The 144,179-nt window shown below is 43.7% G+C and overlaps 2 protein-coding genes, 1 long non-coding RNA gene and 3 other non-coding genes across 7 annotated transcripts; 3 read left to right on the top strand and 3 right to left on the bottom strand.

The window, feature by feature from the left end:
• Nucleotides 1-7,674: 7,674 nt before the first annotated feature.
• LOC127304700 (probable calcium-binding protein CML8) lies at nucleotides 7,675-9,335 on the top strand. Its single transcript, XM_051335310.2, has 7 exons — nucleotides 7,675-7,869; nucleotides 8,139-8,280; nucleotides 8,365-8,401; nucleotides 8,496-8,523; nucleotides 8,635-8,787; nucleotides 8,861-8,963; nucleotides 9,066-9,335. Exons 1-7 carry the CDS (start codon nucleotides 7,867-7,869, stop codon nucleotides 9,134-9,136), a joined length of 537 nt encoding a protein of 178 aa, XP_051191270.1. The 5' UTR covers nucleotides 7,675-7,866; the 3' UTR covers nucleotides 9,137-9,335.
• Nucleotides 9,336-50,680: 41,345 nt separating this feature from the next.
• Nucleotides 50,681-52,380, top strand: LOC127295331 (uncharacterized). Of its 2 annotated transcripts, none has more exons than XR_007847757.1 (3): nucleotides 50,681-50,780; nucleotides 50,908-51,014; nucleotides 52,184-52,380. It is a non-coding gene; the product is annotated as an uncharacterized lncRNA (long non-coding RNA). The 2 variants fall into 2 exon arrangements; XR_007847729.1 differs by having other exon boundaries at nucleotides 51,949-52,380.
• Nucleotides 52,381-65,714: 13,334 nt separating this feature from the next.
• On the top strand, nucleotides 65,715-67,560 carry LOC127304690 (uncharacterized). Its single transcript, XM_051335301.2, has 7 exons — nucleotides 65,715-65,871; nucleotides 65,947-65,995; nucleotides 66,135-66,275; nucleotides 66,592-66,825; nucleotides 66,967-67,006; nucleotides 67,087-67,184; nucleotides 67,282-67,560. The coding sequence occupies exons 1-7, from the start codon at nucleotides 65,792-65,794 to the stop codon at nucleotides 67,297-67,299; spliced, it is 660 nt and encodes a 219-aa protein (XP_051191261.2). The 5' UTR covers nucleotides 65,715-65,791; the 3' UTR covers nucleotides 67,300-67,560.
• A 1,759-nt stretch (nucleotides 67,561-69,319) lies between these two features.
• LOC127327961 (small nucleolar RNA Z188) lies at nucleotides 69,320-69,429 on the bottom strand. Its single transcript, XR_007868877.1, has one exon. It is a non-coding gene; the product is annotated as a small nucleolar RNA Z188 (small nucleolar RNA).
• A 6,604-nt stretch (nucleotides 69,430-76,033) lies between these two features.
• Nucleotides 76,034-76,109, bottom strand: LOC127327963 (small nucleolar RNA Z163/Z177 family). Its single transcript, XR_007868879.1, has one exon. It is a non-coding gene; the product is annotated as a small nucleolar RNA Z163/Z177 family (small nucleolar RNA).
• Nucleotides 76,110-77,636: 1,527 nt separating this feature from the next.
• On the bottom strand, nucleotides 77,637-77,742 carry LOC127327962 (small nucleolar RNA Z188). The gene has a single exon (XR_007868878.1). It is a non-coding gene; the product is annotated as a small nucleolar RNA Z188 (small nucleolar RNA).
• Between the last annotated feature and the right edge of the window lie 66,437 nt (nucleotides 77,743-144,179).

The raw sequence follows: 144,179 nt of genomic DNA, 5'->3' as shown, positions 1-144,179 counted from the left end.
CAAACCGTTAGAAAGACCTCTCCGTTACGGATTTCGCACATTCGTTGACGAACTAAAATCGTTATAGAATACCCATATTTTACTAGTGGAGTCACCATGGTGGTGGTTGTGGGTGAAACATGGATCTGAAAAAACCTTCTTCAATAAGCGCGTTGGAGCTCCTACTGTTGCATATCTCGCTCGATCTGGCAGCCTTGGTCGCCGAGGATTTGGTGAGGCCTCAAGATCCGGAGTTCTAGGAGATCTTCGTGGTGCTGCTATCCTTCGCGTAGTTCATCAGCGATGGAAAACTCGAGCCGTTGATACCTTTGGCCGAAAGGAAGGTCACTCCGCGCTCAGGTGCTTGATGCGCCTGAGTTTCTTCGTCCTCTTGGCCAACTTTCCTTTCGGAAGGAGCTTCATTGCCTCTAGTTCGGCGCTGCACATCCACCTTGCTCCAATGGTGTGGTAACATATATGTACTGTAACTCATATTCGTCCACTATGTATGTTGCACAAGCATACCTTAAGATAGGACCCACGTGTTAGAAAAAAAGTAGGCAAAAAGTGAACCTTATGGACATATTTTTAAGGTATGGCTTAAGATAGGCCCCACGTGTTAGAAAAAAGTAGGCCCAAAGTAGGAAAAAAGTATACCTTAAGCATACCTTGTAGAAAAGTTCGACTATGTATTTAGAAGTTCTCAAGGTGCACTTTTTTGCTTGTGGACATCTTTATGGATAACATAGTGGATTCCCTAGGTAGGCCTTTCACAGTTGTTTGTATCTTAGCACGATATCCTAGGTAGTAGTATATGTTAAGAGACAATACCTCCAACGTATTGTATCGCCTGAACAGTTGCCACATCAGCGTCCACGTATTTCTAGAACCATCCTTTATCCATTATGTAGAAAATAGCATGCTCATACCGATATATATATAGTTAATTAATATATAATTTGGATTGATGCTTCTCCATCTCAATGTAGGACTAATGTTAAAAAAGACTTTGCGAGATAACAATTCCAGCCCAAATTAAAGACGTCAGTTTATAGACACGCAAAATTTGTTATCACACGAGGCCCGCTTGTTAGTGATTTAAAAAGTTATATATTTTCGTTTCTCTGTCCATATATAGTTGTCACAATCATTATTATTGTGTAACAATTGTACGATTCTCCATGGTAAAAAATCTAAGATTTTACGATTCTAAAAGTTGAGAACATTACGGTCTGCATGCGATCCTACCACATAGGTTCCGATCCGATTCACAATCACGATCCTGACAACTCTGCTCAACTGGTCAAATATATTTTGACAGGCTAACCTTAAGTTATTAATTGTAGTGTTATACTGAAAGTTTAATCGAACAACATTTAGAACATAAGTTTGTATAGCAATATCGAAAATCTAAATAGGTCCAATATGCGAAGCATGTGTCATTTACTATTATATTTAAATAGATCAAACTCATTTAGAAAATATGTTTGTTTGGCTTTCTGGGAAACTGAGCATCTCGCTTGCAAAATCCACATATACCAATCTTTTAAGTCATGGCCCCATTTTTGGAAAAAAAATATAGCATGCTCATTAAGTTAAATTACTATTTTGATAGTAGCTGTTGAATGCTAAATTTCTGTTTCGGTAGTAGTTGATCCTTTCCGCATAATATGGCTTGCCTAATTAGTTAGATGATCTGCATCAAACTGCTCTGCAGCAAACATATGTCAATCATGTGAACTCTCTCTTCACAAAGACCCATCAAACATATAAGTTGGTTGTATGTATGTGTTTCATTCCAGGACCTGAATACGACGATAAAGAACCGACTCCTTTGGATCTGTTCAGGGAGACACACTGCATCAAGGTGAAGCGGTTATCCCCTGTAGTACAAGATGCACTTTTAAGTCAGCATGCAAAGTATGTTTGCTTATTTTTTGCTGCATCTGATAGGCATGCATATTCATTGCATAGCAAAGCAACGATGCATAGAGCTCTCTGTACCTAATGATGAAGAAGGAAAAAGGAAGACTGAGGCCTAAGTTATATTCGAGGTTCTTTCTAAGAAAACTAAAAACCTATGTTTCTTCAGAATGTGGGGGTCGAGCATCAGCCCTATAAATCATGTATCAGCACTATGTCTGCACAACTTGATAGAGAGATGGGGACGTTCTCAACACCTAGCGGTGTGAAATGGATGAGTTGACCAGCCAGATTGAGGAAAATGAAGAAAAACATTGTGAGATGAAGCAAAAGATAGAGGCTTTGACCAGATTGTTTGATCGGCAAAGGTACACTTTCAAACAGTCATCTCTAACATGGGAATTGTGCATGAACTGTTTCTTTTATGCACTCCTACTTGTGATGCTGAACGTTTGACTTGTAATTGCCTTCGCTGCTCGTGCGATGGTTTTTTATGCCCTTTTGAGATTATGCAAATTGTAGCTGTCTAGATGATGTATTTTTATGCATGTAATCATTTTATTAATCTTGTAATATTTGCGTTATTGTTGTCGGCGGCGTGTCGCCCTTCACTAGGCCGGCGTTGAGCCACCCTTTGGTGGGCCTGCGTTATGTAAAGGCCCTCAACTTTGTGGGATTTTATTTTTGGGATGTGCGTACAATCAACCCAGTAACATGTCGAGGGTTGTTTGGCTTCACCATTATTGGTCAGATGGGTTCAGTATGCCTCCTTTATTTTCTGAGTTGGCACTGTTGGGATGTGCGTATAACCAGCCCAATATTTACCAGTCAATGCGTTGTAAGGGTTTTATATGGGTTGCACCATAAAGTGGCCCGGTCATAGTTGGGCCGTGTCTGCCTGATCATAGTTTGCTTTGTACGTTGTAGGCTACAATTTTTGGGCTGCAGTCCGTACGTCGTATTGGGTTGTCCGTACAGCGATAGGTGTCAACATGCAGTTGGCATAGAAATGTCATTCTCATGAGCTATGAGAGCACCATGTCGTGCCACGTGACCAGTCACAATTGGTTGACTAAAGGTTTCTGTTTATCTACGAGTTCGGCAGTGTACAAAGTGTGGAGCAAGCTGTGCCAATCAGGATGCGCCACGTGTACTGTACTGGAACATTGTCGGAAGCAGACGGTGTCGGATGATGTCACACTAGATGTCAGATGATCAAATCACGCGACACGACAGAGCCGACAGGGCCACACGTTCTCTGACATGTCTAACCTCTACCGTGTTTGGTTATTCCCGTCACAACGCACCGGGCCGGCTGGGCTTTGGGCTTGGACCTAACCGTCATCGATCCATGGCGGACATTCCTAACCGTCAGTCGGGCGATCTGTGACACGTGATTCGCCACGGATTTCCAAACCGTCAGCATCACGTGTCTGTGACGCATTTTTGACTTACATTGATGAACTAAATGGGATCGCTAACTGGTTGTAGTGACTATGATTGCCTTTGAAGTTCCTAATGGCAAATAATGCATGGTACACAACATACAACATCATCGAATACAATCACCACTTTCACATATTAAAAAAAAACCAACATAAGTCTTTATTTCAGTTCATAGAAATGGTAGGGTTCCTTCATCTCCCCAAGAACAAATCAAACTACTCACACATAGTGCCAAATAACATCATGATGGATCGAAATTGAGTACGATGAATCAAATGAGTACAAGTGTAAACCCATATAACAACCGGTAATATAAAAAGATGTATGACGAGGATGAAGTCAGTGATGGTTGGAATGGTGTTGATGAAGATGATTCCCAAGCCTCCAAGATCCAAGTAGTGGCGTAGTGGATCCCCTTTGGTGGTGAGTTCCCCTCCAGATCCCTTCACGAGGTGCGGTTTCGTGGTTGTGGTTTTTCTTCGTCTGTGTAAATCTGATTTCAGATCCATCTTCGTTGGGTTAAAATACTTGACGATGCAGTTCCACCGACACATGGTACAGTCACACCATACGGGCGGGTGTGATTGTACCACTGGTCATTAAGTCCTCTGTCTTTGTGGTTTCACGAATTCTTCCCTTGGTTCGACTTCTAGGGAGGTGGTACATGCATGGATGGCGTTTTAATGCCTTCAATCGTCATGATTACGCCCAGATATGATCTCTTTCATTGATTTTCAATCTTCCTCCTTAATTGTGGGATCCTATTGAAACAAAAAAATAGGGGCATGCTAGCGTGGTGAAATGATAAAAAAAACTCCTATTTCGACGGCAATTTTAATGTCTTAAAACACACCGTGTTTTGCACTCATGATGGTTCTATGATGGTAACATGTGAGTGTCGACTATGTATTAATTAACCTATCAGGGCTCATTGGGCTGCACCTTAGTGTAATGAGAGGGAGTATGGATAGCAGGAGATGATAAAAAACCTTGTCCAAATCTTTACAGTTGCATTAGGGGTGTTTATATGATCGGGGACCTTACAACTTAAAGCAATGGTTGGACATTTATGTCTTAATGAATCCCTAGTTGGCACATGTAAATGTCTTAAGGACCAATCATTAGAGGTGTGTTATGATTACACCTATTTTAGGCTCAGTCGAACGAGAATAAAACTTGATAAAATATTTACCATGCTCTACTAGAAAGTGAAACAAGCCTTGCGACACAATGCTTGGATATCCAAAATCAAGATGGATCCAACATTAACCATCCCTTACATTCAACAATATATCCATGTTCCAATGGAGCTCAATACCATCCAACTTACAAATGGGGTGCAAGACTATTGTTTGGAGTTTGGACACTAACTTCAAATGGGGAGTACTCAACAACATCTCGTCGAGACTATCAAGAACAAGTTCAAGCTTTGGATCTTGGCGGGTGCCAAAAATTTGAGTCATGCACTTTTGGGAGACTAATCCGTTTTGTAACTTTTTTTCCGAAACCTTGTCATGTCATGACTATTCTACTTAATTAATCCAATGAGGCAAATATTTTACCTCCGTTTCAAAAAAAATGCGCTTTTGATCTTATATTATGATGCAACAATATTCTACCAAAAGGCAAAAGGAAAAAAACCAAAACCAAAAGTGTTTTTTTTTTGGCTTATAAGTTAGAATCCAAATGACAGTAATAAGCTCAAACCAAGCAGCCCAATCAGGTTACCATGCTACTGTTTTCTATCAGAAAACATGGTTACCATGCTGCAAATTTTCTGGTACTTGTTTTTTGTGTATACTAAAAAATGCCAAAGGCTTGGCGGGAGGGACATTTCATCCCTTCCCCTTCTTTCTCTTCCATCGATCACTAACATCGCCATTCTCCCCACGTTGGGCCCTACGGAATCCCCTCATCTCCCTTTTGTTGCTACGGTCACTCTGCCATCGCCCTCTACCGATTTTGCAGCTGTGACACCCAAATATGGGCCTATAGCAATTGCCACAACTCGTGTGCCCAGGCACCGTCGGGGTTGCATCCTCTGGTCTCCCACTACGCCAAGTCGGCTGTGGCAGGCCAATTGCGTAGGAAGAAGTCGGTTGGCAGTGGAGCACATCTTGCTCCTTCGATGAGTGTTTCCCCTCTGGCATTTCGCGATTGTCACCTCCACCATGACCAACGACAATGCCCCCAACATGTTTTCCGAAACATTGGATTAGTACAATCGAGCTCTCGTTTCTTTTTGGGATGCATATGTATGAATTTCGTGCTCGATTTAGTAATTGTTGTTTATTGCATCAGGTAGTTTTGAATTGCATAGCACTCCCAGTTTGTATGTACGCATGATGCAAGATGCTGAATTCAATCTAAATGTGTCACACGATCATTTGATTGTCTAGATGAATATGATGACTCCATGGATTATACAAATGAGGAAGATGAGACTTTCAAGATGGTACGGGTGGACGCGGTCACCGGAAATTATTAAATCATTAGAAAATGTTGTCCTATAGAGGATCCATCAATTTATGTTGGAACCATCATCTTGCTCAATGAGATCTCTACAAGGAAGACTATCAAAAGTTGGTGCAACCGATGGAGTGGTTGCTTGGAGCAAGTGAGGAATGCACCTCCAAATGGTGCCACCATTGATGAATATCCAAGTTTATTGCGTTTCTTGGTTTATGGCAATTGTCTCATATCAATGTGTTTCGTATCTATTGTTGGAAATTGCTAAAAAAACAATGAGAAGTGGAGGGTAGGGGGAAAAGAAAAACGGAGTTGAATTTTTGGGGCAAGGAAGCGAACATGGATGGGAGGAAGAGATCAAAGTAGAATGTGAAGAAAATGGCCGAGGCTCGCCTCCGCGCGGCCGCGCCGCACCGGGGCGCCCACCCCTCGGTCTCCTCAGCTCCCCCAACCCTCCCGCCGCCGCCTTAGGCGTCGCCGGGCAAAGCCCGTGCGGAGCGGCGGCGGCGGCGGTTTCCCTTTGCCAGGAGATGGGGGCGCGGTGGCGACCCGTCCCCCCATTTCAAGTGGCGGCAGAGCAGAGTGGCGGTGATCGGAGTGGGGTGCTCCTACGGACAATCTTCCTCAGGCCACCTCTGCTTCTCCGAGGATGCCCGGGCTGATCCGAGTTTGGTGGTGGTGGCTTTGTTCTTCGCCGGAGGAGGTCGGCTCGGTGCTGGGGTGGCGGATCACATGATCCGTCGACTCCGGTGATGAAGATCTAGTCGACGACGAGCCATCGGTGAAGGGGTCGTTCTTGGCGGATGTTGGCGGCGGCTATTGGCGTCGTTTCCTTTGCGAAGGCATCATCTTTGCTGGCCTCTCTGCTTGCTCTCGCCGAGTTGGGGACTCGCGGCTGTCGGTGAAAACCGTGCCATGATTGGCGGGCGTTGGCGGTGTTAAGCGTCGCTTCCTTTTTGAAGGCATCGTCGTCGCAATCTGCGGTTACTCACTCATGCTACTCCGGGGGAAACCCAAGATCTAGCCTAGATCGGACGATGACGGCGCCCCCCGGCGTCCCGCTACCTCTTGGGGCATCGTTTTTGGAGCAGCGGCTGGATAGAGGTGGATCTTGGTGGAGTGGTGTTCATCTACCACGTTGTCGTCGATGATTCTCAGCGGCGTGGAGCTGCGGAGTATCGAAGACGGGCGAGGACTGCTCTACGCGTGCATGATAGTGGAGCTGTCTGGCGTCATGGTGACATCGACGGCAGGCCTGACGCGGTCAATGCGTTGATCTCACTTGAAGATGGGTTCGAGATAGAGGGCGGTTGCGAACTCTGCGATGTGTGCAATGGCACACCCTCAGGGTTTTGCTTTTTGGATGATGTGCATTGGTGTACCGTCAGAGAGTATGGCCTTATTCTTAGTCACCCCCTTCATCGTAGGTACAGCGAGTTGTCGCTAGAAAGGTGGCTTCAAGTTGATCTTTGTATTTTCCTTATAAGGCGCGAATAATATAATAAAGCAGAGAGCTGTGTGTATCCCTTGGAGGCAGAGGCTTGAGCTTTGCTCCTTTATCTAAAAAAAGAAATGAGTTGATAAGCACAAGAAATGACATAGCGGCTCAAGCTTTTACAATTGGAGATGAAGTTCACCGGAATAAGCAACAAGAGAAGAGGAAACAAGAAGTATATCTTGAGCTGTCCAGGAGCAGCCTGTTCCGTGTCCAAGCCGTAAAAGCGACACAACACAACACAACACGGAGGTGCCGTTAGCTGCAACACGAAACAGCTACTGCAATCGGAAAAGCATATAGTACCAAAATTTAACGTCAGTGTCACCAAATAAATTAGTTTTGGACACGAGGGAACATGATTCTGCGAGGACTTGCGATGACTGACGTACCTGTTTCTGCACTACACAGTTTCTTCTCCCCTCTTTACTCTGTTCTGTCTCATTCGTGAAGAGGAACGCAATAATTCCCCCACTTTCCCCAAGAAAGAGAGTGAGTTTGGCTGGCTAATTGCGTGGGAGCGAGAAACCTCTGCCGCACTTCGTCTTCAAATTATGGTATATATAAGATTCCTCTACTATAGCTGATAGATAACCTGAAGGAAATTCAATTACATGGGATTGTCGATGAATTGCTGTTGTTTTTCAAGCTCGGTTTCTGCGTTCTTATTTCCTTGTTGAATTACCTTACCGGGGTAATGATTGGAGTAGATTTTGTGGAAGCAGATGATATTTCCCCCCTTGAATATCCTGTGATGATGATTATGGACTAGAATAGGTAGCGCTTCCACATGCCGAGCTGAGCTCTGAGTTTTGCTGCCATGTAGACGAGCTATTACAGAGGCCAGGAGGCTTCCGCTGGCATGCCCGGTGGCTACAGGAAAGAAAGGGGCGGCCGCAAGCGTCTGACGGCGCAGAAGAGGAAAGAAATCAAAGAAGCCTTTGATCTCTTCGACACCGATGGCTCCGGTAAGAACATGCTGAATTCTTGTTCGCTGAATCCATCCATAAGCATTTCTCTCATCGTTTTCCTTGTGTGCATGCACGCTTCAGGCACCATTGATCCCAGGGAGCTCAACGTTGCGATGAGGTGCGTTTGATTTCGGAAAAGCAGTAGTACCTCTGAATGAATATAATTCAGACGTCCGTCGTCTAATTCATACTGTATGTTGGTATCTTCACAGAGCTTTGGGGTTCGAGATGACACCTGAGGTAGATATCAAATTGTATAGTTCAGGAGGTGCAGTAGTAATTGAGATCGTTCTTGCTTGGAGCACACTTTATTCCCTTTTCTTCTTTGTCCGTGTGTGTGTGTGTGTGCAGCAAATCAACCAGATGATCGCGGAGGTGGACAAGGACGGCAGCGGGACGATCGACCTAGACGAGTTCGTGCACATGATGACGGACAAGATGGGCGAGAGGGACGCCCGGGACGAGCTGCACAAGGCCTTCCGGATCATCGACCAGGACGGAAACGTACGCACGCTGCTCGTGGCCAGCCATGATGATCTTGTGATACACTCGGTGACCCGTGTTAAATCCTCCGCAGGGGAAGATTTCAGACGTGGATATCCAGCGGCTCGCCATCGAGGCCGGCGAGCACTTCACGCTCGATGAGGTCAGGGAGATGATCCAAGCCGCGGACGAAAACGGTACCCGTCTCTTCATCTCTCTGTTTCCCTTGATTCTTATGCCGCGATTACTTTCATCTATGGCAATTGTGCTTCATATCCTCAACCTACGCTCGGATACAGGTGACGGTGAGATCGACATGGAGGAGTTCATGAAGATGATGAAGCGGACGAACTTCGGGACCGGGTTTTAGCACACATCACGCGTCCTGGGATGGCAAGCACCGAACCGACAAATGGTCATCAGAGTTCGCGGATTGAACCTGTCCGCGATTGTGCCGCAACGCGCGCTGCAAACGCTACTTATATCATATTTGTACATGCATTTCGTAGTGTGGCATATATGAACAAAATATTTAATAATTTGATGCAATAATGCATTCTTATGCTCTACCTCCTGCAAAATATGGGGATTGCTAATTCTGGTGGAGAGGTTGTGAAAAGTGCTGCGCTTATAGAAGAGCTGCACAGCTTGTGTACTATTCACTTATTAAGACGCTAATGGAAAATAGCTTTTGTGTGGCGCACGAAAATGGACTTCTATAGCACATATGCCTCCCGCCACCGTTGTCACGTGACAGAATTCTGTGACGCATCTCTCGGTGCGTCACAGAATTTTCACGCATAATGGCCCATGCGCCACAGAAGGTCAGACAGTTCTGTAGCGCATATGCGAACATGCGCCACAGAATTTAGCACCAGATTCTGTGGCGCATATATGTGGATACGCAACAGAATGTTGCCCCAGATTTTGTGGTCCATTGATACGTCTCCAGCGTATCTATAATTTCTGATGTTCCATGCTAGTTTTATGACAATACCTACATGTTTTGCTCACACTTTATAATGATTTTATGCATTTTCCGGAACTAACCTATTAACAAGATGCCACAGTGTCAGTTCCTGTTTTCTGTTGTTTTTGCTTCCAGAAAAGCTGTTCGGGTAATATTCTCGGAATTCGACGAAACAAAAGCCAAACATCTTATTTCACCGAGACGGACCAGAACACCGAAGGGGAGCCGGAGAGGAGGCCGGGGCCCCCAGACCACAGGGCGGCGCAGCCTAGAGGGGGGCGCGCCAGCCTATGGGGTGGGACCCCCAGGCACCCCCTCGCGCCGCCTCTTCGCCTATAAAATCCCTCGAGACCTAAAAATCCGAGACCAATTGACGAAACTCCAGAAAGACTCCAGGGCCGCCATCGCGAAACTCCGTTTCGGGGGACAGAATCTCTGTTCCGGCACGCCGCCGGGACGGGGAAGTGCCCCCGGAAGCCATCTCCATCAACGCCACCGCCTCCATCATGCTCTGTGAGTAGTTCCCCCATGGACTACGGGTTATAGCAGTAGCTAGTTGGTACTCTCTCTCCCATGTATTTCAATACAATGATCTCATGAGCTGCCTTACATGATTGAGATCCATCTGATGTAATCGGTGTTGTGTTTGTTGGGATCCGATGGATTGTTACATTATGATTAGTCTATCTATAAAGTTTGTGAAGTTATTGTTGCTGCAATCTTGTTGTGTTTAATGCTTGTCACTAGTGCACGAGTGGCATGATCTTAGATTTAAGCTCTATACTTATTGCTTAGATTGTATCTACAAGTTGTTTGCACATGTCTATGTCTGGAACCCGAGGCCCCAGAGTGACAGCAACTGGGATAACTGGAGGGGATGGCTTAGATATGAGATCACATGTTTTCACCAAGTGTGTTAATGCTTTGCTCCGGTGCTCTATTAAAAGGAGTACCTTAATTACCAGTAGATTCCCTTGAGGCCCGGCTGCCACCGGCAGGTAGGAAAAAAGATGTTATGCAAGTTTCTCATTGCGAGTACGTATGACTATATATGGAAAACATGCCTACATGATTAATAATCTTGATGTTCTGTCTTAATGCTATTTCAATCCTATCAATTGCCCAACTTTAATTTGTTCACCCAACACTTGTCACTTGTTATTGGAGAGTTACCACTAGTGTAGATAGCTGGGAACCCCGGTCCATCTCTCATCATCATATACTCGTTTCTATATGACATTGGAAGTAGTATCAACTATTTTTCTGGTGCCATTTCCTCTGTGTTACTGCTATTGCTGCTGTGTTACTGTTACTATTGCTCTCATATTACTTCTGCTTTCACTTCACCCCTGTTACTGGTGTTTTTCCAGGTGCAGCTGAATTGACAACTCAGTTGTTAAGGCTTATAAGTATTCTTTACCTCCCCTTGTGTCGAATCAATAAATTTGGGTTTTACTTCCCTCGAAGACTGTTGCGATCCCCTATACTTGTGGGTTATCATCCATATTCTTATATGCGCCACAGAATTGTTTTTTTTTATTTAAAAAATTCCATTTCTGCAGTATATCCAAGCATTATACAGGAAATATAAGATATATACAGGAAATATACATAGCATATCCAGAAATAACATGAATACTCACAAATGACATGATACACACAAATCTTCATCATTACATCATTTAGATCCAAATTATTACACAAGTACATTACAAATGCATGTCTTAGTCACCGGCCACCTAGACTAAAATAAAGTAGAGTACAACCGCCGTGGCGGTGAGTAAGAGGGGGACCAAGAACTTCAGGCGGTTCGTCTTCTTCGACACGTGTCCCCTCCAGTGTGCTACCGCCTCCTCTCTAGTCGTGTATCCCTTGTAGATTTCCCGCTGAACTTATGCACCTGTTCGAGACAGTCATGTCACTCCTCGTAGACACATGGAACCCGACCCTTGTACATAACGTACGTCGTCATCTCTCTTGACAAGGCATATTAGTATATCATATTAGTACATCATGCATATATGTTGATAAATATTAGAGCAAAGAATTCGTAATTGAACAAGACACCCGCATATAGTAAAGTCGCAGATAACAACAACGACCGTTTAATTAGAGCTAGGTAAGTTAAGTTTTCGACGCACACACAAGACGACATTCATCAATACACACAAACCGATGAACATAGTACTTAGAGTTTATGATCCACACACAAGATGACGTCCATCGATATATACACACAAACCGATGAAGATAGTACTTACAGTTTATGACACACACACGAAGTCAAGGAGCAGTGGCCTCGAAGGGCTCCGGGAACGCCTTGTACAAATCTTTTGTCGTCCATGTCCTATTGTCACCCTGCGCTTTGAGGCGATCTTCGATGTCCCTCTTACATAATGCTCTACCCTAGTGTAAGAGCCCTACCCCTGTGACGACGTCTTCAAGGATGACATGTGATAACTTGCCCTGGGTAGCATGGAAGTCTTCTCTGATGTCATCATCGGTGATCCACGCCAACTTTTTGGCCCATCCTCAGAGAGCAGATGGCAGCATTTAGTTCTAGCTATCCCGGATAAACCCTTTTAGGTGATGCATGACAAAGAAGGCCTCCAGAGTGTTGCCAGCCGGCTGCTTGACACAGGGGAACTCGAACACGTGATTGAACTAGCTTGTGTTTGCCATCATCCCTGAAATATTCCCCCTTATCTTTGAAGGCGCCTCCCTTTTTGAAGTAGCCCTCGAGAGCATCATCTAGCACACTCCTTATTGTGTCGTAGTTCTTCTTATTTGCACTCCCCGAGTCGAAATAGGTGGCAATCGAATACTTTGGGGAGATGGAGATGAGTGTGCAGTACATGTCTCTGCGCAACACAAAATTGGAGATGGAGATGAGTGTGCAGTACATCTCCAAGCTAGTAAACCTAGGATTTTACCAACCCGGTGGGTGAATGGCTGGCGACGTCTCCACCTCCACCTCCGGCGACTAAATCCTAGCCACCTTTGCCAGTGATCTCTCCGATCTCTGGTCCTCTTCCTCCACACTTCTTTCTTGAATCTCTTTTCCCCGGCGTTCTGCCTTTTGCTTTTGTGGTTTCTTGGGCTGGATCTGATGGGATCTCCCCCATGGAGTCTTGGACGGTCTCATTCCGGAGGGTGCAAGATCTGGATCTTGTGAACTTCCGTCCTAAGGAAGGTGAACTTATTGTTTCCGGTTGTCATTCGCGTTTTTTGCTGGCTCTTGTGGATTCCTCTGGCACATCTGTGGCGTCTAGATATCTGTATGAAGGGGAGGTGATTCAGAAAGGTTCCTATATTACCTTTCCTCAGCATGTGATCAAGGTTCACGTTAAGTCTCCCCCCATGAAGACAAAGGTATGTGATGCCTCAATTGGATCTACTATTTCTTCCGAGAAGTATGTTGGGGTTGTAGATCCTTTAAGTTTTGAAGCTAAATCTAGGGCCAACCTAGTTGTTAATGCTCCGATCACTAGAGGGAATACTGCCGCTGATGGGTTGTCTAAATTTTGGAAAATCACCTATTCCACGATTAAGGATCTAGATCGTGGCCGCATGAAATCCTATGATGGCATGTTGGAGGTGACTGAGAAAGATCAATGGCTGCGTCTGAAAAATGCGCGAGGGATACAGATTGGTTGTCGTTCATTGCAGAAAGGTGATCATTTCAGTATTGGGGCTAAATTAATTTTTCCCATCCATGTTGTTCGTATTGGTATTTCAACTACATCGGGTTTGCCTTCTGGACGTACTTGCATGGATCATGCAGTTTCGACATCTGTCTTAATGGCGGATAAACTTCCTACATCTTAAGTTGAAGTTTTGGCAACAACCCCTATGGAGGTTTTGGCTCCTGACCCTGCACCATCTATTGATTTGCCTTCTCAACCAGCTCTGCATCTCAGCTTGTCTCATGGGAGAAATTTCTCAAAGGATGTTCAGCATAAGTTTGGCTTGACAGTTCATCCGTCAGAACGTTTTGGTCATTTTCTCATGGTGGTTTCTTTTGGAAGAGCAGCCTTCCGACTGACTGAAGAAACGGTTGCTGCAGCACTCGAATCCATTATTGGTGGCAGTGCCTCTAATATGAAGATTTCCATTCTTAGAGATCGTGTTTTCTCTTTCTGTTTTGCTGATAAGCGGGTTGGTTTTCATATTCTGAAACTGAGGATGTACAGGTGCTCCCTTTTTAAATGTTTCTTTCATCTGTGGGGTCGTGGTGGGCCAAATTGGGCGAGAGAATTCAATTTGTGGCAAAGTGAATGCCAATCTGAATGGACATTGGTTAGTCCAGGGAAAAAAAGAGCCCAAATGGCTATGAAGGCTATGGAAAAACCAGTGCCTAGACCTGTTGTTAAAACCACGGTGTCAGAGGGGAAGAAACTGAATTTTGCTGAAGCAATTAGTTATCCTGCTTGTAAGGGGTACAAGGAGATTGTTACTGTTCACCCTGATATTTCACAGTCTGCAGATATCTCTGCTCCTCAAGATGATAAAGTACAGTCAGCAGCTGAACAAACTTGTTCATCTTCTGCTCAAGCCAAAGAGAGTGGTGGGTCAATTCAGTCAAGCAAGGATAAGGATAAGCAGCCTGATTCAGATGGGTCTTTGGATAAAACTAATTCTGAACAGCCCAGAAGCCTTGATGGGCTTGATGAGGTTATTGATGATATTGCATATCGTTTCTGGGAATGTGGTCGTTGTCTTTCCATGGGCCATGACTCCAAGTCTTGTACTAAACGGGTTAGATGCAGATTCTGTTTCAGATCGGGCCACTTTAGGAAAACTTGCTTGGACTGGTTAAAACAAAAAAAAACAAGCGATGGGTCCCCAAAGTTGTTTTGCCTCCCCATATTCCTCCTGATACAGGGCCGTCCGCCGTCTTGACTCCTGCGCCAGGTAGCCAGGACACATTGATTGCGGAAGCAGAGTTTTGCCCGCACTCGACACCACCGCCGGCGGATCTACCTCGTTGCGTCACCCTCGTTGCGTCACCATGGCTAACTTTGAGCTCAACCCTGCTCGATGGGTTCTGCATGGCTTCCACATTATTGATGGAGGACCGACGAGGCTGCCGCGCACCTTCTACAACACCACTGTAGCACATGCGGTCACCCATGGTAACTTCTGTGTAGCTCAGCTTAATCCTCCTCCCCAGCAGCAAGATGAGGTCTTTTGGAGGGATATTATTAGGGACTTCATCGTCAATCATCATCAGCGTGCAGTGGAGAGCATGCAGTCGTGCCTTTTTGGCGTAGGGCTTTTGAGTTGCGAAGCCCTGCTTCGGTGGCGGCTCTGGTTCAGTAGCAGCCTTTTGAGATTGCTGGCAATGTTCTTGTGAGATTTGTTCACCACAACAATAGGAATAACCAACGGCTAGTCCAGGGGGCAAGGAGGGGCTGGATTATGGTTTTGGGAATTCCTTTTGATTATCGCAATGACTATGACATATCCTATGCAGTAGCTGCCTTTGGAAAATTTCATCATTGGCATCAGGATGACGTTTTCAAGGAGAGAACCATGATTTACATCACCTTTGACTCACCAGCTTCTGTGCCTAGAGACATTGTCTTTGGAAATTATGCTAATATTGGTGATCTGAAGGAAACTTGGACAGCTCCTTGCTATGTGATGGGAGCAGATTTTGCTGATGCTCTTCCTACTGATGAAGATCAGATGCCACCAGATGGAAATCCTCATCCATTACCAGGTAATTTAGTGGCTCCAGATAATATGGTGGTTCTACCACCTTTTCCACAGCTTGGATGGAACATTGCACCTTTGCATGGGGAACAAGTTCAGAATGAACAGCCTGCAAACAATGATCATATGCAGCAGCAAGAAGAGCCTCAGGAGCAGCCTGAAGAGGAGGTAGTAGATGACTCTATTGTTGTTGATTTATCAGTTGCTGAAGGGGCTGATGAAGATCTTGAAGAAGGGGAAGTGAATCAGCCAATGATGGAGGGTGCTGCTCTTTTTCAGCAACTTGTTGGTCAAGATCAAGTGATGCATGTAGGAATGGTGCACATTGGACCAATAAAGCCACCACACATGATCATAGAAAGACTGATTAATATGGCTCTTCCCCATTCCTTCTTCACACATGTCCCTAAGTCACTCAGCTGTACTCCTTTCAAATCTGTCTTTCTAACTAAAAAAGAGTTTGTTTTCAAGGGGTCTCTGTCAGTCTCTCTAGGAATTCATGTTGCAAGAAGGCCTTGGAGATTGCAGTCGGCAAAAAGACATGTTGCAACACTGACTGAATGTGAGGAGATTGCTGATGTAATAGTTGCAGACAATGCCCAAGATACAGTTGACACTACAGTTGTAGTCCCAGTTCAAAGCAATATGCAAGATGCAGTTGTGCAAGGCATAGATTCTCTTGTTTTCAGTTCTACTCCAATCAAGAGTGTACCTCAGAAGAAGAGGGGCAGGCCTAGGAAATCTGAGCCAGCAGTGGTGGATACAGCATATAGAAGAAGTACCAGGAGCTGCACCAAAAGGGATGGGCACAAGCCTGTATCTATGTCTGACACAGTATCTCGTCCAAAAAAGAAGCTTAAATTTTAGAAGAAGAAAGTGGAGGGAGAGAAGACAGATATGTCAGGCATTCAAGATGATCACAGTCAAGAGTCACAGCAGAACCATAATGATAATGCAGTGCAGATTCCCCCAGAGACACATGTTCACATCATGCAGAGAGTTGGGGTGGCACTTGGAATTGATGCTGACCTAATCACAGAGGAGAAGCTTAAGGCAGATTTCAAGGGCAAGAATTCCAGGGGTTCTTCCAATGATAGTTGAAGTAATGGAGAAGATGGGGAGTCCTTGCTTCCTCTGCAGAGCTTCTTTTGGTGTTTCTAGTTCTGTTAGCTATGTATTAAGTGATCAGTGTGTGTTCCCTTGGTGCTCTTTTTGGTTTTTATCATATCAGTGGATGCACTGTGGGTATCATGTAAAGCTACTCTTATGCTATGACAGTTTCAGTCCTTTTGGCAGTGGAGTTGATCTCCTCTGCTTATCAGCCAAAACTATTTTATTTTATATATGTGTAGTGCAAAAGTGAGAAAATGGAGGATTATATGCTGGAATGTAAGGGGTCTAAATTCAGATAAGCATCAAAGGGCTCTAAGATCCAAAATTGAAGAAAGTCAGTGTTCTGTGCTTTGTGTGCAAGAAACCAAGTGTGATAATATTGATCATATATTCCTTAGGAAATTTTGCCCCAAGCGGTTTCACACTTTTGCCTTTTCACCCTCTGTGGGTGCATCAGGAGGAATTTTAGTTGTCTGGAACTCTTCTGTTTTTCTGGTGAACTGATAGAAATTCAGAGATTTTCTTTGGTCATAAAATTTACCTCTGTTCACAATAATGAGAGTTGGAATCTAGTATCAGTTTATGGGCCTTGTCAGGGTGTGCTGAGGGACAATTTTGTAACCTAGCTGTATAATATCCAAATTCCAGTGGGAAGTAATTGGTTGCTTATTGGTGATTTTAATTTTATAAGATCAGAAGAAAATAGAAACAAGCCTGGGGGAGATGTGAATGATATGTTCCTTTCTAATGAAATTATTGGGCATTTGGGTTTGCTTGAGATACCCTTGAAAGGAAGAAGGTTTACATGGTCAAATATGCAAGCTCAGCCTCTATTGGAGCAACTTGACTGGTTTTTCACCAGTGCTGAATGGATCTCTCCTTTTCCAAATACCACTGTTATGCCACTTGCTAATACAGCTTCAGATCATGTACCTTGTGTAATTAATATTGACACTGTCATTCCTAAGGCATCTATCTTTAGATTTGAGAACTTCTGGGTGGATCAGCCAGGGTTCATGGATTGTGTAAAGCAAGCTTGGGAAGTAGGTACCAACAAGCAGTACACATCTGGTATAATTGCTGCAAAATTTAAGTCACTCAGATATGCCCTGAAGCATTGGCACATGAATTTGTCCGAGTTAAAGGTTTTAATCCAGAACTGCAATAAAGCCATCTTAATTCTGGACAGTCTAGAAGAATAGAGGCCTCTCTTTATAACAGAATTTAACTTCAGGAAAATTGTCAAATTGCACTTGGAGAAACTATTGAAGATTGAATGTAATTATTGGAGGAAGAGATGTACTGTTAGATGGGTAAAAGTGGGGAAAGACAACACTAAGTTCTTCCATGGAATGGCTACACAGAGAAATAGAAGAAATACAATTTCCATGATCAAAACATCTGATGGTAGGGTGGTAAGTGATCATGCTGAAATGCCAGCTTTATTGTGGTCAAGTTACAGTGACAGAATGGGCTCCTCAGAGGGAATAGATATGCAGGTTGATCTGCCCAGGCTGATAAATAGACTACAGGGTTTGGAAGAGATTTCTCAGCCCTTTTTGCAAGAGGAGATTGATCTAGTTCTTAAACAAATGCCGCCAGATAAGTCACCAGGGCCAGATGGTTTCACTGGTCCTTTTCTGAAGAGATGCTGGCCCATAATAAAGCAAGATTTATGCAAGCTTGTGCAAGTTTTCATGTTGCAGTTACAAAATATAAATGAGTCTTACATTACTCTTGTCCCTAAGGTGCATAGTCCTGAGAGTGTAAATGATTTTAGGCCCATCTCTCTTACAAATACATGCCTCAAATTTTTGACAAAACTGGTGGCAAACAGATTCCAGCAGAGAATTCTGTCCTGTGTGCATAAGAATCAGTATGGATTTATCAAGAGCAGAACAATTCAGGATTGTGTTGCCTGGACATTTGAATATTTGTACCAGTGCCATGCTTCCAAAAAACCTTTAGTGATCATGAAGCTTGACTTTGCTAAAGCCTTTGATACCATTGAGCATGAGGCAATAATCCAAGTGATGTCACATATGGGATTTGATAGTAAAACCATCAAGTGGGTAAAAGATATTCTCTCTTCTGGAACTTCTAAAATTTTGTTGAATGGTGTTCCAGGGAAGCAATTTTCATGCAAGAGGGGTGTCAGACAGGGTGATCCTCTATCACCAATATTGTATGTGTTTGGGTCTGAACTGTTGCAATTAGTGATCAATGATGCTCTTAGAGCAGGCTTGTTGTCTTTGCCTATTGAGGTGGGTGACCCTGATTATCCAGTGGTGCAGTATGCGGATGATACTTTGCTCATTCTTCCAGCTGATATGAATCAAGTGCTTGCTTTGAAGGATATTTTGCACACATTTTCTGTCTCTACTGGTCTGAAAGTTAATTATCATAAGTCTAGTATGGTTCCAATTAATGTGGCAGGGGAGGAGGTTCAACAGTTGGCCACTGCTTTTGGATGCCAAGTTGCCACTCTTCCCTTCACTTATTTGGGGTTGCCTCTGGGAACAGCCAGGCCAAAGATTCAACATTTGACACCTATTGTTACCAGATTGGAAAGAAAGCTTACAAGCATTTCTAGTTTTTTATCCCAGGGAGCTAGATTGCAGTTGGTGAATTCTGCTCTGTCTTCCATGTCTACATTCTTTTTGTGCTCTATTCAAATTCCACCTGGAATATTAAATCAGTTGAATAGAATTCTAAGGCAGTGCCTTTGGAGGGACAATATTGATACTCCAAAGCAGTCTTTGGCAGCTTGGGAAATGATATGCAAGCCTAAGAATAAAGGTGGGGTTGGTATTGTTAACTTTCAAAAACATAATGAGGCTTTGCTGTTGAAATTTCTGGATAAGTTTTATAATAAAGCAGATACCCCTTGGGTCAACCTTGTATGGAGAACTTATTATCAGGAATCTGTACCTCGTGCTGAGAATCTTTGTGGCTCTTTTTGGTGGAAATATGTGTGCAAGTATTTAGATAAGTATAGGCAGGTGGCCATAGTTTTGCCTGGCAAAGGAGATACTTTTTTGTTCTGGTTGGACAGTTGGAAATTTGAGAACTCCAATACTCCTATCAGTGAAGGATATCCAAGTTATGCTCTAGATGGCAAGCTTACAGGTGAGGAGTGATACGTCCAAAACGTATCTACTTTCCCGAACACTTTTGCTATTGTTTTGCCTCTAATTTGTGTATTTTGGATACAACTAACACGGACTAACGCTGTTTTCAGCAGAATTGCCCTGGTGTCCTATTTTTGTGCAGAAACTCAACTTTCAGGAAAATCCCCGGGAATAATTGCAATGGGCCTATTTTCAAAGAAGATTGACGAACCCAGAAGGCGAGACGGAGGGAGGCCACGAGGAGCCCACACCACCAGGCGGCGCGGTGGGCCCCTGGGCCGCGCTGGCCTATGATGGCGGCGCCTCGGCCAGCCTCCGACGCTCCCCTTTCGACTACTTAAGCCCTCTGACCTAAAAACGTGAGGGGGTTCGACAAAATTGCCAGAAGACATCCAGAACTCCGCCACCATCGCGAAACTCCGTCTCGGGATCAGAAACTCCGTTCTGGCACTCCGTCGGGACGGGGAATTGGAGGAGATCATCGCCATCATCACCACCGACGCCTCTCCATCGACCATCCATGTTTCCCCCATCCATGTGTGAGTAATTCCCCCGCTGTAGGCCGAAGGGGATGGTAGGGATTGGATGAGATTGGTCATGTAATAGCATAAGATTGTTAGGGCATAGTGCCTAGTATCTGTAGTTGGTACTTTTATGATATTGTTGCAACTTGTTATGCTTAATGCTTGTCACTAGGGCCCGAGTGCCATGATTTCAGATCTGAACATGTTATCAATTCATGATGATATTCATTGCTTTATGATCTTACCTGCAAGTTGTATACACATATTACTGTCCGGAACCCGAGGCCCCAAAGTGATAGAAATTGGGACAACCGGAGGGGAAGGCGGTGATATGAGGATCACATGTGTTCACGGAGTGTTAATGCTTTCCTCCGGTGCACTATTAAAAGGAGTACCTTAATTACCAGTAGATTCCCTAGAGGCCCGGCTGCCACCGGCTGGTAGGACAAAAGATGTTGTGCAAGGTTCTCATTGCAAGCACGTACGACTATATACGGAACACATGCCTATGGTTGTTTAGTACTTGGATACTGTTTTATTACTATCTACAAATGCCCTACCTTGATTGTTACATGAGTTCTCTCATCCATGCAGCGCCCGTTCATCCATCCTTGTGCCTACAGTATTTTAATCCTGTTGTTTACTATAATCACTACTGCTGTCTTTGTTACACTGCTGCTTATATTTCACTACTGCTACTGCTATAAAACTGTTGCTACTGATAAACTCTTGCGAGCAAGTCTGTTTCCAGGTGCAGCTGAATTGACAACTCCGCTGTTAAGGCTTACAAATATTCTTTGGCTCCCCTTGTGTCGAATCAATAAATTGGGTTTTACTTCCCTCGAAGACTGTTGCGATCCCCTATACTTGTGGGTCAACAAGACTATTTTCTGGCACCGTTGCCGGGGAGCATAGATTTATTTGCAAGTTCACCTGGATTGATATTGTTCGCTGCAAATTCTCCATCATGGGTAAACCTCGCGATACTAAAGTCAACATATTACCATCCACTACAAGAAAAGGTACAACTCTGAGTACCTCTGCTGCTCTTGATTCACCATCTGTGATAAGTCAACTTGTTTCACCACCACAAGCTTCACATGTTGGTACTTCTGCTGAATCTGAAAATTCCTCTTATAATTTTAATGATGCTTCCGCTGTGTTTGATGATAGTGGTTCGTTAGGATCTTTTCTAGATGCTACAATTGCTAGGTCTAGACAAATTGAAAATACTGAAATTCCTAATGAAAATACTGTGACACCTGTTAATTCACCTGAGTCTGTTGAATACTCTAGTGATGATCTTGATGAAGATTATGTGGAACTTGATGATGATTTTATTGATAAATGCAATGCTACTACTGGTACAAGTAATATTAAAAAGCTTCTTGCACAACATACTGTTAGATATAAACTGTCTCCTGATCCTAAATTTTCCACATCTCCTATAAACATTAAGGATAAGGACTATGATTTTTCTCTTGATTTATCTCATATATCTATTGTTGAGAAAACACCTTTTTGTGGTACTGAAAAAGAAAGTGTTGTAGAACACATGAATGAGCTTTCTACTTTGAGTAGCTTGTTTTCTGATGATATCAAGAAGCGTACTTATTTTGTTGCTAAAAAATTTCCTTTCTCATTAAAGGATGATGCTAAAACTTGGTATAATAGTTTGCCACCTGATTCTATTGATAGTCCAACTGGTTTGCTTGATGTTTTCTTTCGAAAATACTTTCCTGCTAGTGCTCAACATATTGCTTTGCAGAAAATTTATAGTTTTGACCAGGAAGATGGAGACAAATTGCCTGAAGCATGGGAAAGGTTTTGCTCTCTTATCAGAGCTCGGCCTGGACATGATTTGGAGAAGCATGACTTACTTGATATATTTTATAGTGGACTAACATTGAGTCTAGGGCATACCTGGATAGTTGTGCTGGTTGTGTTTTCAGGAAAAGAACTCCGGACGAAGCTGAAGAATTAATTGCTAGAATAAGCCGAAATCATGATGATTGGACTACACCTGAACCAACCCCAACACCAATATTGAAGAAGAGGGGTATGATTAAATTAAATGATGAAGATATGAGGGAAGCCAAGAAATCTCTTAAGGAGAAGGGTATTAAATCTGAAGATGTGAAGAATTTACCTCCCATAGAAGATTTATGTAAGATAACTCCCCCTTCATCCATGATTGAGGTACATTCTCTTCAATGCTTTGGTAAAGAAGATATTCCGTACTCAAAACCTCCTGCTTAATGCTTAGATGAGTTTGATAATTATGTTGTTAAGCAAGATAATCTATTATATAATTAAAACAAAAGACAACCAGTGGCTCCGATTGAGCGTTTGGAAGCGAACGGATCAGATTTAATGAACCTACAATTGGAAAAAAGGCACTTCTGATCCGCACAATGGAGTAATAGCTCGGGCAAACTTAATATGAGTCACATGGCAAACTTGATAGGGGTGCGTTGTTAGGAGTCCAAAAGATTCACGGGAGTCCTCCAACAAAAACGAAATAACAAATTTATTCCGATCTACTCGGGTTAGATCTAGAGATGAAGATCGTTCAGCGAGATCGGAGGCGGCCGATGGCGTAGCCGAGACCAGAGAAGATGAAGCTGTGCCACGGTCATGATAAGGGGCTGTTGTTCACGGGAGTCTTCCCACAAAGTCGAAAGAACAAATTTATTCCGATCTCGGGTTCGATCCGGAGACAAAGATCGTACATGCAGCAAGATCCGAGGCGGCCGATTTCGTAGCTCACACCGGAGAAGACGAAGCCGTGCGTGTAGTCTGCATGTCAATGGTTGACGTGCTGCCAGCAGCCTCGCTCCGCCACATCCGGAGCCATGCAGCGAGTTCTCCATGCTACGCATAGATCACACCTGCGATCAGGACCTGATACAAGCACATGATATCTAAATCAACGAGCTGGACAAGACTACAACTTTGAACCATGTATATATGACCACGAGCTTGGGGGCACCTACATGATACATGGATTGGTTCTGAGGTAACAACACCCGCGTGCTATCAAATAACTCTAGCACCGAGCCTTCTCATCCACATCGAGGTGGAAGAAAAAGAAGTAGCGATGGCGGTCTCAATTTCATCGGCCAGACGGTGTCGCGATTGCTCGCCCTCCCAGGCACCTTTCGAATTTGTTGCTGGTTATTCGTACTCTCACGAAGGAAGTAAGGACTCTCAAATCTTGCAATTTATTTGTCTATTTTCCATCCATTGACTATGAGTTTTTCATCGCAATCACAAAATATCCGGTTGATCCCGTATTTTTTATTAAAAAAAGCCAGAATATGATACATCAGCTATTTTGTGGCCGTGGTATCTAAAAATATTGTTTTTTTCCTTTGTGGATTTTGCAGCACACAAGAAGAATCTGAGGACCTAACTGATGCGAGTGATTGGTTCAAACTTCCGAGCTTGAGCTTTCTTTCTACTCAGTTTCCATGTATGTGGGGTTTTCAGTGAATTTTTAATAATTTAGAACAAGTTCGATCAATCTGATTATTTTTTGTTTCTTAGGCTACAGACAAGGCAGGCGCACCAGAATAAAGACTATTGATGCCATGATGCTTCTTTTGCAGTATGCGAAGTTCTCTTTTGCAGTATGCGAAAAAGTGGTGGCGGGCAAAGAGGTGAGAACTCAAAAGGTACATACCCACTTAATTTGTTAGAGACTGTATATCTTCATCAATTCATTTCCATACGTGAAATATCTGTTGATTTCCATATGTGTTCGGAATTTCTGGGTTCATGGAAAATTTAATCAACACGGCTACATGCGAAGAATTGCAAAGGACATTTTATCCTTTTGTTTGCAGGGTTGAATACATATCCTTATGTAAGCAAATCTATAAAATAAAAAAATTATTATTATTTGTTTCACCCGGCCGGTTTCTATATTGTTGTGTTCCTGGCAACAAAACTGGTGTGACCGTTCTGTTACGTAAGTTTGGTATGTCTGAATCTATCTATTCTATTATTAAAACAACAACCAACCAACGGTGTAGATTAGCTAAAAATAAGACAAATCAATAATAATGGCCAAGATTTGCTTCCTAATGCGCTGCTTATAGCGTGTCCTTCCGTGAAAATAGTTCTCAGGTTCCAGGATTAAACAAACCCTAATCAGTAGCCGCCAGTCCTGTGGCCGCCATTGCTGCCGCCCAACACAGCTCAGCTGCAAGTTCGAAGCTATGCGCGACCATGAGGTACCAATGCTTTAAGATGGGGTTGGTGCATTGCATCACCGATCCAATGGATATTCAGATTTGTCTCTGTTGCATCACTAAGCCAACGGATATTCACACAGATTTGTCTTATTGATCATTCGCCTCAAGGATTCAATTGACGGTGCACCCATGTGCGCTGGAACCAGTCCACCAAGGTCGTGGATGGCAACGACAGCAGAAGAGCACGACAAGAACAACGATGAGGAACAAATTTTTTTCCCTTTCGACACACTAGGTGGTCCATGTACTCCTGGATGGCTGCGGGTAAGTTCAATTTCTTGGATCGTTGTTTCTCAGTTTCTCAGACACATACAGATTCATACAAGACTTCTTCTCATGATGTATATCCTGCAGCCGCCACAACGATCGTCACTGGGACTCTATGAACTAGATTTGCTCCTGCGCAAGCCTACGATTGAGAAGAAGTAAAATACGAGCTGGATTTCGCTGGAATAAGGAGGAAAAGATGATGACGAACACTCACAATCGTACTTACAATGTTTGCCATTAAGAACTACGACCAGGTACCATTGATTAAAATCGTTTTATACTTTATCGTACAAGCTAGCTGCTTGCTTACAAACATCCGTTTGTGAGAAATATGCATGTAGATTAATGCCATAGATTTGAGATTACATCATACCCGTGTTTAGTATACACGAGTAACGTGTGCGTCATGACTCATGACTAGGGAATTTGATCCAGTCGATCACGAGCATGAGCATCTACTGGACCGAGAAAAATGATTGCTGGGCAGCCTATACCCAATGTATGGGCGATCTCCAACACTTCTGTTTAATATTTCACCCCAATTATGAATTTACTTTTAATCAGACTAATTTCAAATATGGTGGCATCTTTTGCAGATTCTTTACCACAGCGCCAATCGTACAAAAAGCTAGCACGTTATTCTATTGTCCCTATACTCAGCGTACCGATGCCCAAGCAACTAGAGCACCTATACATAGGGTTTCAGCCTCGCCGACGAGATGGAGAGTGGCGGTCTCCTGCCCTATGCTCCTGGCACCAGAAAGGAGGTCGTCAGCTTGGAGAACTCGAACAGACGATGGCAGGCATCACATAATATCTCTATTCACAAATGGTGCTGACTGCCAAGAGGTTTGGATTCGTAGCTTTGTTGATGCATTGCAATTGTACATATTTATGTTACACGTTCTAGGTTGGGTTGTTAAAATATTTTGTCTCGATTTGAGTCGTATGAGATGAAATTGATAAATTTCCACACAGATTACTATTGTCTGCCGATTCAAATTAAACTCACACCATTGCTGCAGGAATGTAGTGGGGTCACGAACTCACGATAGATTTGAACATCAAAGAAAAGGATGGCAATAAGCTTTTTTAATCTTCAAATCTTCCTTTGAACTGAAGATAAAACATTAACAAGTTGGCCATGAAAGTACTATTGTTCCCACGTGTTCATTATTTTTTGTCCAAGTATATATCTTTTTAAGATTTAGGTAAATGAGTTTACTGACTTCTTTTACTCAGTGCAATGATTTTTTTTCTTGGTTAGTGATTCTAATGGACAATGTTTAACTGAATTTTGTTTTCTAAGATGTGTTTAAAGATACTGGATAAACATGTTGGTGATTTCAGTATTTCTCCAATTAATAGCTTTGATATGAAGTCCACTAGCTGCATGAGTAATTCAAGGTGGAGGATGCGGCAGCGGCGTTCCATGTCACGAGCAAAGGAGGGCGATTCTATATCGGACTCAAGTTGAACTGCACACTGTTTTGATACATGGAGCAGATCCGACTACTCTAGCTATTTCGACCAGACAGTTAGATTTTCATCTGAGAAACTTGAAACCTTCTTTTCTCCAGTGATAGTGACATATTGATTGATTGCTCCAAAGAATTTATAATTGGTACCAAATCAGAGCGCAACTAAAATTTAGGTTCTACCTGTGGTATAATTAATTTTTTGTTGATGGCCGAACCTATTTATCAACCACCTACAATTGAGCTTTTGTAGTTTCTTTTCAATGTGCAAATACTTGAGTCTCTACCCAAGTTAAACATGATAGGCCGAATTTTAGTTAATTTTTTCAGATTTATTTGGTAAGGTTCCATCAGCAAAGATGTTCGGCAGATATCAGTCTAATAATAAAGGTTATATTCCCAATTTGTATTGCTTGCATTAACTATTTTGTCACTTTTTTAATTCATGCATGGCATAAGAGTATCAATGAAAACTTGATGATACCGTATGTAGTTTGCATCAAGGACAACTTGATGATTCATGCAGCTTATTGTGCCTGGTTTGTACCTTGCAGTGGCCGCATTGGTATTTTCACCAGGTCGACCACGAGCATGTATATACCAAATAAATAAGTAAGAGGAAAATGGTTACAAATGAAACAAAGTTTGTTGGAAAAATAATTATGGTGAGCTAAGAAAAAAAAGGGTGCATAGATGTTTTTCAAAAATTGAATAATGCCAATACAAAAATAAGGCTAGGGAAACTAACATATAATCCGTAAAAATACGAATTGGATGAAAATATTTGAGAGCAAAATGCAACATCAACAAATTCATTATTCCAAACATATTAGTCTAAATTAGCAAATGGGGAAATAAATAGTTTGCTCTCATTTAGACAAATGTGAGAAAAGAAATTCAATGGTAAAATTTTAAAATTAAATCAAATATTATGGAAATATTAAACGTGTATATCAATATTGAATAATAATTTCAAAAAACTTAAAGGAAAATGTAACAGCCGTAAATTATCTAACGCCCAAAGATTGTCTAGACCCGCGAATTCGCGGGCCACCCAGCTAGTTTTAATATGAGAGTAGAGAATCATTTAATGGAAAATTCTCAAGCTATAGGTAATTTGCATGATATTGTGGAGAGAACCTCCAATGATGTTAAGATGCTTGTTAAACATTTTCATATGGTTCAAACTCAAATTGATCAATTCACTAAAGTGCAAAATGACTTGTTAAAAAATAGTTCCCAAGAAAAACATGCTTATGAAGTAACAACTAGAGGCGGTGTTTCTACTCAGGATCCTCTATATCCTGAAGGGCATCCCAAAAGAGTTGAACAAGATTCTCAACGAACTGAAACTAGTGCTCCTTCTAAGAAAAAGAAAAAGAACCATAAAGCTGTTATAGAATCCTCTGAGCCTGTTAATGATCCTAATAGTATTTCTATTTCTGATGCTGAAACTGAAAGTGGGAATGAACATGATAAAGATAATGATAAGAATGATGCTTCTGATAAAGAAGAGGTTGAAGATGAACCTAAAAAAGCATGCTAAAAATAAAAAGTATACTAAAGAAGATTTTATTGCTAAGAAACATGGTAATGAAAGAGAATCTTAGGTTCAAAAGCAAATGCCTTTTGCTGCTAAGAAACTAAAATCAAAGGAAGAAGAACACTATAATAAATTTTGTGATTGGATGAAACCTTTGTTTCTGCAAATCCCTTTGACTGATGCTATTAAATTGCCTCCTTATTCAAAGTATATGAAAGATATTGTCTCTAACAAAAGGAAAATTCCTAATGAGGAGATTTCCACTATGCTTGCTAATTACTCTTTCGATGGCAAAGTTCCAAAGAAGCTGGGCGACCCAGGTATACCGACTATTCCTTGTTCCATTAAGAATAATTATGTTAGAACTGCTCTATGTAATTTGGGAGCAGGAGTTAGTGTTATGCCTTTTTCTCTTTACAAGAGACTTTATTTAGATAAGTTGATACCAACTGATATATCTTTGCAAATAGCTGATAAATCTACTGCTATTCCTGTTGGTATATGTGAGGATGTTCCTGTTCAAGTTACTAATAATTGCTTAATATTAACTGATTTTGTTGTGTTGGAAATGCCTGAAGATGATAATATGTCTATTATTCTTGGAAGACCTTTTCTTAACACTGCAGGGGCTGTTATTGATTGCAATAAAGGAAAGGTTACTTTCAATGTTGATGACAAGGAGCATACTGTTTATTTTCCCAAGAGGATTGGTAAAGTATGTGGAGTTAATACAATTTCTAATTTAGAACTATCAAAGTGGGAGTTATTGATTGTCCTATATATGAGCCTAAGCAAGGATATCAAAATATTATGATTGGATCCATATCAATACAATACAAGGTAACATGATTGATTTGAGGTTTATTTCTTCTTATGTCATGTAAAATTTATTTGGTGGCAAGACTTGATCAACCTTGTTAACAAGTACATTTTATATGCATGGAAGAGCTAAACAACATTTCTTTCTTTCTCCACACTTGTTTTACTTGCTGTAGTACTACTTGATTTGCAAGATGCTTTAGTTGTTTAGAGGTTTGAAAATCTTTTTCTGCCCTGTAATAATAATTTTAACACCCAGAAATGTGCATTTTTCAAAGTTTTCAAAAATTTACAAAAATTATACCGTTGGTCTTATTTTTCGAAAAGCAACCTGGGAGTGCCTGGGGCTGACCAGTGGGGCACCCCAGGGCTGCCCCCCATGTGCCGGCGTGGCCAAGGAGGGGGGCGCGCCACCCTGTGGTGTGGGCCCCTCCTAGCCCTACTTAATCATCCCTTCCTCCCATTCTACTCTCTCTCCCGAAAAAACTCGTACCAACTTTCTCTCACTCGCGTTTTTGCTCAAGAGCTCAGGATTTTTTGATCTCTTTGCTCAGCCCAGATTTCTGTCTGAAATTTGGCACATTTGCTCTCCGGTATGTGACTCCTCCGATTATCCAAATAAAATTTTGTTTGGTTGGGTATATCTTGAGTATTTTACTGCTGTAGGTAACATGTTAAGCGAGCTTGCATGCTTGTTCTAAGTTGTAAAAATTAGTTTTGATGCATGTTTAGTACTCTATCAAGTTCCTATAGTAGTTTCCCTCATTTATATGTCTCCAAACAAACTTTTATAATGTTTGTTGAAAAATTTCAGAAAATGGAGTGGAATAGCCACCAACTCAACCAACATGAATTGGAGGTGCATGAAGTTATGAGAGTTCACCGCGAAGAGGGAGTATACCCCTCCTACTAACCATGCACCGATTTCATGAGGAGTGCAGGAATCTTGCAGGATGTTCAAAATCTGATTTCTAATGCAGGGTTGGATGGTTTTGTTGTTGGTGAACCTTACCAATATGCAAAACTAACCATGTCAGTGGTGCAGGATTTTGAATTCCATTGGTCTCAACCTAACCCCATGGTTCGATATAAAATCTACAATAAAACTATCAACTTGCCCCTTGATGATTTTTGTCCAGCTATTAGAGTGCCACAATGGGGATTATGCGAGAAGGTTAGGGGACAGCCGCAGGAACTCTTGAATCTATACAAGATGATCTGTCAAGGGAGAAGCTTCTCAGATGAGAGTGGTAAAATTCGTAGTATTCAACTCCCGGCTATTCGCTATTTTGCTTACTTTATCACCAAGTGCGTACTTGCTAGAAAGAACGCAAATAAGTTATCTATCCATGATTTAGTTTTCCTAGCTGCTGCATTGCAACGTGATAGGACTTATAATTTGGGTGCTTTGATAGCCTTTAGACTTGCTACTGACCGTGATAAAGGAGGAATTTGTGGAGGTCTCATCGCCTCTCGTTTGCTAGCCATGCATGGTGTAGAACCTCACCCTCTTGATGTTCAGCTCTCCATAGAGAAACTTGATATTGTTTCCATGATAAAACATGACTTTGTTTCTAATTGGTCTAACTTGAATAACCTGTCCTATGGGATAACCTTCTCCAAGAAAAAGTGGAGAACAACTAGAACTGAAAGGCTAGTAGGATTGCCTGCACCTGCTTTGTTTAACCTTGATTCCAGGGAAAATTGTTCGGTCACAGAAGATGAACTTGATGCATACATAGAGGGGGGCGGCCATCATGCAGGGGACGGCACGGAGGAAGCCGAGGAACCCCTCGACTTGTCATCCGACGCAGTGAGTTCTTCGCATCAACATTTTGGGCATGTGGAGCCTTCATCCTTTTCTTCTGCACAAGGACCTTACTATGACCACGCCATGTACGATCCACCGGCGTGGAACCCTGACCCTCGCTGGGGTTGATCTCCACTTAGGCCAAAAGCCTAAGCTTGGGGGAGGTATGCCGGCATCACTCATTCATTGCATATTACAATTTCCGGATACTTGTACATACTTGTTTCGCTTCTTAAGGTGGTTTCTAATATGAGGGAGATGATATTTGAGGAAGTGCTGTCTAAAAACAGATTCTGGACTGATACTAAAAATATTCATAAAAACAGCCATAAGGTTATTTCGCGAAGCCAATTTTTGTGCATGTTCCCCAGGTTATTATCTAACTTTCATTAGTTGAGCACTTTTCGAGTTGAGCAGCGGAAGATTTTCGTAAAAATCGATTACTGTACTGCTGTCAAGTTTGACGAATTTCTGCTACTTTGTGTTTATGTGACTCTTTTAGTTTTCATTCTTTTGCTTTTGCTTTTGTTTCTTTCCTAAAACACAAAAAGACCAAAAATATTTCTGTTGTTTCTCTTTACCATTTGTTTATTTTGGTTTCTTGCTTCTATTTTGCTTTATTTGCTATCGTTGGTTTGCTCTGAGAAAATCCAAAAAGATTTTGCTTTGTTTGTCTGTTTCCTTTTGTTCTTGTTTCCAATTCGAAAACACCAAAAATATTTGTTGTTCTTCTTTGGTTTTGTAAAGTTTATTATGGAGTTCAGCGGTCTTCGGTGGCTGGATCTTGGTTTTCATTTCATATTATTCAAGCTACACAAGTGAAAGGCAATAATGACGATCTACGACAACTCGACTGTGGTGAGAGGCTGGTATGAACTCTATTTGTTTTCATTTTTGTACATATACTCATCCATGTGAGCATTCTTAGTTGGTTCATGTGAGGTATATGTCATTTAAGAAAGTCTAGTAGTTCATGATCTCTCATGTTTAGCTCCAATCTATTAATATGAGTAGCATGTCATAAATATTTGCTTGCATTGTTTTATTCATAAATAGGTATGACATTGTGGTATCCTCCTCTGAATAATTCACTTGAATCGACTTGGCACATGCTCACGCATGCATATGACTGAACAAAAGTCAATTGAGCCTCGATGATTTACTTTGCCTCAGAGTTCTTGTATCACTTTTATGCCTCCGTTAATTTATTTTGTCGCAAGCATGATTATGACAGTTACTGCTCTCTTTATTGTCGCTTCCCAGTCTATTGCTAGCCTTCACTTGTACTGAGCGGGAATGCTGCTCGTGCTTCCAAATCCCTGAAAACCAAGTTTTTCCAAAGTGTCCACCATAAATACTTATGCATGGCATTTCAAACCATTCCAAGTAAATTCTCATGTGCTACCTTTAAACCTTCAAAATACTCCTCAATTTGTGTCGATGTTTTATAGCTCATGAGGAAGTATGTGGTGTTTTATCTTTCAACCTTGTCATTTACTCCTCACAGACTTTCATCAATGGACTAGTGGCACATCCGCTTATCCAATAATTTTGCAAAAAGAGCTGGCAACGGGGTTCCCAGCCCCAATTAATTAACTTTCATCAATAATTCTCTTCACATGTTTTGCCCTGATCTATCAGTAAGCAACTTAATTTGCAAATAGACACTCCTCCATGGTATGTGAATGTTGGAAGGCACCCGAGGATTCGGTTAGCCATGGCTTGTGTAAGCAAAGGTTGGGGGGAGTGTCATCCATAATGAAACTAAAGTACATGTGTAAACAAAAGAGAAGAGGGATGATTTACCTTGCTGGTAGAGATAATGTCCTTCATGGGAGCCGCTCTTGAAAGTCTGGTTGACGAGGTAGTTAGAGTTCCCACTACCATTTGTTGACAACAACAAACACATCTCAAAACAATTTTACTTCTGTTTAAAAAATGAAAAGCTCTTGCGCATGTTAATCCGTGCTTCCCTCTGTGAAGGGTCAATCTTTTACTTTTATGTTGAGTCACCATTCTTTCTTTGAGCACCTTCTTGAGAGCACAACTGTCATTCTTAGTATAATATGCTTGTCCCAAAATATTGTTAGCTGTAGTATAACTTTGATGCTTTTATCTTTGATAATCTCTACTTCTAGTCTTTCCATGAATTCCAGAGGTGCCTGGGCATTTATGTTTTGCTGTACAAATACGGGCAAGCGAGATACCACTTTATCATATCTTTTTATGAACATTGCAATCCTGCTGATAGACATGATTCATGATGCTTATTATTAATTTGTTGGTATTTTTTCCATGATTGACATAGCTATTAGATGACTTCATTTGCATGTATCTTATTATGAATTGCCTGAGTACTTGTCCATATCATGAGAATATTTACATCATATGAACAAATGTGTTCGTGAAAGTTCTTTTATCGCACTCAGTTCTTAATTGAATTGCTTGAGGACAAGCAATAAGGTAAGCTTGGGGGGAGTTGATACGTCCAAAACGTATCTACTTTCCCGAACACTTTTGCTATTGTTTTGCCTCTAATTTGTGTATTTTGGATACAACTAACATGGACTAACGTTGTTTTCAGCAGAATTGCCCTGGTGTCCTATTTTTGTGCAGAAACTCAACTTTCAGGAAATCCCCGGGAATAATTGCAATGGGCCTATTTTCACAGAAGATTGACGGAACCAGAAGACGAGACGGAGGGGGCCACGAGGAGCCCACACCACCAGGCGGCGCGGTGGGCCCGTGGGCCGCGCCGGCCTATGGTGGCGGCACCTCGGCCAGCCTCTGACGCTCCCCTTTCGACTACTTAAGCCCTCTGACCTAAAAACGCGAGGGGGTTCGACGAAATTGCCAGAAGACATCCAGAACTCCGCCGCCATCGCGAAACTCCGTCTCGGGATCAGAAACTCCGTTCTGGCACTCCGTCGGGATGGAGAATTGGAGGAGATCATCACCATCATCACCACCGACGCCTCTCCATCGACCATCCATGTTTCCCCCATCCATGTGTGAGTAATTCCCCCGCTGTAGGCTGAAGGGGATGGTAGGGATTGGATGAGATTGGTCATGTAATAGCATAAGATTGTTAGGGCATAGTGCCTAGTATCCGTAGTTGGTACTTTTATGATATTGTTGCAACTTGATATGCTTAATGCTTGTCACTAGGGCCCGAGTGCCATGATTTCAGATCTGAACATGTTATCAATTCATGATGATATTCATTGCTTTATGATCTTACCTGCAAGTTGTATACACATATTACTGTCCGGAACCCGAGGCCCCAAAGTGATAGAAATTGGGACAACCGGAGGGGAAGGCGGTGATATGAGGATCACATGTGTTCACGGAGTGTTAATTCTTTGCTCCGGTGCTCTATTACCTTAATTACCAGTAGATTCCCTAGAGGCCCGGCTGCCACCGGCTGGTAGGACAAAAGATGTTGTGCAAGTTTCTCATTGCGAGCATGTACGACTATATACGGAACACATGCCTATGGTTGTTTAGTACTTGGATATTGTTTTATTACTATCTACAAATGCCCTACCTTGATTGTTATATGAGTTCTCTCATCCATGTAGCGCCCGTTCATCTATCCCTGTGCCTACAGTATTTTAATCCTGCTGTTTACTATAATCACTACTGCTGTCTTTGTTACACTGCTGCTTATATTTCACTACTGCTACTGCTATAAAACTGTTGCTACTGATAAACTCTTGCGAGCAAGTCTATTTCCAGGTGCAGCTGAATTGACAACTCCGTTGTTAAGGCTTACAAATATTCTTTGGCTCCCCTTGTGTCGAATCAATAAATTGGGTTTTACTTTCCTCGAAGACTGTTGCGATCCCCTATACTTGTGGGTCATCAAGGAGGTGTATGCAGTTGATGATATTACACAACTTTTCCATTTACCCTTGTCCTCACAAGCCTATGAGGAATTGCAGGAGTTGAGTTCTCATATGAGGCGCAATCCCTTGTCTGTGGGAAATGATTCTTGGATATATGTATGGGGAAGCACTTATACTGCATCAAAGTATTACAAGCACATACATGAGCATATTCAGGTAATTGGCCTTTATAGGTGGATTTGGAAGTCTTCTTGCATAATGAAGCATAAGTTTTTTGCATGGCTTTTGATTAGTGATCGGCTGAACACTAGAGACATGCTGAAGAGGAGGCATTGGAAGGTCACAGATGATACCCATAATGAGTTATGTTTTGCTAGAGCATATGAGGACAGAATGCATTTGTTCTTTGAGTGTAATTTCAGTCATAGGATTTGGACATATCTACAAATTGATTGGCTACAGGGGCAAGATATTCAGGCAGCTGCTACAAGAGCAAGAGCTGGTTTTGCTAAGCCTTTCTTCATGGAGGTTGTGATTTTAGCTTGCTGGAATATATGGAAGCAACGAAATGAGAAAATCTTTCAGTATCACAGGCCATCTTTTCAAGGGTGGAAGAAAGGGTTTGTGCATGATATATCCATGCTTGTGCATAGGATAAAAAGGAAACATTTGGATGAACTAGTTGCCTGGATAGGCAGTCTAATTTAGCTTTGCCTTTTTTGTTAGTATTTGTACAAATAGGTCTAACCTTTTATTTTTTCTTTTGCTCTGTATATTCTTTAACTTGCTTTAATAAATAAATGTGGGGTTTTTTCCCCACAGTCTCAAGGTTCGAAAAAACACAAAATTGGAACAAGATGTTGGAAAATAGCATTGGAAAAGAAATATATTACACGACTAGCAGATGTGTACTTGCTCGGGAAAGTAATACAAAAGGGTGTTATCCTTCCTCTTGTTGTCCAAGAATAACTTCTGTAGGTACAACGCTGCACTAGCCCGTATCGCTGAGTAGGCCAACTGGCTTTCATGCATGTAGTAGGGATTCGGTACTAACGTACGGGGTACTCTCTCTCTCTCTCTCTCTTGATCTTCATCGCCAGATTGAGCGCGAATAGGCGGACCATTTATAGTCCATCCTTCTCGAGTGGAACAGCTTGAAGATGTCCTCGTACGCTATAAAGAACAGATGCGCGGGGGCATCAGTGACGAAGCCCACATCCCTTGGCACCCTCACCGTGAAGACCGGGTAGTTCGGATCTTTGTCCTTAAGAAGGAATGACTCTAGGTGCATGATACTCTCCTGCAGACGCAACATAGCTCCGGAAGCAAGGTGGCGCAGCTCCGAACCCATTAGTGCTTTGTCATCTTCATGCATTCTGGTCAAGCCATCCTAGCGGGGAGGTACAACGGAGTCCTGATGACGGATCATTGGATGTGGCTGGCTCGCAGCCTTCTCCTTGTTGTTCTTAGTAGGTCTCTTCTGGTGCTTCTTCGTAACAACGGCCCCTGACGCTTCAAACTGCTCATTGACCTTCTTAAGTAGTGTGTTAGGGATGAAGATGTTTGCGGTGGATGGCTCTTGTGTATCGGCGGCCGGAGGCGTCTCTTCAGAAAAGCCGCGGAACACCAAGCGCTTTTGGTTGCCTTGGCCAGGCCAGCTTGATCGTCGCGAGCGTGGAATGGTTCTTCATCCATGCCCAGCATGTACAATTCGTCTATGCTGGTGTCGGTGTTGAGGTAGGCATCGACGTCGACCGGTGCATCATCATCGATGTCATCATTTCCGGTGCCAAGTCCACATCCTGGGTGGTGGCGGGCGCGATGGCGGTGCAGCGGCCTTGCCTTTAGGCGCCGCCGATGGCGGTTGAGGTGTAGATGCTCCCAACAGTTTTTTTGTGGCGGCGACGGGAGGTGCCTTCCGAGGCGGCCGGACGATTGAGGTGGCGCCGGTGGAGCGACCCCCAAGACGAATCTGGGTCTTTGGCCATACCATGTGAAAGAGCAAGGTCTATACCTCGTGTTTTGTGTGTTTGATAATAACACTTGAATGAATTTAATCATGTGCATAGATTGTCTTTGATAGATTTGCAGGTGTACGGTGCCCTCGCTGAACACATCATGATCGGAAGACTCAAGCGTAGCTTATAGGTTTTCTGGTTTTGTGTGTGTGTCGCGAGGTGACGTGGTTGGATAGGGAAAGAGGAAATGCATAATCTGCCTAACCAGTACTACGGTACCAGTAGCGGTAGTACCGCTACCCTATTGGTACTGGCCTGAAGTACCGCTCTGGGATTGCACGCAGAAAAGCCCACAGAGCAAAGTACAGTACCATGACAGTAAATTGAGCGGAAATACCGCTCCCAAGTGGTAGTTCCAGCATGGTACCACTTTGGTACCGTAATTTGAGTTACGGCACTACCGCACTGGTACCGCCAAGGTACTGCTGCTTGTGACGGTAAAGCACTCGTCCGTTGAGAACCCCAAGAGGAAGGTGTGATGCGTACAGCAGCAAGTTTTCCCTCAGTAAGAAACCAAGGTTATCGAACCAGTAGGAGCCAAGAAGCACGTTGAAGGTTGATGGCGGCGGAGTGTAGTGCGGCGCAACACCAGGGATTCCGGCGCCAACGTGGAACCTTCACAACACAACCAAAATACTTTGCCCCAACTTAACAATGAGGTTGTCAATCTCACCGGCTTGCTGTAACAATGGATTAGATGTATAGTGTGGATGATGATGTTTGTAGAAAACAGTAGAACGAGTATTCAATATAACATAGCATTCAATATTCATCGGATCCCAACAAACGCAACATGTAGCATTACAAATAAATGATCTTGATCATGTTAGGCAGCTCACAAGATCAAACAATGATAGCACAATGAGGAGAAGACGACCATCTAGCTACTGCTATGGACCCATAGTCCAGGGGTGAACTACTCACACATCACTCCGGAGGCGACCATGGCGGTGAAGAGTCCTCCGGGAGATGATTCCCCTCTCCTGCAGGGTGCCGGAGGCGATCTCCTGAATCCCCCGAGATGGGATTGGCGGCGGCGGCGTCTCTGGAAGGTTTTCCGTATCGTGGCTCTCGGTACTGGAGTTATTCTCGACGAAGGCTTATGTAGGCGGAAGGGTAGGTCAGGGGGCGCCACGAGGGCCCCACACAACAGGGCGGCGCGGCCCTGGCGTGTCGCCGCCTCGTCGCCCCACTTCGTTTCCCTTTCGGACTTCTGGAAGCTTCGTGGAAAAATAAGATAATGGGCGTTGATTTTGTCCAATTCCGAGAATATTTCCTTACTAGGATTTCTGAAACCAAAAATAGCAGAAAACAGCAACTGGCTCTTCGGCATCTCGTTAATAGGTTAGTGCCGGAAAATGCATAAATATGACATAAAGTATGTATAAAACATGTGTGTATCATCAATAAAGTAGCATGGAACATAAGAAATTATAGATACGTTTGAGACGTATTAGGTACCGGGTGAAGTCTGGGGCTCGCAGAGGCCATGCCGGTACCTCAGCTGTACCGGCAGAGGTACTACCGCATCAAGCCCACGTGGCAAATCCGTGGGCAGATTTCAAACCCAGAGTGGTACTACCGCTTGCCCAAGCGGTAGTACCGGTTGTGCAGGATCTGCACATAACGGTTGGATTTGGGGGAGCCTATAAAAGGTCCCCTTCTTCTCCAGCTCGTTTTCATCCCTTCTCTCTCTCTCTCCTCCATTGTTCCTGAGCTCAAACCTTGAGGATCTCCCCACCTACCCAACCAATCTTGTCCAAACTTTGAGGAGTGGTGGAGGAGGCCCCGATCTATAGTTCTACCAAGAGAGATTTCACCAATATCATTTAGTCCTTAGTGGATCTTGGAGTTAGGGTTCATATGGTGGGATCTTGGAGGAAGTTCTCCTATGGAGGCTAGCTTGGAGTTGTGCTAGCCCCCTAGGGTTTTGGGAGCCTCCGATGTTTGTGGAGCTCGCCCTAACCTTGTGAAGGAACCGCCGCCTCGACCGGCTACTTAGTGAACTATAGAATGTGCATTGATTTCAGAAAATTAAATAAAGCTACTCGCAAGGATCATTATCCTTTGCCTTTTATTGATCAAATGTTAGAAATATTATCTAAGAATTCACATTTTTGCTATCTTGGTGGTTATTCTGGTTTTTCTCAAATACATGTGCACAAAGATGATCAAGAAAAGACTACTTTTACTTGTCTCTTTGGAACTTTTACTTATAGAAGAATGCCATTTGGTTTATGTAATGCTCCTTCTACTTTTCAAAGATGCATGAATGTTATATTTATTGATTATATTGAGAACATTATGGAAGTATTTATGGATGATTTTTCTGTCTATGGTACCTCTTTCGATAATTGCCTATTCAATCTTAACAAAGTTCTGCAGTGGTGTGAGTACCAACACCTAGTCCTTAATTGGGAGAAGTGCCATTTTATGGTTACAGAAGGTGTAGTCCTTGGTCATCGAGTATCCAGAAGAGGCATTGAAGTAGATCATGCAAAAATAGAAGCCATAGACACACTACCATATCCACGGGATATTAAAGGTATAAGAAGTTTCCTTGAGCATGCTGGGTTTTACCAAGACTCATGAAGGACTTTTCTGAAATATCAAAGCCTCTTACTAATATTTTGCAAAAGGATGTTCCATTTTATTTTAATGATGACTGTGTGGAGTCTTTCAATTTTTTAAAGAATGCTTTAATTAGTGCTCCTATAATTCAACCACCTGACTGGAATTTACCTTTTGAATTACGTGTGATGCAAGTGATTATGCGGTAGGTGATGTGTTGGGACAAAGAGTTAATAAGAAAGTTAATGTTATATATTATGCTAGTAAGACTCTTGATGGCGCCCAAACAAATTATGCTACTACTGAAAAATAATTTCTAGCTGTGATCTTTGCTTGTGATAAGTTTAGACCTTACATAGTAGATTCTAAAGTTATTGTGAACTCCAACCATTCTGCTATTAAATATCTTATGAATAAGAAAGATGCTATGCCTAGGCTTATTAGATGGGTTTTATTATTGCAAAATTTTGATTTACATATTTTTCATAGGAAGGGTGAGGATAATCCTGTAGATGATCATTTGTCTAGAATGGAAAACATTCCGGATGATCCAACCCCTACTAATCATAGCTTTGCTAATGAACAAGTTGCAAATATTAATGTGTCTAGTGCAAGAGTAGCTTCCCCATGTTTCGTTGATTATGCTAATTTTATTGTTGGCAAAGTTATGCCACCTCATTTTACCAATCAACAAAGAAAGAAATTCTTCCATGATCTTAGACATTAATTTAGGGATGATCTCTTTCTTTATAAGAAGGGTGTTGATGGTATTATTAGATGATGTGTACCTGATTTTGAGCAGCAAAGCATTATAAAAGACTGCCATGACAGTCCTTATGGAGGACACCATGCGGGAGATCGCACAGCTACAAAGGTATTGCAATTTGGTTTTTACTGGCCTACTTTATTTAAATATTTTGCTACTTATGTTAAAGCTTGTGATAAATTTCAACGCGTTGGTAAGAGAAATGAAATGCCTATGAATTAGGCACTACCTCTTGAACAATTTGTGTATGAGGATTTGACTTTATGATGCCATTTCCTGCCTCCAAATCGCAGCATACTCACAGTTTGGTTGCAATGGATTATGTTACTAAGTGGGTGGAAGCAATTTTGACAAATAGTGTTGACCATGCTACTGCAATGAAGATGTTGAAGGGCATCATTCTTCCAAGGTTTGGAGTACCTAGATTTTAAATTACTGACGGTGGTTCTCACTTTATTCATCACTTTTTTAGAAATATCTTGGCTAAATATGGTGTTAATCATAGAGTAGCATCTCCATATCACCCACAAACTAGTGGTCAAGTTGAATTGAGCAATACAGAATTAAATCTTATATTGGAAAAGACATCCAATAAGTTTAGATCTGATTGGCCAACTAAAATCAATGAAGCATTATGGGCTTATAGAACGGCTTTTAAAAGTCATATGGGAATGCCTCCTTATAGAATGGTCTATGGAAAATCATGTCATTTGCCTGTAGAGTTAGAACTCAAAGCTAGGTGGGCCATCGCGGAGCTTAACTTTGGTTTTAAAACTACAGGAGAAAAGAGAATCCTAGACATAAACTTATTGGATGAATGGAGAAATGAAGCTTATGAAAATGCTACATTGTTTAAAGAAAAGGTTAAAATTTGGCATGACAAAAACATAAAGAGGAAGGAATTCAAAGTAGGAGACCAAGTGTTATTGTTCAACTCTCTTTTCAAGTTCTCTGCAGGAAAATTGGCATCGAGATGGCAGGGTCCATTGGTTGTACAGGAGGTGTATCGTTGCGGAGCCATCCATCTCCATGGAGATTACAAAGGTAAACCTCATGTTGTTAATGGACAACGTCTTAAACAATATATTGCAGGAGAAAAGTTCATAGGAAATGTGGAAGAGTTACATCTCCGGACTCCGGAAGCTATCATCACCGAGAATTTCCCTCTGCACCAGAAACCAATAAAAGTCAAGATCTGGTACGTAGTGATCTCAGAATCTTTTCATATTTTAGGATAGTTACTTTTTTGCAGAATAACAAAGTTTCACGAATGATTTGGAAAAAACGGAGTCACGAGGGGTGAAAGAGCCCAGGTGGTGCGCCCTAACTTGTTGGGCGCGCCACCCAAGGTCGGTCGCGCCTCGGACTTCCTTTTCTCCTCGTTTTCGACTCAAACTCTTCGTTTTTACCTAAAAACCGTCAATATATACCCCCTCTACCGATCTAATCTCGCATGAATTCTTTTCGAGTGAAACTTGTTTTTCTAATCCAGAACTTTCAGTTTTTTTATCATGTCAAGCTCCGGATCTAATCTCGGGGGTGAAGGCCCCAAGGAGATGGGTGTGGTGAACCGCTACCTCAACTCCGTGGGGGCTCCGCTATAGACCTTGAATTTGAAGGAGGGACTGCTGCTCATGGAGGAGGTGAAGGCCCCAAAGACCGAAGGCACCATGGAGGAATGGCGGGAGATTTTGGAGGATACCATCTTCATGTATGCTACTGTGATGGAGTGTAGCCTTGATGCGCATCATCTGATGAACATCGCGATGGAGAAGAAGGCTGAAGCCTATGAAGCAAGGATAAAGGACACGGAGGAGAAGATCTTTCACATCCTCACACAGCTGGATAGGTTCCAGACCCTCATGTGGGATGTGGAAAACCTCATGTGTCTTGGTGGCTTTGTTGCCGGTGTGGCGTGTTGTAGCCTCTTGTGGCCTTGTACTTGAGAGCCTCCGTGTTGTTGAGTCGCCTCAAGCTTGATACTTGGGAGTTTGCCCAAGCTTGTACGGGTTCGGTGACCACCCTCAAGGGTCCCTTAGTGGATCGAGGTTTTCCTCCTTGGAGGAAAGGCTCGAGGAGAATACGATGGCCCTAGTGGCTCATTGGAGTGCCTCGTGCCTCCACACCGCTCCAGTAGAAGCACTTAGGCAAACCCCTAGTTGATAGGCTTTGAGCTAAACTAGTAAACACTTAGTTTTATTCCGCCTAGTTTAGCTCTCAAGTGTAAGTTTTTATACACCGCCTATTCACCCCCCTCTAGGCGACGTCCTAGTACATTCACCTCCCCTCTTCATCTCTTCACACCATCAGCTTCTCCTCCCATCTTTGCTTCTCCTCGACCACCCCCTCACCACATTATAGCCGGAGCAGCCCCAATTTGTCGCCGGATCACCGCCAGTACCTGCAGCACCTCGCCATCGATTGGAGCTACCTCGAGCGATGCCGCCAGTACCAGGAGACTCGCCGTCCTCGACAACGCCACCGCGCACCATCGCCGACGATCGCCGGAGCCTGGTTAGCCCTCTAAACCCCTACCCTCGCCGCGCCATTGAGTCGTGCTCGTCGTCGACGACGACGCACGCGCGCTGTCAAATATTGATCTAATCCTGCGTCCCACGTTCGTCCATACCGATTCGGGTTTGAAGTCTCACTGACGCATGGACCCCACCATCAGACGGCATGCTCGTGCCAGACGCAAAGTGGGCCGACCCGTTTTTCTTTTTCTCTGTGGCCCGTGAGGTTTCCCGCGCAAGCCCAACCCTTTTGAATTCAATTTTTTAGTTTAATTCAAATCCAATATTGGCAGTCTGTTCAAATTTGAATAACTTCAAATCTACTGAGCCAAATTAGATGAACTTGATATTGTTAGAAAGCCTGTGAAATTACTATCCAACCACACCAGTCTCAACTTTAGCTTTGTTGTAGAAATAATGTAGTAAAAATAACCAGGCAGGGCCTTTTCAAACTTCAAATTTTATTTAAAAATCAACCATAAATGATTTTGAGTTGATTCCAACTCTCATAAATCACATTTGATATTGTCTAATTGTTTATGCAAAAATATGACATGGTTGCTTCATATGATCATGAGCTAGAGCAAAATAGTGGCTATGTGGCCATTTCTAGCCATTTGAAATTATCCAAAATTATTTATTAAATAGTATGAGAGGTATCCTCTCATTTAAATCTTTGTTTCAAGTAATTCAACATGAGGTAATGACCTTGGTCTATTTAATCTGATATTGTATTATTTGTTGATATTAAATTGTTATTATGTTAGTGTTAAATTGCATTTCTCCTATAAATGTTAGAAGACTACCCGGCCAACCAGGGCATCCAAGAGGGGCAAATCAATCTGGTTCGTCCATTTCCACCACACAGTAAAATCTGATACCCGCTTTTGACTGCAACCGTCGGATGTGGTCATTTTTTCTCACCTGTTAGTATTCTGAGAGAGTCCATGACGCGTGGGACCAACTGCTTGCGGGACCGACGGTATGAGACAGCCAGGCGCTCTCGTTCGCGTGAACTTCCCAAGCGCGCGAGGGGAAGGGGTGAAAACCTAGATCGGCCGGCACTCCCCAATCGCATGCCTCCTCGTCTCACCTCCTCCCCAATCAGCGGAGGCCAGCGGCGCGCCGCCTCTCCCCCGAATCCGCGGCGCCGGAGAAGGAGCAGCCAGCCCGAGCAGCTTGGGCGACCCATTCGGGTGGCGACATCGGTGTCGGCGGGTGGAGGTGAGGCGGGCGAGGCCGGAGACAGGCTGGCGCGGGGCGGATCCTCGGCAGCGGCGAACGGAGGCGTCGGGCGCGGCCGGAGACGGTCCGGCGCGTGATGGAACCGCGGCGGCGGCGACCGGAGGCGCCGAGCTCGGCCGGGACGGGGCCGGCGCGGGCGGATCAAGGAGATGCAGCAGATCTTAGCAACTGCAGCTTCAGCCGTAGATGGGCTGGCGCGGGGCGGATCGTCGGCAGCGGCGACCGGAGGCGTCGGGCATGGCCGGAGACGCTCCGGCGCGTGACGGATCCGCGGCGGTGGCCCCGCGCCTCCCCGACGCTGGTGGCCTTCCCGCGCATCCTCCTGCCGGAGGTGCCAGTGGAGTACCGGCGGAGGAGGGCCCGGGGGAGGGCCCCGGCGGCGCCAGTGGAGTACCCGCCGGTGCAGGAGGAGGGCCAGCACAGGGAGCCCTCGGGGTCACGCAGCCTCTGCCTCCTCAGCACCGGCGCGTCCTGGCGAACAGCGTGAGGAGGGCCGGCTCGGGAAGCCCAGGTGGAGGGCCATGGCGCCGCTCGCCGGAGCACATACCCCGCCTTGTTACTCGTCCAGGTGAGCTTTTCCTTCTCTTCACAGCTAGGAAATCGGATCTTCCCAGCCATGGACGTGAGCAGAGAAAACCAGAGCCATCTCTTCCTCTCTGCCTCTCCGCTTAGGATGCCAGTTTTTGTATATGTACTAATAGTCTCTTGCAATTTGTGTGGATTTGGCAGTGGCACGTTTCGATTTCCTGTGGGGAGATGCCACATACCTCGAGGCCACACTCGAGAATCTCGAGTTCTCTAATGTAAGTGATGAAATCAAAAAATTTACGTATATTTTTTATGCAAGAGATCTTGCAATGTATGAAAATCTGAGGGTTATTAGGTCATTTCAGACGTGAAAAGCACAATTGCATGGTTTGTTGAAGATTTGTATCATTTACTGATTCAAAATTTTAAGCAATGTTGGTACTGAGGCGAAGTTTTCTACCTCAGGAACTTGGATGTAAGGGCGGCCCTGGTGTGGGAGGCGGCGTGGCCTCGGCAGAAGGACCAGACGGAGTCCAGTGTGGAAGGGAGCAAGAAGGAAGGGACAATTTTTTCGGGTCGATTATTGTTGTTCTGGGTTGATTACCACATCAACTAAGTTGTGTTCTCTTTTAAGCTCTCGATCTGGAGCTGTACATGCCCAGGATGGTCTTGACAGCGCTGCTGCTGCTACTGGTATTCCTCTCTTCTCGATATTTATTATTTTGTTTCTTACTTTCTAGGCTTATTTATGTTGCCTCAAATATGAGACTGGTGAGGGTGTTCCTAGGCTGAATATGGCTGCTATTTGGGTACCGGGCGATAGCCTCAAATACTCTACATGATTGTTATAGGTTAATTATGAGGACTTGGTGCTCCATTATCTCCTCATGTCACTTATGTGGGTGGCGAGGAGATCAACGAGATGTCTCGCACCTCCGGTGCACGATGACAAGATGGTGGGGCCTTTTGGCGTTCTTGCAATCCGGTTTCCTCGGCCAGAGTTGGACGACCTTGCCAGCAACACCTCTTCATCTCGAACTTGTTACTAGGTATACCATCTCCCTCTTGTCTCTTCTTAGTTGGGCGACAAATGGAATTCGTGATACATGCTTAGGTTATGTTGTTTTCTCAATGTTTATTGTTCATATTGTTTCTTGGTGGTCGGCGCAGATGCCAAAGGAGAGGTGTAGATTCGGGATCAGTGGTGCATTGCTTACTAAAAAGTAGAGCTTTGAACAATTACTTTTGAACAAAAGGACAGGTGAAAATTTGGGAGGGATGATGCCTTTTCTTACTAAAAAGAAGAGCTCATGTTCTCTGTTTAAAATATTAATCTTCTTACTGAAACATTTGGAAAATATTGGGACCAGTAATTCGAAAGCTTGACCTTGCTATTGTTTCTTTTGTGATGTAGATGGATTATCTCGATCATTGCCCAACATTGGACAATAATAATATTTCCCCTTCATACAGTGGAGCTGGAGTGCTTAAAGGAATTTTAATGAAAAATAATCCTCTTGAACTCTCTTCTATCTCCATGGATGATATGTTGATGCTCTTGCCTTCCTCATGTGTGAGGTGAGTACTAATTTCCCATTTTTTTTACGGAACGGGATTAGTTTGATTTCTGAGTGTTAATATTCTTGTTTATTCAGTCTAACACCGAGGAACTTCCATATATGTTTACGGATGTCCTTGACCAGAGATGGTTTCCTTTTTGACGACTTTAATTTCTTAGCATATGAGGCAGGAATTCTCCATTCTCTGGCTAATAATGATATAATTTTCACTTTCTCAATCACAGGTCCAGCACTTCAATGCCAAGGCTGGAATTGCTTTGGGACAGACTGAGCATGGGTGAAAGCAAGGTATTACTGTAATAATTCAGTTTACTATACCTTTGGGCATGGACATGAGCATCTTGAGCCTACTTTCACTCCCACACTAATTTTTATAACGTATATCTCTTTGCTTATCTATATTGTATAACCAAAGTGAAAAGTTAAATGAATCTTCGAACAAATTAGTTGGGTTTTTACTCTATAAATAGTGTATACTATTGAAAAATAAAGTAGAGAATTTTCTTCCGTTTGTTTTTCACCAGGCTAATAGTCTCTTGCAATTTGTGTGGATTTGGCAGTGACACGTTTCGATTTCCTGTGGGGAGATGCCACATACCTCGAGACCACACTCGAGAATCTCGAGTTCTCTAATGTAAGTGATGAAATCAAAAAATTTACGTACATTTTTTATGCAAGAGATCTTGGAATGTATGAAAATCTGAGGGTTATTAGGTCATTTCAGACGTGAAAAGCACAATTGCATGGTTTGTTGAAGATTTGTATCATTTACTGATTCAAAATTTTAAGCAATGTTGGTACTGAGGCGAAGTTTTCTACCTCAGAAACTTGGATGTAAGGGCGGCCCTGGTGTGGAAGGCGGCGTGGCCTCGGCAGAAGGACCAGACGGAGTCCAGTGTGGAAGGGAGCAAGAAGGAAGGGACAATTTTTTCGGGTCGATTATTGTTGTTCTGGGTTGATTACCACATCAACTAAGTTGTGTTCTCTTTTAAGCTCTCGATCTGGAGCTGTACATGCCCAGGATGGTCTTGACGGCGCTGCTGCTTCTACTGGTATTCCTCTCTTCTCGATATTTATTATTTTGTTTCTTACTTTCTAGGCTTATTTATGTTGCCTCAAATATGAGACTGGTGAGGGTGTTCCTAGGCTGAATATGGCTGCTATTTGGGTACCGGGCGATAGCCTCAAATACTCTACATGATTGTTATAGGTTAATTATGAGGACTTGGTGCTCCATTATCTCCTCATGTCACTTATGTGGGTGGCGAGGAGATCAACGAGATGTCTCGCACCTCCGGTGCACGATGACAAGATGGTGGGGCCTTTTGGCGTTCTTGCAATCCGGTTTCCTCGGCCAGAGTTGGACGACCTTGCCAGCAACACCTCTTCATCTCGAACTTGTCACTAGGTATACCATCTCCCTCTTGTTTCTTCTTAGTTGGGCGACAAATGGAATTCGTGATACATGCTTAGGTTATGTTGTTTTCTCAATGTTTATTGTTCATATTGTTTCTTGGTGGTCGGCGCAGATGCCAAAGGAGAGGTGTAGATTCGGGATCAGTGGTGCATTGCTTACTAAAAAGTAGAGCTTTGAACAATTACTTTTGAACAAAAGGACAGGTGAAAATTTGGGACGGATGATGCCTTTTCTTACTAAAAAGAAGAGCTCATGTTCTCTGTTTAAAATATTAATCTTCTTACTGAAACATTTGGAAAATATTGGGACCAGTAATTCGAAAGCTTGACCTTGCTATTGTTTCTTTTGTGATGTAGATGGATTATCTCGATCATTGCCCAACATTGGACAATAATAATATTTCCCCTTCATACAGTGGAGCTGGAGTGCTTAAAGGAATTTTAATGAAAAATAATCCTCTTGAACTCTCTTCTATCTCCATGGCTGATATGTTGATGCTCTTGCCTTCCTCATGTGTGAGGTGAGTACTAATTTCCCATTTTTTTTACGGAACGGGATTAGTTTGATTTCTGAGTGTTAATATTCTTGTTTATTCAGTCTAACACCGAGGAACTTCCATATATGTTTACGGATGTCCTTGACTAGAGATGGTTTCCTTTTCGACGACTTTAATCTCTTAGCATATGAGGCAGGAATTCTCCATTCTCTGGCTAATAATGATATAATTTTCACTTTCTCAATCACAGGTCCAGCACTTCAATGCCAAGGCTGGAATTGCTTTGGGACAGACTGAGCATGGGTGAAAGCAAGGTATTACTGTAATAATTCAGTTTACTATAACTTTGGGCATGGACATGAGCATCTTGAGCCTACTTTCACTCCCACACTAATTTTTATAACGTATATCTCTTTGCTTATCTATATTGTATAACCAAAGTGAAAAGTTAAAGGAATCTTCGAACAAATTAGTTGGGTTTTTACTCTATAAATAGTGTATACTATTGAAAAATAAAGTAGAGAATTTTCTTCCGTTTGTTTTTCACCAGGCTGTTGGACGACGGCAGCTGCCTGGCGGCGGCGGTGGGTGGATGACGGTGGCCACCGAGCAACCCGCAGTAGGCTAATCAAGACAGCAGGGTTGCTCCATTCGCAGAAATGGTATCGTGGCTAGAAAGGTTGATCCTCTCCACACAAATGTCTGCTTTGGATATTAAGATGCCATTTTTTATTTCGTCACTCATGCATTGTTTTGCATTCAGCTTTATATGTTAGATAATATTACCATGCATATTATTAATGTGTCATAAAGACAAACACTTCACCAGCTAAACCACTTGCCATGTGGTTAATATTTACGGTTTGTCCTTCAGAAATTTCAAATGGGAATGGTCTCCAAATTTTAAGAAAAGTTTGATTGGGAGCATTCATTCATTTATTTATTATTATTTCCTACATTATCAAGTAAGATTGTTGTGAAATTTACATTGACTTCTTGTGCTAATCTGATGTAGGTATTATTAGTAGTGATTCTTTCCTCTTCCTCTAATTGATTTGTTCCATCACGCTGATGGAATTGTTGCGATTTGGCACTGGCATGACCCAATGGTTTGCCTGCTCACTAAATATTTATGTAGGTTAGATGTTAGAACAGTCATGGTGCAACGCCGTGAGAGGAGAGGAAGCTACTGATTGTCTCTTCACAGTTCAATGCCAGGATAGTAGGGATGCCCAATCCATTTTGGCATTTTTTCCTTTGCTTTCTGTATATTTTCATCTTGTTATTTCAGAAATTGTTTTATCTACCATGATTCATGGTGTGTATATATATATACATATACTGTGCTTCATGCCTATATTTTTCTATGTACCATGCTTCATGGCTGCATTTTTCTACACATGTTTTTAAATTTTGCCCACTATCAGTATCCAAAAATAATGTATTTGTGGCATTTGTTTTGCCACATGAGTTGGTCTAAAATAAACAACATAAATGAAGGTGGAAGAAATTAGTTTAAGTATATTGTAGTTGTTGCTGCCGTTTTTGCTATTAGAAATGTGTTTGCAACCATACCGTAGGTTCTCATTACAGTTTTCTAGAAAAAAATTGGTTGTACAATATTTATGAATGCCTTCTCATGCGGCATTAGTAAGTCCTACAACATTTGGGTAGATTTGTTTGTTAGGAATTACGTAATTAGCTAGCTTTGGTCCAGGAAAATATTAGGAAATATCATGCTGTCTTGGTCTAATATGCTTCGTGAATATTTTAGTTTTAGTAAATGATATCCGGTTGATGTTTGGTTCCGGCTAGGTGATGGAGAATCGCTGCTGAAGGTGATATTGCATGCTGAAGGTGATATTGCAAGCACCATCATGGCCACATCGAAGGTCCTAAGCTCTAGGTGAGTTTTTTTTATTTCTTCATCTCTAGGGAATGAATCATCTCCTGCCTTAGTTTATTAATAGGACTATATTTGTGTGGCATTGCAGCGGCGCATTGGTAATTGATAGTGCTTTGCCTTTTCATACTCACTGCTATTTTTATTTGTTCATCGTGGTGAGCCTGAAGGGCATGAATCAACATGAAAATTTCTTGAAATAAAAATAATTACTAGGAGGGAGGGTGAGCAGAAAGAAGCATTTATACTCTTAACATTGATATTGCTTCATATTGTCAATTTCTGGCATTTGATGCATAGCTAGAAAATTACTGCTCACTTTTAATCAAGATATCAGAAATGAGGAGTAGTCTGTTGTGGGTCAAAATAAATGGTAATTTTGCTTTGATCGGTTTCGTTGCAGTCAAAATAATTGATATTTTTTGGTGGTAATATGGATGCACTTGCCGTTGCTGGTATTGCCTAATAATACGACTAACCATGCACATGTCAGCTTCATCTGATATTATGTCTTTCATTTCTATATCTTTGATTTGACCCTCCATCTTTCAACAACTTTCTTATGGAATACTAAACCAAACTCAGATTACTTTAATGCTAATTTATTTAGCTCTTTGTTCCAGTGCATGGAATTATCTACTCACTTTTTATTTACAGGAAAATTTATTGAGACTCGAGAGTCAAGACAAACGCAACAAATTTTTGAAGGTGATAATGTTTTTTGTTCCCATATGTGAATGAGTACTAACTGCTGCAAATCTGTACTAGGCATTAGATAGTTTGCAGATTCCTAAATTAAAGCATGGTTACTGCATAGTTTGAATTTATGGTCCTTATCCCTTCCATCCTTGAGTGCTTTAGCCATCAGTGTTTGAAACATCTTAAAGCCTATGTTCCTATGAAAAGATTCCCGTCTGGTTTGTTATTTTTTTATTTATTAAAATATTTTCCATATGTGTTATTTTCCTCCGGCTCTAATTATGGAACAGTTGAGGAGAATTATGGTTAAACTTAAATTATACATGCAAGTTTATGAATTCTCTATCTATGCTCACACTTATCTTGATTGGTTATTATTTAATAATACCATTAATATTGTCCTCATTTTTTAATGTGGTTTTAATGCAAAGATAGGTTCTTGTTGGCGTTACAAGTTCTATTAAAATTTTGTTTGGGTGCAACCTACACTACATCATGGCATGAATGCTCAGATATCCAATTTTGTTGCTACTGCAGTTGTGTTCTACCACTTCCCACAATAAATAAAAGAAATTATAGAAAGAAGGTAAAACTTTTTACCATTAATGTTGGTTCCAAGGTTTACTTCTGTGAAAATATATGTTCCTCATTTTCAGTTTGCCATGCTTCCTATTCATAGCTTATATCATACTTTGTCAGGTCAATTAATGGATCTTGGCTACGGCATCTTGTGATGCAACTATTAAGTATTTTACTTGTGAAAACTATCAAGAAGCTTGCATGCTTCCGACAACTGTAAGTGATTTTCTTTATTGTTACCTCTTTACGTCAGTCTTAATTTTCTGCTTTTCATTGGTCAGTTAATCTACCAGCTATCCTTAACTGATATGCAGTTAAGCACCTGATACTTTGTGCTGCATAGTTTGCAGCTGTAGGGGCGATGTCTTTCAGGTTGTGTGGAATCCAAATTTGGAGACTGTTGGCCTTCCATGCTGCGGGCAAAAGGGTGATGAGATGGGACGTTAGTAGGTAAGTTTAGTCAGATCTGCTCCCATATTCTATTTTATGTTTACTTTTGGCATCTCATTATCTCTCTCGCAACATTCTTATTTACGAATGAATCATTCCGTATGGTAAGAGAAAATTGTGAAATGAGATTGATCCAAAATAGATGTGTCTGTATCACATGGTTGATACAGTATTAGTGCAGTTGTACATTCTCAAATATAGATATTTTACCACTTTATGATTGCCAGAAAAAATTAGTAGTGTATATATTACATTACATGTATGTTGCCTTTGTATATACATTTATGTTTGGCGCTTTATCGGTTGGCTTCTTTAAGTGGTGCTTGCTTCAATCATCTTTCTAAACTTATTTTCTTAACATGATTTCCCCAATGTTATATTTAATTGCTTGTTTTGTAGTGGCATACCATTGTGTAGTCTCTAATATCCTGGTCTGCTATGTCTAGGTCTTCATATAGATCAACATTCACCATGTACAATCTTACATTGCATTGGTGGAACCAACCCAGTCAGAGAGCCTAGGAAAAATAGCAAGTCTCGTGACCCGCGGCGGTTTGCTTGCGTATGGAAAATATCGATTATTTCTTCATTTCTTGTTATAAATTCAACACAGAATAATCAGAAATACACTATAAGAATCTGTTCTGAATGCAAGACATCTTTGCTAAACTGAGGACAACGTAAATACTTTTATTTTTATAAATTGCAGAGAGGCTTGTCCAAGTTGAAGAATAAAGTATGGAACCAAAGCATACATTCACAGAAACTGGGATATAAGTGCTTGGGTTCGTATGATCCTATTAATTGCTTTATAATTATTTTATTCAAGGCATCTAACCCTCCTACCAGAAAATGACTATCCCAACCGCATCACTATGTGATCGAAAGAACCTTTCAATTGCCCCAACCTCTAACTATTTGATCATTTTGATAGGTCTATAACTCTATATCCACAATGGGTACCAATCTTTTTGTCAACGTTTTGGTTTCCTGCCCTATAAAGTGATATGCATGTTCGTTAGGCATGAAGTAGATGCTCAAGATATTTAGAACATCTTTGGTAATGTGCAATGTGTCCATTCCAGGTTATAGATTTTTCTTTCAAACTTCTTTCCTTCAGATGTACTTCCTTTTCTCCAACCGTTTTTGATCATTGCAAACTACTACAGGAGGTACTGCAGATATCTATCCATGGAGCTCGATGAACTGTGGTACTTAGTTAACAGCGACACCGATCAGTTAGGTTATAAAATCTGTAGTTATTGGAGCCATTCATATGCGTTTATCAGCGCAGGAAGGAAGAAGGTTTTCTTGTGTTACTTTATGACTTTTCCCTTTGACCATCGAATGGTACCTATATTGTATATGCTGGTGTATAACACTTGTTCCGGTATATGTTTGTTCTTGCAGACAGTGCAGATAGAGCTGAATCTGGACAAACTTTGCAGTAATAAAACCTTATTGCATGATGCTTTGAAAAATAAAAATATTGTAACGATTAGTTTGTGAGTTGTCCATATTGCTTCACCCACTCGTTCGAAAGGTTTGTATCCATAGGTTTTGTAACAATATATGGTTATGATATATGCAGGTTTTATGTACTTACAATATTGTTCCATCCCAGCTTTGGAACGCTTCGGGACAAGTGAAGTTGTGAGAAAAGTTTGTCCTGTTTTTCTTATTGTTTTTACAAGTGACCATGCATAAGGTTTTAATACTTTAACCGTCCAAGAAGACTTTGAGGTTGGAGATGTTCATTTTTGTATTTTTTAAGACGCCACATGTGGCTGCTATATTTTTGAAAAGGACACAAAATAATCCTTAGTTATGGAAGCAAATGAAGTGATAAGAAATTGGAATACTTTGTTTTGTGGAAATATTTGTGAATTTGGAATTTTTTCACATGCTTAATCAGGCTTTGCCAAGTCTTTGGGCTATCAGTTTAAAGGAACTTTCATTGTCATCGTGGGAACCATTTAAATTCATCATGTTCAGTTCTCCGTGGCCACTAAATTATTGGTGGATTATATATTTTAAAATGGATTTTCTAATAAACCGATTAATATTAAAAGATATGGTCAATCTGTGGCGGTCAATTGTTTGAAAGTGAGTGGGACATGCTGCCGATGCCATCGCCTCAGTTTGAAAGTGAGGAAACTTGAAGTAAACAACACATCGGCTTTAGTTATAGAAGCAATTTATATTTGCATTCACCATTGACATTAGAAGCTCTGCCATCCTTCTGCATGTCGCCACCATGGCGTCTCCCTCCACAACATCTTCCTATAGCTGCGTGCCTTCATGGAACGGTAAGAGGAAGAGCCGTTTTAACGCAAATCGCGATGGAGGTGAGGGGTATCAGCTGAGAATAGTGATGGAAATTGTTTATGTGAGGCAAACATTTGTATAGTTTTTGGTTCCCGTGGTATCGGTTAAGGGGCTTAAAATCTCAAACCGACTTCTTGCAATAGTAATTATCCTTTTATGCTTCTTTTGTGATGCTACCTTTTTTGGTACAATAACCATAATATGGTGGAGCAGCTTATACAAAAGCATAATAGCTGAAAAAAATAGTGTGATAGCGTAATAAATTGTCATATCTTCCTGCAACACCTCGATGAAATAGTGTTTCTGTGATATACTAAAATAAGCTAAAACTTATGATTTTAAGCCTGACCTAATTCCGCGTTTGCGCGATAGCGCAACCGGTCATCTAGTGAGGTGTAATACCCCATTTAAATCCTTTTCCCAAATGATATTTATGAAGTGTTGACCTTGGTCAACATGTATTCATACCTTATTATGATTTGAGGAAAGAAAATCATAACAAGATTCAATGAGAGAAAATTATTTCTCAAAGAACATAAATACCAACCCTAATAATTATTTCAATGAGAGGAAATTACTTTTTTTTAAAAGAAAACAAAGTCAACCAATATGTGAAGGATGTTGTGATGCTAGAATAGCTTGTGTGAACCATTTGTGTGCTTAGTCTAGCCCTTAAGATTTGTTTGGTAACTGTATACTTCATTTTCGTTTATAGACGCTAGTACCGAGGAGTACCAGGAGGAGGAGGTCTACTTTGAAGAAGAAGAAGAGAACTTTGACCACTGTGCCACTCAAGGCAAGCTATACTCTTGCAAGTTACCCTAGTGCAAGCTCAACTTGAGCAAGGCACTCATACCCTATTACCTTGTGTTTTACTTTACAAGTCCTAGTTTTATCTCTCCAAGCTTTTACTTTAATTTCCAAGTCTTACTTTTATAGTTAACTTGAGTCTAGATAAGGTAGTGCAAGAATATCAAAGTTAGCCTAGAGAGCTACAAGCTAGTTAGCACCCCTCATGACTAGTTGCTAGTGCTAAACTAAAAGTGACTACTCTAGCTGGGAACATGTGAATCTTTTGAAATTGAAAACCTTGGAATGATGATTCATTCTATTGAAAGATTTTGAAGGTGAAGGTGATTTGAATGACATGTTGAATTTGATAAAAACTGATGATTGGGTTGGATGCGATACCATTCCAATTCTTGAGTACCCCCACAATACCTGATTATGGGTAAGGCTTTAGCTGGAAATTTATGTGTCTTAGTATGGGTTCCCTCTGAACAAGCGTCATATAGGTTATGCCAAGGCTGCCTCCGTTGAAAGTGAAATGACGTCAAAAGAGTTGAATGCCCTACCCAAGCCCTATGCAGTTCCCAGGATAGCAGTTGGTTATCACTGGGAGGCCAAGCTCATGGGGAGAGGTGCCTATACTAGGATGTGTAAGTGAAAGGTTAATGGTTGACGATCCGCATACTGAGTTATGATTATTCAGGGTTATCCCTGACGGATGTAATCAAATGTTGTGGCATAAGTGTGCAACCTCTGCAGAGTGTAAACCTATTCGAATAGCCGCGTCCTCGGCCATGGACAGTTGGAAAGGCCATACTGTTCCGTCATCAGAATTTTTCCAAAAGGTGACTTGTGAAGTGAATTTGAAAGGTGACTTGGATTTTGAATCACAACAGAGTTGTGGGAATGACACTAATGTTCCCACTTGAGTTAAGTTAGATAAATGAAGAGTTTTGTTTATTAATTGCTTATGAAATAAAATTGGCTTTATGCAAATAAACCTAGAGCTTAGAACCCTCTTAATAAAACTGTTAGTACTTATACTAGTATTAGTTTGCGAGTACTTGAAAGTACTCACGGCTGTGTCCCTGGCTATTCAAATGGCCAGACTATGAAGAGGAGCAACCGTATCAGGAGGACGGACAACATGACGTCTACGATAACTAGGATCGTCTTCTAACGTCAAGTGTTGCCTGTGGATTAGATGGACTTCTACAACTTTGCTTCCGCTATGCGTTATGTATTGATCCTTAGATCAAGTGTTGTAATAAGACTGGATCATGTGATCCTTTTTGTTGTAAGACTATTATGGTGTTGTAATGAATGATGACTCTATGATATTCAACTGTTATGTCTCGCAAAAAAAATCTTCCTGGGATTGCGATGTATGCCATAATAGGCATCTGGACTTAAAAATCCGGGTGTTGACACCGGCTGACAGGCCGGACTGGGCAGGCAGGTCGCGCAGCAGCAAAAAGGGTCCAACAAGTGGGGGGCTGGTCAACCGGGCGTTGGGCCGGCCGGTCCGGCGACCACCGGGCGGGGTGCCGGACATGGGCCGAGACACCCCCTGGAGTGGGCCTGTGTGCACGAGCCCAGCATCCCGTGTGCACCGGACGGGCTGGTGGCAGGATCGGCGGGGCCGGGCTGTGGACCGGAATCCGTAGGACCCCTGAAAGTCCAAAAACTTTTCCTTTTTCTTTTAAATAGAAAATGCTCCCGAACTCCGATTGACATGAAACCAATTTTGTTGAAAATATTGAGACTCCTCACAGAATATTTTTAGATGATTTTAGAGAGGGAGCCTCCCAACGTCAAGAAACGGTAAAGACATCCAAACTCGAAAATGCAATAGAAGATGCATGCAAATTCCATTTTCGATGAACTTGGGCTTGTTGAAAAGCTAGCAACAAGCTCAAGAACCTCACACAGAGAAACACCAAGAATCAATAGGGATATATGCAAAGTATGCAAAGGCTTGAGCTCCCTAAGACGATGTGATCAAGTTACCCAACCGAAAGCCCCTCTTTATAGTGCGGCTATCTATCCTATAATCCGGTCTCCCAACAACCACCTTGAGACCGGTAAAAGGAAAACCTAGCAAGGCCATACCTTTGCCTTGAGCATCCTGCTTGATCTTGATGATAACTCTTCAAGCTCCACTCAAACCGGAATGCCTCACTTGATCATTGTTGCTTCGTGAAGACTCCCAAATGCTCCCCCATACACCATGATGGGAAAGCTCCATTGATGCACATCTTCACATGTCCATTATCACCAAATGGACGACAAGCTTCAACATATGATCCTCTTGAGATGATCAACTCGAACTTTCCCAACTCAACCTTGATGACGATCACCACTCGATGTCATCCTCTCATGGGCTATATGAAATATCACTTTTGATGCATGCCCATGGAAAGATACCTAACCCACATAGACAACACAAGGGCACATATATGATGGGTTAGTTCATAAAGCATAAATGACAAGTCTTACCATACCACATGACTTCATGTGGCACATTCTTCATGCTTCATGTGTTGACCAAATTTGAATCTATTCTTCATTCTTTGTATTGGTCAACCTTGTATCTTCTCATGCTCTATCATACTATCTCGAGGTGTATAAAGAATTCTTCATTTGTTTGCATGCTCTAAATATTACTCAACCATAGCTCAACTTATGAGACTATCATGACACCGACTTAGAGCCATATCTTGAATTCTTCACTTGTAATCAAGCACTCAAGATCATAATCATTCATTGCTTAACACATAAGCTAGAGCATGGCTAATATTGAGTTCCACATAAGAACTTCATCTTCATTTCTTCTTCTTGATCATATCACATATATGTCTTAAAATTGATGATCTTGATGCCAATACTCAAGGTATATCTTTATCTTCATGGCATCCATACTTGAATCCAACACATGGACTACAAGTAGTACCTATGGAATATTCCTTCATATAAACTCAATAAAAATATTAGTACATAGGGGTTGTCATTAATTACCAAAACCACACATAGGGGCAATATACACTTACACCTCTGCCAATGTACTCGTAAAAAGAGAGCAACATGGCTCACAGGCGCAACATATATATCTTCCCCGCCGAAGCCAAGTAGCAGATCAACGCACACAACACTCCCCATCCCCACCACCACGACCGGCCAGAGAGAGGAGAGTGCTCGAGAACCTTGATGTCAGCACCAGAAGCCTCTAGATCAAGATCTAAGAGGCAAAAGATATATTTGTATGGGATCTCGAGACAATGGCATAGCGCCGACACAAACCTTAGCTATTACCTCTAGATCTAGCCTACTACTAGTTTTGGAAAGCTACACTGGCAAACTCCCTTGGCCGCCTCATGCTTGCAGTTGCTATATCGGATGGGATTCGGTCGTGCACACCCATGTTTTTTCGACAGTTTGGTGTCAGGAGGGAGCAGTGCAAATCTCTGTTGTCTGTTTCCATCATGAGACATGTCTTTCGTTTCATGGTGAACTCAGAGGCAAATAATGGCATGGAAACCAAGATACGAGGACTAGTCATAATGGTTTGACGTTTTGCTACGATGAGGAACTTGCTTGGTGATTCAAACTTCGTAGCAGTAGCATGCGAGTTGGACGACAACACAAGAGAAGTTCAAAATCTTACCTTTCAAGATGAAAATCCAAGGTCTAATTGGTTGTGTGTGGAAATAGTCTTGTTGAAGGCATTGTTTCGAGAGCGGAGACTTTCTTAAGGGTGAAAACCAAAGATCTATGATCGGAGTGACGACGAAACTTCTGCACTGCTTCCTTCTTGAAGGCGTCGCTTTTGGAGAACTTGGACTTCAGGTGTTGTCTTGGTGATGTTTGTGGTGCTGCAAGGACCGAAACACTATAGTAGACCTTATTTAACTTCTTCTTCCTTTTTTGGGTTTGTGCGTCCATACAGCCTTGCATTTTTGCATATGCTAGGTGTAATTGATATCTTTACAATATTAATATAGTATAAATTTTATAAAAAAAATTATATTCCTACGTTAGGATTGACCTGGCTTATCTTTTGGTGGACACTCAACGGGGTGGGGCGAGTGCAAGAAATGGGGAAAGGGAGAAGATATCTAGTGCTACCAATTGTATGTGTGCTACATGATTCCCTTTCAATTGGACGTTTGATCAACACGAAGGGATAAGATTCGAACTCTTCCGTCACTCCCTCCCACCTAGGCACCTTGTAGAAATATTTTTATTTTGGGCCCCGGACTATCTAGTTTTTCGCAGATTGACACAGTGTCTTCCTTATCTCCGTCCCGGTAACTAGAGAAACCAAACGTGGTGTATATTTAATACTTGTAATGAAACTTACCAATTAAGAAAGCTTGAGACTGAAAACTGGAAGAGAGGAGTGTAAAGACGCTTGCACATGAACAAAAAGGACAAGATCACGTGGTCGGGCTAGAGAGATGACACCGGCCAACAGCGGCGGCAACATCGCAGGCTCGCAAACTGCTCGCAGCCGCTGCTACGAAACAACTCCTTGGCAAGTGGCGACGACGTTGTTGGTCCAGCTCTCGCGGAGCGTCGAGCTCATCTGCTCGTGCTTCCTTGATTCCTTCCGGCCGACGAGCTCATTCCTTGCTTCCCCGAACTATCACGAGATTTGGAGGTAATTGAGTGTTGTGAGTGCACCTGTATTGGACCAATTTGCAAGATAAATCACAAGAATAAGTGTGGATTTGAAATATTACGGAAAGACTATTCAACAGTTGTCTTATCCATGCGATTAAATCCAACACTTGTGATGTGTAGCAACCAAAGGTGCTCGAGCACTAGATATCTTCTCGGGGGAAAGTGAGAGAGGTAATTGCACCACAGGTACAAGAACTTGCACTCTATGTGCATTTTCATACAAAAACTTGAAAAGTGTGTTCAGGTGGTACAACAACTTGTCCTGGATGTGCACCGTTGGTACAAGTGGTCTCTGGAGCTGCCACGTGTCCCTGGTCAACCGTCAATCTGTTTTTGCAGAAAAGTCCTTACAGAATGCGAAAATCGCGCGCGACCAGCCGCAGCCCTTTCTTCTCCTGTCCGCTCGTCGCTTTCCACTTTCTTCTCCTCTCTGCTCGTTCCCCTTTCTTCTCCTCTCTGCGGCGGCGACCAGAAGCAAACCCTAGATGCATGGCAGACCAAGGGGAGGGGAGCATGGACAGCACGGGCCGGACGCCGCCGCCAGGGTTTGCCCGTCGCGGAGGGCCGCGGTGGAGGGGCAGGCCCGTGGCTCTAGCACCTGCACCTGCTCGTGGCCGTCGCGGAGGGCTGGGACATGCGGTGGCGGAGGAAGGCCATGGCAGCAATGCGGCGACAGAGGAGAGGGTTGCGGAGGAGACTCGGCAATGGAGGTACGAGAAGCTAGTCCAGAAGTACATGCTCCTATACTGCTGCCTAGCATCGGAGGAGGAGAGGGCGGCCATGGCAGAGCCCAATTGCTGGCGGCCGGCAATTCCAAGCAATCTGGAGGAGCAGATTGGCGCCATGGAGGCTCGGCTGGCCAGCCTACGGCAGCCTCCCCCGCCACCACCCCCAGCAAACTGAAGGAGGAGGACATGCGCATCTGGAAGGAGGGAGATCCATGGGCGACGATCACAGGTGAGTACTTCTGGAAGACAGCAGGAGGATCATCGTCTCCATCTACAGTGGTGAGTTAATTTTCTGTGTTAACTGAAATTGGTGTGTTAACTAAAATTCAGTTTAGACTTGGTTGATGTTTGTTCTTGCTTTGCTGCTGACTTGGTTGATGTTGATGTTTGTGCAGAAGAAGAAACTTCAAGAGGAGAATGCATTGCTGCTGATGGAGCTAAAGGGGTTGGAGCTACAGCTAGAGATGAGGAAGGCAGAGAACAAGAAGTTGCTGAAGAAACATAGGCAGGAGCTTAGAAGGAGGGATTGGAGGGAATGCATAATTGTGTGCTTGTTCTCTGTCTGCTTAGTGCTTGTTGCTATGATCAATGTGAGGTAGAATTGCGAAATGTAGGTGGAATAAATATGAACTATGCTTGTAACCAACTATGCTTGTAACCATGCTTGTTTAGATGAAAACCATGGTTGTAACCATGCTTGTTTAAATGACAACCATGCTTGTAATCAACCCTGTTTATGGAATAAATATCAATCTTTGCTTCAATTCCAACAAGTACTTGCTTTGCATTCAGGCATCAGTAACAAAGGAAGACAAATTGTAGGGTTCAAACATCATTTCAGTAGCACTGATAGCATTCAAGTGTTTACAAATATAAATATGATCCTAAACATCATTCACTTAGAACATTACAAATTCATCACTGAGGTGCTGTCTGACTAACTGGAATTTCTTCTGGATTGTCACTTGGGAATGCCTCATTCAAATCAGGCAACTCATTTCTGGGTTGGTCATCACCAAACAGCAAGTAGTAGGTTGATCCTGGACCTGTGTTGTAACCTCTTCTTCTTGCATTTGATGAAGTTGGCACAGTTGGCTGTGATGAACTGGCCTCCTCTGCCATATTTGGCTCTTTTCTTTTCCTTCCTTTACCTCTTCCTGTTTCACTTGCTCCTCCTCTGCCAGCTCCTCTTCCTCTTGCACTTGCACCTCCTCTGCCAGCTTGTCTTCCTCCTCCTCTTCCTGTTTCACTTGCTCCTCCTCTGCCTCCTCCTCTTCCTCTTCCTCTTCCTCTATCTGCTTGTGCATTAGCTCTGCCTCTTCCAGCTTCTCTTGCTCCTCCTCTTCCAGCTCCTCTTCCTCTTCCACTTGCAGTGGTTAGCCTTGTAGGTGGTAGTTCCTCTCTTGCAGACACTACAAAGGCACTTTCTTCAGGTAATGGTTGTTGCACTCTTGGTAGAGGGAAGTGAGCTGCTGCCTGTTGAAACATTGGTTGACACATTGGTACAGAGAAACATTGAATCAAATAACATAGATTGAAAAATTAGGCTTGGATCATGGAGTTACCTCTATGCCCATTTGATGCACCAGTGTTCTCATTTGATGCATTGGATCATTTCTAGGGTCAGGAGTGATAGGCATTAAGTGCTGCATGACAGAAGGATCATCCACATCATCATCTTCCACATTGGTAGCTCCATTTAGGTTATCCAATACCCACTTGGCATGTCCTTTTTTATTATGGTTGGGGTTTCCACACACAGAGCAGTGCATAGTCACACCTGCTCTTGTGATGGATTTGACTCCATGTTCCTCCTTTTCCTCTGGAGTTTTCCTTCTGTTCTTCTTTGGTCTTCCCATGACCTTTGTGTAGATTGGAGGATGCACAATTGGTCCATTCATTTTTTCCCAATGAACCCTGGATCTAAGAGGAGTCAAATTGTATGCATAAGCTTTCTTGAATGTGTCTATGCTATAACAGCTATGCACAAGCTTGTCCACTTGGAGTCTATCTGCTCTGCAACAAGCAATGACATGATGACAAGGAATCCCTGTAAGTTGCCATCTCCTGCAATCACATTGCCTGCTGACCATGTCAACATTGTAGGTTTTCTCATATTCATTTGATGTGACATGGTAGACACCATTTCCAGCATGTGATGCTCCTAGATTCTTTGCCCATTCTGTCATTTTATCTATTTTTTTCTTTATCTTGGGGCAAATAGTACCAGCCCATGTATCTGCCTCTTTTTGCTTTGCCACATTTCTATGCATGATTTTGCTGAAAATGGTTTCCAACATTGATAGTACAGGAAACTCTCTAGCCTCAAGAATGTAGCTGTTAAATACTTCAGAATGATTATTCAGAAGCATGTCACATTTTGGGAAATCATTGAAGAAAGCTTTAATCCATGTATTAGGCTGCAATTCCTCCACCCATGCCCAAGCTTCTTCACTGTCCACTTTCAATTTTTCCATATTTCTTTCCCAAGTTGGAATATTTGTAGACCTTGCAACTGCCCATAGATCATTCTTCAGAGTTTGCCCTTTGTGTTTCTTGTGAAAATTCTGGTAAATGTGTCTCACACAGTGCCTATGTTCTGAATCAGGGAAAACTTTCTTCACTGCATTGATGAGGCCCTGTAAGCATAGAGACAATGTTAATCAGAGAATATTCTTCAGAATATGGCAGGTCGACTGAAAAAGTAAATTATGCACAAATAGAGAATATTCTTTTCCCTTTTCTGGCTAGACAGAACAGATCAAACTCAATGACTTGTCTACATGTGTTCAGCAAGTGTGTCTTCTGTTCAGCTTGTGTGCTGATGCCATTGTGCTGCATCCTATAAATGGCATCCATGTACTGAAGCAGAAATGCAAGCAAAGATGGACAATGCCATTAGTTGGAGGAGGAGCACTGGCTCTACTGGTGCCTTTGGCTCCAGAGATGCCTCTCTGTCCAGAAGTGCATCCATGGCTAGGGCAGACAAGCACTTGCTAGTGTATCGTAGGAGAACCTTGGAAGAGAGGGAAGCTGCTGCTGCAAGGCGCAGGGAGGAGGAAGAAGCTGCTGCTAGGCTGAGGGAAGAGCAAGAAGCAGCTGTTACACTGAAGCAGCTAGGTGAGTGCTTTAGGACTACACAGGTCATCCAACTTCCAACAGACAGACCAAAACCAACAGACAAACCAAGAAGGTACCATGTGTCACCAAATCTTGAAGAAAAGGTGAAGGCTGGAGTTATGTTGTGCTGGCTGAAGAAGGGCATGAAGAAGATGAAAGATGCTCTGAAGATTGGTAGAGGCAAGGACAAGGGCCAAGTTTATCATAGGAAAGGTTAAAGCACTAGGCATTTAGTTTGTTGCTGTTTCAATCATCTAGTTTGTCTGAATAAGAATGTAAGGCATGAATAAGTAGGACCAGTGTTGAGTAGATAGTGACATACCTTCTGTCTGTCACTCATGATAGTGAAAGGACCAGTGTTTGTAATCCCTAAATCATCCCTTAGTGTTGTCAAGAACCATTCCCATGAGCTAGTGCACTCAACTTCTACTAGTCCCATTGCAATAGGATAGATGCAGTCATTTGGATCAATGCCTACTGCTGTCAACAAATTTCCTTTGTACCTTGTTTTAATGTGACATCCATCTATGCATATCAGAGGCCTACAACCTTCCAAGAAACCCCTCTTGCATGCATCATATGACCAATACAATGTGGCTAGATGCTCTTTGGGAACATCATCTGCAGCTTCTTTAATTTGATTGGTGCTCAGGAAGAATCTTGATCCAGGATTTGCTCTCCTCAACCCCTGCCCATAGTCACATAACAGGGCAAACTGCTCCTTTTCATCCCCATGGATTATGTTAAGTCTTTGCCTTTACGGCCCTTCCCAACTTAAATCTGTTTGGGCACATATTGAATTTCCTTTGTACTTTTGCTGCAAATGCTTTCAAACCAAGCTTTTGGTTATCTCTGAATTCATCAATGAAGATCTGAGTAAGGAAAGGAGCTGTCAATGACTTCAACTCCCAGTACCTCTCACAAGTGTGCTCACTGCAATGCTGTCTCACTACAATGGCTCCCTCCCTCCTCTCTTCTGAAACCTTGATCATCCAAGGACATCCTTCCTCACAATGAGCATCAAGCCTAGTTGCTTCATTCCTTGACTTCCTAATCTTTACTCTCTCATTCACACCATAAGCTGTCAAAGCCTTCCTAAATTCAGCCATGCTAGAAAATAACATTCCAACTTTGAAGACAGGGGTTGCCATGTCTACTTCAGGATTGAATTCTTTGAACCTGTATTCCAAAAGCTTCTGCTGCTCATTGCTCAGTTTCAGATTATCATGGTCAAGCCCAGCATCATCTTCAAACTCAACAATGTCTGTGCACTCATTGTGGTCATTAACATCTTTGTCAATGTTGTCTGCAAACAGATCATCATCACCATCTTCAGCATCATAATCACTGTCATAGAAGTCACTGTCAGTGTAAGAATCATCCTCATCCTCACTTTGTGGTTCTCCTGATGACAGACATGCAGATGACAGTGGTTCTTCATCAACAATCTCTTTCTCTTGCTCTGTTTCTTCTCCACCTGCAGTGTATTTCCTTGGAATTGGCACAACAACATCTGTCCTCAGCCCCTGCAAGAAATTGTTGTGATCAACCATAACTGACAGTGTCTTCACCTCTCTCACAGCTGCCATCATTGCAAGAATGTCACCATCATTATCAATGAGACACAATCCATCTCTCATGTCAGTCCCAGGAACACACCAGTAGAACTTTGTTCTCTCTGTCATTTCATTCCCTCCTTGCTTAAGAAAATCCACAAGCCAGAGAAGTGAGAAAGTATCAGTGTTGCAATTGTCAAAGAAATCCACAGTCCCACCAATGTACTCCAAATGCTCCTTCAGACCACAGAAAAACCCATTGTGCTCAAACTCAACAGTAAATCTGTCTGGATCATCTGCAGGAAGTGTCAAAATTCAGTTAAAAATGCAAGTGTTAAAATTCAGTTAACTTGTGCAGCTTCCATTTGGTCATAAACTTCAGCAAACATGATGGATTACTGCTACATTGTTACAAATACAATAGCAGCAGTGGAGTAGATGCATTGGTCCGAGCTGATTCGACTTATTCATCATAAAAAATGGCAGCTTTTCCACCTCTACATTTGCAGTTAAAATTCAGTTAACAGTTAAACAGTTAACTTGTGCAGCTTCGATTTGGACCTAAGCTGCATAAACTAGATGGATTACTGCTACATTGTTGCAAACACAATAACACCAATGGAATAGAAGCATTGGTCCGAGCTGATTGGACTTGTTCATCACACAAAATCGCAGCTTTTCCGATCAACAGAAGAATGGCGCCTCACATGAACACCTACCATCTTGACCAAAAGCTTCCCCAAACCTATCCCTAAGCAGTACAACGACGTCTCCCACTGATTTTGCGCAGCTAATCGTCCACACATGGCTAGATCGGCCCCACGAAAATCCATGGCCGTGGAGGAGAAACAAGGAGAAGAAGAGGAGAAACAGAAAACGAGGACGGCCACGAGACGTACCATACTGCGGAGGTTCGTCTCGCCACTCTCGCCGGCGTGGATCGTCCGCCATGTCCGCCGCCGCCGCCCACGAACTCGGCTGCGTCCTCGCCACCCACGACGAACAGAAAGAAGGAAGGCTACGTCCGTGCGCGTGATTTCCGCGTGCTCGTTATACAGAGAGGTGGGAGGACCTCTTCGTAATTATTCAGTTTGTCAAACGTTGCAATGCAAAACTTCCTCTCCCGCCTCCAAACTGCCACGTGTCGCCACCACATTCAATTGTATGAACTATGCACATTTTGGACAAGTTGTTGTATGAGTGGAACACGTTTTGGAAGATGTTGTATGAAAATGCACATAAGATGCAAGTTTTTGTACCTGTGGTGCAATTACCTCAAAGTGAGAGCCCCGAGTACATGTGATTGCAAGAAAATATCTTTCTAGGTGGATGAAAGGAAGTACTCTGTAGTAATAAAGGCTAGCCAAAGAAAGATGCGACCGCAAGTTTCAACCACTCGTGGTCGACTTCAAAATAGAGATTCTTCCACTCCTATTCGTTTGGGCTGAACGATGAAATGGGCTGTATGTTGGACCGGGCCTTGTCACTGGATATTATGCTCTGTTTCTCTTCTCGGTCGGACCGATCCGGAGCTGTTCTTGCTGAGGAATATTCGGTTTCCTCTCCGGCCGCGATGAGGTCCTCGTCCGCCGCCGATTTCCCCGACGCCCCGGCATCACCAAGCTCCCCTGCCACGACGCTAGCCCACTCCAGGTGCGAATCCCCTGCCCTGATCTTCTTATCACATGTGCATTCCGTCCCACTAATTAACCCTCTCAACATCACCAGCGCCGGCCGTCACTTCTACCTCGCCGTCGACCGCCTCCAGTTCAAGATGGTGCGTCTTCCTACATCCTTGTAGCCGTGCATTTCGGGTTTCGCTCCTATGACAACTGTGCCGAGTGGAGCATCCACGGATCGAGTGGATTGAACCAGATTTTGATTCCTATGAACCTGTGATTGTTTCCGTGGCGCAGAGGACACTGTTGGAGCTCTTAGGAGTTCTCTCGGATCGCCACGGCGCTCTGCCCATCTCCATATGTGTTTCATCCCGGGATGAGCTCGATGCCGTCTGTGCTGCTGTTGCAAACCTCCCCTTTGCGTCCTCATCACCGCTGGTATGATCAATTTGGTTGGCTGCCAACTTCAGTGCCAAATTTTATGGTACCTTGTTGTTGCATAATCATAATTCCCGAGATGATGATGTTCAATCATATCCATGTTTTCTCTTGAAGAATTGAACAACTAACAGCCCAAATGGTGCATATCATAGAAGTGACGATATGACATGAATTATGATTATGCAATTGCGTATATTTTCTTGTTTACCCTTATATGAACATTGTTTCAGGTTCTCATGCTTATTTATGATCCTTGCTATGAACTTACTTTTGCTAGTTACTTATATCAATCTGTGGGATTTGTGTGCAACAGTACAGTGATCAGGCTGAAGCTGAGCGTGCTTCTGTTCTTGAGAAATCTCGCCGGGCAGCAATACAGCGCAATCAGATTGAAAACACTGATATTGCTGGAAGTCCCAAGCTCGAAAGTTTGGTCTCAAAGCTAAGCATTGCAGTAGTAACAGATGCTTGCTTGCCTTCAGCGGCAATGGGAGAGGCTCCACTTATGGCTCGTGTGCTGATAAACTATGAGTTGCCGACAAAGAAGGTGAGTTATCTCATATTTTTCTTGTTTTATTACCTTTAGGACCTGTTAACTATCATGCGTCTATGCAGTTCACATCGTGCACCATGCATTCTAATTTCTAGATCATTTATCTTACCTGATGTATGCATCTGAATTATCCAGGAAGCTTATTTAAGACGTATATCAGCATGCTTGTCAGCAGGTACCTTTAACAATTTTTGATTGATCCACCTATTGAAAGTGTTGCTCTATTTGATGTATTTTGAGTCTATGATGGTACAGATGGAATCGTGATTAATATGGTGGTTGGTGGTGAGGTAGCTCTTCTGAAGTCTCTGGAAGAAACCAGTGGATTCGTGATTGCAGAGATGCCAATACATGTACATATGCTTCTTTTAACACTTACTCTTCATTCTGTTACTTTGTTAGTCATATAGTGAGCTCTTGAGGTTTAAAATGAATTTATTTGTGATGCAGGTGTCTGAGATATTATGACAGCCTCAATTCGTTTCAGAAGTTACTATTGTAATTCAGGACTAACCACTCCAGGTTCCACCAGTGCTACTTTGATGTTTGAAATTACTCTTTGGTTCCTTCAGAGTATGTGAGCTGGTCTTATTATTAGGTTTCAGAATAATGGGATTGTTGTTTATTGCCTCTATGTACTGAGAAATGGAAAGTTTTAGTAAACTTCCTACATCATGTGTATGTTGTTGTCAACAATTATCAATGGAATGGATATTTTTTTCTGACAAATACTGCATTGGAAAATTACTCCCACCAGCGTCAATGTAACATATTTAGTTCTAACCTGATTTACAAAGAGACAGCCATCCCAATTGGTATTGCCACAAAATTCTCTAGAAAACATCCAGGTTGAATTCTAACCTAATAAATGATGTTTCAACTAATTTACCCCATATGTTATGTGCCCTACCGACTTCCACTTTTTTTCAGCAAAAAGAAACATGCAAAAAATGAAACATCGGACATACAACATCTCATGGACAAAAAAGGTCGGAAATGCAGTTTTGGCACATAACATGATTTGTACTTTTTAAAAAAGAGATTACATTTTCGCCAAAATTGTCTTTTGGAGACATTACAGATGTCCAAAAACAGTTTTTTTGTGAACTGAAGGGACAAGGGAGTGCCAACTGTAGGAAATTCTTGATTTTCAGTGGTCATGTGCATTTGCAAGATACTTCAAATGCACAAGTTCAACCACCCCACTTGAACTCATGCCAAATACAGGGATTTGATAGTGAAGTTCTTGGACTTGTCGAATCTCCAAGGAAGCTGGCTACCAGTGCTTCCTCATGGAGAAACGATTGCACTTCTAAAACACAAATTTTCTTGTGCCCCTCAGCTGCTGCAACCTGGTGAGAGGAATACTGCTTCTCCACAGAACAGAACATCTTATCATAATTTTTGCTTAATGACATTGTTAGTAGGTGTTTCTTGGCTTTTGTTTGCCATGTGTTCATGCTTTGACATTTTCGTTTTGGCTATCTTCATTTGGTTGTTAAACAGCTGTCCTGGTATCTTGTCGTAGTAGAATAGTCAACACATGATACACTTGCTGCAGAAATACTAAGACTGTAAATTTTAATTAAGTAATACTCCATCTGTTCCATATTAGTTGTCGCTGATTGGTACAGTGACAACTAATATGGAACGGAGGGAGTATCAAGTAAAACCAACGAAAATCTCAGAGGAGTTTTGATGAACTTTTTTTATAGGAAAAAACAGATAAGAAATCAATTGGTTAAGTGTCATTCCTAGATAACTTCCAATGTAAGAGAGTAATATCTGCAGCGGACCTAAATTACACCTCTAATAGCACAGCTTTGCAGCAGAATTATGTAACAAAAAATTAGGTCTCATATGGTCATGCAAAACAGCAAAAGTGTTATCATGCCACTTACCAAATTAGCACATTAGTTCAAGCTTGGATTGTACCTGTAATCATTCGCCTGAAACATAAGATACAGTAATGAGAGAAAGAAATACTTTCAAAAAAATTGAGTAAAAAGAGTTACCAACGAAGTAATCCTCAAGCTGTTTACCTAAACCTAATCCAAGATTTGTGGATTTTGCTCCAACTATTACAGCAGAATAGATGGATAAAATTTAAATCCCTACTTCTATTTTGTTCAGGTAAGCAAGACAATAGAAAATCACGAAACTGCCATAGTCAGACACAGGGAAAAAATAAACTCATGTGAAATTGTGAATCAGCATTTAAAAACGCATGAAAATGATCTACAGTAAAACAAGATTTCAAAAAGCAGTACACTCATGAATGGCCTTAATGTAAATGTGGTTTACAAGTTTAATTTTAAAATCAGTCCTGATCGGAACACATAAAGACCAAATAGACTAATTAAGCCGATCTACCAATTTGAATCGGCCTTGAAGTAGGGTAAAATAAATTGGAACTCAAAATATGACATTCTAGAGTAAAGACCGATGGGAAACTAAGTTTCAGACTATAGCATGAATAACCATGCATGCATGCCTCAGATGTATTATCCAGGTGATATCACCAGAGCTGCACACTGTTCCGTGCACAAGCGCATCCATCCAGAATTCACTGATGCTTTACAGTCATCATCGGCATGCCAAAATAGCACTTGAAAAAGATCACATATTACCAAGGCTATCAGACCGAGAATGGGAAAGATTGAAAAGGGATACGTCAATCGAACAGAGGAAAGCAATTACTGGTGCATCAAAGCTAAAGATTAAAAACAACAAGTACAAAGTTTCCTAAAAAAAATTACAATACTCGACCAGCCATAGAAGATAAGGTCACAGATCCTTAGATTGTGAATCAGAAACGAAAAAAATAATCATGTGCTGTGAATCAGCATTTGACAATCATCAAGGGCCTCAGTGGAATTGTGGTTTACATTTTGAACTGTTTTTCACATCATCAGCCTTGTCTAAAGATATAAAGTATCAAGGTTGTCAAAATTAGCAAGTGGGGAGAAGTATATGCAGTAAAGTTTTTCAAGAGAGCAGTGCACCATCGAAGAAAATCACGTCTGAAGTGAAGAAGTGGGTTCTTCTGAACGACACCTCAAAAAATGAAGAAATTGTACTGATCGATACGCATGAACCAGCTGAATAGTTTGTGGTTTGTAGATATGTCCATTATATCATTGGCAGCACGGCATGAAGCAAAAAAGAGAAGAAGAGAGCTAAATATTATGCTATTCAAGGAGCAGTATCCTCATGTGAACTCATGTGAAGAAGAGAGATAAATAATCTCAAATTAATAATTCAAAGAGCAGTAGGAGTATTACCATCAATGGACTCACTGCAAATGTTAACACCATCAGTTCAATTTTGAAATCAGTCCTTCACAATAAAGGCCAAATCGACTAATTAAACTCCAAGGAGATGTACCGATTCAAATCGAGTAAAAGAATTTGGATCTCAAAATATGAGATTCTGGAGTAAAGACAGTTTCAGACTATAGCAAGATCATCCATGCATCATGCTTGATTTTGTGCCTCAGATGTATTATGCAGGTGATATCAACATGTGTGTGTGCATTCATTGATACCTTGACGATCCAAAGATTGTGAATCTGAAACAGAATCATTATCATGTGCAGTTGACAAATTAGTAGTGCAGAAAGCAGTATTCTAATCCAGGGCCTCAGCGGAATTGTGGTTTACATGTTGAAAATAGGCCAAAAAAATGTCCAACTAGTTCAACTTTGAACTGTGTTGCATCATAGCCCTTTCATTGGCACCCAGACATGAAGCAAAAGCAGAATAGAGCTTCATAAAAAAAAAGATAATGTTACGCTATTCAAAAGGAATAGGCCTCAGAGACGCAATGTGTGAAACATCATCTGGGTCAGATATTTTACTTACTTTGTAGGACATCATCGTCCAGAGACAAAAGAACACTGAAAGATTTTGCAACAAAACTAACAGAGAGCGAAATGTGGATACACATTTAGTGAGGATTTGTAGGCCTCAGACACATTCGTGCGCCGTTGGTCACTTCATGCAACTCACATGAGTAGTCAGTAGAACCCACATGGCTCATCACTGGCCAATCCACATGACTGGATACGAAGTTAGTACCAGATAACAGCAAATACTGAGTTTAAGAAAGAAATAGAAGCAAATACTGCATTGACAGAAATGTTAGTACTGCACACAATTAAAGAAATAACAGATTATGATCAAAACCAAACGAGAAATGGGAAAAGGGAAAGCATAAAACTTAAAATTATAAGCTGCGAGCCTCCAAGCGAGCTCGGATCTGACAATTATCGATCATGTCAGAGCAAAGCACTTGGGTGCAGCGGAGGAATCTTCAGCATAGGGCTAAACAGTCGAAAAGGGGAGGAGCGTATTGAAGGGACATATGGAGACGAACACCACCTGTTCAGTTCAAGAAAAGCTCAAAATAAAAGCAGTCTCAGCTGGACTCTCTCTCTCTCTCTTCAGGGTCTCTCTCGAAGCCTCGTTCTCTGGTCTCCTCCACAGCATTCCCGGGCCGGACCGGACCTCTTTCCGCCGGCGACGCCGCGCGGCAAGGGCAAAGGGATGGCGCCGGTTATAGTATTAGGCTTAGTATTTGTCTAGTTGTTGTGTTTTCCCTTGTGGAGTTTGGCAAGATGCCGTGTGGAAGCTCTCTCTTGGCGTCTGCGAGCGGCGCCGGAGTGAGGCAAGGTCCTTCTCCTTGCTGGCGTCCATGGAGGACGATGGTGAGGCGCGGATCTGGCCGGGGCTTCTTAAATAAGCTCGTGGCTCTTGGTGGATTTTGTGTCCATGGCCAAGGATTGGAGATCTCGTTCTCTGCTCGTCAAGGGGACGGGGAAGATGGGGATTTCCTTTCTTTTGCTGCTGGGCGCATGGATCTGCAGCAGGGGAGCTTGGAAGCTGCTCCCGGGAGTGAAAGTTCGGCTGCTATTCTTCCGCAGCCGCTCAAGGAGGTCGGCAGGCGACCACTCCCTCCCCTTCTGTTGGTTTCGGTTCTGTTTGGCCGACGATTGAAGGCGAAGATCAACAACCTCCAGGCTGCTATGCCGATGCGGAGGCCCCTTTGTTGCAGCTCAGTTGGCTCCTGGAGCCTCGTCCCAAGTGGTACAGTCCCCGGCGGCGAGGATCTTTGCTGCGCTGCGACATGGCGATGCGGTGGTGACGGAGCCGGACCCGATGGCTTTTCCTGTTCATCTTTCAGGGTCCATAGTGCAAATAGTTTGGATCTGGTTGTAATTTCATTTTTCCTTGTGGTCCTCTTTGTAAACTTGCCACCGATCAATGAAAGCTTCTAGGTCCCTCCGGGACCATCCCCTGTTCAAAAAAAAAAAAAAAAAAAAAAAAGCAGTCTCAGCTTTTGTGAAATGAATCTGGTCGCCAGACCCCAAAGGATCAAGCAGTCATAGCATCGTCAAAATCCAACAAGTTATACATAGGAATTTGTTATATAGAAAGAAACACAGCAGTGATAGATGGAGATCAAAGTGATGTTTCTGGTTCTTCGTGACCCCAAAAAGAAGGCCTCGGATTATTTCTTGAAGCAAGGCACACGTTAAGGTTGCCACGCCTGACACTTTTGTTCCAGAGAAACGAGATAAATAAATTTCTGACTTTAAAACTGGATCAGACTGTTTTTAGAGTGGTCAACTAAAGAACAATGAAATGAGTGTCAATGCAAGTTAGCCCATCAGAACATCAAAAGTGCAACATTAGCTTTGTTTCAGATGGGTGGTGATTAGAAACATCATATGGGCATCCTCACTAGTCACACAAATAGTGCACCAGATGCAATTTAGTTCAGCTTCTGATCTTAATAACGATAAGACTAGAAAAGGTTTGACATCTAGCACATCTGCAAGCACCATGAAATGTGATAGAGCTAAGAACAAAAATCAGTGCAAGCAACCCAGAAATTTTGACAAGGCAATGGACAATCTGTATTCATACCAACAATTTAAGGGAAAACATATTGGTTGAAACATTTAAAGAAAATTTGTGAAAAACAATGTCCATAATAAATCTAGTGAACCTTGCACCATCCTATTTTACACATTTGAACATAATCATGTGAACACACAAGCCAAAGAATAGCTAAAACAACAATCTTTTGAGCTTTAGATGAGACATGAGTAATCCATGATTATAACCAGTTCTTTCAGAAAAGACAATTAGAAACAGCAGTCAATAATATAGAATACCAGCAGGATCAAAAGAAAGAATGCATTCTTACATTAAGCACTAATGGGAAAAAAATCTCCACAATAATTTTTTAGGCAAGTGTAGGCAGATTTTGCAATTTGAACCACAGATTACAAGATGTTGAAATATGGCAAATGGACATTTCAGACCATTGTTCAAGGTTGGATTGTGTTTTAGTCATGGGGTTGAAACAAAAGCAAAGTGCTGATCCCACACTACCCACGTGGTAATTGTACTGTTATCATTTGCGAGAAACAATCCCAAGGACTTAAAATACAACAATAAAGAAACACAAAACAATATGAAAGTATCCTCAAAGTTAGTCGACACAAAGGTAAATGTCAAAAATGTGCACGCACAACAAATATCAGCAATTTGCAACTGAAAAAACAATACAGTACTTATGTAGATGTCCTGCTAGAGTGTAACTCACTAACAAAACATATCAAAATCAGCATTCCCATTAATGGCCTAAGTGAGGCTTGATAAAAGAATTAAATTAGTATCATAATAAGAAACTATCCATTGGGACTGAGCATCAGAGGTAAATTCACATTCTCATGGTTTATCAAGGAGTACAAAAATATCATCATGTGCTGGTCATTAGAGGCAGAACAAGCACATAACGAAAAAGCATTAGCTGGGAAGATCAAATGGAGAAAAAGAAACACAAGTTGCAGTTGCTGGAGAAATACTAAAACTGTAAATTTAATTAATATCACCTCCATTCTAAAATAAGTGTCACAATTTTGTCTAAATATGGATGCATCTAGGCACATTTTAGGGTGTAGATACATCCGTATCTAGAAGAAGATGTATACAGCTTTGATATTATAAGAAAAATATAGGGGAAAGAATTCAGGAAACATGAGAGAAACTAAACACGGAAAATGTAAAAGAAGAAAGTGTACTCCAGTGGTCAACAGAACCTCCAAAATTTTTGTGCTAAGCAAGGCAAGGGAAATTAATTGTGAGCCAGCATTTAACAAAAGATAATAATACATGTTGTCAACAAATTAAAATTTCATACAGCAGTATTCTGATCAATGACCTCAGCGGAAATGTGGTTTAAATGTTGAAATGGGTGTTCCATTAGTTCAGTTTTGAACTGTGTTTCACATGATCGGCCGCTGGGGAACAGTCATGGTTGAATTATGGAGTTCAATTGTTCAAAAGAAAGCCGTAATGCTGGTTAGGCGGGGAAGTTCAATTGTTCAAAGGAAAACGCTGCAGAACTGAAGCAGCATTGATGCCTCAAAAAGTCAGTACTGATTGATACACATGAACCAACTGAGCAGCAGCTATCAGTGGTTTGCTAGTCATTACAGGTAGAACAAGCACAGAGAAAACAAGCTTTAGATGGAAGATCAAATGGAGAAAAAGGATTAAAGATAAGACTGTAAATTTTAATTAAATATTATAAAGATCAGAGTTTTGATATGCTGGCAAGAGAATCCGAACATTTTTCATGAAAAGCAGACAAGAAATTGATGCCATTTCTAGAGAGCTTTCAAAAATGTGAAGAGAGATACAATCATTTTCAAAATAAGTGTTCAGCCATATTATCAAGATCAGAGTTCTGACATGCTGGCAAGAGAATCCAAACATTTTTCATGAAAAGCAGATAAGAAATGCCATTTCTAGAGAGCTTTCAAAAATGTGAAGAGAGATACATTCATTTTCAAAATAAGTTCGGCCATATTTCTAACATGCTCTCAGCACTGGGTACGTCCTTTCCTTTCCTTTCATATTTCTAACATGCTGTAGATTTGAACTTTTGAGCCTTCCGTAACTACCTATTGGAAAACAAGTGAAATTCTTGCTACAGATCGACAAAAAATGCTGTGGACCTAAATTACAACTCCTATAACACAGCCTGCAGCAGGAAACTTTACCCAAACTTTTGTATGCAGGACATGGTCAAATAATACCTTGCTATTTAGGCCTCATATATAGTTTACAACTCCTATAACACAGCCTGCAGCAGGAAATTTTACCCAACTTTTGTATGCAGGACATGGTCAAATAATACCTTACTATTTAGGCCTCATATATAGTTATATGGAAAAGTGTTCTCATATCAATGAACAAATTAGTCCATTGGTTCAAGGTTTTGTCTTTACCAGTAATCACTGCGCTGAGACATAGATAAATGAAATCAAGAGTTCAAGACTTCCCAAAAAATTTCAAGTGAAAATACCTAAATCAAATCCGAGATGTGTAGATTTTACTCCAACTGTCAAAACCGCATATTTTGTGCTAAGCAAGACAAAAGAAATACTCCCTCCATCCATAAATAGATGTCTTATACTTCTCTAAATTTGGATGTATCTATACACTAAATAGTGTCTATATACATCGAAAATTTGATAAATCTAAGACATCTATTTATGGACAGAGGTAGTACATGAAACTGCTGTAATCGGAAAAAAAAAACAATAACATGCAATTGTGAGACATCATCGGCCTGGGACATAAGAACACTGAAGATGTTTCAGCAAAACAAACAGAGAGCCAAATGTATTTGCTTCATAAGTAAGGGATTTGAAAGCCTCAGAAGTACATTCGTGCGCCATAGGTCAGTTCATGCAACTCATTTAAGTAGTCCAAAGAACCCTCATCACCGGCCAATCCACAAGACTAGGCACAGAATTAGTAGTACTAGAATAGAGCACAGACTGAGTAAAAAAAAGGTAAGGGAAGACTGCATGGACGCAGTAACAATTTCTTCATCGCAGGGCAAAAAAAGAAGCAAGAAAGAGAAAAGGGGAAGAGCTGCATGACATATGAAGACGAACAACTGGTCAGGATCTTATGAGACGCAAAAGGAACATCAATCGTCCAGATCAGGGAGTCAAACCATTAGTTCTACTACCACAGTTTGTAGGACCATAAAACCCAATTCTAACGCCATAAACACTGAATTTATCAGATTAGTAGAAATCAGTCAAGTCAGACATACGAAATCGATATATAGAAAGAAAGGAGATCGCTGAGATGGATAACAAAGTCAAAGAAATAGGCCTCAGAATTTTAGTTTGCACTTCATTTGCTCAAGGAGGAGTGTCAGTACAACTCAACGACCATCACTGGCCATGAGAGAGTAATAAAATTGCATACATCTTTCCCTCACTAGAGCTTTGACAAGTTTACATGGAGAAATGACCCCATTGATTCAATTAGTTTAAGAGCTGGAGCTGAAGAGTGCAGAAACGTAAGAACAGAAACGTAACTTAATCGTCAGAAGTATAAACAGAAACTACCAAAGTTCCATGTCTCAGTGGTGTCAATGCAATTTCACATAACATCAAACCGCTCAGGACAATTCACAGAAAAAAGGCTCTCGATGCAGCAATGTACCCTGTCCGCAAAGAGAGGGTCAGAAAAACATTTTACTTAGTCAGACAGAAAGGAGAAAACAGGGGGAGAATTATTGGTCGAAGTTATTATTATACTAGAAGAGGGCAAAAGTTTGAACGATAGAAACTGCAGTAGTGAACTGACTAGATAAGTATAATTAGTTAAAAAGAGGTTAAGAACTCCCGGTGCTGAACAAACAGTGAAGGCCTCAGCTACGAAAAAGCTTTCCTCATGGAGCGATCCAGATATTTTACTTATTCATTTAGACATCATTGGCCAGAGAGATTGAAATAAACTAAGCACACACGCAGGGGAAAGAGTTCTGGAAACGGGAGACAGAAATTTAATACAGAAACTGTAATTCTGACATGCTTGCTAGAGCATCCCAAACTTTTTTTTTTTAATTGTAAACACAGATATGAAATCAATTGTTTAACTGCCCAACAAACTGTAACGAAGAGAGAAATAATCATAATCAAGATGAGTGTTTGGCCAATTCTAAGAGACTAGTGTTAAGTTATCAGCAGTGCATAACTTCCTTATAGAAAACAGGTGAAATTCTTTCGACAGAGCAAGAAATCTGCCGTGGACCTAAATTAAATATCTAATAGCACAGATTTGCAGCAGGCAGCTTTATGCAAATTTCGTATTTCAGGACTCATATGGTGATGGAAAAGTGTTATCATACCAGCCCATTGGCTCAAGGTTGGATTGTATGTGTAATCATTGGCCTGAAACAAAAGATCCCCAAATAAAAGAAATTAAGACTTTCGAAAATTTTGAGTTAAACCATTCACCAACAAAGCAATCTCAAGCTGGTTAGTTAAACCAAATCCAAAACTTGTGGATTTTGCTCCAACTGTCACAGCAGAATAGATGGATAAAATGGAACTGCGTACTACAATATTTTGAGCTAAGCAAAACAATGGAGTAACATGAAACTGCTATAATCAGACACAGGAAGAAACTTTTGTGAAAACTGAATCGTCCTTGCACATGAAATTAGTCCAAAACTAATGGTGAGCAAAAAGCACTACTGTCATCTGGATTACATGCAGAAAAAGAGTGTCCAATCTCAGTTCAATTTCGAAATTAGTCCTTGCGGCAGCGCATAAGGGACAAATAGACTAATTAAACTCCAACATGGCAGATATACCGATTCGAAACAGTTTGATATAGAGTGACAATATTTGTGGTGAAGACTGTTGGAAAATTAAGTTTCGGACTATAGCAAGAATCCATGCAGGCATGCACCATGCGTGTGTGTGCCTCAGATACACTACCCAGATGATGTCACTATAGCTGCACACTGGTGTGCACAAGTGCATTCATCGAATTTACCAATGCCTTTCGATCATCATCAGCACACCAGAATCAAACTAGAAAAATAATCACATACTTCAGAACCAGACCAACAGATCGAGAAAGAGAAAGAAAGACAAGGGTCAACTGAACATAGGAAGGAAATTTCAGGTGCATTGAATTTAAAGATCAAACACAACACCAATGATTTCGTTACATGAACCAACTGAACAGTACCGATTAGTAGTTTGTTGGTACGTCGATTACATTATTGGCAGCAATGTGTGCAACATCAAGGATCCAGGCACGAAGCGAAGTTAGAAAAAGCAACTTGTTCAAAAGAAAGTGCGAAATGTTACGCTCTCAAGGAGAAGGCCTCAGAGACGCAATGTGCGTGACATCATTAGGGTCAGATATTTTACTTGGTAGGACATCATCGGCCAGAGACAAAAAGAAGACTGACCCTGTTCCAGAAAAACCAACAGAGAGAAATGTAGTTATTTCTGTAGTGAGACACTGGGATTTCGAATCCACACGATAAATCACCGATTCACCGGTTGATTATATAGTCCACGGAAGCCACACATTTAATCACCAGCGAACCCAGAAGACAAAAGAAAACTGAAGATGTTTGAGCAAAAGCAACGGAAAGAGATATGTAGATACTCCTTTACTGAGGATTCGTAGGCCGATCAGAGACGCATTCGTGTAGTCGGTAGAACCCACAGGGGTCGTCACCAGCCAATCCACAAGACTAAACGAAGTTAGTACCATGAAACAGCAAATAAGAGTTTGAGAAACGAAATAGAACCTTAAACTCTGAATTTATCATCAAAATCAAATAAGTGAGATACATACGGAGGCGGTGCATAGAAAGAAACAAGATCGCTGCGAGATGGAGAATGAAGTGAAAGAGGGAGAAGGCCTCAGAATTGTAGTAGTTTGCACTTCATTTGCTCAAGGAGTAGAGCTGTCAGTACAACTCACCAAACCATCACTGGCCATGAGAAAGTAAATGAATTAAAGTGCGTACATGTGTGCCTTATTAGAGAACTTTGACAGGTTCACATGTTGCGCGGATGAAGAAACGACTCCGTCAGTTCACACAATTTGAGGACACCATTGGTACTTTACTTGAGCAAGCCAAAGAAACAGTGGAAGTAAGAAACTACAGAGAGCTGGAGCTGAAGAGTGAACAGAAACGTCAGAACAGATCGCTTTGCTCTGCAACATTACAGAGCAAGAAGTGTAATATATAAGTACAAAGCGAAGTTTCCATGTCTCAGCAGTGTCATTGCATTTTCACATAGCATCAAACCGCTAAGGACAACTCATCATGGACAACATTCTGTTCAACAGAGAAAGGATCGATGCAGCAAAGAGCTAGCGGGTCGAATACTTTACATGGGAGGAGATTCATTCCTCAAAGTTAGTGTATATACTGTGTAAGAGAGAAAGGAGTTCGATCGATAGAGACTGCAGTAGAGAATTTCCGGCCGGTGCAATACAATTTCTAGAATTAGTTAAGGCCTCAGCTATGAAAAAGCTTTCCGCATGGAGAGATCCAGATATTTTACTTATTTATTTTAGAGACATCATTGGCCACAGAGAAAAACAAAACGAAGCACGAAGAAAACGGGGTGCAGAAATTGAACACAGAAAAGGTATAGAAGAAGAAGAAGAAAGTGGCCGGTCAACAAAGGCCCTGCAGGAAAATAAAGCGAGCAGGTGGCGCAGCAGACAGACGGACGTTTCTGGTTCGTCGTGACCCCGAAAGGAAGGGCCCAGATTATTTCTTGAGGCGTAAGGCACGCGTTAAGGCTGCCACCCCTGGCAATTTTCGTGCAGAGATGAAAAGAAGAGAAACGTTAATCCTTCCCCCGGAAGAATATGCTACAGTAAGATGATATACTCTGTACTACCGAAAAGAAAAAAAAATAACGGACGCCGGCCTCCCTCTCTATCTCTGACAACTTGCATGTCAGAGCACTACCAACCCCCCAAAAAAAAGATGAAGAAAAGAGTGCTCAGGGAAACAAGTGCTCACATAGAGCAGCACATGCAGACGAATAGCAAATCTTCTTGGCCGCAAAGAAAGAAGACAGAACTCCAGAGAGAGGCAATGGAAAGCAAACTGCCCGCTGCAGGAGGAGCAGTAGAGCAGAATACAGAATGATTCATTCTACTTTTCGTGCCTCAGTAGAGGTGTAGGAATTTGAGTTCTCATCACCGATCGATGGGCTCAAACTATATGCATATATAGGAGTACATCATCGGCACATCCCATCCCAAGGAAAGATCGGAAGAAGGTAACAAATCAGAATGACGTACAAACGGGAAAAAAAAAGAGCCTCGGATGCATCGTCGGCGGTTCTTATTTCTTGGCTCCATTTCGACAACGCTAGCTCCTCATCGGCCAGATGAACAAAGCCGCAAGAAAAAACAGAACAGACGGACGAACACAACAAGAAGGTCGGATCTGGAGCCTGAGACGTGCGGACGCGCAGATGAAACGGTTCATGGACCTCATCTGGGCAACAAGACAGAGAAAAAAGGAGAGGGCATACGGGGGCGCGCGGCTCAGAGAAGCGATACACTTTCTTGCACCAATTAACAGTGCTCATCATCAGGCCTCAACTATGCGAGTCGCATCACTGCCGCCCCGCGTAGAAATTACAAAACCACACACAGCAAGCATCAAGTTTCAGATCGGAAGAGTTGCTGCAAATTAAGGCAACCAAAAATAAATGCTAGACGCGCCAAGAAGAGGCCACGAGCAGAGAGAAGTTGCAACCGCGCCTCAGGACTCGAGCTACTATCTGCGAGCGAGCGAGCCAGGAGATCTGACGCTCATGCTACGCCACAAATCAATTCCGACCGAGCTCTTTGCCTTCATCGGCGCATCAAGAAATTAACACACAAGAGGAGAAGAAGATTCACGAGAAACATCCAACAGCAAAACTGACGAAGCAAATCGAGTTTCTGCTAGGAAACGAAACGAAACGAACCAGCAACCAGATCGAGTTTGCTGCTACTCGATGCCGTACCTAAAGCAAGTGCGAAGAAGCAGGTTGGGGGTGGGAAGAAAGAGATAGAGACTGGGGGAAGGGGGTGGCGTGGGGGGACTATAAGTAGCGGGGCGGCCACGGAGCGGACGGCGCCGATCAATCCGGTACAGATGCTTTTGCTTGAACGGACGGTCTCGGTGGGTTCCAGTTGCGTTGCGTGGCTGGTTTGCGTTTCTTGGACGCTTTGTCTCTGTCTGCTACTACTCCGCCGAGAGGGCCGACCGGCCGAGGCAACAACTGCCTGCATTTACTGGTCGTACGGACACAGAGATGCGCATCGTGGGCTCAAAATGATGGGTTTGAAATATTTCAAATATTGTACTAATTATGAGGTATTAGCACATGAGGTACAACAACTTGTTAAGTCGGAGCAAATTCATACAATAACTTGTAAAAGTGAATGCTTGAGTACACAAACCTGCTCAGAGAGAACAAATAGGTACAAAACCAATCAGAAGACGACATGTGGCTACAGAAATTTTGTGAAAAAAACCCTGTATGTTTTTCTTTTTACGTACATGTCCCACCTGTCAGTGTCTTACATAAATAATTAAAAATAATACAAGGTGGAGATTTGAACTCACGACCAACCAGGTGGCTATGACCGCACCAGCCATTAGTCCTCACATTTCTTCATGATAGTCTACCATAACATCTTTTTATTAACACTGACGTGAAGAAGTAACATATATTTTTATTATCAGTAATAATTTTTAGCAAGATACTAGGAAAAATTGCCTGCGACAGCCCGTCGCGTGTGTGTCTTCTGCATCTTACGATATTTACCCACAACACTAACGTGACAATATATATCTTAGACTTTATGATCTAATATTTATCCTGCTTTAATTTACTGCTTAATCACGATTTTGTACACATAACGGTGCTGCACCACTTTTCTGTAAATCTTGTAGAGTAGTAGAGACTAACAAAATATGTTCACTAGTAGAAAAACGGTCATCTATACCGGTTCCAGAGGGCCATTCGTACCGGTTTTGCAACCGGTACAAATTATTCGGCACTAAAGCCCCCCCCCCTTTCGTACCGGTTGCTTACGAACCGGTATAAAACGGGCCTCCACGTGGGCCACCAGGAGAGCTCAGGGCTGAGGATCTTTGGTACCGGTTGGTAATACGAACCGGTACCAAAGGTTCCCCCCGCGGCAGGGAATTTTCCCAAATCTTCGCCGCGGCAGAATTGGCTTTTTAGGGTTTTGGAGAGGTTTAGGGATATCGGTTTGATTCATATCGCGTCGATGCACCAGAAACGCGTTTGGGTTTAGGTAGTACATGAAGATCAAGATGATGCATAGCAAGTTGGTGCATATAATATAACACACATGTTATTGCATGAGATCGCAAATTAAGTAGCACTATGCATGAAGATCGATCTTCATGCATAGTGGTGCTCTCCGAGGCGTACTCTATATATGTCTATTACATGTAGCATAGTGGTACTCTTCGAGTCAACGATATATGTAACATGTACATCTTCATTCATTGTGGTGCTCTGCGAGTGGTGGTATGACGTCCCGAAGGAAAAATCCCGCCAATTCCTCGCCTATTGCTATGAAGCGGTCATCGATTGAGAGCTTGTTCCGCTTTCTTGCCAACTATAAAAGAATAAGATACAAATGAATACATGAAACAACTATTACTGAAACTCGGCACAACTTATGATAACAAAACAAATTTGTGAAGATTGTTTTTGTACCTCTTTATTTCTCTCATTATTCGTTCTCTCGTTGACAATTCTGCGGATGAACTCGCAAACGAAGAATCCACAGAGATCGGTCCCCGGAGGTTGTTGCGGGCATTTCTTTACAAGAATATAATTCAATCAAACAATAGTCAAGTATGATAATTGAAAGGTGTGTGGACCTAGGTAGTACTACTTACTTTCGCACGCCATCGCAGCCTTCGGTGGCCATTCACGGGACGTATCTTCCTTGATGAAAGTTTGCCATACGCTGCTCGACAAAAGAAAATGCATAAAAGAGTCATCAATTAGTTCAAAGCAGGAAATTAACGAAACAAACCGATAAGAATTCAAATTACCTTTCGAGCATTAAAAAACAAGACACGTATAGATCCTTTTCTTTGGTTAGTGAGTCCAAGACTTCAACTTCTCCAATTTCCAAATTGATGACGAGAAGAATAAAGTGAAACCTACGCACGTTTCAATATGTAGTCATTAGTTAAAATTTTGACATACGGTGAGCAAAATATAATGTGTTATAAGACAAGTAAGACTCACTCGAAGTTGTAAGGCCAAAGTATTAGCTTTTTGTCACGTTGTCGCTTCAAAAACCTTAGCAAAGTCTGCGGTGTATCCTTGTTATAGAGGGGATCATCTATGGTTTTGACATGCATTGTGTTCGGGTCAATGAACCCAATGTCCGTGATATCGTCCCTTTTGCATTCGAGCATCTTCGATCCGCATAATATAGCGCACAAAAGATTATAATCTGCAGACAATGAACGACTTCTCAAATTAAATAAATAAATCACTTACGGACAATAGCAACCGATGATTGATTTGTCGAGGGCCCGGAGATTGTATAAGCGAAAGAGTTCGGCGAAGTCAACGTTCACACAAGACTTCGGAAGTAGTGCTCTTCCCTAACTCGCACCATGATAGTCTCGATCCCTTCCTTTGAGGCCTTAAGGTACCCCGAATGCAAGTTACGCATACCTGTTGGGACCTTCCTGAGAGTCTCGACCACATCTTTCCCTTGAACAAACGGATATGCTCGTTCAGCTAAGGCGTAATCAGTTGCGTCTTGTCGAGAACTTTGAACGGTCTTCCCGTCAAACACCTTGAGAGGGGCGACCGATTGAACGGGTTGTGGTCCGAGCTGGTAGACACCGTGTATCCCTTTTATCTCCCCGATACCCGATTTAACGGGTTTTGTCGCCTCGATCATCTTGTCATACGACCTTTCAATAGAACGCGCATAGTCGGATGGCGGCGATGGTACAGGGTCATATAGATTGTCAACGGTACGCACAACTTTCTCCCGATCTAGTGTCTTCTCGAAAGGTATCTCTGGCACTTTCGGTGCAAAAATTTCTTCACCTCGGCCTTAACGGCCTCCGCGTTTTCCTCTCGGAGTTTTTTCCCAAGGTAACTTCTCAGAGGCGGCAGTTGTTTCTCCTTTCTAGCTTTCTTCCTAGGCGGCGTACCGTTCCGCTTAACGGACGCTGTCTTACGCGGAGGATCTCGAGATGGTGGACTCACGCCGGGGTCCCTCTCGGTAGGTGTGGACTTGGCTGCTCACCAGGACTGCCACCAGAGGAGTCGATGGCATTTGCTGCTCATGTGTAGGAGTCGGTGGCCTTTGCAAAAGGACGACGTACTTCTTCGGCCATAGGGCGAAACCGTGCTTGACATCGCCCAGTGTCCTCTCATCTTCACCTCTAGGAATATCAAGCTCCACTTTTTCAAACCCCGAAACAACTTCATCCACCCCGACACGAACACAACCAGGTGGAATGGGCATATGATGGTGCATTGCTCCATCTTCACTTGGGTACACATAGCCGACCGCCACCTTAACAGACGCGGTCCCGATTAACATATGTAGCTCGCAACTGTCTTCTCCGTGACATAATCCACGGGGTAGCTTCCTCCACATCCGTCAAGATGCGAGGAACCGACACCGCTTCTTCGCTGAGATGGGGCAGCATCGGCTTGTGGATCCCGTAGAAACAGCGGCTGATCGGGTGCCCTCTCGATTTCTCTCAAGAGCCTCCACCCTAGATAACAACTCCGTTACAATGTCGGCGTCCTTCTTCTTCTTTCGCGAACGGCTTCTATAAGTGTCGCCGCTGTCCGGCCACGCTTCCTTCATGGTGAGACCTGGGCGAGCTCGTACCCGTCCAACATGTTCAGTGGTTCCCGAGCGAGTGTCGGCTCGTCATTCTCTCGATCGGGAATGTACTCTCCCTTTCTCGACCTTTTCAATTGCATCTACAAGCTTCGGTACAATTGCCTCAATTTTTTCCTTCCATTTTCCCTTCGCAACGATCAACCCTGTCTTTGGGTCCAACCCTGCCCCATGAGCGAACAACTGCAACTTGGACCGTTCGGGCCAGTCCCATGTCCGTGGAGTGATTCCATGATCCATCGCTTTATTCTCAAACGCTGTCCACTTCGGAATGGCACTCTTGTAGCCACCTGACCCCAAATGATGCGGAAGTTTCTTCTTTGCAGCATTTTCGGTATTTTTCTTCGATCGGGACACAAACTTAGACGATTTCTTATACTCCTTAAATGCGGCCCAGTGATCTTTTATCTTCACTAGATTATCATCGAATACTGGATCTTCATTCTTATATTTGTCCCATAAATTTTTCTTGAAGCTCTGGAATTGTATGGCCATCTTCTTCCATGTCCATTCCTTGACTTTATCCTTCTGGCCTTCCGTCATGTCTTACGGTAGGCTGAACTTTGTCAGTAGCGTTTCCCAAAGAAATTTTTTCATGCTGTCGTTGACATAAGTAGCACCACTCTCCGGGTTCTTCGGCTTATGCCACTCTTGAATGCTGATCGGTACATGGTCCCTAACAATAACTCCGGATTGACTTGTAAATTTGCGGCAAAACTCCTTGGGCTCCACCGGTTCACCATTAGCCTTGAATGCCGTGAGGGCTAACCTGCCCTCGCCCTTTAGCACCCGCGTCGGGCCTCGTTTTGTTCTAACAGACTTGCTCGATGATCCAGAAGGCTAAAAGAAAAAATTATTCGTTAATAAGTGCAATACAAATAAATGAATGCATCTAGGGATGAACACAGACTAATTGATACATAGATATACACCTCGCCGGAGTTTGTGATGGACACTTCATTGTCTTTTCTAACTTGTTCAGACTCAAGTCCCTCGCCAAAATCATTCAGAAAGTCGGCGTACTCGTTGTCATCTCCATCGTCGGGTTCCGACCACGGGCACTCTCATAGATCAATCGCTGCACCGCTTCTTCCCCCTCCTCATCTCGGACGAAGGTGCCGTCCTCCATACCTCAATGTCACTGCAAAATTAAGAAAGCAATTGTATTTCATTCATCATGTAATGATCATATAACAGATTGCTAGATGGATAACAATTGAAATGAAGAAAGCAAAAAAACCCTAACGGACCGCCACGGCCACGGACACGGTGTTCCCCCTCCTCCTCTCGCTCTTCTCTCTATGTCGCGGCGGCACCGCCACGGACTCGGCACCGCTACAGACCCTAACCCTAACACTCGGCGCTCGTCCTCTCGCTCTTCTCTCTATGTCGCGGCGGCACCACCACTGACTCGGCACCGCTACGGACCCTAACCCTAACACTCGGCGCTCGTCCTCTCGCTCTTCTCTCTATGTAAACCGATTAATAGCGAAACCATAGAGTGCCGGAACACCTAGTGATAATGCAATGGCATCATATTGCTAATCGTTTGCGATTTGCCCATTTTCCATTCTAGTTATTTGAATAGCCATCTAGCATAAGAACAAGAAATCTTGAACAATGACTTGAAATTAATTAAGGGGCTTAAGATAATGTCGATTCCTGCTAAAAATGTAGCAAACTAAGAACGAGAACACCGCCTACCGCGACGCCATCACGCGCCGTGACGCCATCATCACCGCCACCGCGACACTCGTATGAGATCCCCACCAACATCCCGGCAAGAACCCTGCAACAAACACGCGAGCGCGCGCATGTGCGCTTCGTTCTCGTCAGTCATGCAGCGCCTCCGCAACCAACTCTGCCGCCCCGCCAACACCGTCGTCATCGTCCTGCTCATGCTCGTCATCGAAGCAACCCGGCAAGAAACGCGGCCGTCGTGGAAGCCCCGAAGACGACGACGACGTGGTTGAGGACCTCGTCCGATTCCGCAGCTGCGCCGGCCTCCCTACGGCAGGGCTGCCTCCACGGCGGGCGTCACCGCGGGCCAGACGGACGGTTCACGGCGCCCGGCGTCCGGCGAGGCGGCCGCGTTCCAGGACGGCGTGTCCAACGGCTCGCAGCACCCGATGCACAGGAGGCACGCCTCGGAGCTGGCCGGCGGCAACGCGCACCACGAGGAGGTCCGGCCCGGACCAGCGCGGCGTGTACAGTGGCTCCTCCTCCGCCTCCGTACAGGAGGAACCCCTATGCGGCCAACGGCAACGGCGAGAACGGCGCAACGCGGCGCGCGGGCGTCGGCCATGGCGCCTCGATGGCCTCCCCGGACGCCGGACTTGGCCGCCCAGCGGGCGATGCGCGGCGTGCTCGTGGCCACCTCCTGCACCCCGCCGGCCAGGCGGTGGCCGCTGGGCGAGCGGCAGAGTCCCTTGAGGAAGGAAAAGGCGGCGCCAAACCAAGCGCCGTTGATGGCTCCACGGCACATGTCGACGAGGATGTGCTCCGGGTCGGGGAATGGCGGCTGCGCGGATGTCGTGTTCATCCACGGGACCGTGCAGGGGGTGTCGCGCGCGTACCGGGACCGTGCGGTGCCTCGGCGACCTCGCCGCCACCGACTGCGCGGTGTGCCTGGCCGCCTCTCGCACGCGCACCTCGCCGTCGAACACCTTGCGGGCGGCGATGAGGGGTGGCGGAAAAAGGAGGAGAGGGCCGGGAGGTACTGCGGGCGGCGGCGGCTGCGTCGGCGGTGGCGGCTGCTGCGTCTGCGGCGGCGGCTTGGCCGGCGGCGTGGGTGCGTCGGCGGCGTGGGTGCGTCAGCGTCGTCGGCGGCGTTGGGCTCTCGTCGCGCGGGGGAGAAAGAAGAGGATTTGGGGATTTTCGGTCCGGCTAAGTCTAAAACAGGGGATGGGCCTTTAGTACCGGTTGGTACCACCAACCGTACGAAAGACCTTTTCGTACCGGTTGGTGGTACCAACCGGTACTAAAGGGTTTTTTTTTGTTTTCTTTTTCTTTTTTCGTTTTCTTTTCTTTTGTCGTTTCTTTTTTCTTTTACTATTTTCTTCTTTCTTTTCTCGTTTCTTTTTCCTTTTATTTTGTGTTTCTTTTCTTTTCTTCTCATTTTCTATTTCTTTTCATTTTCATTTTCTATTTCTTTTCTTTTCATTTTCTATTTCTTTTCATTTTCTATTTCTTTTCTTTTCATTTTCGTTCCCCTTTCTTTTGTGTTTCTTTTCTTTTATATTTCTTTTCTATTTATTTTGTTTTCTGTTTCTTCTTTCTTTTCTTTTATGTTTTTTTTCTTTTCTTTTGTGTTTCTTTTCTTTTCTTTTTATTTTCTGTTTCTTTTCTTCTCTATTTCTTTTCTATTTCTTTTTCTATTTCCGTTTGTTTTCTTTTCTATTTGTTTTCTATATCCTTTTTTATATTTCTTTTCTATATATTTTCTAATTCTTTTCTATATATTATCTATTTCTATTCTTTACTCTTGCCACGACGCCGTCCGCGCGGGAAACTTTCCCGCCACGTACGACGGAAAAAGGCGGGAAAGAAAGGGCGGGAATAAAATTTTATTACGATTGAACTCGAATTAAAATACATAGCTTAACTGAAAATTAAAGATACATGGCCAAATTCTACGGTTGGAGTCATTCGGTCATACTCGTGCCTAGCCCCGTAGTAGTCGCCATCGTAGTCATCGTAGTCGCCGTCATCATCGTCGCTGGCATCGGGGTCGCGGTACTCTCCGGTCGGCGGGTGAGCACGCGTGGGCTGGGACCGAGGGTAGCGCAGCGGGGGCCACGGTAGGCCATGACGCCTCGGAGAGTCCGGCCGCGCCACCACAGCCGACGGCCGGCCTCGTTGAAGTTCGGAGGAGGCGGGCCGCCCTCCTCGTGCTCGGCAAGCGCCCTCTCACGCCGATTGATGAAGAAGCTTTCCCAAGTCGGGCTGTAGTCGGGATGCCATCGGGGATTCCTCCGCTGCTCGGCGTGAGCTCGAAGTAGTAGTGGTTCGTGATGGCCATCTCGCGCGCCACACCTAGAGGGACCGGAGGGACCGGTACGCCTCCGACGCTTAGCAACCAGCCGGTCGGGACGCGGTAGCCCGGCGGGCAGGGGGTAGTTCGAGGCGCAAGCGCCTCCGCCTCCCGGGGGTTAGAGATGCGATGGAAGCCATGGGAGAGAATGATGAGGTTTGCGAGATATGAGTCTAGATGTGATATGTAAATGGTGGCCAAGCCTACATATATATAGTGAAAAAATGGCGGGAAGACAGAGGCGGGAACCGGTGGAAAGCGCGGGAAGAAAATAGGCGGGAAGACAGATCGAGGCAAACCTTTAGTACCGGTTGGTGGGTGCAACCGGTACTAAAGCTGTCGGCGGGATAAGGACGCCCGCTCGATGAGATAAAGTATGTAGCGCACGACGCCTGTCGGTTGGATAAGGACGCGTGGGTAACCTTTAGTACCGGTTGGTGGGTGCAACCGGTACTAAAGCTGTCGTCAGGATAAGGAAGAGTGTGTAACCTTTAGTACCGGTTGGTGGGTGCAACCGGTACTAAAGCTGTCGGCAGGATAAGGACGCCTGCTCGATGAGATAAAGTATGTAGCGCACGACGCTCCGTCGGTGGGATAAGGACGCGTGGGTAACCTTTAGTACCGGTTCGTGTCTACAACCGGTACTAAAGCTGTCGCAGATAAGGACGCTCCGCCTATAAAAGGAGCATCGATACACCATGGGAAGCAGCTCAACAAGCCAACATGGATGGAGAGTTTCATCACCATGGATGGAGGAAAGGGTTGGGAAATCTCCCGTGGCGGAACTTGTCGAAGATGCCCTTGGTGCACACGCCCTATGGCATCTTCGGAAGTTCCGCCACGGAAAAATTTCCCAGCCAGCCCGTGGCAGACTCCATCTCCAATAACAAATATAGGGGAAAGGGTTGGGAAATCTCCGTGGCGGAACTTGTCGAAGATGCCCTTGGTGCACACGCCCTATGGCATCTTCGGAAGTTCCGCCTCGGAATTTTTTCCTGCAAGCCCGTGGAAGACTCCATCTCCTCTAACAATGTTGCGGAAAGGGTTGGGAAATCTCCGTGGCGGAACTTCTCGAATATGCCCTTGGTGCACATGCCCTATATATGGCATATTCGGAAGTTCCGCCTCGGAATTTTTTCCGCAAGCCCGTGGAAGACTCCATCTCCTCTAACAATGTTGCGGAAAGGGTTGGGAAATCTCCCGTGGCGGAACATCTCGAATAATCCCGTGGTGCACAAGCCCGATATATGGCATATTCGGAAGTTCCGCCTCGGAAAAATTTCCCAGCAAGCCCGCGGGTCTTAACTAGTAAAACAACCCAACCCACTCCATTGTTAATATCTTACATACAAGAACATCATTACACAAAAGTGATTTCCATATTGAGATACACAAGTTATGATCCCTATATGTAGCTAGCTAGTCTTCTCGAGTTTTCTTCGCTCGTTTCCCTTTCTTCATCGCGACGCAACCATGGACAATCTTCATTGTTTAAGATGATGCTTGGGTCAATTTTTACCTTGAAGGGTGGAATATCGTCAAACTTATTATAATCTTCGACATGTCTGTCTTGTCCTCTACTCCCACGATGTTTCTTTTTCTGAAAGAACTATGTGCCGCTTTGGCTCATCGTATGATGTGTCCTCTTGCCTTTCTTTCCTTTTTTTCGGTTTGCTAGACATATCCTTCACATAAAAAACCTGAGCCACTTCACTGGCTAGGACGAATGGTTCGGTGTCGTACCCAAGATTCTTGAAATCCACCGTAGTCATTCCGTATCGCGGGTCTACTGTGCACTCGTCTTTCAGGTTGAACCATTTACACCGGAACAAAGGGACCTTGAAATTAGGTCCATAGTCAAGTTCCCATATCTCCTCTATGTACCCATAATATGTGACCTTGTTCCCATTGCCATCTTCTGCATCAAAGCGGACACCACTGTTTTGGTTGGTGCTCTTTTTGTCTTGGGCGAAAGTGTAAAATGTGTTCCCATTAATCTCGTACCCTTGAAAAGTCGATATAGTAGAAGATGGTTGCTTGGCCAACAAGTACAGCTGCTCGTCATCGGTGACATTCATGAGACGTGTTTGCAACCAACCGCCGAAAGTCTTCATGTGTTCTCCATCAATCCAATCTTCACGTTGCTCCGGATATTTAGAGCGTAAGATCTCCTTGTGTTCCTCTTTGTACGGAGCCACCAAGATGGAATTAAGTAGAACTGTGTAGTGTGCTTGAGTGAAAGAATGTCCGTCCATACACGTTGCTGATTTCTTTCCTAGCGTGCCTTTTCCACGCAGCCTCCCCTCATAGCGCGATTCAGAACACCGATCGGCTTAAGGTCAGGAATAAAGTCAACACAAAACTCAAGGACCTCCTCTGGTCCATAGCCCTTGGAGATGCTTCCTTCTGGCCTAGCACGGTTATGAACGTACTTCTTTAAGACTCCCATGAATCTCTCAAAGGGGAACATGTTGTGTAGAAATACAGACCGAGAACGCCAATCTCTTCGACCAGGTGAACTAGGAGATGTGTCATAATATTGAAGAAGGATGGTGGGAACACCAACTCGAAGCTGACTAGACATTGGACCACATCCTTCTGTAAATTTTGTAGAGTAAGTGGATTGATCACCTTCTGAGAAATTGCATTGAGGAACGCACATAGCTTCACAATGGGTACTCGAACATTTTCCGGCAGAAGCCCCCTCAATGCAACCGGAAGTAATTGTGTCATAATCACGTGGCAGTCATGAGACTTTAGGTTTTGAAACTTTTTCTCCGACATGTTTATTATTCCCTTTATATTCGACGAGAAGCCAGACGGGACCTTGATGCTACTCAGGACTTCAAAAAGATCTCCTTCTCCTCTTTGGTAAGAGCATAGTGGCAGGACCTTGATACTTCTCTGGATTCAGGTTGTTTCCTTCGTGGATACTTTGCTGGTCCTGCCGTGCATCCGGTGTATCTTTTGTCTTCCCATACACGCCCAAGAAGTTTAGCAGGTTCACGCAAAGATTTTTCGTCACGTGCATCACGTCGATTGCGAGTGAACCTCTAAGAATTTCCAGTAGGGTAGCTCCCAAAATATCGACTTCTTCTTCCACATGGGTACGTGTCCGTCAACATCATGCGGAACAGATTGTCCGCCGGGACCCTTTCCAAAGATCACTTCTAAATCCTTGACCATATCATATATAACTTCCCCATTAGGGCGGGTAGGCTTGGTTCGGTTATCCGCCTCACCTCCGAAATGCTTTCCTCTCTTTCTTACGTGATGTTGTTTTGGAAGAAATCGACGATGCCCTGTACACATTCTTGTTTCCCAAATAAATACTATCAGTCTCACCTAAACAAAGGTGTGCATGCATTGTATCCCTTGTTTGACTGCCCCGAAATGTTACCAAGAGCAGGCCAATCATTGATGGTTACAAATAACAACGCTCGTAGGTTAAATTCCTTTTGTTCGTGCTCATCCCACACAGGTACACCTTCGTCACGCCACAACTCTAAAAGTTCTTCAACCAATGGCCTCAGTACACATCAATGCCGTTGCCGGGTTGCTTCGGGCCCTGGATGAGCACTGGCATCATAATGAACTTCCGCTTCATGCACAACCAAGGAGGAAGGTTATAGATACATAGAGTCACTGGCCATGTGCTATGACTGGAGCTCTGCTCCCCGAAAGGATTAAAGCCATCTGTACTTAGACCAAATCTTAAGTTCCTTGCGTCATCTGAAAATGTCTTGAACTCTCTCGTCGATTTTTCTCCACCGCGACCCGTCGGCGGGGTGTCTCAAAGATCACATCTTTCTTACGGTCCTCTTTGTGCCATCGCAACAACTTGGCATGCTCTTTGTTCTGGAACAAACGTTTCAACCGTGGTATTATAGGAGCATACCACATCACCTTCGCAGAACCCTCTTCCCGGGGGTGGACTCACCCTCAACATCGCCGGGGTCATCTCGCCCGATCTTATACCTCAATGCACTACATACCGGGCATGCATTCAAATTCTCGTACTCCCGCGGTAGAGGATGCGGTCATTGATGCATGCATGTATCTTTTGCACCTCTAATCCTAGAGGGCAGACAACCTTCTTTGCTTCGTACGTGCTAGAGGGCAACACGTTCTCCCCGGAAGCATCTTCTTTATTATTTTCAGCAACTTTTCAAATCCCTTGTCGAAGTACCATTCTCTCGCCTTCCATCTGCAGCAATTCCAGCGTGGTACCCAGCTTTTTCTGACCATTTTCGCAATTTGGGTACAACAGTTTGTTGTGATCCTCTAACATTTTCTCCAACTTCAACCTCTCCTTTTCATTTCCGCAGTTCATCTTCGCATCAAGAATGGCCCGACCCAAATCGTCATCCGGGTCATCAAAAATCGGCTCATCGAAAATGAGCTCTTCTTCAGCTTCATCTTCCCCCATTCTACTACCACCGTCTTCAGTGAATAAGCTGGGATAGTTGTCACTATCCTCTTCTTCTTCGTTGTCTTCCAATATAACTCCTCTTTCTCCGTGCTTGGTCCAACAATTATAGCTGGGCATGAAACCATTCTCCAAAGAAAGTGGACGTGAAGGGTCTTCGAGGTAGAGTAATCCTTCATATTCTTACAGAACTACATGGACAATACATGAAACCATTCGACTGCCTGTTTGCCTCAGCCACGTTGAGAAAATAATGCATGCCAGTAATGAACTCGGGATGGCACCGGTCACCGTACATCCATTGTCGACTCATCTGCATTTTATATGTATATCAAAAATCATTAAGTACACAACATCATGGATATATGAGTGACCAACTTAATTAATATTCAAGTTCATCACATAAAACTAAGTTATTTTTATAAAAAAGAAGAGGGGCTCACCGAGGTGGTACCGTGCCGGCTAGGGGACGACGCTAGCGATCGACGGCGGTGAGGACGGGGATGATACTAATTAAAACCTACAAAACATACCATAATTTTAGCTCAAATTGCATATAAAAAAATAAAATCACTAACTTAGGCATTTCATCGAACACCTTGATTGCACTACAAAAATAGTACGAGTTAAAACTACCAAAGAACTGAGCTAAATTAGGAACGCCGGAAGGAAGGATGATATTGCTAACCCTTGGATAGATGTATGCCGTTAATCTTGTTAAAATGGTGGAGAAAAATAAAGATTATTGGAGTGTGTGAGAGGTGGAGAAAAATTTAGAGTGTGAGGAAGATGAGAAAAATGAGAGCCGACGAGGGGGCTCGGGACGAGCTGGGCGATTTTGATATGGCTGGGTACCCTTTGGTACCGGTTCGTGTTACGAACCGGTACCAAAGGTCCAGCCCGGGCCCCACCACGCGTCTGAATTTTGGCCGAAGACCTTTCGTACCGGTTCCTAACACGAACCGGTACGAAAGCCCCTCCCAAACCGGTACGAAAGCCCCTCGCCCACCTGAGCCCTCAAACCGGTACAAATGGCCCCATTGGTACCGGTTCGTAAGGGAACCGGTACCAATGGCTTAGATGGATGTGAGGTTTTCTACTAGTGGTTGAGAACTATTCGCAAAAATAAATTGAGAGCAGAGAGCTAGCATATATTTAGTACGGACTGTGTCCAACCAAAAAAAGTAAGAGGTTAGAAGAGCAATAATTCCTAGGGAGGGGCTAATTCCTATCCTATTGCACAGTTTGGTTCTCTAAAATAGGGGAGATTAATGTATGGTTATAGAGTACTCCGTCGAATAATTCCTATAATTAATAGATGTCCTAGCTTATTATCAGAAATTGGTGCTGGGTGTATCGGTAGGTGCAGGTACCCTGCATAATTTGATTGAGAGTTCAAATCCCCAACCGCATATATAGTTTTATTTATTTCTCTAAGCCACGGATAGGTGGGACCCGCATGTAAGGCAGCGTCATGGCTACAAGTTTAAAGCAAAAAAAAATGCAGGGTCTTTTTTGCAAAATTTACAACACCACATGTCACCTTTTGATTGCTTTTGTACCTATTTGCTCCATCTCACTAGTAGAAAAATGGGCATCCAACCGGTACTAAAGGGGGCATTAGTACCGGTTCCAGGGGTGGGACATCTATACCGGTTCGTTAAGGCCCTTTTATACCGGTTCGTGTTACGAACCGGTATGAAAGGGTTTGAGCCCATTTTCCAGGCGGAAGTGGGGCCAGGGCTGCACCTTTAGTACCGGTTCATCTAAGGAACCGGTACTAAAGGGTCCATGCCTATATCAGCGCGCGCCGCCCAGCCCGAGCTCCCTACATCTCATTTCCTTCTCATCCTCTCTCTCATTTCCAAATATTTTGCACCTCTCACACTCCAATAATCTTCATTTTTCTCCACCATTTTAACAAGATTAACGGCATACATCTATCCAAGGGTTAGCAATATCATCCTTCCTTCCGGTGTTTCTAATATTGCTCATTTCTTTGGTAGTTTTAACTCGTACTATTTTTCTAGTGCAAGCAAGGTGTTCGATGAAATGCCTAAGTTAGTGATTTTTTTTATGCAATTTGAGCTGAAATTATGGTATGTTTTGTATGTTTTAATTAGTATCATCCCCGTTCTTACCGCCGTCGATCGCCAGCGTTGTCCCCTAGTCGGCACGGTACCACCTCGGTGAGCCCCTCTTATTTTTTATAAAAACAATTAGTTTTATGTGATGAACTTGAATATTAGTTAAGTTGGTCACTCATATATCCACGATGTTGTGTACTTAATGATTTTTGATATACATATAAAATGCAGATGAGTCGACAATGGATGTACGGTGACCGGTGCCATCCCGAGTTCATTAATGGCATGCATTATTTTCTCAACGTGGCTGAGGCAAACAGGCGGTCGAATGGTTTCATGTATTGTCCATATAGTTCCTGTAAGAATATGAAGGATTACTCTACCTCGAAGACCCTTCACGTCCACCTGCTGGAGAACGGTTTCATGTCCAGCTATAATTGTTGGACCAAGCACGGAGAAAGAGGGGTTATATTGGAAGACAACGAAGAAGAAGAGGATAGTGACAACTATCCCTTATTCACTAAAGACGGTGATAGTAGAATGGGGGAAGACGAAGCTGAAGAAGAGCCCATTTTCGATGAGCCGATTTTTGATGACCCGGATGACGATTTGGGTCGGGCCATTCTTGATGCGAAGATGAACTGCGGAAATGAAAAGGAGAGGTTGAAGTTGGAGAAAATGTTAGAGGATCACAACAAACTGTTGTACCCAAATTGCGAAAATGGTCAGAAAAAGCTGGGTACCATGCTGGAATTGCTGCAGTGGAAGGCAGAGAATGGTACTTCTGACAAGGGATTTGAAAAGTTGCTGAAAATAATAAAGAAGATGCTTCCAGGGGAGAACGTATTGCCCTCTAGCACGTACGAAGCAAAGAAGGTTGTCTACCCTCTAGGATTAGAGGTGCAGAAGATACATGCATGCATCAATGACTGCATCCTCTACCGCGGGGAGTACGAGAATTTGAATGCATGCCCGGTATGTAGTGCATTGAGATATAAGATCAGGCGAGATGACCCTGGCGATGTTGAGGGCGAGTCCACCCCCAGGAAGAGGGTTCCTGCGAAGGTGATGTGGTATGCTCCTATAATACCACGGTTGAAACGTTTGTTCCAGAACAAAGAGCATGCCAAGTTGTTGCGATGGCACAAAGAGGACCGTAAGAAAGATGTGATGCTGAGACACCCCGCTGACGGGTCGCAGTGGAGAAAAATCGACAGAGAGTTCAAGTCATTTTCAGATGACGCAAGGAACTTAAAATTTGGTCTAAGTACAAATGGCTTTAATCCTTTCGGGGAGCAGAGCTCCAGTCATAGCACCTGGCCAGTGACTCTATGTATCTATAACCTTCCTCCTTGGTTGTGCATGAAGCGGAAGTTCATTATGATGCCAGTGCTCATCCAGGGCCCGAAGCAACCCGGCAACGACATTGATGTGTACCTGAGGCCATTGGTTGAAGAACTTTTAGAGTTGTGGCGTGACGAAGGTGTACCTGTGTGGGATGAGCACGAACAAAAGGAATTTAACCTACGAGCGTTGTTATTTGTAACCATCAATGATTGGCCTGCTCTTGGTAACATTTCAGGGCAGTCAAACAAGGGATACAATGCATGCACACACTGTTTAGGTGAGACCGATAATTATTTGGGAAACAAGAATGTGTACCTGGGCATCGTCGATTTCTTCCAAAACAACCTCACTTAAGAAAGAGAGGAAAGCATTTCGGGTTGAGGCAGATAACCGAACGAAGCCTACCCGCCCTACTGGGGAAGTTATATATGATATGGTCAAGGATTTAAAAGTGATCTTTGGAAAGGGTCCCGGCGGACAATCTGTTCCGCATGATGTTGACGGACACGTACCCATGTGGAAGAAGAAGTCGATATTTTGGGAGATACCCTACTGGAAATTCTTAGAGAGTTCAAGTCAACTCTGCAATCGACGTGATGCACGTGACGAAAAATCTTTGCGTGAACCTGCTAAACTTCTTGGGTGTGTATGGGAAGACAAAAGATACACCGGATGCACGGCAGGACCAGCAAAGTATCCACGAAGGAAACAACCTGAATCCAGAGAAGTATCAAGGTCCCGCTACCTACGCTCTTACCAAAGAGGAGAAGGAGATCTTTTTGAAGTCCCGAGTAGCATCAAGGTCCCGTCTGCTTCTCGTCGAATATAAAGGGAATAATAAACATGTCGGAGAAAAGTTTCAAAACCTAATGTCTCATGACTGCCACGTGATTATGACACTATTACTTCCGGTTGCATTGAGGCTTCTGCCGGAAAATGTTTGAGTACCCATTGTGAAGCTATGTGCGTTCCTCAATGCAATTTCTCAGAAGGTGATCAATCCACTTACTCTACAAAATTTACAGAAGGATGTGGTCCAATGTCTAGTCAGCTTCGAGTTGGTGTTCCCACCATCCTTCTTCAATATTATGACACATCTCCTAGTTCACCTGGTCGAAGAGATTGGCGTTCTCGGTCCTGTATTTCTACACAACATGTTCCCCTTTGAGAGATTCATGGGAGTCTTAAAGAAGTACGTTCATAACCGTGCTAGGCCAAAAGGAAGCATCTCCAAGGGCTATGGAACAGAGGAGGTCATTGAGTTTTGTGTTGACTTTATTCCTGACCTTAAGCTGATCGGTGTTCCTGAATCGCGCTATGAGGGGAGACTGCGTGGAAAAGGCACGCTAGGAAAGAAATCAGCAACGTCTATGGACGGACATTCTTTCACTCAAGCACACTACACAGTTCTACATAATTCCATCTTGGTGGCTCCGTACAAAGAGGAACACAAGGATATCTTACGCTCTAAATACCCGGAGCAACGTGAAGATTGGATTGATGGAGAACACATGAAGACTTTCGGCGGTTGGTTGCAAACACGTCTCATGAATGTCATTGATGACGAGCAGCTGTACTTGTTGGCCAAGCAACCATCTTCTACTATATCGACTTTTCAAGGGTACGAGATTAATGGGAACACATTTTACACTTTCGCCCAAGACAAAAAGAGCACCAACCAAAACAGTGGTGCCCGCTTTGATGCAGAAGATGGCAATGGGAACAAGGTCACATATTATGGGTACATAGAGGAGATATGGGAACTTGACTATGGACCTAATTTCAAGGTCCCTTTGTTCCGGTGCAAATGGTTCAACCTGAAAGACGGGGTACAGGTAGACCCGCAGTACAGAATGACTACAGTGGATTTCAAGAATCTAGGGTATGACACCAAACCATTCGTCCTAGCCAGTGAAGTGGCTCAGGTTTTTTATGTGAATGATATGTCTAGCAAACTGAAAAAAAGAAAAGAAAGGCAAGAGGACACATCATACGATGAGCCAAAGCGGCACATAGTTCTTTCAGGAAAAAGAAACATCGTGGGAGTAGAGGACAAGACAGACATGTCAGAAGATTATAATAAGTTTGACGATATTCCACCCTTCAAGGTAAAAATTGACCCAAGCATCATCTTAAACAATGAAGATTGTCCATGGTTGCGTCGCAGTAAGAAGAAAGGGAAACAGACTAAGAAAACTCAGAAGACTAGCTAACTACATATAGCGATCATAACTTGTGTATCTCAATATGGAAATCACTTTTGTGTAATGATGTTACTGTATGTAAGATATTAACAATGGAGATGGTTGGCTTGTTTTACTAGTTAAGTAGCTTTCACGGGCTTGCAGGGAAATTTTTCCGAGGCGGAACTTCCGAATATGCCATATATAGGGCATGTGCACCAAGGGCATATTCGACAAGTTCCGCCACGGGAGATTTCCCAACCCTTTCCCCAACATTGTTAGAGGAGATGGAGTCTTTCACGGGCTTGCAGGGAAATTTTTTTGAGGCGGAACTTCCGAAGATGCCATAGGGCGTGTGCACCAAGGGCATATTCGACAAGTTCCGCCACGGGAGATTTCCCAACCCTTTCCCCAACATTGTTAGAGGAGATGGAGTCTTTCACGGGCTTGCAGGGAAATTTTTCCGAGGCGGAACTTACGAAGATGCCATAGGGCGTGTGCACCAAGGGCATCTTCGACAAGTTCCGCCACGGGAGATTTCCCAACCCTTTCCTCCATCCATGGTGATGAAACTCTCCATCCATGTTGGCTTGTTGAGCTGCTTTCCATGGCGTATCGATGCTCCTTTTATAGGCACGACGCCGCTTCTACATTGTCTTCTTCCTCCGACAGGGCGTCGTGCGCTACATGCTTTATCTCATCGAGCAGGGCGTCCTTATCCTGCCGACAGCTTTAGTACCGGTTGCACCCACCAGCCGGTACTAAAGGTTACCCACGCGTCCTTATCCCACCGACACTTTTGTTACATGACAGAAAAACCACCTTTAATACCGGTTGCACCCACCAGCCGGTACTAAAGGTTACCCACGCATCCTTATCCTATTGACAGTTTTGTTACATGACAGAAAAACCACCTTTAGTAGAGGTTGCACCCACCAGCCGGTACTAAAGGTTTGCCGCGCCATTGCGTTCCCGCCTATTTTCTTCCCGCGCTTTCCATCGGTTCCTGCCTCTGTCTTCCCGCCATTTTTTCACTATATATATGTAGGCTTGGCCTCCATTTACATATCACAGCTAGACTCATATCTGCAAACCTCATCATTCTCTCCCATGGCTTCCATCGTATCTCTAACCCCCCGGGAGGCGGAGGCGCTTTGCGCCTCGAACTACCCCTGCCCGCCGGGGTACCGCGTCCCGACCGGCTGGTTGCTAAGCGTCGGAGGCGTACCGGTCCCTCCAGTCCCTCTAGGTGTGGCGCGCGAGATGGCCATCACGAAACACTAATACTTCGAGCTCACGCCAGAGCAGCGGAGGAATCCCCAGTGGCATCCCGACTACAGCCCGACTTGGGAAAGCTTCTTCATCAATCGGTGTGAGAGGGCGCTTGCCAGGCACGAGGAGGGCGGCCCGCCTCCTTCGAACTTCAACGAGGCCGGCCGTCTGCTGTGGTGGCGCGGCCGGACTCTCCAGGGCGTCATGGCCTACCGTGGCCCCCGCCTGCGGTACCCTCAGTCCCAGCCCACGCGTGCTCTCCCGCCGAGGTTCGACTACCGCAACCCCGATGCCAGCGACGATGATGACGGCGACTACGATGACTACAGTGGCGAGTACTATAGGGCTAGGCACGAGTATGACTGAATGACTCCAACAGTCAAATCTGGCCATGTATCTTAATTTTCAGTTGAGCCATGTACTTTTAATTCGAATTCAATCGTAATAAAATTTTATTCCCGCCCCTTTCTTTCCCGCATTTTTTCTCCCACGCGCGGCGTTGTGGCGGGAAACTTAAAAGAAAAGGAACATAAAAAGAAAAAAGAATAGAAACATACAAGAAATAGAAAAGAAATAGCAAAAGAAAAGAAGAAAAGAAACAGAAAAGAAAAAAAAGAAATAGAAAAGAAACAGAAACATAAATGAAAAGAAAAAAAAAAAAAGAAAAAGAAACAGAATAGAAAAAAGAAATAGAAAAGAAACAGCAAAAGAAAAGGAACATAAAAAGAAAAAAAGAAAAGAAACATACAAGAAACAGAAAAGAAACAGCAAAAGAAAAGAAGAAAAGAAATAGAAAAGAAAAAAAGAAATAGAAAAGAAACAGCAAAAGAAAAGAAAATAAGAGAAATAGAAAATAAGAAATAGAAAATAATAAATAGAAAAGAAAAGAAACATAAATGAAAAGAAAAAAAGAAAAGAAAAAGAAACAGAATAGAAAAAAGAAATAGAAAAAAGAAATAGAAAAGAAACATCAAAAGAAAAGAAAACAGTAAAAGAAAAAAGAAAACAAAAAAAAACCTTTGGTACCGGTTGGTACCACCAACCGGTACGAAAGGTCCCGGTTGGTGGTACCAACCGGTACCAAAGGGGCTTCGCCTTGTTCCCTTAGCCGCTCAGCACCAAACACCACCGAACCCGCGTGCGCGACGACCTCGCCGTCGCCAAGGACCGCGCCGTCGCCGTCGCCAAGGACCTCGCCGTCGCCAAGGACCTCACCGTCGCCGCTCCCCCCTACGCCGGCAACCAGGTAAGGGCATTGAGACTCGATCCCCTTCTCCCATCCTCCGGTCGCCGACGAGCTCGCCTACTTCGCGCTCCTCCGCTGCCGCGACGACTGCCTGGCCTACCAGATACACGCGCAAGCATGCCACCGCGGCCTCGCCGCCTCCAACCCCGTGCTCGCCTGCTCCCTGCTCGCCTTCTACTCCTCGGCGCGGTCTGACCACCGGGCCGCCGCCAAGCTGTTCGACGAAATGACCCGCAGGGACGCCGTCTCCTCTCGCGCTCTACCCTCGCAGTCTCGCCGCCTCCCTCGCGCCGTGTTCCGCGTGCTCCCTCAGCAAAGCGTTCTCCTCACGCAGCCTCGCCGCCTCCGCCGCCGTCTGGTGTGCGGCGCGCTCGGCGATGGCGTTCCTGATCAGTTCCAGCATCCACATCGCGCGGTTCTTGGCGTCGTCCACGTCGGTCGCCGCCCCCATCTGCTCCACGACCACGGTGGCGTAGCGCTCGTCATCGCCGTCTGCTGCCACGGAGGCGAGGCGGTGCGCCAGCGCGTCCCTGGCCTGCTGGGCGCGGTACACCTGCACGGTGGCGTTGATGTCGCGGCCCGACGCGGCGAAGCAGGCCTCCAAGCCCCGCGGGTCAGCGTCCGGGAAGACGAGCCGGAGGGCATCGAGCGGGTCGAACTGCGCCAGCACCGGCAAAGGAGCCATGGAGGCGGCGCATGGCATGATGGGACCGCGCTTGGCGAGGTGCGGCGGCGCCGGGGACGGCTCGTCCAGGAACGCGGTGATGCAGCGCTTGATCTTCACTGCGTGCTGCTGCAGGGTCGGCGCGGGAGCAGCAGGGTGGCGTGGGCGTGCTGGTGGCCCTGCGTGCGATCGAGAGCGAAAACAGCGGGAGGGCCTGTGGGCTTGGTGGTGCGGTGAGCTGCTGTGCTTGGCCGGGGTAGATCGAGCGCGGGCGCGGTGGGCTTGCTGCGGGCGCTGCGCGCGATGCTGTAGCTGGGCAAGGGGTGTCGCGCGAGGGTGGCGCTGAGGTGGGCGGCCGGCCGGCGGTAGGGAGTGTTGCGCGCTGCGGTGGCGCTGAAGATTGCGGAGCTGGGTCGAGCGGTGGCGGCGGGTGGGGCCGAGTGGGCGCAGGTGAAGAAGAGAGGTAGAGAAGAGGGTGGCGGCGGCAGGGAGGGAAGAGGGAAGGCACTAGTCTTTTGCCAATTGCTCGTTGATGGAGAGCAAAGTGCTAATAATGTGTTGTAGTATCAAGAGAAGAGACACAAAGAAGTAACTAAATCCATCATCCTTTTGTGCTCGAAAAAATAGAAACGAATCCATTGAGAGAAGAGCGAGAGGAGGAGGGGGAACACCGTGTCCGTGGCCGTGGCGGTCCGTTAGGGTTTTTTTCTTTCTTCATTTCAATTGTTATCCATCTAGCAATCTGTTATATGATCATGACATGATGAATGAAATACAATTGCTTTCTTAATTTTGTAGTGACATTGAGGTATGGAGGACGGCACCTTCGTCCGAGATGAGGAGGGGGAAGAAGCGGTGCAGAAATTGATCTATGAGAGTGCCCATGGTTCGGAACCCGATGGAGATGACAACGAGTTCCAAGACTTTCTGAATGATTTTGGCGAGGGACTTGAGTCTGAACAAATTAGAAGAGACAACGAAGTGTCCATCACAAACTCCGGGGAGGTGTATATCTATGTATCAATTAGTCTATGTTCATCCCTAGATGCATTCATTTATTTGTATTGCACTTATTAACGAATAATTTTTTCTTTTAGCCTTCTGGATCATCGAGCAAGTCTGTTAGAACAAAACGAGGCCCGACGCGGGTGCTAAAGGGCGAGGGCAGGTTAGCCCTCACGGCATTCAAGGCTAATGGTGAACCAGAGCATCCCAAAGATTTTTTCCGCAAATTTACAAGTCAAACCGGAGTTGTTGTTAGGGACCATGTACCGATCAGCATTCAAGAGTGGCATAAGCCGAAGAACGCGGAGAGTGGTGCTAGTTATATCAACGACACGATGAAAAATTTTCTTTGGGACACGCTACTGACAAAGTTCAGCCTACCGGAAGACATGAAGGAAGGCCAGAAGAATAAAGTCAAGGAATGGACATGGAAGAAGATGGCCATACAATTCCAGACCTGGAATAAAAATTTATGGGACAAATATAAGAATGAAGATCCAGTATTCGATGATAATCTAGTGAAGATAAAAGATCACTGGCCCGCATTTAAGGAGTATAAGCAATCGTCTACTTTTGTGTCCTGATCGAAGAAAAATACCGAAAATGCTTCAAAGAAGAAACTTCCACATCATTTGGGGTCAGGTGGCTACAAGAGTGCCATTCCGAAGTGGACAACGTTTGAGAATAAACTGATGAATGCAGGAATCACTCCACAGACATGGGACTGGCCCGAACGGTCCAAGTTCTGGTTGTTCGCTCGTGGGGCAGGGTTGGACCCAAAGACAGGGTTGATCGTTGCGAAGGGAAAATGGAAGGAAAAAATTGAGGCAATTGTACCGAAGCTTGTAGATGCAATTGAAAAGGTCAGAAAGGGAGAGTACATTCCCGATCGAGAGAATGACGAGCTGACGCTCGCTCTGGGGAACCCTGAACACGTTGGACGGGTACGAGCTCGCCCAGGTCTCACCATGAAGGAAGCGTGGCCGGACAGCGCTGACACTTATAGAAGCCGTTCGCGAAAGAAGAAGAAGGATGCCGACACATTAACGGAATTGTTAAATAGGGTGGAGGCTCTTGAGAAAAATCAGAGGCCACCTGATCAGCCGCTGTTTCTACAGGATCCACAAGCCGATGATGCCCCATCTCAGCGAAGAAGCAGTGTCGGTTCCTCGCATCTTGACGGATGTGGAGGAAGCTACCCCGTGGATTATGTCACGGAGAAGACAGATTGCGAGCTACATATGTTATTCAGGACCGCGTCCGTTAAGGTGGCGGTCGGCTATGTGTACCCAAGTGAAGATGGAGCAATGCACCATCATATGCCCATTCCACCTGGCTGTGTTCGTGTCGGGGTGGATGAAGTTGTTCCGGGTTTTGAAACAGTGGAGTTTGATATTCCTAGAGGTGAAGATGAGAGGACACTGGCCGATGTCAAGCATGGTTTCACCCTATGGCCGAAGAAGTACGTCGTCCTTTTGCAAAGGCAACCGACTCCTCCACATGAGCATCAAAGGCCCTCGACTCCTCCTCCTAGCAGTCCACATGAGCAGCAAAGTCCACACCTACCTGAGAGGGACCCCAGCGTGAGTCCACCACCTCGAGATCCTCCGTGTAAGACAACGCCCGTTAAGCGGAACGGTACGCCGCCTAGGAAGAAAGCTAGAAAGGAGAAACAACTGCCGCCTACTGAGAAGTTACCTTGGGAAAAAACTCCCGAGGAAAACCAGGAAGCCGTTGACTCCCAGCTGAGGACCTTTTTTGCACCGAAAGTGCCAGAGATACCTTTTCAGAAGACACTAGATCCGGTGAAAGTTGTGCGTACCGTTGAGAATCTATATGACCCTGTACCATCGCCGCCATCTGACTATAGGCGTTCTATTGAAAGGTCGTATGACGATATGATGCAGGCGAAAAAACCCTCTACCAGCTCGGGTATCAAGGAGATAAAAGGGATACACTAAGTCTACCAGCTCGGACAACAACCCATTCAATCGCCCCCCCCCCCCTCTCAAGGTGTTTGACGAGAAGGCCATTCAAAGTTCTCGGCAATACACCGATTACCCTTAGCTTAAGTACAATATCAATTTGTTCAAGGGAAAGATTTGGTCGAGAATCTCAGGAAGCTACCAACAAGAATGCGTAACTTGCATACGTGGTACGGTGTTGCCACAAAGGGAGGGATCGAGACTATCATGGTGCTAGTTAAGGAAGAGCACTACTTCCAAGAATACTCTGTGAACGTTGACTTCGCCGAACTCTTCCAGTTATACAATCTTCGGGCCCTCGACAAATCTATCATCAGTTGCTATTGTCTGTAAGTGATTTATTTATATAATTTGAGAAGTCTTTAGCTCAGCTCCTTCATTATCTGCAAATTATAATCTTTTGTGCGCTATGTTATGCAGATCGAAGATGCTCGAATGCAAAAGGGATGAAATCACGGACATTAGGTTCATTGACCCGGACACAACGCATGTCAGGACCATAGAAGAACCCCTCTATAACAGGGATACACCGGAGACTTTGCTAAGGTTTTTGAAGCGACAACGTGACAAAAAGATAATACTTTGGCCTTACAACTTCCAGTGAGTGTTACTCTCTTATAACACATTCTATTTTGCTCACCATATGTTAAAATATTAACTGATGACTTATATATATGACACTACATATTTAAACGTGCATAGGTTTCACTTTATTCTTCTCATCATTAAAATGTACGAAGGAGAAGTTGAAGTCTTTGACTCACTAACAAAAGAGCCTATACTATACAAGTCTTGTTTTCTTATGCTCAAAAGGTAATTCAAATTCTTATTGGTTTTTTTGTGAATTTCCTGATATCAACTGATTGATAACTCTTTTGTGCATTTTCTTTTGTCGGGCAGCGTATGGGAAACTTTCATCAAGGAAGATCAGTCCTTTCAATGGGCACCGAAGTTGATATGGCGTGCGAACAAAGTAAGTAATAGTTACCTAGGTCCACACACCTTTATCATACTTGATTATTGTTTGACTGAATTATATTCTTGTACAGAAATGCGCGAAACAACCAGAGGGGACTGATCTATGTGGATACTACGTTTGCGAGTACATCCACAGAATTGTCAGCGAGAGAGCGAATAATGAAAGAAATAGAGAGGTACGAAAACAATATTCACAAATTTATTTGTTACCATAAGTTCTGCTGAGTTTCACAAATATATTCATTTGTATCTTATTCTTTTACAGTTGAGAAGAAAGCGGGAGAAGCTCTCAATCGAGGAGCGCTTCAAAGCAATTGGCGAGGAATTGGCGGGATTTTTCCTTCGGGAAGTCATACCACCATCCGGAGAGTTCCACTATGCATAAAGATCTTCTCCCGCTCCTCGATTGCTTTGTGTATATATAGTTCGACTCAGAGTGTACCACTATGGTACATGTAATAGATAGTATGCCTCGGAGAGTACCACTACGCATGAAGATCGATCTTCATGCATGTACTACTTTATTCTGGTGCATCGACTTGATATGCATCGAAGAGTACTACTTATGCAATTACATGTGTGTTATTTATATGCACCAACTTGATATGCATCACCTTGATCTTCATGTACTACGTAAACCCAAACGCGTTTCTGGTGCATCGACGTGATACGAAACGCACCGATACCCCTAAACCCCTGCAAAAACCCTAAACCATGAATTCTCTGCCGCGGCAGAGATTCATGCATATTTCCTTCCGCGGTAGCCAACCTTTGGTACCGGCTCCCTCGCCGTGCGCTCTCCTGGGCGCCCACATGGAGGCGCCATTAATACCGGTTCGTAAGGAACCGGTACGAAAGGGGGGGCCTTTTGTGCCGGATCTTTTATACCGGTTGCAAAACCGGTGCAAATGGCCCTTACGAACCGGTATAGATGAGCGTTTTTCTACTAGTGTCTGTGCAAGTTTGTGTACTGCATCATTCACTTTTACAAGTTATTGTATGAGATTGCTCCCACGTGACAAGTTGTTGTACCTCGCGTGCTAATACCTCACTAATTATTATGTGCATATGTTCGCTGGATTGTGATTAACACGCGATGTTCTGTAGTAAAGGGTAACTATTTTAGAATGGGAGTGATGTGGACTAAGTCCAAGGATGTGCCCGATCTTCACGGATTTGGGTGGAACTCGTGGGGGTAGGTGGATGAACGCGATGAACACGAAGAACGCGAGGGGGAATCGTGGGGATACAACACACACACACGCACACAAACCGGTTTTCCCTCGTAGGCCCGATACACCTACTCGATAGAGGTTGCGAGAAAAGACCTTCCGGTAGAAGTCCCGCAAAGAGATCGACAAATCGAAGCTCGCAAGATCTAGAAGGGTGAAAAGACCGGAAGGTTGATAGAAGTGCAAGCAAAAGACCAAATAGGTAGAAGTGCAAGCAAAAGATCAAACAAACGGTAGAAGTCACCAAAGAGATCTTGACAAGTCGATAAGGAGCCCGGGTGTGTACAAGATCAAAATCTAGGTAGGGTTCCCACAAGGGTGAGCTAAGCTCAGGTTTAATTTCACATCAAGTCTAATCTCAGATCTGAGCCAACTAGGCTATTTATAGTAGGTGGGGCGAAGGGATAAGTTACAACTAAAAGTGCTGTTGTGCTGAAGTTCGATGGGGCGGAAGTTCCGGTCAACTTGGGCGGAAGTTCCGGTCAGGGGCGGAAGTTCCGATATGGAGGGGCGGAAGTTCCGGTCCGGGCGGAAGTTCTGGCCAAGTTCCGGCCTTGTTCCGGAATTGCGCCATTGTCCCTCAGTAACATCCAGTAAGGTTTTCGCCGACTTTCGGAACTTGGGCGGAACTTGGGCGGAAGTTCCGGTGGGCGGAAGTTCCGGTCCCTCGGGGCGGAAGTTCCGGCCTGATCCATTTCGCTGGGCGCTGGAGGGCATCTGGAGGGCATCTGGCCAGAAGTTCCGGTCCTTGGGGGCGGAAGTTCCGGCCTGGCAGCTGTAGCTCCATCTTCGTCATTTCCTGCTCTCTCTCCATTGGCTTGGTCTTCATGGCTCGCTTCTTGGTCGATGTACCTGATTGAAGATAGGGTATTGGCATGAAGTAGCAAGCCATCCAAAGGGGTGTCAAAAGCATACATGGAGAGGAGCGAATTCACCTCTTGGTGTAGGGCTTGGGCTCTAGCTCGTGTCATTGGACCACGAGGAGGGCTTGTCGGTCTTGATGTAGTATCGACCTTGGGTAGGGCTACATCATCTCCCCCCCCCTTGGGAAAGAGTCGTCCTCGACTCTAACGTCTCTTCATCTTCATGGTATGGCGAGAGGTCGGACACATTGAATGTGTTGCTCACCAAGTACTTGGATGTTGGTATGTCGATGATGTAGGCGTTGTCGTTGATTCGCTTGAGGACCTTGAAGGGACCATCGCCTCGAGGCTTGAGCTTGGAGTTTCTTTCTTGAGGGAAATGGTCCTTGCGAAGATGTATCCACACTAGGTCCCCTTCATTGAAGATCCGTGCCTTTTTCTTCATGTTGAGGCGTGTTGCTTGACGGAGAACTTGTTGCTCGATTGTTGCCCTTGTATCTTCATGTAGCTTCTTCATGTATTGTCCTCTCTTGTCGATGTCCATGTTTACTTGCTCATGTAGCGGTAGAGGAAGGAGGTCAATCGCCGTAGGAGGCTCAAAGCCATAGACAACCATGAACAGGCTTCTCCTTGTCGTAGTGTGCTTGGCGCGGTTGTAGGCAAACTCCGCATGCGGGATGCAATCCTCCCATGACTTCAAATTCTTCTTCACGAGGATGCGTAGGAGAGAGGAGAGGCTTCGATTGACCACTTCCGTTTGGCCATCCGTTTGCGGATGCGAGGATGATGAGAATAAGAGCTTCACTCCAAACTTTGCCATGAGCGACTTCCAAAGATAACTCATGAACTTGACATCTCGATCCGACACAATGCTTCTTGGTACATCGTGGAGTCTCACAATTTCCCTAAAAAACAAGGAAGCAATGTGTGAAGCATCATCCGTTCGGGAGCATGGTATGAAATGTGCCATTTTAGAGAATCGATCAACTACTACGAAAATGGAATCATGACCATATTTGGTTCTAGGCAATCCTAACACAAAATCCATACTAATGTCGGACCAAGGAGCATGAGGAATAGGCAATGGTGTATAAAGACCATAGGGGTTGGAAGTTGACTTAGCTTGTAAGCATGTTGTACACCGTCGGCAAAGGCGCTCCACATCGCGCTTCATTCTTGGCCAATAATAGTGAGTGGATAGCATTGCATATGTCTTGTCTCTTCCAAAGTGTCCCATAAGACCACCACCATGCGATTCTTGTAAGAGCAAAAGGCGAAGCGAAGACATGGGAATACAAAGTTTGTTGCCCTTGAACAAGAATCCTTGGTGCAAATAGAAATCATCGATGCCCTTATCACTAGAACACTTTGCAAAGATTGGGCCAAAGAAAGTATCGGAAGCATATAAATCTTTGATTTCATCAAGACCCAAAACACTAATATCCAAACGAGTGAGTAAGAGGGTGAGTTTGCGGGAAAGAGCATCCGCCACAACATTGTCCTTGCCCTTCTTGTATTTGATTACATATGGAAAGGACTCAATGAACTCAACCCACTTTGCATGTCTTTTGTTCAAATTGTGTTGAATTTTCAAATATTTCAAGGACTCATGGTCGGAGTGGATAATAAACTCTTTTGGCCAAAGATAGTGTTGCCAAACTTCAAGAACACGAACCAAAGCATAAAGTTCCTTGTCATATATAGGATAGTTGAGGCGTGCGCCATCCAACTTCTCGCTATAGTATGCCACGGGTTTTCCATCTTGCATAAGCACTCCACCAATACCGAGTCCACTTGCATCGCACTCAATCTCAAAAGTTTTGGAAAAGTTTGGAAGAACAAGGAGTGGTGCCTCGGTAAGGCGTTTCTTCAACTCATCAAAAGCATTTTGTTGGGCCTTGCCCCAAACAAATGGAACATTCTTCTTGGTAAGCTCATTCAAAGGGCAAGCAATGGTGCTAAAATCTTTCACAAAGCGGCGGTAGAAACCGGCAAGTCCATGGAAACTTCGGACTTGAGCAACATTGGTAGGAGTGGGCCAATTGTGGATCGCCTCAACCTTAGAAGAATCAACTTCAATACCATTAGCGGAAACCACAAAGCCAAGAAAAACCAACTTGTTTTGAGCAAAGGTGCACTTGGGGAGGTTAGCATAAAGCTTTTCATGACGCAAGATGCACAAGACCTCTCTCACATGTTGCACATGGTCCTCGAGGTTTTTGCTATAAATGAGAATATCATCGAAATAGACAACCACACTCTTGCCAATGAGAGGACGCAAGATGTGATTCATGAGTCGCATGAAAGTAGATGGAGCATTTGAAAGGCCAAATGGCATGACAAGCCATTCATAGAGACCAAGTTTGGTCTTGAATGCCGTCTTCCATTCATCACCTATTGCCATGCGGATTTGATGGTAGCCTCTACGCAAATCAATCTTAGAGAAAATCGTGGCACCGCTCAATTCATCAAGCATGTCATCTAAACGCGGAATGGGATGGCGGTATCGAACGGTAATGGCATTGATGGGGCGACAATCCATACACATTCGTTGCATCTCATCCGGTTTAGGAACAAGAATCACGGGAACCGCACAAGGGCTTAAGCTTTCACGAACATACCCTTTTTCGAGGAGGTCTTGTATTTGGCGTTGAATCTCCTTTGTGTCTTCGGGGTTGGTGCGGTAGGCGGCGCGGTTTGGTAGAGGAGCACCGGGTATGAGGTCGATGCGGTGCTCAATCCCTCGAAGCGGTGGTAGTCCATGAGGAAGCTCGTCGGGGAAGACATCTTGGAACTCCTTCAAAAGAGACAACAAAGACGAAGGAAGGGTTTTTTTAAGTTGTTAGTCTTCGAAGATGGCCCCTTGCAAATGAGCACGTAGTGCAATATGGTGGATGGGTTGTGGTGCAATTCTCTCATCTCACTCTTGGTAGCTATGAGGACACTCTTCATCTCACTCATATATGGCTTGTGGCGCTCACTTTCCTTTTGGTGGGTCACTCTCTCACCACTCATCTCACTAGTGATGGTAGCTTCCTTAGCCCTTGCTAAAGCCTTTGCATTGTCCGCAATTACTTGGCTAGGAGTCATGGGGCGTAGGATGAATGTCTTGTCGCCGACCTTGAAGCTATAGGCATTTGTGTAGCCATCATGGCTTGCTCTTTTGTCATATTGCCAAGGGCGACCAAGTAGCATGTGGCACACCGTCATGGGCACTACATCACAATCAACGGTGTCTTCATAGGCGCCAATCTTGAAGGATACGAAGACGGTGTGTTGTATCTTGACATTTCCATTGTCACTTAGCCATTGCACATGGTAAGGATGGGGGTGTTTCCGGAGTGTGAGGTTGAGCTTGGAGCATAGTTCGGTGCTTGCAAGATTGTGGCAACTCCCTCCATCGATGATAACCTTTATTGACTTGCCATTGATTCCGGCTCTTGTTTGGAAGATGTTGCACCTTTGATCTTCATTGGGAAGTGCATGGGTTGTCAACACTTTGGTCACCACAAGGGACGGGCTTGCATCATGCACACATAGGACTTGCTCTTGGTCTTCCAAGTCATCATCTTCATGATTGGTTGCGGCTTGTACTAAGGCTTCATATTCGCCTTCACTCAAGTACTCCACATCTCCATCATCTCGAGTTATCATAACTCTTGTGTTCTTGCATTCAAAGGATTTATGTCCTTGAGCTCCACATTTGAAGCAAGTGATGTTACTAGATCCCGTGGAAGCTTTGGAGGACATAGTTGGTTGATCCGGCTTGAAGCTTGTTGTCTTGAAGGCACTCTTCGTTTGCTTAGGAGGATCCTTGGGAGCAATAGCGCTTGTGTTCTTGATGCTTGAGGAGGTGGTTGTTGCATTTCTTGCGGCGAAGAAGGACTTTGTTTTTGCACTTGCTATGTCTTCTCGCACTTGGCGCTCGGCTCTTGTAGCTTGATGAAGCAATTCAACCATGTTGGTGTAAGGCAAGAACTCCACTATCCGCTTAACGGGAATGTTCAATCCATTCAAGAATCTTGCCATTGTTTGCTCTTCTCGCTCGTCCACATTGGCACTCATCATTGTCATGTGCATCTCCTTGTAGTATTCCTCAACGGACTTGTAGCTTTGCTTGAGTTGGGTAAGCTTGTTGAAGAGGTCGCATTTGTGATGGTTGGGCACAAAGCGTTTGTGCATGACTTCTTGCATCTCTTCCCATGTAGCAATGGGGTCTAGATCTTCCTTGTCACGCTTCTTCTTCACTTCTTCCCACCAAACATTTGCATACCCTTCAAACTCTAGTGATGCCATGGCCACTTTCTTTGCTTCGGAGAAGTTGTGTATGCGGAATATCTTGTCAACCTTGAGAACCCAAGAGAGGTATGCATCGGGGTCTTCTTCTCCGTGGAATTTGGGCATGGTGAACTTGAGCTTCCCAAAGATTTCCTCTTCATTGCGGTCATTGCGCCTAGGAGGTGGTCTTTCTTCACCAATATCTTGACGTTGTTGAGGTGGATGTTGTGGACCTTGAGCATCTCTATTGTTGTTGCTATGTTGTTGACGAGGAGGTGGTCTTCCATGACCTTCATCATGATCATCATTGTTGTGGCGTCGTCGAGGCATCACACTTTCTTCACTTGATGCTTGGTGATGACTTGATTCTTCATTTCTTGCCCTTGGAGGAGGTCTTCTAGCATGAGGGCGATCATCATGATGGCGGCGATTATCTTGACCTTGAGGGCGTTGAGGATGAACAACATTGATGATTTGGCGCTCTTGGCGCGCTTGCCTCGCTTCTTCCTCATGAAGGCGTTGTCTTCTAGCTTGAGCTTCTTGTGCTTGTCGTTGCCGCTCTTGTTCTTCAAGTGCTTGTTATTCATTGCGGAGACGCTCTTGTTCCCTTGCTCGAACTAGCTCTTGATCATGTCGAAGGCGTTCTTGCTCTTGTTGGAATTGAGCATTGAGGTTCTCTTGGTGAAGGCGCTCTTCTTCAAGGCGTTGACGCTCTTGGACAAGTCGAAGTCGAGCTTGCTCCGCTTCTTGAGCTTGTTGGTGAAGCACTTGGACATCCACATTATGGTGGCGTGGGTCTTCATTAGAATCATGGCGAGACGGTGTAGGAGCTCTTGATCTTGAGCTATGAGGGCGCGAAGACCTTGAGTGGTGTCTTCTCTCTTCTTGACGGTTGAGTGTGTGGAGGATATTGTCCAACGCCGTCTTCATTTCCCTTGTCTCTTGACCTTGTATGGCAAGTGTTGCCTTCAACTCATTGCCTTGAGTTTCAATCTTCTCATTGAGGTCTTGCACTTGATTGTTGAGGTCATTCCTTTGCACTTGAGCTCTTTCTTCATAGCGGACATTGGTATCCTTGAGCATGGCTTCAAATTGATTTAGCTTGGCGTGGACGGCTTGAGTAGCTATCCAATGTTGGTGCCGCGTCATCGGTAGTTGGTTCCCTTCTCCACTAGACATGGTTACAACTAAAACAAGAACTATGTGGTGGGTGGTTAGGAAAAACTACCAAGAATGTCAAAACTTGCAAACCAAAATCGAAAAAGGTGTTTCAAGACGGAGGGAAACCGATATGTACGCACACACACAAAAACCAAAACTCTATATGGTGTTAGGTATGGATGTGGAAAGCCAAATGGAAGAACCAAACAAAAAGTCTATTGTCAAAAGTGGGTAAGATCCAAAAGTCACAAGTCAAAGGCGGTGATCACAAAAGGCATACACAATGAGGAACACACGCGTGGGACAAAATGGGGTTAGCGCGACTTGGAAAATGAGCAAGAACAAAATGGTCCTAACGAAGACTACTACCTCGGTGTCACGCCAACACAAGGGAGACCGTGGCTTGGTTGCAAAATTGAGAAGCAACAAGATTTGCAAAAGACGCCTCTCTTCTCTTTTCTCTCTTTTGCTTAAAAGCTTTGGACTCTTTTGTGTATAGGTGTCACTCACACACTTTTTCTTTTTCTCTTTTTGTATTTTTCTTTTTCTTTTTCTCACTATGTAAGGATACTACTATCTATGTAAGTACGTCACACTCTTTTGCTTATCTTTTCACACGAGCTTGCTTCGAAGCTTTGCTCAACACACGCACACCCTCACGGTCGGGACGCTTGCGCAATGCTTCGCAACACTAGAAAGCCACTCTCGATAGGAAAGGTACGCAAAAGAGGCTAGGGCTACAAGTTAGGAGCAAGTTATACCACTTGATGATGGTGGCCGACGATCTTGAACTTGCTATGGTGGAGGTGTCAAATGAACCGCTTGGATCTTCGGGGTGCCGTCGTCGTTGTCGATGTTGCGGAAGCTTTGTGGTAGCTGAAATGGCACTCAAACCGAAGTCCAAACACAAGGGAGTTAGTACCAAAACGAAAAACGAAGGTTGCTGTCAAAATTTCGGCCAGGCGGAACTTCCGGTCCTGAGGGGCGGAACTTCCGGTCCGGGGGCGGAACTTCCGGTCCTGCCGGGCGGAACTTCCGGTCGCAATCAGATCTGCGGGCTGTTCGTCGATTTGGGCGGAAATCCGGGCCGAAATCCTTCGAATTCGAGGAAAATTTGGCACTAGAAGTTGTGGGAAGGTGGGGGAATTGCAGATCAACACCAAAGGCAAGTTTCTATTGGAGCAAAACCATAAATAACTCAACAAATCGAGAGATCGATCCAAGGCCAATTTGGGGCTATTTTTTGGGAAAAAAAATTGGAATTTTTTTTGGGCGAAATTGGTGGAATTGGGGGATGTGGGGGTCAAATCCGTGGCAACCAAAGAGCTGCTGATACCATATGATGTGGACTAAGTCCAAGGATGTGCCCGATCTTCACGGATTTGGGTGGAACTCGTGGGGGTAGGTGGATGAACGCGATGAACACGAAGAACGCGAGGGGTAATCGTGGGGATACAACACACACATGCACACAAACCGGTTTTCCCTCGTAGGCCCGATACACCTACTCGATAGAGGTTGCGAGAAAAGACCTTCCGGTAGAAGTCCCGCAAAGAGATCGACAAATCGAAGCTCGCAAGATCTAGAAGGGTGAAAAGACCGGAAGGTTGATAGAAGTGCAAGCAAAAGACCAAATAGGTAGAAGTGCAAGCAAAAGATCAAACAAACGGTAGAAGTCACCAAAGAGATCTTGACAAGTCGATAAGGAGCCCGGGTGGGTACAAGATCAAAGATCTAGGTAGGGTTCCCACAAGGGTGAGCTAAGCTCAGGTTTAATTTCACATCAAGTCTAATCTCAGATCTGAGCCAACTAGGCTATTTATAGTAGGTTGGGCGAAGGGATAAGTTACAACTAAAAGTGTTGTTGTGCTGAAGTTCGATGGGGCGGAAGTTCCGGTCAGGGGCGGAAGTTCCGGTATGGAGGGGCGGAAGTTCCGGTCCGGGCGGAAGTTCCGGCCAAGTTCCGGCCTTGTTCCGGAATTGCGCCATTGTCCCGCAGTAACATCCAGTAAGGTTTTCGCCGACTTTCGGAACTTGGGCGGAACTTGGGCGGAAGTTCCGGTGGGCGGAAGTTCCGGTCCCTCGGGGCGGAAGTTCCGGCCTGATCCATTTCGCTGGGCGCTGGAGGGCATCTGGAGGGAATCTGGCCGGAAGTTCCGGTCCTTGGGGGCGGAAGTTCCGGCCTGGCAGTTGTAGCTCCATCTTCGTCATTTCCAGCTCTCTCTCCATTGGCTGGGTCTTCATGGCTCGCTTCTTGGTCGATGTACCTGATTGAACATAGGGTATTGGCATGAAGTAGCAAGCCATCCAAAGGGGTGTCAAAAGCATACATGGAGAGGAGCGAATTCACCTCTTGGTGTAGGGCTTGGGCTCTAGCTCGTGTCATTGGACCACGAGGAGGGCTTGTCGGTCTTGATGTAGTATCGACCTTGGGTAGGGCTACATCAGGGAGGCTTCAAATAAGCCCGGTTTGAATTAACGAAACCAAGCAATGGTGATATCAATTAGGATGTTTGCCACAGGATCACGGCAGGATGGATGAAGTGGCGGCAAACATCTCGTATCCTATTTGACAAGAATGTCTCACAAAAGCTAAAAGTAACTTCTATAGGACGGTACTCAGATCGGCGATGCTATATGTTGCAGAATATTGGCCAACTAAAAGACAACACATATAACAAATGAGTGTTGCGGAGATGCGCATGCTACGATGGATGTGCGGCCATACAAGAAAGGACCGGATTAGGAACGAGGTAATTCGCGATAGACTAGGGGTGGCACCGATCAATGAGAAGCTTGTCCAACACGGACTAAGGTGGTTTGGCATATCCAGCCGAGGCCTCCAAAAGCTCCAGTTAACCGTGGAAATCTAAGGAGTATGGAGGAGATTATAAGGGGTAGAGGACGACCAAAGCTAACTTGGTCAGAGGCAGTAAAAGGGACTTGAGGGTTTGGAATGTACCTAAAGACTTGGCTCTTGATAGGACTGCATGAAGATCAGCGATCCATGTGCCTGAATCTTAGTTTACTCTCTTTTTTCATCTTGTTCTTGTTTTTGGTTTCCTTTTATTTCTGTTGGGTTTCGTATCTAACCTACCCCCAACTTGCTTGGCAAAAAGGCTTTGTTGTTGTTGTTATATTAACTGGCTATAAGTTTCAACATAACTTACAACACACAAACACACGCAAAAGGCATACCGAAACTAACAGTAAAAGACAACACCAAAAATGCCAAACCTAAGCGGGTTGAGGGAGCCTTGTCTACTGTTGCATCGGAGTAGCCACAACCATGTCCAGGCCAACAAGGGTCCACTGAAGCAACAGTGTGGCCCAAGGGTGCTCCTTCGGTTGCTGAAACCATTGGCGATGTGGATGGTGGTGGTGATTCCTCTAACAAGATAGATCCCAAAACTAAGGAAGAAAATGGATCCGGGGAGTACTCGAGCTTCCTCCATTATATTCTCCGAATCCACCTGTCCCTCACCCTCATATAATTCACCAAGGCGATTCACCTCAGTTAACGCCTAAAGCTTTCCCCATGTGGCAATCTAAAATGAAGTCATATCTTTGTTGTTCCTCCATTGAATTATGGAGAATTGTTGAGGAAGGATATAAGGCTAACAATCCTAAAAAAATTGACTCATAGGGAAGTGGTTGATTGCCAACTCAACGCCACCGCCTTGTACATGATTCAACAAGCCATGGGTGAAGATGATAGACCATACATTGAGAACGACACCACCACCCAATCGGCTTGGAACACTCTTGTGCAAGTATTTCTAGGAAATGCTAGCATGAGGCGTAACAAGTTTGAAGAAGTTAGAAATCAAGCCGAGGGCTTTCTCATGGAGGAAGGTGAAGATCATCAAGACATGTACCGTCTCCTCAAGGCTCTTGCCATCACCTTTATAAACCTTGGTGTTTCTCACACTGATGATGATTGGGTCAAGAGGAAGTATATCAAGGCCATCATGCCTTTTGAGGTGGCCGATTTGAAGACCCTCAAGAACAAGCATAACTATGATGTCATGACCTCCAATGAATTTATGCAAGAGATGGACTCTTTCAAAGTTGAGTCAAAGATTGTGAAAGATTCTCGTGCTCTTGGTATGAGGAGAGGAGGGAATCTTGCTTTGAAGGCCAAGGCCCCGGAGGAAATGGATGAAGAAAGTGGATATGAAAGAAGAAATTGTTACCATCAGCCAACGGTTGAAAAAATCCAAGAAAGTAAACATTTATCGTCAAAGAGGATTACACGTCGGACCCATTTTGTAGCAGCGTCCTCAACGTTAACACGGGGCGGCGGGGGATCTAAAGAAAAAAAGGCAAGAGAAATCACGGGTTAAAAATCCAAGAAAGGGAAGGTTTATCGTTCAAATAGGATGACATGTGGGACCCACAACTGATGACGTTGGGACTCCAAGTGCAGAATGTTCTGTGAGCAGAGTATTTTCCCCCACAAGGGTGACTCGAGGGTTTATATCAAACTCTCAGAGACTGGAGTAAAGAGGTATCCATCTCTCTCCTCTTCTAGCAATCCTGCAAAATAAAATAAACCCTTGTGTCCCCAACTCCACCATGTGGTTGTCAATCACAAGGTTTCGTGTAAGTAAAAGTAAAATAAAGTAGCAAATAAAGTAAAGTAAACTAAACAAGTGAAGTAAACTAAGTAAAAGCAGTAAAGGTTTGTTGTCTCGGGGTTTTGTGTGCAAATAAGATAGGTAAATATTTTAGTATTTTTGGATTAAAATAGTGCAACAAATAAAAAGTAAGATAAATGTGATGGAAATTTATTTCTTATGATTAAAATTGGACCGGGATTGATGGGTTCACTTGACTATTCTCTCTTTTAAGTTTTAGTGGACAATAAAAATTCATCAATGAGATATAAAAAATATAAATTCACCATGTGTAAGATATGTTTTTATATGGGCATCACGTCCTAACATAGAGATGATGCAACATATCTCTCTTATACTCCACAAGACAAGAAAAAGCTCATGCAATCTTGTATTAAGAATGAACATAGTATAGCCATAAGTACTTTGACACGATGTTTGAATATCAAATATGCTACCTTGAACAAACAAGATCGTCACTTTTGTCACGTGATGAACATAGCACATGCATTCACTTTATCTCTAGTGAGATAGCAAAACAAAATGCAAAGCCACAATATATCATGAATTTGTTGTCACTATCCAATCACTAAAAACATGCTATTCCATCTAACACACACATCACCCACACACGTTCTTGCATAAAAGTTGGATGAGAACCAATACTTAGGAATGGGGTACATAATATGCATCTATCAATACATCATACACAAAGTAGAGTCGAATCTCCTAGCACAATATCACATAATAAAGATCCCACACATAGGTATTACATATATGACCATAATCATGTTAGGTAGCTCATATGGTACTAAGATCTATGAAAAACATGAGAGAAATAGATCAAGCTACTGCCTCAAACCTGTAGTCCAGAGGTGGACTACCCCCTCTTGATCATGGTGATGATGATGAAGACGTTGGAGAAGGTGGAGATCCCTTCGGCGGTGGCTCCGATGGAGTTTCCCCTTCCAATGTTCTCTCATGTAGCCTCCGTTTTTGTGTTTCTGCGGCGCTCTCCTCCAGAGAACCCTTGGGGTCATATATATAGTGATTTGTAGGTCAAAATACATCGGTTCGTGAAAGAATCAAGCAAATTGGGCGATTGATGACTGAAAGAGGATGGGTGGCGCGCCCACCCTGCCTAGGAGTGCCACCTCACGTCTTTTGGGCCTCTAAGGCCCCCAGGTGAGATCCAAGTGCTCCAGGTCCTTCTTTCGGTAAAAAAAAGTGATGTCCCCGAAATCCTAGCTCAATTTGACTCTGTATAGGTCTCTGAAAGTGAAAAATACACAAAACAGGGTTTTCCTGTTTTGCAGAGTTATAACCCAAATAAAGGGGATCATTGGTAAATTCCCATAAATCAATGTAAACTAGTGTGTATTATCATTATATATGTTGCAAATATGTGGGAATTCATGTTTAGAAAGTACAAAGTTCATGTATGCATTTTACATGCATCAATGAGCCAGCAGCGACCTCAACATTAACCAGATGGAGTGAGCTGAATTGACAACTCCGCTGTTAGCCACCGAGTAAACAAGGTTGCAAAAATCTTTCGGATGGCGCTCTCCACCTCCCTCCTCTCCTCCCCACCAAGCCATGGCGATCTTCACCTCTAGATCATGGATGCACTCCTTCATTGGGACTTCTCCCCTGGCCAGGCGGTGGCCGATCAGTGCTGCCAGAGATCCTCATTCTTCTGCTAAAGAACTCTCCAAGTTTGGTTTTCCTTCTAATGGGGTTAAGATCTTGGATCATTCTTCCGACATTCAGACTCCTCAACGGATGAACTCGTCGTTGCTCAGTTTTGGAAGGTTCTCATCTCAAATTGATGTTTCCAAGGAAAGTAACACACAATTAAGGAAAATCTTTATTGGTTCTAATTGTGCCCGGATTTTATGTGCTCGGTTACCTATTCAAACATTGGAAATCTTGGAAGATCAGAGACAGGCTGGTTATAATGATGAGGAAATTATGCATATGTTGAATCTACCTTTTATCCCGCCCAAGGACATTTCTTTTGAATTCATTGGCCGTTGCTACCGTTGTGGGCTCAAAGATCACTTACGGGCCAACTGCCCTGGTATTTGCTTGGACTGTCAATGTTTGGGTCATAGGTGTCCTCGTTGTAGTCCTATGGCCCAACACCCTTCGAGCTCTGGTTTGAAACCAACCCCTGCGACCTGTTATGCTCGTCCAAGGAAGCAAATCTGGTGGGTTAAGCCTGTCCAAAAATCTCGGAAAGAAATTAATGTTATTGCCAAAATGGTCTGGGTCCCTAAAAAGAAAAAGGAAGGAGACGATTCGGGTAATATCTCTGCTACAGCACCTGCAGCCGTTTCGCCTCCTCCCCCTGTCACATCTCCAGCTCCACCAGCACACCAGCTTGAAGCTCCTCTGCTCGGCGACTCGGCGACAATGGCTACCTTCCCTGTCAATCCTCTGGCCTTCCTCCCGGATGGGATGACGATCGATCAAGGACCTCCCGACCGTACGGTACGCACAAATCTGGTGGTTCCTGCCATTGCGCCTCTCCAGAATGATCGGGTTCTAATAGCAGAAACAAATAGATTCATCCCCATTCACTTCAAAGAAACTATGAGGGAAGATATTAGAGACATGCTAGTAGAGGCAGGGCATTTAGTCAGATTCTATGATGATCACCCTTTTGGTATTGGTGTGTACACCTTCAGAGATACCCTCACTTCTGATACTGTTTCTGGTCTCACATTTGAATTGGATGAAATTACCACCATTACCTTTGTGAAGCATGATGAAGCAAAAAATATGCGTTTAACTGCTTTTGGAAGGGAAACCTGGTTGCTGTATCTTGGTTTTCCTCTGAACTATCAAACCACTTGTATTATCAGTAGTGCAGTGGAGGACTTTGGGTTATTATCTATCTAGCAGAACCCACGTGGCAACAACAAATTTGTTTTGGTCAGAGCATCTATTGTTGACCCTAAGTTTGTGCCAAAAACCCTGGTGCTCCACCAGCTTGGTGGGGCTAGAAGAAGCTGGACTGTACCTGTGTTTCTGCTTAGAAGTACTGATTGGAATGCACATGATGCTGAAATCCCTCCTCCACCTGAAGACCCACCAACAAACAACCCCCATCCCTTATATGGACCAGATCCCTCTGAAGAAGAAATCTATCAACATCAGCTAGCTCTGTGGCTGCAACAGAATCAACAGCAGAATCAAGGAGGTCACAATCATGGGCACCAACATGGCCACCATCAGGAGCATTTTCATAATAATGCGGTGGCCCCAGAACTCTTTGTTCAACCTGATGTGGCAAAAGAAGAAGCACCACCCCTTTTTAACTTTCAAGCTATGTTGGCAGAACAAGGGGTGCCTTTTGAAGCTGGTCTTCCTCCTCCTGCAAATAATGTCACAGATAGCTCAATGCAGGCATGGACTGACAGTGTTTTGGATTCTCCCACAGCTAGCTCAAGCTCATTGGACACTGCCATGATTGAAGCTCAACCAGAACAGTAGATTAATTTCTTTACATTTGATTCTGGATATTTTCAAGACTTTCATGCAGATCTATGGGCAAAATTTAGTCATGCAAGATCTGTTATGATCTCTTCTTTGGCTCCAAATGTAGCTCTTGAAAACTCGCAGCATATTTCTTTTACTATACAGATGGATTCTGTCATGTTATATGAATTGGTGGGTGAATTCTTCTTGCTGAAATCTAGGAAGAAAGGTTTTACTGATACTGCATCTGGTTCCTATACTGCTCCTAATCATATGATGATTGATTACCCTCATGAATCCTCAAGCTCCTCAGAAGAAATGCTGCCATCTAGTGAGCAAAGCTCTGACTATAGCCAGATTGTGGATATTAAAGGGAAAGGACAGCTAGTGAATGAACAACCTGAGTGCACTTCACAAGTAAGGAGGAGCTCTAGATGCAATAAATATGATGGTTTTAACCACAAGAACCTCTCTGAAGCTAGGGCTACTAAATCAAAGGTGAAGCAGAGAACAGTTCCTTCAGTGAAGCAAAAGATTCAGAAGAAGAAAAATCCTAGTACAGTTGTCCTCATACAGGATGGTCCTTCTGATCAGATTGCCACCCCTATCCATGTACTTCAAGCTATTGGAGTAAACCTATGTGGTGTGCCCCAGGAAGGACTGACTGAAGGAAGGCTTCTTGCCCCTTCTCTGTCAGAGGAACAGACTGCAGGCAAGGAAGAAGGAGGCAACAAGAGCATTGCATAGGCAGTGTTTTATATTATCATTTTGTAATAATTATGAACTTCCTAAAAAATGGATTGTCTTATGCTGGAATATTCGTGGACTTAATGCCAAACCCAAACAATTAGCTCTTATGAATGCAATTAAAAATAGTGGTTGTGTTGTCATTTGCCTGCAAGAAACAAAAAAGGATTCCTTTGATTTGCAATTTATTAAATCTTGCTTCCCACCTGGTTTTGATGAATTTGTGTATGTTCCTCCTATTGGTGCATCTGGGGGACTCATTATTATTTGGAAAGGCTCTCTTTTCTCTGGGCTAGTCATGCATTGTGAGTCCTTTGCTCTCTTTGTTCATTTCACTTCCACACAATCTTCACAATCCTGGACCCTGGTAATTGTTTATGGACCCTGTACTGGAGAACACAGGGAAGCATTTGTTCAGTGGCTTTATGATCTTGATATTCCAGCTGATGAGGACTGGATTTTTGCTGGTGATTTTAACTTTATTAGATCACCAAGTAATAGGAACAAACCTGGAGGAAATGTGAATGACATGCTTATCTTTAATGATATTATTCGCTCCCAAAATCTTACTGAACTTGCAATCAAAGGGAGGAAATATACATGGAGTAATATGCAGCAAGACCCCTTACTTGTACAACTAGATTGGTTCTTTACCTCTCCACACTGGACTGCCTCATACCCTGCCACTACTATCATGACACAATGCAAACCAACCTCTGATCACACACCTTGCATAATATCCATTGAAATAACCATACATGGCAGTAAAATTTTCAGATTTGAGTCTTTTTGGGCAGCTCACCCAGGATTTCAACAGGTTGTTTCTGAAAGCTGGAGTAAACCCACACACAAAAAGAACAGTGCAGCAAATTTAAATGCTAAGTTCAAAAGGCTGAGGTATGACCTTAAGCATTGGAGTAAATCCATCTCCAAATTGTCTATTTGTATAGAAAATACCAGTCAAGCCATAGCTGAAATTGATAAACTGGAAGAAATTAGAAATCTTTCTTTGCCAGAAGTGAACTTCAGAAAGATTATGAAAGTACATCTCTCTAGACTACTTGCTTATCAGAATGAATATTGGAAAAAGAGGTGCACAATAAGATGGAGTAAGTTTGGTGATGAAAATACAAAGTTTTTTCAATCCATTGCTACAGAGAGGCATAGAAGAAATGATATTGCATCCATTTTGCTCCTAGATGGCAATCTGGCAACTGAACATAAAGATAAGGAGGAAATCATTTTCCAGACATACAAGGCTCGGCTTGGATCTAGTGCTGCACCATAGATGGAATTTGATTTATCATCTTTATTTACTCCTATCCCTGGGTTAGAAGATTTGTCTGTCCCATTCACCAAACAAGAAATTGATGAAGTCATCAAATGTATGCCAGTGGACAAAGCACCAGGACCTGATGGTTTTAATGGCCTCTTCCTCAAAAAATCTTGGCATATTATTAAGTAGGATATATATGCACTCTGATTTAGTTTTTATGAAGGAATTTTGGATCTGGAGAGTATAAACATGGGATATATTACACTCATACCAAAGACAGCAAACCCTGAAGGAATTAATGATTATAGGCCCATCACTCCACTTAATTGTGTGCTCAAGATTTTAACTAAGCTTCTGGCAAATAGACTACAGAAGATTGTTCTGAAAATAGTCCACAAAAACCAGTATGGATTTCTAAAAGGCAGAACTATTCAAGATTGTCTAGCTTGGGCTTTTGAATTTCTATATCAATGTGAAAAATCTAATCAGGAAATTTTATTACTCAAATTATATTTTGCAAAAGCCTTTGATACCATTGATCATAGTGCTATGATAAAAATAATGCAACATATGGGATTTGATGAAAGATGGATAAAATGGATCCAAGCTATTTTTGGTTCTGGCAAATCTTCTGTACTGCTCAATGGAGTACCTGGAAGACAATTTTTCTGCAAATGTGGGGTCAGACAAGGGGATGCTCTTTCTCCTCTGTTGTTTGTTCTGGCTGCAGATTTATTACAAGCTGCTATTAACAAAGCCTTTCTAGCTGATATTATTCAAGCACCATTCTCTCACAGTTACCACTCTCATCATTATGAAGGCATGTCATAATCAAGTTTTGGCTATGAAAGATATACTACAAAAATATGTTGCCTCTACATGTCTACACATTAATTTTCACAAATCCTCCCTCATACCTATAAATCTATCCACTCAACAAGCAGCTTTGTTTGCTGGTTTACTGGGATGTAATATTGCTACAATGCCCTTTACTTATCTTGGCTTGCCACTGGGTACAACCAAACCTACTGTACAAGATCTCATGCCATTGGTGGATAGAATAGAAAGAAGAGTCTCAGCTACTTTTTTGATGATGAACTATAGTGGGAGAGTCACAGTGGTAAATTCTTTGCTCACTTCCATTGCTAATTTCACCATGTGCTCCATCCACATAAACCCAAAAATTCTAGAGCATGTTGAGAAGATTAGAAGACACTGTCTTTGGAACAAGAAAACAGAGGATGGTGAGAAGAGTAACTCATTGGCTGCTTGGGACATGGTTTGCAAGCCAAAAAAGAAGGGAGGACTTGGCATCTTAAATCTTAGATTACAAAATGAAGGGCTATTACTGAAATACCTGCACAAATTCTACAACAAAGTAGATACACCATGGGTGCACCTGCTATGGAATACTTACTACACATGCAAAGTCCCTCATAGTATGGCGCCATGTGGATCCTTTTGGTGGCGTGCTGTTTTTAGCCTCTCCCACATCTTTAGAGGAATTGCTGTGAGCCATGTTAATGATGGATGCTCCACTCTTTTCTGGAAGGATACATGGTTATCAAATATCAATTCAGAGGAATTCCCTAGAGCCTTTTCTTACACAAAAAATGAGGACATTTCAGTCAGAGATTTCCTAACTGCCAATCAGTTGTCACTGAATTTCTCCCTGCCACTATCACCACAAGCTCTTGATGAAGTCAGAGCACTTCAAGGACTGGCAGCATATATTGATTTCTCCAATGATACTCATGACACTTGGACATATGAATGGGGAGCTGCAACCTATACATCGAGTGCTTACTACAACTTCTGCTTTAGAGAATGCACAACACATGTCTCCTTCCTATGGCTTTGGAAGTCCAAATGTACCTCCAAGCTCAAATTCTTTTGGTGGCTAGTGCTAGTAGACCGACTGAACACCAGGAACATGCTGCGTAGAAGAAACTACAAAATCAACTCCTCTTATAATTGTTTGATGTGCCCCTCACCACCAGAAGAAACTATTGAACACATGATCTTTCACTGTGACTTCAGCAGATCTTGTTCGAACAAATTGCAGATGGTTTGGTTACAACATGGAAACAGACTCGACATCATTGAACAGGGACATGCCACTTGGAAGAATCCTTTATACATGGAAATCACAATTGTTACATCTTGGAGTATATGGAAGGAAAGGAATAACAAGCTCTTCAACGGCATAGACCCAAGCATAGACTCCTGGACTAGGAGATTTAAACAAGATTTTGCTTTATTAGTCCATAGAACAAAAAAGGATTTGCATCCTTTTATTAATAAGCTCGTAGATAATCTCTAGACACCCCCCTGTATTCTCTGTTCTCCTAGGGATCACACCTATGTAAAGATGTAAAAATTTGGGTCTCCCTAGACCCCATTTTTAATATAGTAAAACAGTAGGAGCCTTTCCTACTGTTAAAAGTTCAAAAAAAACATTAACCAGATGGCAAGAGATCGAAAGAAAAAGGGAAGTAGCCAGAAATTAGGGGTAAAAAATCCCAGAAAGAAAACATTTATCGTTCAGAGAGAATGACATATGAGACCCATCTTGCAGGAGCATCCTCCATTTTTCAAAGGTGGTAGGGGATCGAAAGAAAAATGCAAGTAGCCAGAAATCAGGGGCAAAAAATAATCCAAGAAAGGAAACGTTTATTGTACATAGAGGCTGACATATGGGACTCATATTGCAGCAGCGGCCTGAACGTTAACAAGGCGACATGAGATCGAAAGAAAACGCCACGTAGCCAGATATTAGGGGCCAAAAATAATCCAAGAAAGAATACGTATATTGTACAGAGAAGCTGACATGTGGGACCGTTCTGCCAGCATCGTCCTCAATGTTAACAAGGCACTAGGGGATCGAAAGATAAAGGCAAGTGGCCAAATATCAGGTGCCAAAAATAATCCAAGAAAGGAAAATTTTATTGTACAAAGAGGATGACATATGGGTCTCATTTTGCAATGTTTCAAAGGCGGCACGGAATCGAAAGAAAAATTCAAGTAGCCAAAAGTCAGGGGGTCAAAAAATCCAAGAAAGGAAATATTTATCGTTCAAATAGGATAACATGCGGGACCCATAATCCAGCAACATAAATGGATGGATCGGAGAACGTGAACGAGAGTGCACGATAAAAAAAAACAGTGCTAGAGACACTGCCATCTGGGCCATAGAGCCCCGGGAATGTGGATTTGCATTGACTTGGCCAGCGCACCTGAGAATTCATCATGCACCACGTCCCGAGCCACCATGTGTGACGTTTTTCATGATTCCATGGTGCTAGATTTCCTAAAAAACAAGAAAAGAAGTTTTGCGATGCACCACGAAGAGAACAAAAATCATCGGGGATGGTGCATCAACAACCACAGTTGGGGTTGAAATTCGTCGCCCATGGCAACTTTTTTTGTAGTGTATAGAACTTCCCAAACAAGCAAAAAACTTGCAACAAAGGAATGATCCATGCAAGTGATGTTTACAAATAAAGAAAAAAAAGAATACCTTGAATTTGGAGTAGCAGAGATATGGTTTTGTAGAACAAATAGTTAGGAAGATATGATGACAGGGGGACATGAGATACTCTTGTTCTATTTAGTAATCAACGAGTAAACTGAGGGTCATGGATACTTCAATACATATGCTCTATGGAAAAGTGTAAAGGCAGCTCACAAGATTTATACATGAAGCACAACAAGGAGAGGACAGCCATCTAGCTACTGCTATGGACCCATGGTCCTGTGGAGGACTACTCACGCATCACCTCGGATGAAGACATGGCGATGTAGAGGCCTCCGGCGGTGATTTCCCTCTTCGGCAGGGTGCCGGGATGGACTGCAGAACCCTCCCGAACTAGGGTTTCGGTTGACGGCGGCGTCAGAACTTTTCATGGATGGAGGCTCGGGTCCCTGGGGTTTTCCCGATACGAGGAATAAATAGGCGGAAGGGCGGAGCAAACGAGGCGACGAGGTGCCAGTACAAGGGCCAGGCGCGACCAAGGGTGGGGCTGCGCCTGCCCTGTGTACTGCCACGTGGCAGCTCTCCTACGCGTGTCCTACTGGCTCCGTCTTCATCCCGGAAAAATAAGACTCTGGGATTTTGTTTCGTCCAATTCCGAGGAACTTTCATGTATAACTTTTCTAAAACACAAAAACAACAGAAAACAGGATCTGGCACTGCGTTAATAAGTTAGTCCCAGAAAATGCTAAAAAGTGTGAAAAAGTGCACATAAAACATATAAGAATTGTAACAAAACTAGCATGGAGCATCAAAAACTATAGATACGTTTGGGACGTATCAACATCCCCAAGCTTAACTCATGCTCGTCCTCGAGTAGGTAAGTGATAACAAACAAATAATTTTTGAGGTGACATGCTGTCACACTACTTTGATCAATCTAAGTGTAAAAGCGAACATAGTTGGAATCATAGAATCCTAACATAAGCATGATAGATATAATCAAACAATGAAACTTAATAACCATGCTAAAACATGAATAGTAATCAAACAAAAGAAAATGTATAACGTGCATGGAAAGCAAAGTGATTGTCAAGAGCATAGATACATAATAAAGTGGTACTCAGCTTGTCCCATAAGTGGAAGCAAAACATAAATGCTTGGACACCTTTAAAAGATTATAAAGATGACAAGAAACAAAAAGTTTGAACAAGCAATACCATAATTATGAATCAATCAATAAAATCTTGGGACCATGCACATAAAACTAAGAATGACAACTATGCTCTCATAAGTGGTGCATAAACTAGAAGGTGGAGACTCAACATAAAAATAATAGAAGGTCTCTCTTTGAGAGGCAAGTAAGATCACTCATGTGCTAGCTTTTTATTGAAACAACAAGAGTATAAAATGCACTTTTGAGAGGTGGATGATGTCAATGGTAAGTACAAAGCATATGGGTTGTGCAAAAGTGCTACTTCCAAATCGCAAGCCTCATGCATAATTGCTACTAGTGCTGACACCTCGTCCTATTCACCTCGGATCACCGTTAGCTCTCATCACATAAAAGTTGTTTTAACCGAGTATCAAAAAGGGGTACCCCGTGCCTCCTGTACAAAGGTCCTAGGAGATGCATTGATTTTGATTTCTCATTTTTAAAGCATCTTCAACTTGGTACATCCATACCGGGACGACATGAGCAACAGATAAATGGACTCCTCTTTTTTTATTATTGCTAGAAGCTTTCTCATCGGAGATTGAGGATTTGTCCAACTGAAACTTTCACCATGATACATGGCCTTGGTTAGCGTCCCAATGTTCTTCTCTAACAAAAATGTATACTCAAACTATTTTGCATGGATAATCTCCTTCATTTCAGACAAGATGAACATGCATAGCAACCCACATGATATTCAGCGGCAAAGCACGCTGAGGTGTCCCCAGTATTTCAATGGTCATCACACAACAAGCAACTTAAAAGAGCTACGGTTACACAAGGAACACACGCTAGGCACAATAGTCATTTTTTGACTACTTTCCCATGAGCAACAAAAATATAATACTTTGAAATTTAAAGGTAGAACATGAGCAAACTACTATGGTATGGTAATGAAATATCACATATAGGTAGATATGGTGGACACTTTGGCATATTTGGCTTTTGGTGGTTGGATGCATGAATAAAATACTCATACAAATGGAGGCTAGAAAAAGACCGGGTGACATAGGCATCCCAAATGGGGTTGCCGAAGATAGTACCCGGGGTTTACTGAAGGCCCACGACTCGAAGAATAAGAAGATTCGGAAGCTCAAGTTGATATTAAGGAGCTGCTGCTGTTGCGACCAACTAAGAGAGCATAATGGCCATAATCATGCACGGCGACAAAATATATTAATCAAAGCATAAAGTGATACACAAGTTGCAAACTAAATGATCATAGAGTCAAGAATTGATGTAGTCAGAACATGTTGCAAAACATGTGCCAAGTCGACCCAAATAAAAAAATCGCAGGAGAATATATATACCACAATATTATGCTTTTCTATTATGCTAAAAACAATGCATGCAACCTTCAATGGCACACTAAACACTCTCAGTATTTTAGACTAATCATAATGAAAACATAATTAACAAGATCATCATGAGAATAACATCTAGCAAGATATGCAAAAAATAACTATGCCACGGTCTAAAAATGCTTCCATTTGCATCACATACACATAAAACTTTTTTCATGCTTCCAACGCCAACCAAATGAAACCAAACAACTCTCATATATGAAAAATAAGTAAATATATAGAGAGCTATTGAAACTTAAATAAATGTAAAAGTTGAGCATGTCTCTCTCCAACGCAAAATGCATAACAGTGGAGCGCGTGCCTCACTCCAAAATAAACATGCAAAACAGCGGAGCATGTCTCACTCCAAAGTAAATATGCAAAGCGGTGGAGCGTGTCTCACTCCAAAGTAAACATGAATTATGGGATCCAAATTTATTGAAATTAAACACACAACAAAAAGTAAAGACGCTCCAAGGATAACACATATCACATGAAGGAATAAAAATATAGCGTGTTGAAAAATAACCTGGTGCTTTTTGTTGATGAAGAGGGGATGGCTTGGCATCCCCAAGCTTTGACGCTTGTACTTCTTGGATATTTCTTGGGTGGTCCAGGGGACACCCCCAAGCTTGAGCTCTTTGCTGTCTACGGTTGCCTTTTTTTCCTGTAGACAGTGTTGGGCCTCCAAGAGTAGAGGTTTGTAGAACAGCAGCAAGTTTTCCCTTAAGTGAATCACCCAAGGTTTATCGAACTCAGGGAGGAAGAGGTCAAAGATATCCCTCTCAAGCAACCCTGCAATTACGATACAAGAAGTCTCTTGTGTCCCCAACACACCTAATACACTTGTCCGATGTATAGGTGCACTAGTTCGGCGAAGAGATAGTAAAATGAAAGTAATATGGATGTATATGAGTGGTAATTGCAATCTGAAATAAATATGGCAGCGAGTAAACATGTAACAGAATAGTGAATAAACAGTGTTTCAATGCTTAGAAACAAGGCCTAGGGATCATACTTTCACTAGTGGACACTCTCAACATTGATCACATAATAAAACCATTCTACACTCTCTAGTTGGATGACAAACACCATTAATTGTGTAGGGCTACAAGAGCTCCCTCAAGCCGGAGTTAACAAGCGCCACAACATTAGATGTTCATATTTAAGTAACCTTAGAGTGCATGATAGACCATTGCAATTATACCGAGTACTAACATAGCATGCACACTGTCACTATCAGGCTATGAAAGGGGGAATAGATCGCATCAATACTATCATAGTAATAGTTAACTCCATAATCTACAAGAGATTACAATCATAACCTACGCCAAGTACTACATGATGCACACACTGTCAACATTACATCATGGAGGAGGAATAGACTACTTTAATAACATCACTAGAGTAGCACATAGATTAATAGTGATACAAAGCTCATCATATGAATCTCAATCATGTAAGGCAGCTCATGAGATCATTGTATTGAAACATGGGAGAGAGAGATGAACCACATAGCTACCGGTACAGCCCTTAGCCTCGGGGGAGAACTACTCCCTCCTCATCATAGGAGACAACAGCGGCGATGAAGATGCCTTCCGGGGGCAATTCCCCGTCCCGGCGGCGTGCCGGAACAGAGACTTCTGTCCCCCGAATCTTGGCTTCGCGATGGCGGTGGCTCTAGAACTTTTCTCGTATCATGGCTTATTCGTGTCGAAGTTTTAGGTCACGAGGAGTCTTATAGGCGAAGAGGCGGAGTCGGAGGAGTCCCGAGGGGCCCACCCCATAGGGTGGGGAGGCCACCCCTCTGGTCGCGCCGGCCTATGGTGTGGAGGCCCTGGGCCTCCCCCTGGCTTGCCCTTCTGGCTCCGTGAGTCCTCCGGCGAAATAGAATTTCTGTGATTTTTCTGGATTTTTCCGAGCACTTTGGTTTTTGGGCCTTTTCTGCAATAAACACACATAATAAACAGAAACTGGCACTGTGGCATCTTGTTAATAGGTTAGTCCAATAAATGCCATAATATGATATAAAGTGCATATGAAACATGTGAGTATTGTCATAAAACTAGCATGGAACATAAGAAATTATAGATACGTTTGAGACGTATCAAGCATCCCCAAGCCTAGTTCCTACTCTCCCTCGAGTAGGTAAACGATAACAAGGATAATTTCTGAAGTGACATGCTATCATAATCTTGATCAATACTATTGTAAAGCATATGAGGTGAATGAAGTGATTCGAAGCAATGGTAAAGACAATGATTAAACAACGGAATCATATAGCAAAGACTTTTCATGAATAGTACTTTCAAGACAAGCATCAATAAGACTTGCATAGGAGTTAACTCATAAAGCAATAAATTCTTAGTAGAAAGTTTTGAAGCAACACAAAGGAAGATATAAGTTTCAGCAGTTGCTTTCAACTTCAACATGTATATCTCATGGATAATTGTCAACACAAAGTAATATGATGAATGCAAATAAGAAAGTATGTAGGAATCAATGCACACAGTTGACACAAGTGTTTGCTTCTAAGATAGAAAGAAGTAGGTAAACTGACTCAACATAAGGTAAAAGAAAGGTCCTTCGCAGAGGGAAGCATGGATTGCTATTTTTGTGCTAGAGCTTTTATTTTGAAAACATAGAAACATTTTTGTCAACGGTAGTAATAATTCATATGTGTTATGCATAAGACATCCTATAAGTTGCAAGCCTCATGCATAGAATACCAATAGTGCTCCCACCTTGTCCTAATTAGCTTGGATTTACATGGATTATCATTGCATAACATATGTTTCAACCAAGTGTCACAAAGGGGTACCTCTATGCTGTGGGGCCCCGGACTAGCTGTCCGAAACACCCGTTATGCATACACATTCACGATCCCATGATCAGTGTGTCGTGAAAGCATAACCGAACTGGTATCAAATACATCATCCATTACAGTACCGAATAAAAATATTACAACAGGTCACATGACCAATACTTACATAAGAGCCATATTGGCAGGAGATCAACAATCACACAGCGGAAATACTTCAGACGAAAGTGTTCGGATGGCCCAAGTCATGCCATAACCCTACAGGCAACTGACTGGGAAGACGTTCCTAGCTCGCATAGATGTCGTCGACTCCTTCTTCATCTGTCGGATTCCACCAAGTCTGGCCAAGTAAATAGCCAGGGACAAAGCCATGAGTACATTATGAATTGTACTCGCAAACCACCTAAGAGAGAAGTAAAGGATATGCATATTTGGCAGTAGCAAGGAGCAGGCACTAAACTAGGGTTACAAGGAGCGAGAGATAGTTGCTCTCGAGAGTATGACATCTGTATCTTTGTTAAAAAGCCTTTTTGAAAACAAGTTTTCTTTTGAAGACTAATAGGTAAGGAAGACCCATTTTCTTTTTCGGCCATCGAAATGACCAAAACAATTTCAACTTTCCACCGTACCTCCCAGGTACATCTCCATCAGTCCCACTGATATCTTTCCGTACCTCCCAGGTACATTTCCAAAAACTTTTTGGAAAACATATTTGTAAAACAAAACTTCCCTTTAATGCCACGTACCGCCATTCCCATGTCCATAACCGCGGACACGGCTATTCGAATAGATTTACACTCTGCAGAGGTTGTACACTTTCCCCACAAGATCCGAATACTCATCGTGTGGGCATCATCCCTGCATAATAACATATGCCACGACAAGTACCCGATCGTAGTTTTTCGCCTGCTCGCCTTAGCCTAAGACATGCCGCCTAGAGTTGTACCTCCCAACACCAGAGTCCGAGGGGTCGTTTACCCAGGAGTAGCAAATTCCCCGACCAACTCGACCCTCCGGAATGCCGCGACCAACTGCGGGGCATTATTCAATGGGAGCTCATAGGTTGTACCCCGCGTACCTGAAAAGGCAAATGGGTTGCGTCCCTTCTCATGGGAAGAACCCCGATCGAAGCATCCATGTTCGGACTGCCACTACATTTGCAGGACCCAAACTAAGGCGAGACAAACTACTACACTACGCCCCGTCCCACTAAAGGGTAATGTGGTTGTACTGGCTAGGTCCGGTTTCGTACTATGGTCACCAAGGTTTTTCGAAAAACAACTTTTCATCTCCATTTGCATCCAGCAATATATTTCATAAACCTTCTTGTGTTTCACAAAAACCACACTTGGGCAGGGCTACCCCATTCCAAGGTTTTCGAAAAGCTCATTTTCAGGAAAACATTTTCATAACCATTTTTCCAGGGCTCCCACCTATAGTCCGATTCTTCTTCAAAAAAAAATGGCGACAAGGATGACAAGGTGATAAGCACCATATCACTAATAGAGGTGTGATCAGTAGATACCAAGGAGGGCTGCACCCTAAGGGTGGATTAATAAAACTCCGGGTGGCATTAACCACCGACATAATAAACAGAAGATATGCACTTTATAAAACCTGCAATAATGCAAGAGTAAGATATATAGGATCAGAGATGCATCAAGAGGTGGCTTGCCTTGATCAGCAAAGTGCCCCTGGTCTTCCTCTTCAATCCCTCCGAAGTCTCCTCCTCCTTCGTTTCCGGCGATGTTCGAATCTAGCGTCGCAAAAAGAAAACAACAAGACATACCCAATCAACAAACCACACCAGCATAGTTCACACAAAAATTTGGGAAACTTACAGTATGTAAAGGGTTACTAATGCAAGCTACTGAAAGTGGTTTCATCCATTTATGATTTTTAAAACAAAAGATATGATTTTTGCAATTCCAGAATTGGCTTAGGAACCATTTAAATGGTCTAAATCTTTCTGTAAGTCATAAAAATGCATGCAGCATACCTACTGAAAGCTAATAACATGTAGAACACACATGCACAAGAATCACTTTCAAATAAACTTTTAATTAATTTAGACAATTTAAATGGGACAGAAACCAGAGCATACAAACAGCAAGTCACACCAGTATCAGAGCATCATCAACCAACACCAAACATACCCCTGGATAGGTGAGACTAAATGTGAACTAACCCCACTGGTTTGACATTTTTATGATTTGTAAAAGAATTTACAAAAATCAGATACTGAAAAGGTATCCTGTTTCAGAATTAAAATCCCCAGAATTAAACTACCACTCGTAAAAATATTTCCTTTGGCACAAAAGTACCCTCACATGATATCTACCAGTATCCCTTGGGTTTGATCCAAAATCATTTGTAGTTTTCAAATTAAAAATCACAGAATAGCTCTTTGGTTGATATTTGATTTGTGAACCAAACAATAACCAGCAAGCTTCTGCAAGTGGGACCAGTGCCAAAAGAAAGGTACTCACATCTACAGCACAACAAAATTGACCACATGCATAAAGGATCAGTACAACTACCACATAAAATAAAATACCCATACAGTAACATTTCAGAACAAGATTTATCTAGCCAGATCTACCTACAAAAAGCACATGCATGCAATTATTTGTGGTTAGGATTTTGTTAGCGAGAACACAGCAATTTTAATCATCAAATTTGGGTCATCGAGGAATTTATAACATTTCAAAACCTACTGAGCTATTTACTGGAGGGAAACTTGGAGTTTAAATCCTAAATCTAATTGGACTGGAAGTGAGTGGGACGGCCCAGTCGGGCTCGCTGGCTAGCCCAGCAGCGGCCAGACGCGCGGGAGCCGCGGCTTTAAACGGAGGAGGACGTGGCGTCCGAGCTGGCACGCGGGCCAGCGTCAGGAGCGCATGCAACCGTTGGATGAGATCCAACGGTCACCCCGTCTCCTCCTTCCTCACGACGCGGACGGGTTCTGGGAACCCTAGGATCTAGCGGGCGTGGGTGTGCTCACCTCCGGGTGCTGTCGACGGCGGGACCTGGTGCGTTTGGACCTACGGAGCAAGGGCTATCAGACGGTGGTGGACTGGGCCGAAACAGCGGTGGTGCTTCCGGCGGACGTCGACGGCGACGGGTTTGCTGTTCGGTGCGGCGTCGCCTACGGGTAGTCCTGATAAGAGATGGGTAGCGCATTAGAACGAGGAGAGGGAGGAGCATCCAGTGAGAGACGGGAAAGGGAGAAACGGCGGCGTTTTCCGAGATGGCAACCTTCACCGTTTCGCCGACGTTGAGCAGGCGTACGGGCAGCAGGGAGGAGCTGAGCTCCTCTCCGCTTGGGAGGTGCTCTGGTGGTGAATGAGGGGTACGGTGGCGAGACGGTTTGAGCGGAGGGGGTCTGTGCCAATTTATATCGGAACGGGCGGGTGCACGGTGGACACGGTGCGGCGAGGCGGGGCACGGTGGGCAGCATCACGGGATAGGCCAAGCGGGGCGGTGCTTCTGCGCTGCCAGACCGTGGCAAGGTGCGTTGGAAGGAGGCGGGCGTCGGGAGCGCGAGGGAACCGTCCAGGCACGGAGAAGTCGCGTCTCTGCCAGTTGTTCGACGAATTGACAACGCATGGCATCGACGCTGGCGTGCACGGGGGAGGGAAAAGGCCGGCGGGGAGTTTGTCTCTGAGGCGCGTGACGCTTCCCAGAACAACTCTAGGTCGTCCAGGGGCACGGATACAAGGAGGTGAGGTCGCCACCATGGCCGTGTCCATGCCAGCGTGCATGGTGGCCATTGGGGGTGCGCGGCGTGTGTCTATGGCAGGGAGGGTACAGGGGATGGCCTAGGAGAGGTAGAGGGATGCAGCGACAGCCTCTAGCTTGCTTTCCTCGTGCACAGAGCAGCAGGGAAAAAGAGAGGGAAGTTGTCTCCCGTGAGGTGTGTACAAATGGGAGAAGTGATGGGAGAGAGATCTAGGGGGATAGGGGAGGAACAGGAGGGAGGGATAGGGATGGTGTAGCTCTGGTTTGGCTGCATCAGAGTGGAGGCATGCCATATTGGCAGCAAGTGAACTCCAGACCCCGGCCACCTCTATCTCTCTCTTTCTTGCATAATCACTCGATGGTACAAGGTAATGCATGTGTACATGCGTGTGTGGATGGTGAGTCAGGGTGAGAGTGAGATGACCAGGCAGAAAAAATAAAAGTGGAGAAAAGAGAGGGAGAGAGAATCAGATCGAGCTGGCTCGATCAATGAATCGAAAAAGTCTCAGGCTGCAGAAATTTGAGGAGCCTCACTTCACACCTAGCTACAGCTTGATGCAAAAGCATTCGCTAAAAAAGATGAACATCAAAGATGTAGAGGGGAGTGCCAGCTTTACCGGTAAATTTTCATAGAGTCAAACGGTTGCCAAACGAGGGAGAAAAAGAGTGCCAAAGTCGAGGAAAAAATACTGCTGCGAAAGTGTTAACTGAATTTCAGAGATGACAGCTTCACCGGGTCGAGTTTGCCAAATTCCTGCTAACACCTCAGAGCTTGATTTGATGTAAAACTTATTGCATGGCGAAGAGGAAGGTACCAAGTTTATCAAGAATTTTACGAATGAATTAATGGTGGAGAAATGAGGGCAGGAGGAAGGCTCAAAGTCGAGGCTGTAGATGAACCCGAAGGTCATTTTCTGAAGTTCGATGAGATCAACCGATTTTCACATTTTCCCCAGGAGCACATGGTTGCACCGAATGAGCTGAATTTTCTTCTCAGCTGTTGAGGATACATTCAAGAACACAAGGAATTTTGGACATAAAAATTTGGTGGAGAAATGAGGGAAAGGGAGAGGTCGAAAGTGGGGCTGAAAACAGGTTACGAATGTCTTAACTGAATTTCGACACTTATTCCACAATAGATGCCAAACTTCACAAAATTTCAGAATTAAGATAGAGAAGGCTGGGGTTTAGGGATTGAGGCCATGCAGGTGTAAGAGTAGATATGCCATGATCATAAGATCGTGATTGACCAATTATTTTCTTGTGTTTGTTATCTTTGACTAAAATTGACTTAGGTCAATTTAGTACACACATGCCAAATTTGCAAAGTTCAACCAACATTATTTTCAACCAAGAGAAGATTGTGATTTTATAAATAGAGGCATGAGAGTGTAATGCACCAATCACCAAGTCACACACAATCACACAACCACTAAAATGCACTCAAGCAATAATCAAGCAATGCCAAACTCAAGCTTGAGATACAAGCCTCGGATGAAGGAGTGATTTGTAGATACAAGATTGATATCAGCAAGATGGTGGGTCAAAGAATAAATAGAAGGGTTCAGGACACACATCCACTACCTATGTAGCCACAAAATAGCGGGGTTAACAAGATAAACTAGGTGGTCAGATCCCTCTTAGAAAATGAAAAATGAGGTGTTGATCAAAGCAGTATGCATGCTTAGGAAAGATATGAGTGATGCTAAGAATAAGAGGTGAAAATGGAGATTAATCATTTGTTACACAAATGACCATCTACCAAGATCATGATTGGGTTAAGATAGGGATTTTAACAGGATTGATCAGAGAGGTATTAATGGCAATAACAATGCCATGGACATTTGATCACAGATCAAAGAGTCATAAGATTTAGATTTTGTGTCAAAGACTTTTATTTGAAGTATTTGAAAATTGAGAGAGGGTTTAGAAGAGTAGAATGATCCACAGTTGAAAAAGAATAAAATATGGATCATTCCATTTTATTTTAGGCAACCAAACTGCATACAAAAGCTTTTATAAAATTTTAAAATCACACAAAGTAGGGGTATGCCATTTGGCAAATACTTTGTGTCAACAACAATTTTAGAAACCCTTATTGTGACACTATGATCTAAGTGACCATAGCCGATTTTAAAATAAAATGTTTTTGGCAATATCTTTTGAAACAAAAACCTTGAGTCATAAAACAAAACAAAAGAGGTTTTTGTTAGACATAATGTTCAAATGTTTTTGAAGAGAGGGGATTAAGGTTATACAAGAGTGGTCATAGCATGAGTGTTCTCTCGAGACAAGAAGGTGTGGGTTGAGGTGCTTCACTTAACATTATTCATCAAACATCACTCATCAAACAAAGTCAGACAACACTTAAATCAAACACATGACAGCACAAGTAAAACATAAAAAGTTTTTGTTCCCCCTGATTTTTGCACTCTAGACAACTAAACAAGGTTGCAAAAGCTGGGGTGTTACAGACCTTCCACCCTTAAAATAATCTCGTCCCGAGATTACTAAGTGTAGGACTAGAGAGGTTTTATATATTGACTTAAGGTAGACTCCGTCTTCGGGTAGTCCTGACATTGTCGGAAGAGCACAACTTCAGCTTCTGAGATACACGATAGATTTCCGCCGAGGGCAAGCTTCGTGAAGAGGTTGACTTATCAATGCCGGTGTTAAATCTGTAGCTTCCTTACAATCCTCGAGGGGCCCACGATTCTTGGAGGGTTAGAGTATCCAAACGGTGTTTTTAGAAAGGTTGAAAATTTTAGAGTTGGCTTTAAAATTTTTGTGGAAGACGAAGTCTTCCACCCTTAAGGTTGTTCATCAGGGGTTCGGAAAACTCAAAGCTTCAGCCATGGGGTCTTGTCGAGCACTTTTGAAGAAGTCATCGATCTCCCGTCTTGAGTTGAAGAATCTTCAGGGGGCGAAACGCAGTCTGCAACTCCATGATGCACACACACGGTGTTCACCACTCATTTAAGGAATAGGCGTAATCTTCATCTAGTCTTGAGTCTCGAAGAGTCTTCAGGCGCTTCACTTGATGAGGAACAAATGGACCTTGTAGTGTAACCAGGCTTCAAACCTACAACTCACTTAGCTTGATAGATAGTGAGTCACGTTGAGGTTTTAAGAAGATAGCCTCAAGGTTAGCGCGATTATTCTCTCTGGTTAGACAAAATTAGTATGGCTTCATCTTCTCGTGGAATTGCAGTCGATCTTGAAGTGCTGACTTCTGCCTCATTGGCATCGTAGGGTGTCTTGAGCTGAATAAAGTGCTGGAGTTGGCATTTCCGGAAAACGGGGTTTCATCTAGCGGTTACTCCAAGTTAGAGTTAGGGCTTCCCATTTACTTCGCCAACTACAGATAAAAATCTCTACCAGAAACTTGAGCGGATGCGGAAAAAAAATAGCTTAGGGGAGGTTTTCCTAGACATGGTTACCACACTAAAAGGGTTATTTAGGCCGAAGGGCCAAAACAAGCATACACACAACAAGCAATCGCAAGCACCCAAGCAGCAAATTCACAATCCCCACAAGAAATCATGAAAACCACACTAGGTATTTCAAGTACCCAAGGATACCTAATACGCAGGGGTAGCTCAATCGAAGCAATTGAGTTTGTCCTATCCATCCTATGGGCTTGGGTTGGTCAGGGATGCAGACGTCTTTATTTTGCTGATATTGACTTCAACAGTGATTCTTGTAGAAGTTGGTGGTAAGTAGACCTGATGTTGAGCCGTCGATGTGGAGTCAGGGGCGAAAGCTGCATAGGATCTTTTGGTCTCAACTCGGAGGGGTAATTGCTGAAGAGCTCCATGGACGGCAATTTCTCGTGACGAACCTAAAAATCACTAGTCAAGAAAATTGAGGACTTGATCCTTGACGACAGCAAAAGTGCAAGTCCACGGAGGAACAAGGTCAGCTCCTTGACAGACTTTGGTAACGACCAAAGATATTATCTTATTATCCCTATACGTGTACTGCTAAGTCGGCATCCAATCTTCAATAGCTGCAGTCGGAGATACTTGAGACTTCCTGAAGGGTTGATCCATCTTTAACTTCGAGTCTCCGAGTCTGAGTTGGGGATATCATCCAATATGTTGAATTGGAAGGGGATGAGATAGTAGAATTAGAAATTTTCACAATCTTTCGAAATCAGAGAGCGAGGTAAGAATGAGAAATTTTGAAGCGATAAGAAAATTTAGAAGCTATGCTTCCGTCTACTAAAGAAAGATTTGTTTTCATAAAATAGTTTTTCCCAAAGTACTTGGTTCCTAACTAACGTCCATGCTAACTAGGGTCTCCTACAGTCAGGATGGCTCTGATACCAGCTCTGTGGGGCCCCGGACTAGCTGTCCGAAACACCCGTTATGCATACACATTCACGATCCCATGATCAGTGTGTCGTGAAAGCATAACCGAACTGGTATCAAATACATCATCCATTACAGTACCGAATAAAAATATTACAACAGGTCACATGACCAATACTTACATAAGAGCCATATTGGCAGGAGATCAACAATCACACAGCGGAAATACTTCAGACAAAAGTGTTCGCATGGCCCAAGTCATGCCATAACCCTACAGGCAACTGACTGGGAAGACATTCCTAGCTCGCATAGACGTCGTCGATTCCTTCTTCATCTGTCGGATTCCACCAAGTCTGGCCAAGTAAATAGCCAGGGACAAAGCCATGAGTACATTATGAATTGTACTCGCAAACCACCTAAGAGAGAAGTAAAGGATATGCATATTTGGCAGTAGCAAGGAGCAGGCACTAAACTAGGGTTACAAGGAGCGAGAGATAGTTGCTCTCGAGAGTATGACATCTATATCTTTGTTAAAAAGCCTTTTTGAAAACAAGTTTTCTTTTGAAGACTAATAGGTAAGGAAGACCCATTTTCTTTTCCGGCCATCGAAATGACCAAAACAATTTCAACTTTCCACCGTACCTCCCAGGTACATCTCCATCAGTCCCACTGATATCTTTCCGTACCTCCCAGGTACATTTCCAAAAACTTTTTGGAAAACATATTTGTAAAACAAAACTTCCCTTTAATGCCACGTACCGCCATTCCCATGTCCATAACCGCGGACACGGCTATTCGAATAGATTTACACTCTGCAGAGGTTGTACACTTTCCCCACAAGATCCAAATACTCATCGTGTGGGCATCATCCCTGCATAATAACATATGCCACGACAAGTACCCAATCGTAGTTTTTCGCCTGCTCGCCTTAGCCTAAGACATGCCGCCTAGAGTTGTACCTCCCAACACCAGAGTCCGAGGGGTCATTTACCCAGGAGTAGCAAATTCCCCGACCAACTCGACCCTCCGGAATGCCGCGACCAACTGCGGGGCATTATTCAATGGGAGCTCATAGGTTGTACCCCGCGTACCTGAAAAGGCAAATGGGTTGCGTCCCTTCTCATGGGAAGAACCCCGGTCGAAGCGTCCATGGTCGGACTGCCACTACATTTGCAGGACCCAAACTAAGGCGAGACAAACTACTACACTACGCCCCGTCCCACTAAAGGGTAATGTGGTTGTACTGGCTAGGTCCGGTTTCGTACTATGGTCACCAAGGTTTTTCGAAAAACAACTTTTCATCTCCATTTGCATCCAGCAATATATTTCATAAACCTTCTTGTGTTTCACAAAAACCACACTTGGGCAGGGCTACCCCATTCCAAGGTTTTCGAAAAGCTCATTTTCAGGAAAACATTTTCATAACCATTTTTCCAGGGCTCCCACCTATAGTCCGATTCTTCTTCAAAAAAAAAATGGCGACAAGGATGACAAGGTGATAAGCACCATATCACTAATAGAGGTGTGATCAGTAGATACCAAGGAGGGCTGCACCCTAAGGGTGGATTAATAAAACTCCGGGTGGCGTTAACCACCGACATAATAAACAGAAGATATGCACTTTATAAAACCTGCAATAATGCAAGAGTAAGATATATAGGATCAGAGATGCATCAAGAGGTGGCTTGCCTTGATCAGCAAAGTGCCCCTGGTCTTCCTCTTCAATCCCTCCGAAGTCTCCTCCTCCTTCGTTTCCGGCGATGTTCGAATCTAGCGTCGCAAAAAGAAAACAACAAGACATACCCAATCAACAAACCACACCAGCATAGTTCACACAAAAATTTGGGAAAATTACAGTATGTAAAGGGTTACTAATGCAAGCTACTGAAAGTGGTTTCATCCATTTATGATTTTTAAAACAAAAGATATGATTTTTGCAATTCCAGAATTGGCTTAGGAACCATTTAAATGGTCTAAATCTTTCTGTAAGTCATAAAAATGCATGCAGCATACCTACTGAAAGCTAATAACATGTAGAACACACATGCACAAGAATCACTTTCAAATAAACTTTTAATTAATTTAGACAATTTAAATGGGACAGAAACCAGAGCATACAAACAGCAAGTCACACCAGTATCAGAGCATCATCAACCAACACCAAACATACCCCTGGATAGGTGAGACTAAATGTGAACTAACCCCACTGGTTTGACATTTTTATGATTTGTAAAAGAATTTACAAAAATCAGATACTGAAAAGGTATCCTGTTTCAGAATTAAAATCCCCAGAATTAAACTACCACTCGTAAAAATATTTCCTTTGGCACAAAAGTACCCTCACATGATATCTACCAGTATCCCTTGGGTTTGATCCAAAATCATTTGTAGTTTTCAAATTAAAAATCACAGAATAGCTCTTTGGTTGATATTTGATTTGTGAACCAAACAATAACCAGCAAGCTTCTGCAAGTGGGACCAGTGCCAAAAGAAAGGTACTCACATCTACAGCACAACAAAATTGACCACATGCATAAAGGATCAGTACAACTACCACATAAAATAAAATACCCATACAGTAACATTTCAGAACAAGATTTATCTAGCCAGATCTACCTACAAAAAGCACATGCATGCAATTATTTGTGGTTAGGATTTTGTTAGCGAGAACACAGCAATTTTAATCATCAAATTTGGGTCATCGAGGAATTTATAACATTTCAAAACCTACTGAGCTATTTACTGGAGGGAAACTTGGAGTTTACCGGAAGTGAGTGGGACGGCCCAGTCGGGCTCGCTGGCTAGCCCAGCAGCGGCCAGACGCGCGGGAGCCGCGGCTTTAAACAGAGGAGGACGTGGCGTCCGAGCTGGCACACGGGCCAGCGTCAGGAGCGCATGCAACCGTTGGATGAGATCCAACGGTCACCCCGTCTCCTCCTTCCTCACGACGCGGACGGGTTCTGGGAACCCTAGGATCTAGCGGGCGTGGGTGTGCTCACCTCTGGGTGCTGTCGACGGCGGGACCTGGTGCGTTTGGACCTGCGGAGCAAGGGCTATCGGACGGTGGTGGACTGGGCCGAAACAGCGGTGGTGCTTCCGGCGGACATCGACGGCGATGGGTTTGCTGTTCGGTGCGGCGTCGCCTACGGGTAGTCCTGATAAGAGATGGATAGCGCATTAGAACGAGGAGAGGGAGGAGCATCCAGTTAGAGACGGGAAAGGGAGAAACGGCAGCGTTTTCCGAGACGGCAACCTTCACCGTTTCGCCGACGTTGAGCAGGCGTACGTGCAGCAGGGAGGAGCTGCGCTCCTCTCCGCTTGGGAGGTGCTCTCGTGGTGAATGAGGGGTACGGTGGCGAGACGGTTTGAGCGGAGGGGGTCTGTGCCAATTTATATCGGAACGGGCGGGTGCACGGTGGACACGGTGCGGCGAGGCGGGGCACGGTGGGCGGCATCACGGGATAGGCCAAGCGGGGCGGTGCTTCTGCGCTGCCAGACCGTGGCAAGGTGCGTTGGAAGGAGGCGGGCGTCGGGAGCGCGAGGGAACCGTCCAGGCGCGGAGAAGTCGCGTCTCTGCCAGTTGTTCGACGAATTGACAACGCATGGCATCGACGCTGGCGTGCACGGGGGAGGGAAAAGGCCGGCGGGGAGTTTGTCTCTGAGGCGCGTGACGCTTCCTAGAACAACTCTAGGTCGTCCAGGGGCACGGATACAAGGAGGTGAGGTCGCCACCGTGGCCGTGTCCATGCC

This window comes from Lolium perenne, chromosome 1, assembly GCF_019359855.2.
Source record: "Lolium perenne isolate Kyuss_39 chromosome 1, Kyuss_2.0, whole genome shotgun sequence".
Taxonomy (NCBI): domain Eukaryota; kingdom Viridiplantae; phylum Streptophyta; class Magnoliopsida; order Poales; family Poaceae; genus Lolium; species Lolium perenne.
Note: the sequence above shows the minus strand (reverse complement) of the source record. Positions and strands in the feature narration are given on the sequence as shown.

Coding starts and splice junctions, on each gene's coding strand:
- LOC127304700 (XM_051335310.2), top strand. Junction 8,402..8,495: donor GAGCTCAACGTTGCGATGAG/GTGCGTTTGATT, acceptor GTATCTTCACAG/AGCTTTGGGGTTCGAGATGA. Junction 8,788..8,860: donor TCATCGACCAGGACGGAAAC/GTACGCACGCTG, acceptor AATCCTCCGCAG/GGGAAGATTTCAGACGTGGA.
- LOC127304690 (XM_051335301.2), top strand. CDS start 65,792: ATGAGGTCCTCGTCCGCCGCCGATTTCCCCGACGCCCCGGCATCACCA. Junction 65,872..65,946: donor ACGACGCTAGCCCACTCCAG/GTGCGAATCCCC, acceptor CAACATCACCAG/CGCCGGCCGTCACTTCTACC. Junction 66,826..66,966: donor ATGAGTTGCCGACAAAGAAG/GTGAGTTATCTC, acceptor TGAATTATCCAG/GAAGCTTATTTAAGACGTAT.